Source organism: Gigantopelta aegis, chromosome 11, assembly GCF_016097555.1.
Source record: "Gigantopelta aegis isolate Gae_Host chromosome 11, Gae_host_genome, whole genome shotgun sequence".
In the NCBI taxonomy this organism is placed as follows: Eukaryota; Metazoa; Mollusca; class Gastropoda; order Neomphalida; family Peltospiridae; genus Gigantopelta; species Gigantopelta aegis.
Window position 1 is genome coordinate 575,235 of NC_054709.1, and position 144,179 is coordinate 719,413.

Consider the following 144,179-nt stretch of genomic DNA (forward strand, 5'->3'; position numbering starts at 1 on the left):
TCATCGTCATCCTCCTCATCGTCGGTATCGTCGCGGCTCCTCTGGCTCCGGCTCCTAGGGCTCATATAGCTCCTCTGGCTCCTAGGGCTCATATAGCTCCTCTGGCTCCTATAGCTCCTCTGGCTCCTAGGGCTCATATAGCTCCTCTGGCTCCTATAGCTCCTGCTCATAGGGCTCCTATAGCTCCTGCTCCTCTGGCTCCTATAGCTCCTGTTCTGGCTCCTATAGCTCCTCTAGCTCATATAGCTCCTACTCCTCTGGCTCCTATAGCTCCTGATCATAGGGCTCCTATAGCTCCTGCTCCGCTGCAGCAGCAGCCCCTATAGCTAGAGGAGCCAGAGGAGCTATAGGAGCCAGAACAGGAGCTATAGGAGCCAGAGGAGCAGGAGCTATAGGAGCCCTATGAGCAGGAGCTATAGGAGCCAGAGGAGCTATATGAGCCCTAGGAGCCGGAGCTATATGAGCTAGAGGAGCCAGAGGAGCTATAGGAGCCAGAGCAGGAGCTATAGGAGCTATAGGAGCCAGAGGAGCTATATGAGCCCTAGGAGCCGGAGCCGGAGCCAGAGGAGCCGCGACGATACCGACGATGAGGAGGACGACGATGATGAAGAGAAATGAACACTCATATTATTCACATGTCGCCCTTAAGGCCTCTCGATGTACCCAGTGTGTGTCCATTTTATATATGTGTCAGTGATTTGTAATTTAGAAATAAATGAAAAACCAAAACATTGCGTTTGTTTTTTGAGTTTTTTACTCTATGACTAGATTTGTGATTGGATATTTCTACCGCTACTTTATAGTAGCAAGAGCTGTGTGTACAAGACAGAACATACCACGATCTTTGATATACCAGACATAATACACTAGTTGGCTATAGCTTAATGGGCCACCGACGGGGATCGATCCTAGATCGACCACTGTATTTACCTATTTGGTAATTAAAAAAGCCCTGTAAAAAGGCTTGTACTCTAGGGAAATACTTGTGTTTAAAATGCAGCTAAAAGATCATAGTTTAGGTCGGAGCGTACAGTTGCAGTCACGCGTTCTTTCTTCAAAGCAATGGGCTGGGGATGTTTCACTCTCTTTCACACACACACACACACACACACACACACACACACACACACACACACACACACACATCCCTTTCTTCTCCTTAACAATTATTCCTTTCTTCTCCTTAATACATATGCCTTTCTTCTTAACAAACATTCCTTTCTTCGAGACAAATATGTCTTTCTTTTCCTATGACTAAAACAAAACAAAATATTTGTATTCAATTAATCTTTATTTTACGAGGAAGGAAATGTTTTATTTACTCAATATATTTTATTTATGGTTATACAAGAAAGAAAGAAATGTTTTATTTAACGACGCACTCAACACATTTTATTTACGGTTATATGGCGTCAGACATATGGTTAAGGACCACACAGATATTGATTGAGAAAACCCGCTGTCGCCACTGCATGGGCTACTTTTTTTTTTATTAGCAGCAAGGGATCCTACACCATCCCACAAACAGGATAGTACATACCGTTGTCCAGTTGTGGAGCATTGGCTGGATATATACCAGACCGACCCACATCAAGGGAACACTGAGCTACGTCCCGTCCCCACAGGGTTATTAGAGGATGCTTGAAAAAAAATCGTAACATAATAAATAAATAAACAAATAAATAAGTAAGTAAATAAGTAAAATAAAAACAAACTATAAATTTGTATTTTCTTTTAAAAATATAATTTCCCTACATGAGATACGAACGACGTACCTTTCACGCTAAAGTCGACTACGCTAACGACTGAGCTACCGAGACATCAACGAAATCTGTCATTTAAACCATTATATGTGCGAGCGGCGAAGCGCGGAATGAAGTGACGAAATAGGTCAGTTAATAATAATCTTGTGAATGCGCTAGCGCGGGAGACATAGTGGGACGACAATTCTATTTTACACCTATTTAAATCATTTCTTATTTCACGTCTTTAAGAATGTAACTTCTAGTTCCGAAGAGTATTTTATTTAGAGACTGCCAACACAAGATACCACCGCTTCCCGGATGTAAACAGTGATAACCATTCATCATTCAGGGCGCTAAAAATAAATACACTACCTCGCGTCGGGCAGAGTCCTTAGAAGTGGTAGGTTAACGACACCACTAGAGCACTCGATTTATGAATCATTGGCTATTGGATGTGAAACATACTTCTGACAGTTTTAGAGAGGAAAACCCCCCTGCACTTTCCCATTAGTAGCAAGGGATCCTACAGACAGGATAGCACGGGCGTTGCTAAGTACGACGGATCGGGGTCGGGCTAAATAGGTCAGGATTAGACTAAGTAGGTCAGGGCCAGTAGGACGTTGCACACGGCACAGTAGTCCGTGACGTCATCAAGGTCACGGAAAGTGGGTCAAGGTCACGGAAAGTAGGTCATGGGGCCCGGCAGGCCCCCCTACTACTATCGTGGTTAGGTCTGGATGGCATCGGCATATCTAGTGGTTATTAATCACTCGCTACCTTTCTGATCGAGTCCCGTCTTAATATATATATATATATATATACCGAACAGAAGGGGAAAAAAACTAAACAAAACAAAAACAAACCCCACAAATATTAATTTTGTTTTCTTTTAATAAGTTTATAATTATTCAATTTAAATCCATTCATTCTTTTTATGTATATATTTATTGAACTTTAATTTACTTATCGAATTAATTTAATCATGAACAAATGTTGTTGGGTTTTTTTGTTTTGTTTTTCGCATTTAATATTAGCATTTCTTCTGTTGTTTTGTTCTTAACAAAACATAAACTTTTGTCCTTTTTTGGTTTGTTTGTTATTGTTGTTGTTTTTTGTGTGTTTTTAAAAAAAGGTTTTTATTGATATCACCACCAGGTAGCCTACTAACATCAGTAGCATGACTGATAAGACGCGTGAACTGGAGGTTCGGGGTATTCGAAGTCGAACGTCTCCTGATTAAAGCGATTTAATGCAAAAATTTCAGCGAATAGATTTACAGCTGGTTTTAAATGGTAAAAATGCACTTAGTGCAGAAGACAATAAAAATATTTTTATTTATTTATTTATATAGGCCTACATAAGTATATAAATGAAACAAATCGTTTCCCTTAATTAGTAGACCTAAATAATATATGGATTTTAAAAAATATTACTATTTATTTATTTATTTATTTATTTTATTTTATTGTTATTATTATTATTATTGTAGCCATTACGTAATCATTACGATGCCTTGTTTGTGTTTTATGTTTTGCGTTTTCTTTTAGTAAACCTGCTGTCTTATTATCGAACACATAGAAATTAACTTTATTGCGTCTTTTCTCTGTTTCCTTTATTTTTTTCTTTATTTTTCTCAATAATATTAATTTCTGTTCATATTTAACTTGCAAAAATATATTAATATCGTAGCATGTATGTATTATGGAGAAAGGCAAGTAAGTTGTATAAATTGTGCCTAATCCATTTGTTCTTTAAAAAGCAATAAAATATGTTTCAATTAAAGCTATTTAAAAAAATATATATCTGCTGGAGTAAACATAACTCGACCCCTTCCCCTAGAAACTTTGCTCGTTACAGTCTAGACTCCCTGAATAATTCCATCCTCATGCCTGCAGAGGGTAAGAAAGAAAGTAAGAAAGAAACACATTTTATTTACGGTTGTATGGCGTCAGACATATGGTTACGGACCACACAGATATTGAGAGAGGAAACCCACTGTCGCCACTTCGTGGGCTACTCTTTTCGATTAGCAGCAAGGGATCTTTTATATGCACCATCCCACAGACAGGGTACTACATACTGCGGCCTTTTATATACCAGTCGTGATGCACTGGCTCGAACGAGAAATAGCCCAGTGGGCCCACCGACGGGGATCGATCCCACACCGACCGCGCATCGAGCGAGCGCTGTAATACTGGGCTACGTCCCGGCCGCAGAGGGTGAGAGGGCGTCGTTCAAGTTCTCTACCCCAACACCATTTGTTAAATGACAAATCAAGCTTGTTTCAAATAGGAATACGTGTGCGGATATGTTGTTTTTATTGCCTGTCATTTCATAGCTCGTTTTACACATAAATATATTACAAAGCTTACATATAAATACACAATCAATGAATTTAAGCGATACAAAATAAATATAAACTGTTGTCACTAAATATGCATATTGTTTTGTCTCACTATTTGAGCCTCAGTTTAATCAGTTAAAAACTTAAAGGGACATTCCTGAGTTTGTTGCAATTTTTAAGATGTTATCGACTAACAGCGACTTTTTAACGTTTGTAATTACATATCAAATATATTTTTCTGCATAACATATTAGTGGCTGTATATTAAACGTGTTTCCGATAGTTCTAATATTTGTACTAGGTTAAATTTCATTTTATTTTCTAAAATATTTTTGTTTGTACGTACGAAATTATTTGAAAACAAAATTAATTTTGGGTTTCTTACAAATATTAAAACGACCAGAAACACATTGAAAATACAGACACTGATATTCTAAACAAGAAAATATATTTAATATGTAAGTTTAATCGCGGAAATATTTTATTAGTCGGAAACATCTTAGAATGCAGCAAACTCAGGAATGTCCCTTTAATTTGGTACAATATTTTATAATTAAGACGTTTAGCATTAATAAACATACTTTATATTCATCTTGGATGGCAATCTTTTGAGTATGATTTTTAATACATTTTTAAATTCGTGTTTCTAAAGTTGTAATTTAGAAAAAAAAGTGCATTTCTGTCTTAGTAAAAATGTTTGGACAATGGGAGAATATCTTTCTTCTGCTGGGAACTAGGAGATTTTCTTTTCTTTCAGTTTTAATATTTAAATGATGAGAGCTTCGTATTACTAGGCTACTGGTATTTAGTTTGCTATACATAGTGTTAAATACATCGGGAACCACTTTTATTACACCGAATATTTCAGTCTCCCTAAAGCTTTATTAATTGTGGCGAGCCAAGTTTTAGGGGGTCTGTTCATGTTTCCCAGAATTTTTTTTTTTTTTAAATTGCTAAGAACAGACCGGCCTCGGTGGCGTCGTGGCAGGCCATCGGTCTACAGGCTGGTAGGTACTGGGTTCGGATCCCAGTCGAGGCATGGGATTTGTAATCAAGATACCGACTCCAAACCCTAAGTGAGTGCTCCGCAAGGCTCAATGGGTAGGTGTAAACCACTTGCACCGACCAGTGATCCATAACTGGTTCAACAAAGGCCATGGTTTGTGCTATCCTGTCTGTGGGAAGCGCAAATAAAAGATCCCTTGCTGCCTGTCGTAAAAAGAGTAGCCCATGTGGCGACAGCGGGTTTCCTCTAAAAACAGTGTCAGAATGACCATATGTTTGACGTCCAATAGCCGATGATAAGATAAAAAATCAATGTGCTCTAGCGGCGTCGTTAAATAAAAAGAACAGGGAGTCGAGCCCCATGCTACAGCATACGCGCCTGCCGCACCCCCCCCCCCCCCCCCCCGTGTTCAAATTACCCCGAATCTAAGCAATACGCGCTACAATATCATCACAACAGTTAAAAATACCCACATGAAATGAATATAAATAATTTAACAGTTGAATGCTCGTGCTAGTTCCGAAACGTGAATGAATTATTGTTTTGTATGTCAGCCGACCAACAACGCCTTCACAACACAGCTGACACCAGTCAGCTTGTCAGAGCCAGTCCACTTTTTTCTAAATGGTATTCCCCTATAGTGACGTCACTCCATATCATTAGCGCAACGTGAAGGGTCCGCCATTTTGAGTTTCACGTTTTTCATCATTGCACACGGCACGTAATTTATCAAAGCTTTGGAGTTGCTCAGTGGATCTTTGCGGGACTTTTAATTTGTTGACAGGTGATCGAAGCACAAAATAGTGTTAGCAATGTGCAGGAGTGCAGATTTTGGGAAATTATTTTATATTTATAATTAATTATGAGATAACATTTGTCTATTTTTGATGTCAAGTCTTTTGTTTAAAACAACCGGCGTCAGTTTAACAGTTATTGAGTTAAAGAAAAAAGTGTAACGTGAATCGTTTTAACATCAAGATTTCTTAAGTTAATTCCCTTTAAACTTTAAATTAAATACCAACTTTTACACTGTGTATGCATTAATTTATCGGTGTATTTTCGTAAAATGCCTTTTGTCCACTGCACGATGTGTGTTACCACGAGGTTTTCGTTCCTGTGTTTGCTTTTCTGTGTGCCTTCGTGGATTTTTGGAACCAGAGGCACTGTAGCTCAAATAGCTAACGAGACGAAATCAGACATGTCTGAGACACCAGTTCCACCATCTAGTCATCACACACATGATCATGCTGCTTTTCAAATGAACCAGACCACAATGCATACAAATGTGGCTGAAGAACAAGCAAAATATTTTGCTTCACTGCTGTTTGCCAAATATGGGATTGACAATCATACTCTTCTTAGAATAGAACTGTTGAACCTTTTTCATAATTTAGGTCTTGATGGCCAGAAAACTAAACAGTTGCATTTTGATACATCAAAAACAGAGCATGAAAGTGTTGGTGAAATCCATAACCACGATTTCCATGAAGAAAGTGGACACAATGATGTTAATAAGAATGGACATACACCCAGTGATAAATATTCCAGTTCTTACAAAAAAGACTTGGAGAAAAATGCTCATATTCACACAAATGTTAGCAGACTGGATCATAATGACGATAGAAACATTCAAATGACGGAAAACAGTTCTGACCCCCATCATAACCATCATCAAGATCATAATGTGACTGTGACTGGTTCTGATGAAAATCACACCAGAAACACTCCGGTTCATGAACACGATTCAAGTTTTCCTAACTCTCAAAACACAACGACAGAAACTAGTTTAAAACCTGACAGTGGGGAGCATAAAGACCGAGACGGAACCCAGAGTCGGACTGGTGGTAAAAAACGCAAAGGAAAGGCTGGTCGCCGTGCAAAGAAAGAACGGAAAGCAAATGGAAGAAAGAAGAAGGAGCGTGATGAAGATGCATCGAAACGGATTCCCCGAGATATTTCAGATGAGTTGCATCACGATCATACTGAGGTACGTAGATGAGTTGCATCATGATCATACTGAGGTACGTAGATGAGTTACAACATAATCATACTGAGGTATGTATGAGTTGCATCACGATCATACTGAGGTACGTAGATGAGTTGCATCACTATCATACTTAGGTACGTACGAGTTGCATCATGATCATACTGAGGTACGTAGATGAGTTGCATCATGATCATACTGAGGTACGTAGATGAGTTGCATCATGATCATACTGAGGTACGTAGATGAGTTGCATCATGATCATACTGAGGTACGTAGATGAGTTGCATCATGATCATACTGAGGTACGTATGAGTTGCATCATGATCATACTGAGGTACGTATGAGTTGCATCATGATCATACTGATGTACGTATGAGTTGCATCACGATCATACTGAGGTACGTAGATGAGTTGCATCACGATCATACTGAGGTATGTATGAGTTGCATCATGATCGTACTGAGGTACGTATGAGTTGCATCATGATCGTACTGAGGTACGTATGAGTTGCATCATGATCATACTGAGGTACGTAGATGAGTTGCATCACGATCATACTGAGGTACGTATGAGTTGCATCATGATCGTATTGAGGTACGTATGAGTTGCATCATGATCGTACTGAGGTACGTATGAGTTGCATCATGATCATACTGAGGTACGTAGATGAGTTGCATCACGATCATACTGAGGTACGTATGAGTTGCATCATGATCATACTGAGGTACGTATGAGTTGCATCACGATCATACTGAGGTACATATTCAGTTGCATCGTGATCATACTATCATACTGAGGTACATATTCAGTAGCATCATGATCATACTATCATACTGAGGTACATATTCAGTAGCATCATGATCATACTGAGGTACATATTCAGTTGCATCATGATCATACTGAGGTACATATTAAGTTGCATCATGATCATACAGTACTGAAGTACATATTCAGTTGCATCATGATCATACTGAGGTATGTATTCAGTTGCATCATGATCATACTGAGGTATGTATTCAGTTGCATCATGATCATACTGAGGTAAGTAGGTATGTTGCATAATGATTTTATAAACATAACTAATTTGTATCTGAATCAGTGCTACATGTAGTTCTGGGTCAGCAGAAAATGTCACCAAATTTTCATTCGTACTTTAAAAACTGCAGAAACACAGTTGTTCTCCAAAAAAACTGAGTTGTCACTGTCAAACAAATATGGCAATACAACCTGTATTTCCATTATTATCTGTATATATGTATTTATTATCTGTATATATGTATTTATTATCTGTATACAGTAGAATCTCATTGGCTTGAACGCCCAACGGTCGAACCTACCGGTATTCTCGAACCAAGAACAATGTCCCGATTTTTTCTCTCTATTAAACCCTTTTATTTTGGTGCTGATTGGTCGAATACCCCTAGGGTCGAACAGAAGCTTTCTCTCGAACCAGTTTATTGGTCCTAACTGTAAAATTAAACATATTTAGCTCGAACGACTAAGTCTATCCGAAGAAATACAAAAAATATTTATGTACGAATTTTTTTATTGACCCTTTTACGTCAATCTCAAAGTAAGTTACTATAAATTTGGAAGTGGAACGAATTAATCCTAGATCATATGCCGGCTTATCATGTTGTTTATTTAGCACCTATTGGTAATTATCTTTCTAGTACAGACAATCGTACTACAACGATTTTTTAAATAAATAAATATTTATAAATACAGACTGCCAGTGTGTTTGTTATTTGTTTATTTAACGGTGATAAATAAAATTTACAAATATGTATCTCATCCGACATTTGACGACGACTTCGTTACTCATGAGTCAATAGTACCATCTCACCCAAGCCAGTTTTACGAAACTATGCGATGTGTTCCGATTGGTTTTTGTGTTACGGAAGCACCCGACAACGGCCGAATGCATGGTTCGAACTACCCGATGGGTCGAACAGACTTTGATGCACCGACAGTGTTTGAGCCAATGAGATTCTACTGTATATGTATTTATTATCTGTATTAATTTATAAATGTAAATATAGAGGATTTGTCACGAGTGTATTTTAATATAGAAAATATCAACTGAGTCTATGTCAGTATTGTAGAGACTCTGCTGAGGCCCCCCCCAAAAATAGGTGTGTTTCCGGTCGACCGACCGTCCCTAGTTTTACCTCCGACCCTAATTTTTTTTGGTCTTAAACTGAAAAAATAATGAAAAATAAAAAATAAAAAAAAATAATGAAATAAAAAAAAGAAGTAAAAATAAAAGAGGACAACATCACCAAACAAGAGTATTTCCTTCCTTGCACATTGTTTACGTACTATTATACGATACATTTTGCACATGTAATTCCCTTCTGAAAAACATCGAGAAATTATGGAAAAGCTTTTGTAATAGAGTTCCTTCCCCTGATTAGCTACCACCGAACAGCTTGGTCGGTCACGGAAGTAACCGAATGTACGAACATAGCCTTGGTACAGGTTATTTCGATTAAATATAATCGTATCAATTCAGCTTAATTCTCGTCTTCACTTAAATCAACAGGTCTTATTATTAATGCATCTCAAATGTTTGCATAAAGTATTTAAATTAAGAACAACGAAATTAATACAAATGTCCCATTAATTTAAGGAAATACACAAACAGTGCGAACCAATACTACTACTACAACTACGACAATAACAATAATGATAATGATGGTAAATAATAATAATAATTATTATTATTATTATTATTATTATTATGATAGTATTCAATTTTTAAAACCAAAAAACCCCCTACCTACCTACCCTAATTTTTTGGGGGATGCAATCGGAAACATGCCTATTTTTTTTTTTGGCCTGATACAAATATCGATCAACTAGATAAGCTTGATATATTACATGTATATTCAAAAACACAAGTAATGAATTCTATTTATCCTATAACACTTCTAAAATAACATTTTATTTCAATATTTTGTAAAACAAAAGTTCTGAAGTCGCCTCACCGGTAATATGATGTCATAGCGATTAGCACAAATGTAGTTAGACATCACACACTTCAACTAAATCTCATCAAAACATTACACTGGGATATACAAGTCTTGTTTACCGTAAACAAATGACCCATTGACAGCGAAACATTATTAACCAAGTTAATACTCAGGGGTGCACAAATCGGTTGTCCGCACGCCCGGGACAACCAAAATATGTTGCGGGCAACCATTCTTTGTCAAACGGTTGCCCCGGCGGGCAACCAAGAAAATCATAAAACTAGTAAAATGAAAAACAAAACTTCCCGACACTCGGACAGTCACGGGCAATTCAAAAGTATTGAAACTGATAACTTGACTGACGGGCAATATAAATTAAATATCCACCCTAACGCTGCCATCCATTCAGCATCCACTGTGCATGATTTTGACGAGTTCAATGCAGACAGATACGTTTCAGAATAGTGGCTATTAGCAAAGGGCACACGACATGTGAAAGGCCACAAACTACACCAACAAGCATCCAGTTCTGAGCTAAAAATTTGGCTAAGCCATTTTCTATCTTCCGATGTGAACAATCGTTTACATAATCTATCCGACGCCTAACATATAATAATAATAATACCAAATATTAACAGGGATCTCGCGACTGGTAACAAGAAGCGGTGTCATCAAGAATTCAGCATAACAATGTTTGCTTATTTTAATAATCACAGTTATTAATTTTAACAGCAACATGTATGCAAGAAAAGTCTGAAAAATCTGTAGCGTGTTATTTTAGCCAAAGTAATAAAAACGGACCGAAATTGCGTGTCAGTTTCAATACACATGCTAGTTCAGGGCCAAAGACAAGTAGGCTAGGGCCGAGTCCAGGTAGACCGAGCAAAACAAAAACGTCCGCTAAACTGGTTTATGCGCTTCACGTTAAACTCAATGTCCACGTCGGGAACCAATCGCATAGTTCGCGAACGTTTTCCAAACGTTCGTTGGCTGTTCTCAGTGTGCATATAGGTCACGCTTGACAGTCAGCCGAGACTTGCACGTGTCAAAAGACATTGTTGCAGACATTAAACAATACAATTACACGCAAGTAAATCTTGATGTAAATTTGTGAGAAAAACCCCCACCACCAAATAGTTGTTCGCATTAATGAATACTTAATTGCTGTTACGTTTATTTATTTCCGTTGTCTTTGTTAATTTCGCACTCATGCATTTCACGATCACGGGGAAAGGAACATGCAGTATTTATACAAATTGCAGTTAAACGTACACTGAATACAATTAGTTTACAATAATCATGATATTTGTTAGATAAAATATTATATAAATTTGTTGACTGTGAGGTGACATCTCAAAAGTTAGCTAGATTTTAAAAAGACCGTAAAATTTGAATTAATTATTTTTTTAATTAAAACCTTTTGACGTAAACAGATAGTTATCATAACGTGAAGTCAGCATTCTTAGGCTACGTATTTTACAAGCTGAAATCAACAACAAGCATTTAACACGACGCGGAAATCAACAAAATGGCGCAGATTACGAAATTGTTGGGGTATGGAATAGATGGGTTATTTTAAAATACAATTAAAAGCAGTTCAACCCAAAAATAAAGATTGCTATTTTACAGAAATAATGAGCACTGTTTAAAAAAGAGAGAGTATTGGCTCTCAGATTTTTATTAATGCCATAGACTTTAGAATTTTGGGTGTGTTTGCAGAGGGCATTGGCTTCCAACTCTGCATATCTCCTCTCACCCACTGAAAAATCAAAGTAATATATTAACTGCCCCTAACCCCATTGCTGTCTTTGATTTTGATTGGGGATTATTTTGTTATTCAGATGTATTCCAGTTTGTACATAATTAGCTTAAAAAGATACAAGTTTCATATTCATATATAAATACTCTATACAGTACTACACAAAACAATTTTGGCTAAAACATTTTCATTATGGCAAATAAAAATCCCATTTGGCAATTCTTTTGGCAACAGGTATTTTTAATCTTGGATGAGCCCCGAGTTCATCAAGTATTATGACTGTGACAGCCCAAGCGAGATCGAACCACCTCTGTGGATCCATTCAGCTGATTGGATTGTTTCTCGTTCCAACCAGTGCACAACAACCGGACAAAGGCTGTGGTATGTGCCTTCCTGTCTGTGGGAAAGTGCATATAAAAGATCCCTTGCTGGGCAATTCCACGGTAACGGAATTACGAGTTGGAGAGATATTTCAGGCATTAAACTCAGCTAGTCCACATAAGAAAAATTATCATAATGATGTAACTATGTAATACACTAGTACTGCACTAGTGCTTGTCATGGGCAGAAGTGAGACTCCCTACTGCATGGTGTAGTGCATGAGTACTTAATTAAAGTTTGGTAACGGAATTACGTAAAAACGGACACCATTTTTACGGGCACCGCAAAACATTAACAAACTCTGTGAAGTATGATGAAATAATTATTTATCTTCATGATGGAATGATGACCTAATGACTTGTGATTAACAAAATAGAAATTATATTACAAATTATCTTTTCATAATTTTATTGTACAACATTGAATGCCGGTAACGGAATTACACAGTTCGGTAACGGAATTACCGCTCTGAATTTACTGTTGAAAAACCATATTTATTTACTTTAAATTTGATTTGCAAATATGTTGCATAATTTTATAAGTTAAATAATAATTAAGTATACTTGTTTTAAGCATTCATATTAATATTTCAAATGATAACTAGTTTCAATATCGGTAACATGTACACGTGCATGTATATTATGAGTGGAGATTTAAACTAGCACTAAACTGTGTACATATTACATAGTAAATGTTTAAAATGTTTGACAGCAATTGAAAAAATTTATTGAACAGTGACATTGTTAATAACAAAGAGAATTACACCAGGTCAAAGGAACACAGGCCAATTAAAATTATATAGACTGACCGTCAAACATCTAGATTGTATTACGATAAGTGAAAGATATTATGCCTAATAATAAAATTCCTCATCTATCTGAGGTTATGGTAACATACATGACAACATTCAAAACACCAGTATTTTCTTCTTTGGCCAACCAAACATGCCATCTTTCCATTATAAGAATTTTACTCAGATTCGATTTCCTTGTAAACACAGGATTAACACTATAAAACGGTTGCTTTCTTTTTGCCCATTATATACATTTAAAAGCATAATGTTGGTAATTAGAATGATACTTTCCATTTTCTGCATATCCTGTAATTTAAATATAAATTATTAAATACATGTACAGTCAATAAATGCCTTTGGATAAAGTAACATTAAAGTTTGCTTCAAGTAGATATGTTATGTTACATTTCCACTTTCTGTCCCCTATATATGTTTAAAGATATATGTATAAGTGAAAAGAAGTCTATTTTTAAATCTTGGAAGTGAAATAACCATTCACCTGCTAAAATTAACTCAAAATCGCGTCATTTTTCAAAAAACAGATGTACATACGATCATCTCATCTTCTATTTAGCTGAGGCCGAGCTCATAATTCTGTTACATTTTAATTTTATAATGCTCTAAACTACACATCAGAGGTCTTAAGTTTCCACACACTGTCCCAAACCCTACATTCACATTGTGCTGTCTTATTTACAGCAGGCCATTTTTGTTTCAGAACAGGCCACATTTCTTTTGGCCTGCTATTTAAAATAAAAAAATAATGGCAGGCCATATTTTACTTCATATTTTGAACCCCGATATAATTCTAGTAGGTTTCGATTATAACTTGAATTTTGTCATGGATATTGCAGATGTTTAGTCAGCATAATGAAGCTTTTAAGTAGTACTGTTTGGTTAAAGTTGATCAGATTTCCTTAATTTCTATATTGTTAATGGATGACATTTATATTTGCTATGGGTGTTCTGCAAATGCATTTGGAGCCACTACTAGTACTATTACCATATGGATTTTTAAAAAAGATTTTGTATATCTTCCTATTGTTACATCACTTGATGTATTGGTGTATATGGATAAGAGTGTAGCATTTTAGTACTATGTAGGTTTATATTAAAGTGTTTCTTGACAATATATACCAAAGACGGTAACGGAATTACAAACCTATGTTAACGGAATTACATATGTTTACAGCTATATAATTTTACTAATAATGTATGAATTTGAAAGTAAATGTGTCTGATTATATTCATTAACATATACTCAGAGAATATGAGTTGATTCCTTGATTACATATAAATGAATAATACAGTCTAACTTTTTGTTTGTTTTCGGTAACGGAATTACAAACTGATTCTATGTTTTCTAATTTCCCCTAAATCTAAAAAAATAATTTTGTTCATTAAAGTGGATTATGAAGTGTAGTACTTTGTTAGTGGTAAAACAAAAACACTAATAAAAAGAATATTACCTTCAATTACATGGCTGCTGTACATAAATTCATAGTGTGTATTACGGAAGTGTCATATTTTTAGTGTGACGGTATCCTCATAAAATAGCTAGTCAAACACATCCATTTATTTTACAATATTTTACTTATCAGATTTGGATTCTCCAGTCATTTTTACATTGAAAACAATCTATATATAAGGAATAACATGATTTGATTTTTTCACTCCATGTCCACTTTAGCATGGAATTGCCCTGCTGCATTAGGACAAATGTAGCGGGTTTCCTCTCAGTCAGAATTACTAAATGTTTGACATCCAATAGCCGATGATTAATTAATCAGTGTGCTCCAGTGGTGTCGTTAAACAAAACAAATTTTTTTTCAGCCTAAGCGAGGATGACCTGTAGATAAATAATGTTAAAAAAGAAATAAAACTAAACTAATAAGTAATGATAATAATAAAAACATTTTAAATTTCAGTTTCATTTTAAAGACAGTTCAAAATTATATTCATAAAATGCTTTATGAAATATGTGGGCAACCAAGAAATGATGTGGTTGCCCACCGGGCAACTATCACAATTTCACATTTGTGCACCCCTGATACTGGTAAATATCAAATGGGTTTATGCCATGGCTATTGTGGGTAAGTTAAAGGATAAAGATCGGTGTGTAAACTATTATCACTTCTATCCAGCAGATTAAGCTGGTCCTCATATATATATTTATTGCTACTATTCCACACAGACCACGAATCCCATAAATCGCTACGAATTTTAAATTTAGGATTCGTGAAATTTTGCAAATTAGAATGGTCCAATTCGTGATGCTCTACGATTCAGTTATGATACAGGTACGATAGAGTTACGAATATATGTGGGATTCGGCTCGAATCGCACGAATATTGTCAAGAATTCACTACGATTTACAAGAATCGATTACATATACTGCATGAACATTAGGAATCAGTTACAAATCAGTTAAGAATATGCCGAATGCATCTAAGAATCAGGTACGATTAAAATTGAATTCGTCACTATTCTTGACAGTTCATAGGATTTTCCCTCAAGATAGGTATAAAAAGGCCCTCACCCCTGCTTGGGCATCAGTTCCAAAATAGATGTTCAACGTAGAGCAGCTGTAGTACTGGCCCTGGAACTGGAGTATCAACACCAGCTGCTGATAGCTAGAAGAAGACTGCTTCGAAGAAGAAGGAGAAGAGCCCCCAGGTGGTGGGTTAGACCGTGGCTGACACCAGCTAGAAGGCTAGAATATGGTCACTACAACAGACTGATGCAGGAGCTGAGGGTGGAAGATGAGAAGGCCTTTGCCAACTATGTGAGAATGCCACCCCACATGTTTGATGAGCTACTCAACAGGATTAGGCCAGTCATCCAGAGGAGGGACACCCACATGAGACCAGCCCTAGATGCTGGAATGAAGCTGACCATGACCCTCAGACACCTGGCTACAGGAGACCGGTATGACACCCTCCAGTATGACTTATGATGTGGCTACAGTACAGTGGTATGGACTGTGCAGGAAGTCTGTCAGGCCATCATACAGGAGCTGAAGGATGAAGTCATGCCACTGCTAAGGACCCAGGAGGACTGGAAGGCCATTGCCCAGCAGTTCCAAGACCGGTGGAATGTTCCTCATGCCCTGGGGACCTTGGATGGCAAGCACATAGCCATCAGGAAACCACACAACTCAGGCAGTGTGTTCTACAACTACACAGGCTTCTTCTCCGTGGTGCTGCTGGCCCTTGTGTATGCACATTATAAGTTTATCTGGATAGACACTGGTGGAGAAGGTCATCAATCCGACGGACAGCTGTTTGGTGCTTCAGAACTGAAAGAGTGCATTGATGACAACACCATAAACTTCCCTGACAGCGATCCCCTGCCCAATGATGACAGAGACACACCCTACTACATCCTGGGGGATGATGCCTTTCCCCTGAGGACTTTCCTCATGAAACCCTATGGCAGGAGGAGTCTGGACAATGACATGCTGGTGGCCAGCTACAGATTTTCCAGGGGCAGACGTGTGGTGGAGAATGGTTTCGGAATACTGGCCAACAGATGGAGATGCTTCCTGGGCACCCTGGAACAAGGACCTGATGTGGTGCGGTTACTGGTGGAGACAGGAGTCATCCTCCACAACTTATCAGGATCAGGTTCCCTACCATTGGAAATGCAGAGGTGGACCGGGAGGATGAGGACCACAACATCATCCCTGGTGCCTGGAGGGCAGACCAACAGGTGGAGGAGATATCCCAGGCCCAGGCACCTAACAGAGACAATCGTGTGGGCAAATTGATGAGGGACTATCTTAAGGCCTATTTTAACAGTGAAGCAGGTTCAGTTCCGTGGCAAAAGAGACTAGCGCGAGTGAGTGTTAATTGAATGATGACTGTTGATAATTTGATGTTTAAATGTTTTTCTATATATGTTATTAGTGTTTATAAATGCTCGTTTTTACCACTAAAATGTTCAGTTTATTAAAAAAATTAGTAATAAATTTAAAGTACCCAAAACTTGGACTTTGGATTTTGATATCTTTTTTAAAGTTTTATTTTTATTATATAAAACTCAAAGACAGAAATACTTATCTAAGTACATGTTTATTACATTCATATCATAATCATATCATATCATATATCATATATTCGATTCGTGGTCACAGCCTCCAATTTACAAATCCCTGAATGAGTTAAGAATACCTACGAATGCCTACGAATCGATTACGATTCAGTTACGATGCCTAAGAATGCACTACGAATTTGTTACGAATTAACTACGATTTTTTGGAATTGGGAGTTCGTGGCCAAAATTTTGAACAGCTCAAAACTTTCCACGAATTCCCAATCGCTCAAGAATTGCAAGAACTGACTACGAATAAATACGAATCAGTTAAGAACTTCACGAACTGATTATGATTGAACTACGAATCCTAAAATTTATCAATTCGTAGCGATTCGTGGTCTGTGTGGAATAGTAGTATATCCAGCAATCACTGTATACATTGGCAAGATATATGACGACTAGATAAATCTTTATATTTTTTGTCACTGACCAAAAATATAGGTCACGTGACATAAGCCCGACTCGACTCGAATATTGCAGACTAGATTTTTAATAAACATACTATTTAAATCATTTGTTTTAGTATAGTAAATACAAATAAGTTTTGAGATAACAATACCAAACTTGTATATGTATTTATGAATTAGAGTTTAGAAATGCTTTTTCAATGTGATGAATGTAGCTAGCATCTTACAAGGAATGACGTCATGTATCTTGTATGACGTCATACTGCAAAATCCTTGCTAGATTGACGATACTCGATTTGCGGACACAAAATTGGATTAAATAATGATTCTCCGACTATTCTTGTGGGATTGCAGGATAAAAGAAATAACTGGTTACTGTCTTAAAATATCGTCTTTATCCTGCTCAGGTCAAATGACGAACGCATTCGCCATTCTAACCTTTGCAGGATAAAGCCGATATCTTAAGACAGTAACCAGTTATTCCCTATATATATATATATATATATATATATATATATTTATAAACAACTTACGTGATGTCACTGACTGACGGCTACAACTGTAGACAGGGTCAAATGTAGCTTACAGCCTTTCTGCCAAAACATTATTTGAAGGTAGGTAATAAAAACCAAAAAGACCATAAATTCCTCTTGTAGGTGGTAATACAAAGTAAAATGTTTTGAAATTGGACAGTATATTTCATGTTCTTTGACAAATTTCTAAGAATATATCTATTAATTTCCAAAATTTCAGGATACATTTTACTCTCCGTACTCTCGGGCAGAAACCCTGGCTTAGGATGAGCATGAAAGTTTGCTGAATTATATATCTGTTAAACTTCAAAAATTGCAAAATCTTGTTTTTTTTCTTTTTTTCATTTATTAATATGACATACAATTATTTCCATCAAATTAAAATAAAATTTGCCACTAGTTATCAAAATTAGCAATCGGTGAATATGGATTATTATAGCAGTATGAATATTATTTATTTTCATACATATTAAAAAACCATGATTCAGGCCTTTTTAATGTTAACTTTATAATAAAAAAGAAAAAGAAAGAAATGTTTTATTTAACGACACACTCAAAACATTTTATTTACGGTTATATGGCGTCAGACATATTGTTAAGAACCATACAGATATTGAGAGAGGAAACCTGCTGTCACCACTTCATGGACTACTCTTTTTGATTAGCAGCAAGGGTTCTTTTATATGCACCATCCAACAGACAGGGTACTACATACCACAGCCTTTGATATACCAATCGTGGTGCACTGGCTGGAATGAGAAATAGCCTAATGGGCCCACCGATGGGGATCGATCCCACACCGACCGTGCATTGAGCGAGTGCTGTACCACTGGGCAACGTCCTGCCCCAATTTTATAATAAAGAAAAGTTAAAACCAGGCAAAAGGTTTGTTTTGCCAACTTTATAATAAAGAAAAGTTAAAACCAGGCAAAAGGTTTGTTTTGCCAACTTTATAATAAAGAAAAGTTAAAACCAGCCAACTTTATAATAAAGAAAAGTTAAAACCAGCCAACTTTATAATAAAGAAAAGTTAAAACCAGGCAAAAGGTTTGTTTTGCCAACTTTATAATAAAGAAAAGTTAAAACCAGCCAACTTTATAATAAAGAAAAGTTAAAACCAGGTAAAAGGTTTGTTTTGCCAACTTTATAATAAAGAAAAGTTAAAACCAGGCAAAAGGTTTGTTTTGCCAAGTTGTAGTCAAACATCAGACGATAACACTACATACTATGTTTTCATTTCCAAGAAAGGCCACTTATTATAAAATATTGAAAATCCTGAATTAAAATATCTTTTTAGCCTAAAAGGAAAAAAACAAACAAGCAAGAGTTACCTCTCTTGAACAGTGATAGATGTATGATTTTGTCTTGAATAGTGACATATTTTGTGTAATTTGTGTAGGGCATGTACCATTGGTGTAGGAAGGTGCCAAAACGTGTGGGACACACACCACACATACAGATATATATTATAAGTTGTAGAAGCATCACGAGGGGTATATGGCTTTTTATGTACCCTCTGTGTTCTTTTACCCCGAGCCGAAGGCGAGGGGGTAAAAGAACACACAGAGGGTACATAAAAAAGCCATATACCCCGAGAGATGCTTCTACAACGAATTTATCTTGCCGACATGTTAAACCATATAGCCAAATAATCAAAATAACGCCAGACAATAATTGTTAACAATTTATTAACGGAGCCGTACCATGCGGACGCGAACGAAACCACTTGCCAGTGACGAAAAATAGTTCCATCGATAAACGAGTTTTTAACTTCAAATGTTTTAATACGAAATTGTCTGAAACAGATATTAATAAAAATTAAAAAAAAACAACTTTTTTTTATATCAGAAATGTATGTAGTAAAAAAATATATATATTAAAAATAAAAAACAAAAAAACAACTAATCGCGCATTAATACAATAACACCACGACCGTAATTAGGTGGCCGAGTTCAACATTGCAGCTTTTAAAAGTATTGAAATAGTGTATTTTATAGTAAAAATAAAATTAATTATGTATACTTGATTGATTATCAATGTTATTTATAATCTAATTATTGCTTTAGCATTAACTGGGGCGGCTGGAAACTGTTGGAAATTACAGACGGGGTATAAGAGAATTTGGCTCCGCCCACAGGGGGATAAGGGATTTGTCCAACGGCAAACAACCAATGAGATTAAAGAATTTTACATGAAGGCGAGATAATATAAGTTGTAGAAGCATCACGAGGGGTATATGTCTTTTTATGTACCCTCTGTATGTTCTTTTACCCCGAGCCGAAGGCGAGGGGGTAAAAGAGCACACAGAGGGTACATAAAAAGCCATATACCCCGAGAGATGCTTCTACAACGAATTTATCTTGCCGACATGTTAAACTATATAGCCAAATAATCAAATTAACGCCAGACAATAATTGTTAACAATTTATTAACGGAGCCGTACCACGTGGATGCGAACGAAATCACTTGCCAGTGACGAAAAATAGTTCCATCGATAAACGAGTTTTTAACTTCAAATGTTTGTAATATGAAATTGTCTGAAACAGATATTAATAATTTAAAAAAAAACCAAAAACTTTTTTTTATCAGAAATGTATGTAGTAAAAAAAATAAAAATATTAAAAATAAAAAACAACTGTTGCTAATCGCGCATTAATACAATAACACCACGACCGTAATTAGGTGGCCGAGTTCAACATTGCAGCTTTTAAAGTATTGAAATAGTGTATTTTATAGTAAAAATTAAATTAATGATGTATACTTGATTGATTATCAATGTTATTTATAATCTAATTATTGCTTTAGCATTAACTGGGGCGGCTGGAAACTGTTGGGAAATTACAGACGGGGTATAAGAGAATTTGGCTCCGCCCACAGGGGGATAAGGGATTTGTCCAACGGCAAACAACCAATGAGATTAAAGAATTTTACATGAAGGCGAGATAAATATATTTATCATATAATATTATCTTACATTTTCAGTGCAGTCAAAGTATGTAATATTTTTCAGATCACATACTTTAAGAATTTGATAATTATTTAACTTTGCAAATTAGATGTAAATTAGTCGAGGTCTCGGCACTAGGTTTATTGATATTTAAGCAAACGTACTTAGGTGACACTCCATGATTGACGTATGCATTCAGAATCCAGGTCAAAACCCCCTCCAGTCAAAAAACCCTGCGATAAATAGTCAAATGGTCAAAAAACCCTCTTATTATTTTTTTTTGTATTTATGGTGGTAAAATTAGTATAATGTTGATATAGATGGATAATTGTTTAAAATTTTTTATAAATAATTCTCAGAAATATATTTAGTTATGTTGTTATTTAGATCCTTGAATAATAAAATAATATAATGAAAAAAGAAAGAAATGTTTTATTTAATGGTAACGGAGTCGGTATCTGGATTAAAAATCCCATGTCTTGACTGGGATCCGAACCCAGTACCTACCAGCCTGTAGACCGATGGCCTACCACGATGCCACCAAGGCCGGTCAAAATAATATAATGAAAGAACTTGATAGTAATTAGCAATATTTATAAATTGTTTGATTGATTGATTTCAACTTATTTTCGTGCTTATATCCAATTAAGGTTCAAGCACGCTGTCCTGGGCACACACCTCAGCTCTCTGGGCTGGCTGTCCAGGACAGTGGGTTAGTTGTTGGTTAGTGGTTAGTGAGAGAGAAGAGGGTGTAGTGGCCTTACACCTACCCATTGAGCCCTTAAGAACTCACTCTGGGTTGGAGCCGGTACCGGGCTGCGAACCCTGTACCTACCAGCCTGTAGTCCGATGGCTTAACCACTGCGCCACCGAGGCCGGTATAAATTGTTTGATCTTAGCTACTGAAGAGATTAATGTAATTGGGAAGCCTTCAGTGAATCCTTAAATAATATAATTAAAGCAAGTAATTGAGCAGTTCATTTTGAACATCAAAGGAAAGTACATATAGCAAGTGTCACATGGAGTGCTATAAATATGGAGGATACCCTCAAAGGCATCAGACACTGCATCAGATGGAAGTAGATCTAAATGTGATCTAATCAACACCTACACGTATGCAATTATATGAAATTCTATGCAATTAAATTATATCATATGCAAGCGTGAATAAATTCCAATACTTTATATTTTTGGTATCAGTTATTTGCATAATTTTTTGTTATTACTTATAACATAACAGTTATAAGAAACTCAGGTTTATTTTCTAAATAGGGGGTTTTAACTGGAAGGGGGTTTAGACTGGAGGGGGTTTTGACCGGAGGGGGTTTTGACCGGTTACCATGCATTCATAGTCATCAAATAAAAACATTTCAATGGCAATTTGACACTGGAAGCTGTTCAGCATTCAGAAAACAAAAAACGCTAGGCATAACTTTATTTTGATGTAAGGACATCCAAAATGATGTCATTCGAGTTTCACATCATTTCCATTCAAAAATACCTCGTGCCACATATCCTTACATCATTTGAATATCTAGTAATGGCGGACTGGAATTAAAGTTGCGTGTACAGTTTACAAAAACATGTTGTATTAAGCTTGAGCTAATATGATAAAGAGATTATTACTCTCGTGTATTTCAGTATCGTCAATATCATATATTAGGAATAAAAATAATGTATTATGCTCGCATAATACAATTTTTATTCATAATATATGATATTGACGATACCGAAAAACACTGGTAATAACCTCTATATATATATATATATATATATATATATATATATATATATATATATATATATATATATATATATATATATATATATATATATATATATACACACAGTGGACTCTGTCTAAACCGGATTCTGTGTAATCCGGATCTCTGCGTAAACCGGTCCATTTCTAAAGCCCCGTCCAGCTACCGTTTATCTCTTAGGTATAAATCTCTGCCTAATACGTACTCTGTCTACTCCGGACTCCGGATAAAAAATCAAGAACGAAAGAACCGTTCATGCATTAATTACCTCTGCCTACACCGGACTGGGATTTGACTGAACGACGGGCTGCTTAATTAGCTGAACAATGATCGTCTCTTGCCGAGTAATCAGAACGCTGTCGCAAGATCAAATACAAAATGTAATCACACTCGAGTGAAGTTTATTCTTATTGCGGTAGGCCGTTAGATCTGGATTTTGTATTCAAATAATTTCGTAAGTACGAATAAATGTTTTAGGAAATAAAATGAAATTTAACCTAGTGCAAATATTAGAATGACCAGAAACACATTTAATATTTAGACACTAATATTTTATGCAGAAAAATATATTTGATATGTAATTACAGTCGTTAAAAAGTCTCTGTTAGTGGATAACATCTTAAAAATTGCAGCAAACTCGGGAATGTCCCTTTAGGTATATTTGTTATGTCTGTGAAATAATCGATTGCAAGTCTGGCTTGTATGACTGTGTTTCCCAACCATCCATGGGTTCAAATGTCATTGTTGATCGATCATTCAAGAACCATAACCCTGGATGAAAACTCTGCCTAAACCGGTCCTCTATGTAAACCAGACTATTTCGACGGTACAAAGTGAGTTCGGTTTAGACAGAGTCCACTGTGTATATATAAATAAATAATAAACCATCGCTGCTGCTACTGGATCGGGAGAAGTGAGGGTGCACATGCCCCAACTTCCTATTTATTGAAAACAATAAAATTGAGTCACCTATAAGGCATCCTTTTTTCCGGATTAAATTTGGAACATATTTTATAGACATTTTATAAGACGCTTAAGTGCGTAAAACCAAAAGTAGGAATACCACTCCCATATATTACTTGTTATTAGGAATACCGAGTACACAGTGAAATAGATAATAACACTTCCATATATTACTTGTTATTAGGAATACCGAGTACACAGTGAAATAGATAATAACACTTCCATAGATTACTTGTTATTAGGAATACCGAGTACACAGTGAAATAGATTATAACACTTCCATATATTACTAGTTATTAGGAATACCGAGTACACAGTGAAATAGATTATAACACTTCCATATATTACTTGTTATTAGGAATACCGAGTACACAGTGAAATAGATAATAACACTTCCATATATTACTTATTAGGAATACCGAGTACACAGTGAAATAGATTATAACACTTCCATATATTACTTATTAGGAATACAGAGTACACAGTGAAATAGATTATAACACTTCCATATATTACTTATTAGGAATACTGAGTACACAGTGAAATAGATTATAACACTTCCATATATTACTTATTAGGAATACCGAGTACACAGTGAAATAAATTATAACACTTCCATAGATTACTTGTTATTAGGAATACCGAGTACAGTGAAATAGATTATAACACTTCCATATATTACTAGTTATTAGGAATACCTTAGGAATACCGAGTACACAGTGAAATAGATTATAACACTTCCATATATTACTTGTTATTAGGAATACCGAGTACAGTGAAATAGATTATAACACTTCCATATATTACTAGTTATTAGGAATACCTTAGGAATACCGAGTACACAGTGAAATAGATTATAACACTTCCATATATTACTTGTTATTAGGAATACCTTAGGAATACCGAGTACACAGTAAAATAGATTATAACACTTCCATATATTACTTGTTATTAGGAATACCTTAGGAATACCGAGTACACAGTAAAATAGATTATAACACTTCCATATATTACTTGTTATTAGGAATACCGAGTACACAGTGAAATAGATTATAACACTTCCATATATTACTTGTTATTAGGAATACCGAGTACACAGTGAAATAGATTATAACACTTCCATATATTACTTGCTATTAGGAATACCGAGTACACAGTGAAATAGATTATAACACTTCCATATATTACTTGCTATTAAGAATACAGAGTACACAGTGAAATAGATTATAACACTTCCATATATTACTTGCTATTAGGAATACAGAGTACACAGTGAAATAGATTATAACACTTCCATATATTACTTGCTATTAGGAATACAGAGTACACAGTGAAATAGATTATAACACTTCCATATATTACTTGCTATTAGGAATACTGAGTACACAGTGAAATAGATAATAACACTTCCATATATTACTTATTAGGAATACCGAGTACACAGTGAAATAGATTATAACACTTCCATATATTACTTATTATTAGGAATACCGAGTACACAGTGAAATAGATAATAACACTTCCATATATTACTTATTAGGAATACCGAGTACACAGTGAAATAGATTTATCCTGCAGCCACTGTTTCTATTGACAGATTATGATGACTGATTAAAGCAAAGTCATAAACGTATACTAGCAGATTATCACTTGACGTCACTCATATGACATCACATGCATAGCTACATTACAAAATTGCTCATTTGACCTCTAGGTCGTCCTATAATGTGGCAAGAATAAAAGAAATGACAGCTTTCAGGACTAGCTCTGGCACTCGCCAAATTCACCAATTGCCAATTTTAGGAACAATTGGCGAATTTTATTTTAATTTGGCGAACAAATTTCAAGCAATACGGGTAATTGGTATTTTGTTTGAAAATAACTGTGGTTTTGCATGTTTAAAGATAATTTGGCGAATTGTTTTGCTCATCCAGAGCTAGCCCTGGCTTTTTCCCTTAATTTTGATGGTCTGCAGGATAAAAATAATAACTAATTACTGACGTCGGATATCGGCGTTATCCTGTTCAGGCCGAATGAGAAATTTCACATTCTTACCTCCACAGGATAAAAATAATAACTAATTACTGACGTCGGATATCGGCTTTATCCTGTTCAGGCCGAATGAGAAATTTCACATTCTTACCTCCACAGGATAAAAATAATAACTAATTACTGACGTCGGATATCGGCTTTATCCTGTTCAGGCCGAATGAGAAATTTCACATTCTTACCTCCACAGGATAAAAATAATAACTAATTACTGACATCGGATATCGGCTTTATCCTGTTCAGGCCGAATGAGAAATTTCACATTCTTACCTCCACAGGATAAAAATAATAACTAATTACTGACGTCGGATATCGGCTTTATCCTGTTCAGGCCGAATGAGAAATTTCACATTCTTACCTCCACAGGATAAAAATAATAACTAATTACTGACGTCGGATATCGGCTTTATCCTGTTCAGGCCGAATGAGAAATTTCACATTCTTACCTCCACAGGATAAAAATAATAACTAATTACTGACATCGGATATCGGTTTTATCCTGTTCAGGCCGAATGAGAAATTTCACATTCTTACCTCCACAGGATAAAAATAATAACTAATTACTGACGTCGGATATCGGCTTTATCCTGTTCAGGCCGAATGAGAAATTTCACATTCTTACCTCCACAGGATAAAAATAATAACTAATTACTGACATTGGATATCGGTTTTATCCTGTTCAGGCCGAATGAGAAATTTCACATTCTTACCTCCACAGGATAAAAATAATAATTAATTACCGACGTCGGATATCGGCTTTATCCTGTTCAGGCCAAATGAGAAATTTCACATTCTTACCTCCACAGGATAAAGCAGATATCCGACGTCAGTAATTAGCTATTCTCTATATAATCTACACTTTATGTTCATTGCTATTCATTATTATAATATATACTCCACATTCATTATTATACATATGAGCTACACTCCATATTCATTACTATTCATTATTATACGCATAAGCTACACTCCATATTCATTACTATTCATTATTATAAGCTACACCCCACAGTCATTATTATACATACAAGCTACACTCCATATTCATTACTATTCATTATCATAAGCTACACTCCACATTCATTATTATACATACAAGCTACACTCCATATTAATTACTATACATATAAGCTACACTCCATATTCATTACTATTCATTATTATAAGCTACACCCCACATTCATTATTATACATACAAGCTACACTCCATATTCATTACTATTCATTATTATAAGCTACACTCCACATTCATTATTATACATATAAGCTACACTCCATATTCATTACTATTCATTATTATAAGCTACACTCCACATTCATTATTATACATGTATATAAGCTACACTCCATATTCATTACTATTCATTATTATTATCTACACTCCACATTCATAATTATACATATAAGCTACACTCCATATTCATTATTATTCTCTATTTAAACCATATACACATATAGCTCATAGTTCATACTTTATGTTGTAATAAAATAAAGTTAACCTATAATTGTTTTTGTGTGTGTGTGTATATATTCCAGTGCCTAACAGAAATACTACGAGCTTTCAGCCTGGAGACAAAGGATAAGATAACTCTAACTGACTTCCTGTACATGTCTCCGGCCATCATCTACCAGCTGGATGCGAAGGACTGTTCACCTTTTGACCACGGTCAGGTGGGCAGTATTGTCGATATGTCCGGCGATGACCACATCCAAGACCATGACCATGCCCATCCCGGACACAAGGCTGCTCTGCCAGCGTCAGACGAGCATCACATGGGCACCAGTAATCCAGCGAAGGGTAAGAAACCGAGATTATTGCCCATCTACATGTGTGGCTAAAAATCTCTTGTTACATATCAAAGTGATATATCCCGAGCTAGTGCACCAAGTGGGACGTAACACTTCGACGTCGCTTTGTGACGTCATCGATTGGCACACTACAACCTTGCAAGAATGTCAACCAAACAAGTTAAGTGATGTAAATTAAGATCGATTATGGGTAATACTAATAAATAGGATATTAAACTCGCTACCATTTAGTATCATGTTTGTGTCCCTCGTGAAATCATTTTCATTCTCACTCGCTAAAGCTTATGACAATTGAATTTTTTTTTCACTAAGGATATAAACATGATACGAAATGGAAGCTCGATTAATATCCTATAAATACAATGTACTACACTCCTTTTAGCTAGATGTAATTTTGATGAAATGTAGTGTTTACCCTAGAGATTTGGCAAGACATGGTAGACTAAAGACTTTTTAAGGGCATTTTTACCATTTTCATGGGGCGGGATATAGCCCAGTGGTAAAGCACTCGTCTGATGCACGGTTGGTCTTGGATCAATCCCAATCGGTGGGCCCATTGGGCTATTTCTCGCTCCAGCCAGTGCATCACAACTGGTATATCAAAGGCTGTGGTATGTGCTATCCTGTATGGGATGTGCATATAAAAGATACTTTGCTACTAATGGAAAAAATATAGTGGATTTTCTCTCTTAAGACTATATAAAAATTACCAAATGTTTGACATCCAATAGCCAATCATTAATAAATCAATGTGCTCCAGTGGTGTCATTCTACAAAATAAATGTCTTCTTTTAATATTTTGAGGATACTATTTTTTCATTAAAGATTAAAATTAATTGAAATGAAATAAATGTAATTGATGTGCATGCTTTAATAAACGAATGGCAAAACACATAAGAGAGCTATATTATTAATTAATAATACATTTTCTAAGTGTTTTATAAAGGCAAGTTTAGAATTAATTATTGAAAAGGCTTGTTTAATCTTTGGGCAGCATGGCACTGATTAGGGCAAGATGGTGTCAGACCAGGGAAAACATTACGAAACTCGTGAGCTTGCCATGGTATCTGACGTCAGTTTTATTTAGTTTGATACCTTGGGAAGTTCACGAGTTTCGTAAAAATGATGTGTAGCGAAAGTGAGTATTGTATTATAATGTATTTATTACGCGCCTTGAAATAAAATAAAATCTGACAAATACTTTCCAACGAGACATGGAAATGCACAGAGCTAAGACAAGGAAAGATGACATCACTTACTAAAGTGACACCATTAATATGCATCTGGAAGAAACTTAAACTTAAAGGAATGATTAAGCAAGGCTTTTGGACTGCATAGCATGAATATTCAACAATATTTAATGCTGCTGTCTAGACACAAAAAGAATATATAGGGACTACCAGTATTATTATCATCACATGGTACTGTGATGCATGTTTTACCAATCTGATGCATCATGACATGTCCTAATATTAGTCTTTGTTTAATGGTATGGTGAAAATGTAGACACTAATGTAATTAGCATGTAGTGGATCATGACCCATGTCACCATATATTGCTAAAGGAAATTAAAATGTTCTCCAACAAATAACCCGTCACCCCTAAAATGATAATGGACATTAACAAAGAAAGAAAGAAATGTTTTATTTAACGACACACTCAACACATTTTATTTACGGTTATATGGCGTCAGACATATGGTTAAGGACCACACAGATTTTGAGAGGAAACACGCTGTCGCCACTACATGGGCTATTCTTTCCAATTAGCAGCAAGGGATCTTTTATTTGCGCTTCCCACAGGCAGGATAGCACAAACCATGGCCTTTGTTGAACCAGTTATGGATCACTGGTCGGTGCAAGTGGTTTACACCTACCCATTGAGCCTTGCGGAGCACTCACTCAGGGTTTGGAGTCGGTATCTCGATTAAAAATCCCATGCCTCGACTGGGATCCGAACCCAGTACCTACCAGCCTGTAGACCGATGGCCTAACCACGACGCCACCGAGGCCGGTAAGGACATTAACAACCAACAGGGTTTAAATTATTATACTGTAAATACTGATGTAATACTGTTAATTAAATAGACTGTCCCATCTAAATGAATGTAACAGAAATTTAATTATTTCACATTGAAATATATTTAGTTAAATAGTGTATTATATTATCTGGACATTTATGTTGTTTTAATTACAAGTCAGGTTAATCAAAGCGAATCACCTTGTCGTAAATCACTGTGTTTGTTTACACTGCGTATACAGGAGTTGGTAGGAGCTGACATCACTTCCTTCTAAGTTAGAGTACAGGACACAGTGAAAAAGAATCAAAATGGCTGCTCCCAGTTAGCAGAAATAATGTTTTTAAAATTATTTTTTAACATTATACATTTTTCATTTCTTAAATTGTCGGTGAGTTGATGGTCTGGGTGTGTGTCGGTGTTCTGGGTGTGTGTCGGTGTTCCGGGTGCATGTCGGTGTTCCGAGTATGTGTCGGTGTTCCGGGTGTGTGTTGGTATGTGTCGGTGTTCCGGGTGTGTGTCGGTGTTCGGTGTGTGTGTCAGTGTTCTGGGTGTGTGTCGGTGTTCCGGGTGTGTGTCAGTATGTGTTGGTGTTCCGGGTGTGTGTCCGTGTTCCGGGTGTGTGTTGGTGTACTGGGTGTGTGTCGGTGTTCCAGGTGTGTGTCGGTGTACCAGGGGTATGTGTCAGTGTTCCTGGTATGTGTTGGTGTTCCGGGTATGTGTCGGTGTTCCGGGTATGTATCGGTGTTCCTGGTATGTGTCGCTGGTCTGGGTATGTGTCAATGTTCCGGGTATATGTCGGTGTGCCTGGTATGTGTCGCTGGTCCGGGTATGTGTCAGTGTTCCTGGTATGTGTGGCTGGTCTGGGTATGAGTCAGTGTTCCTGGTATGTGTCAGTGTTCCTGGTATGTGTCGCTGGTCCGGGTATGTGTCGATGTTCAAGGTATGTGTTGGTATTCCTGGTATGTGTCGCTGGTCTGGGTATGTGTCGCTGGTCTGGGTATGTGTCAGTGTTCCTGGTGTGTGTCGCTTGTCCGGGTATGTGTCGGTGTTCCGGGTATGTGCGTGTTCCGGGTATGTGTCGCTGATTCGGGTATGTGTCAGTGTTCTGGTATGTGTCGCTGGTCCGGGTATGTGTCGATGTTCCGGGTATGTGTCAGTGTTCCTGGTATGTGTCGGTGTTCCGGGTATGTGTTGGTGTTCCTGGTATGTGTTGCTGGTCCGGGTATGTGTCGCTGGTTCGGGTATGTGTCAGTGTTCCTGGTATGTGTCGCTGGTCCGGGTATGTGTCGATGTTCCGGGTATGTGTCAGTGTTCCTGGTATGTGTCGGTGTTCTGGGTATGTGTTGGTGTTCCTGGTATGTGTCGCTGGTCCAGGTATGTGTCGGTGTTCCAGGTATGTGTCGCTGGTTCAGGTATGTCTCAGTGTTCCGGGTGTGTGTCTGTGTTCCGGGTGTGTGTCGCTGGTTCAGGTATGCATCATTACAACACATAATCCTCATATTTGACTTCACCGCCCCTTAAAAAAAGACAAAAGATTGGTAATCCTGTGGAGACAAAACATTTAGGTTTGTCAAAAAAAATAAAATAATTAAGGTTGGTCATGTAACCAGAACCACACATATAATTTTATTTGACCTTACATACAGTTAACATTTCCCCACACAATCGATTATAGATTTTTATAATTGACCATCACATCAGCTTTAATGAGTGACAAGTGAAAATTATTTCACGAGGGACATAAATTTGATAATAACTGGTACCGAGTTTGTTATTCTATTTATTACCTCAGCTATTTGGGTTTTTTTTAAAAGCCTTTATTTTTGATATAGCCTACATTGGCTACACGTCCATGTATATAGAAATGACGTAAACTAGTTTATTGTTCTGGGTATTGCTTTAACTTTGTATTTTATTCACGGTTCACAGGTAATTTTAAAAACCCAAAGTTCTCTATATTCTGTAAAAAAAAATCTATAATCAGGGGTGAGAATTCTCCTTTGATCAGCTCTTTTCCTTTCATGGAACATTGTGTTTCCTCACATTTTAATCATCCTTTCCTCCAAAATGTGTCAGATGGCACAGATTTTAACCTAGGATTTCAAGAATTTCCGAGACCCTCGAGATTTCCTTTTTTTTTACATTTCGTCAATTCCCACCCCTGATAATGAATTGCATTAAACTACCATTTTATTACAAATTTAACACTGAAACCAGAAAGACGTAAATGTAAACACTTTAAACTACGTGACGTTATTGTGTGTGCTTTGCCAAATCGTGATGACATCATATTTAGTACTGACACGGTGATTGGTTTATTGGCGGAAAATCGTCGAATAGTAGTGTACGTTAAACCAATGCATGAGAAATTATGATTTTTATTTTCCCTGCTATAAGTGCCTGCTGGTGTAATAAAGCATCTTCTCCGGACTATAATCACTACCCCTGCCCTCCGCACCACTACCCCTGCCCTCCGCACCACTACCCCTGCCCTCCGCACCACTACCCCTGCCCTCCGCACCACTACTATTTCTATCTTTGTCAGGACATATATTATTATTTTGAAAGGCCAGGCCAGTGATCACGAAGATAGCACATGTGAAATGGATGTTAAATGTGAATAATAGACAGTTAAGTCTCAGAAATCGATTTCTTAAGTCGTGCTGTCTGCTACATGTAGTACTAAACACCAGTTACCTGTTCAAGTCATCAACCTATTAAATTGGTTACAGGCCAACTGGCTGTATGACATTGTTGCAACTTTATGTTTGTGTCCTTTGTTCATTTTATAATCTGTATATTCAGTATTCATGGGTCCATCTGTCTGTCTGTTCCACATACAGTTTTCACGATATTCAGCTGACATTTTGGGTGTCATTAAATATTCATTAATTCATTTTGTGTATACATGTAGTTTTATCATGTACTGTTACAGATCGAGTTTTACTTTCACATGACGATTTACCCATTTTTCACAGAGTTATGTCCCTTAGACTTGAGATGTATGAATTTTTTTTTTTGAACTTGTTTTTGGAAATGCCTGAAGATATTGTATATATGTATATAGAGGATTCGTCACAAGTATTTTTTAATATGGAAAATATCAACCGAGTCTATGTTAATCAGTATTTGTTGAGGCTCTGCCGAGACAAATACCAATTGACTAGACGAGGTTGATATTTTACATATTAAAAAACATGAGTAGTGAATTCTATTTACCCTGTATCACTTCTAAAATAATTTATTTTAATTCAATTAAACCACAGTACTAAAGTCGCTGTCATCGGTAATATGACGTCATCATGATTAGCACTAATTAGTTTGATGTCACACATTTTAACTAAATCTTTGAAAACGTTATGCTCAGGTATACAGGTCTTGTTGGCTTGTAAGCAAATGACCCATCCACAGCAACACATTACCTAGAGACCTTGCAAATTTGCATACCATTATTAACTGGGTTAATACACTAAAATTATCCCATGGGTTTATGACATGGATATCATGGGTAAGTTATAGGATAACTAGCTTTATCATGTAGTCTACAGTCTCAGATCAAGTTTACCTTTCATGGCAATCTACACATTTTTCACAGAGTTACGGCCCTTGAACTGATATGAACAGTTGAATATGAGGCAGTGGTCTGATATTAGGGTGGCTAATTGAAAATCTTTGTGGTCAATCTACACGTATGTTGATTATTTGACATAGAAATTGTGTGGAACTGCATAGCATAATCAAATTGGTGGTGTGTAACCGTTATATCTTGTACTTCCATTACATGATTATCATTACGTATGACTTGTGTCTTGTACTTCCATTACATGATTATCATTACGTATGACTTGTGTCTTGTACTTCCATTACATGATTATCATTACGTATGATTTGTGTCTTGTACTTTCACGGGAAGGGATCTAGCACAGTGGTAAAGCGCTCACATGATGAGCAGTCGGTCTGGGATCGATGGTGTCGTTAAACAAAACAAACTTTAACTTTCTTATACTTTCAGTGTGGGGTTTCAGTTTTTTAGCGGTCCTGATCGTCAGTCTGGTCGGGTTGCTGGGCGTGGCAATCATTCCGCTGATGCACAGAGTGTTCTACAATCATCTTCTACAGTTCCTGGTGGCCCTCGCTGTGGGAACCCTGACAGGCGACGCCCTGCTCCATCTGTTCCCTCACGTAAGTCTTCACTAGAAAGGGGGGGGGGGGCGGAACGTAGCTCAGTGGTACAATACTTGCCTGATGCGCGATCGATCTAGGATCCTGTCGGTGGGCCCATTGGACTAGTTCTCGCTCCAGCCAGTGCACCACGACTGGTATATCAAAGGCTGTGGTATGAACTATCCTGTCTGTGGGATGGTGCATATAAAAGATCCCTTGCTGCTAATCGGAAAGAGTAGCCCATGAAGTGGCTACAGTGGGTTTCCTCTCTCAATATCTGTGTGGTACTTAACCATATGTCCAGTGCCATATAACCGTAAATACAGTGTGTTGAGTGCGTCGTTAAATAAAATATTTCTTTCCTTCACTAGAAAGGTGATACATGTACAGCACTCAAACTGTTACATATATACCTGTATGTAAAGTGTCATTCTCATTATGAGAGTAGTTGCACCGATTTGTCATGAGAAAGAGGGCAAGTCAGTGATAGAAATAAACAATGTTTCATTTGTCCACCTGACAAATACATCTAGTAATCTACTTACATGTCCAGCAATATTATCACTTTTTCCAAATAAACGTTTTGTGTTATTCAAGTACAAGGACCGTATTTGTGATTGCTCAAAATTAAACTGCACTGAACATTCTCATTTGTCCACTGGACAATCACTGAGGTACTTTTTGCTTGTCAGAGCAGATTTTCATTTGACAGGACAAGTGGACAAGTGGTTATTCCGATTTAGGTGTTCTAATAGTATAATTCAAGAATGCCCCTTAAGCGATCGCTGGATGCCCTGTTGGACTGTGATCATTGTCAGTGGCCCATTTGGCTATTTCTCATTCCAACCAGTGCACCACGACTGGTATGATCACCAAAGGCTGTGGTATGTGCTATCCTGTCTGTAGGATGGTGCATATAAAAGATCCCTTACTACTAATAGAAAGCTGTAACAGGTTTTCTCTCTAAGACTATATGTCAGAATTACCAAATGTTTGACATCCAATAGCCAATGATTAATACATCGATGTGCTCTAGTTGTGTCATTAAACAAAACAAACTTCTTTTTTTTATGTTCTAAAATGAAAATGTGAAAAAATTGTGAAGTCCGATCCAAATTGTTAACAGCTATGCTAAATTTCGCTTTTCTCCACTTTTTGTCCAAACATAAATCATGAAAAAAACATTAAATTGACAGGGATTCAACATATTGGACTAAAACCATATCACGTGTATCGACTTTGGACAAAACACATGCAATTTTTCACCATCTACCAATTTGCATTTTTTGTGGAATACTCTTCAAGAGGGGTGGAAGCCTCCTAAGTATTTGACATAATTAATCTAACATCATGATGACTGCATTGTACTGTAGTGCATTTCATGATGTTAGCTTACGCCATAACGACCCACCCCTCTTGAAGAATATTCCATAAACAATCAAAATGGATTTTGTCCTATGCAATCTCAGTGATGTTGATATCGGTGACATCCTTACAGTCTCGTACGTGGAATCTGTCACTGTAATGTTTTTTTCACGATTTGTGTCGGAACAAAATTTTTGGAAAATCGAACAGCAACTAAAGGTAGTAGAATAATTTATAGTAGTTGATAACAATTTGGTTCGAACTTTAATTTGAATAATGTAAAAATATTTTATTTTTGGGAAAACCTTTTAAAATGGCAACAAACTGAGGATAGTCACTTTAACATCTGGAAAACACACTTTAGGAATTTCAAATTATTTCTGCCTTTTTGTCATCAAAGTCGATAGACTCAAGTCACCAGGAAGACGAGCATCATCTACACTGGAGGAACAATTACAGTTAATATTTGCCCACACAACCGACTGTATATTTTTACAATATATCATCACCTTCGTTAGAGTCGAACCGATCCATTTTTTTATTATAATTGATCACTTCCTTTCATTATTGTTTGATTATAACTGATCACTTCCTTTCATTATTGTTTGATTATAACTGATCACTTCCTTTCATTATTGTTTGATTATAACTGATCACTTCCTTTCATCATGGTTTGATTATAATTGATCACTTCCTTTCATCATGGTTTGATTATAATTGATCACTTCCTTTCATTATTGTTTGATTATAACTGATCACTTCCTTTCATTATGGTTTGATTATAACTGATCACTTCCTTTCATTCATTATGGTTTGATTATAACTGATCACTTCCTTTCATTATGGTTTGATTATAACTGATCACTTCCTTTCATTCATTATGGTTTGATTATAATTGATCACTTCCTTTCATTATTGTTTGATTATAATTGATCACTTCCTTTCATTATTGTTTGATTATAACTGATCACTTCCTTTCATTATGGTTTGATTATAACTGATCACTTCCTTTCATTCATTATGGTTTGATTATAACTGAGCACTTCCTTTCATTCATTATGGTTTGATTATAACTGATCACTTCCTTTCATTCATTATGGTTTGATTATAACTGAGCACTTCCTTTCATTCATTATGGTTTGATTATAACTGATCACTTCCTTTCATCATGGTTTGATTATAACTGATCACTTCCTTTCATTCATCATGGTTTGATTATAACTGATCACTTCCTTTCATCATGGTTTGATTATAATTGATCACTTCCTTTCATCATGGTTTGATTATAACTGATCACTTCCTTTCATCATGGTTTGATTATAATTGATCACTTCCTTTCATCATGGTTTGATTATAACTGATCACTTCCTTTCATCATGGTTTGATTATAATTGATCACTTCCTTTCATCATGGTTTGATTATAACTGATCACTTCCTTTCATCATGGTTTGATTATAACTGATCACTTCCTTTCATCATGGTTTGATTATAATTTATCACTTCCTTTCATCATGGTTTGATTATAATTGATCACTTCCTTTCATTATTGTTTGATTATATCTGATCACTTCCTTTCATTATTGTTTGATTATAACTGATCACTTCCTTTCATCATGGTTTGATTATATCTGATCACTTCCTTTCATCATGGTTTGATTATAATTGATCACTTCCTTTCATAATGGTTTGATTATAACTGATCACTTCCTTTCATCATGGTTTGATTATAATTGATCATTTCCTTTCATCATGGTTTGATTATAATTGATCACTTCCTTTCATTATTGTTTGATTATAATTGATCACTTCCTTTCATCATGGTTTGATTATAACTGATCACTTCCTTTCATCATTGTTTGATTATAACTGATCACTTCCTTTCATCATGGTTTGATTATAATTGATCACTTCCTTTCATCATGGTTTGATTATAATTGATCACTTCCTTTCATTATGGTTTGATTATAACTGATCACTTCCTTTCATCATGGTTTGATTATAATTGATCACTTCCATTCATTATTGTTTGATTATAATTTATCACTTCCTTTCATTATTGTTTGATTATAATTGATCACTTCCTTTCATTATTGTTTGATTATATCTGATCACTTCCTTTCATCATGGTTTGATTATAATTGATCATTTCCTTTCATCATGGTTTGATTATAATTGATCACTTCCTTTCATTATTGTTTGATTATAATTGATCACTTCCTTTCATTATTGTTTGATTATAATTGATCACTTCCTTTCATTATGGTTTGATTATAATTGATCACTTCCTTTCATCATGGTTTGATTATAATTGATCACTTCCTTTCATTATGATTTGATTATATCTGATCACTTCCTTTCATCATGGTTTGATTATAATTGATCACTTCCTTTTATCATGGTTTGATTATATCTGATCACTTTCTTTCATCATGGTTTGATTATAACTGATCACTTCCTTTCATCATGGTTTGATTATAACTGATCACTTCCTTTCATTCATCATGGTTTGATTATAACTGATCACTTCCTTTCATCATGGTTTGATTATAATTGATCACTTCCTTTCATCATGGTTTGATTATAACTGATCACTTCCTTTCATCATGGTTTGATTATAATTGATCATTTCCTTTCATCATGGTTTGATTATAATTGATCACTTCCTTTCATTATTGTTTGATTGTAATTGATCACTTCCTTTCATCATGGTTTGATTATAACTGATCACTTCCTTTCATCATTGTTTGATTATAACTGATCACTTCCTTTCATCATGGTTTGATTATAATTGATCACTTCCTTTCATCATGGTTTGATTATAATTGATCACTTCCTTTCATTATGGTTTGATTATAACTGATCACTTCCTTTCATCATGGTTTGATTATAATAGATCACTTCCATTCATTATTGTTTGATTATAATTTATCACTTCCTTTCATTATTGTTTGATTATAATTGATCACTTCCTTTCATTATTGTTTGATTATATCTGATCACTTCCTTTCATCATGGTTTGATTATAATTGATCATTTCCTTTCATCATGGTTTGATTATAATTGATCACTTCCTTTCATTATTGTTTGATTATAATTGATCACTTCCTTTCATTATTGTTTGATTATAATTGATCACTTCCTTTCATTATGGTTTGATTATAATTGATCACTTCCTTTCATCATGGTTTGATTATAATTGATCACTTCCTTTCATTATGATTTGATTATATCTGATCACTTCCTTTCATCATGGTTTGATTATAATTGATCACTTCCTTTCATCATGGTTTGATTATATCTCATCACTTTCTTTCATCATGGTTTGATTATAACTGATCACTTCCTTTCATCATGGTTTGATTATAACTGATCACTTCCTTTCATTCATCATGGTTTGATTATAACTGATCACTTCCTTTCATCATGGTTTGATTATAATTGATCACTTCCTTTCATCATGGTTTGATTATAACTGTTCACTTCCTTTCATCATGGTTTGATTATATCTGATCACTTCCTTTCATCATGGTTTGATTATAATTGATCATTTCCTTTCATCATGGTTTGATTATAATTGATCACTTCCTTTCATCATTGTTTGATTATAACTGATCACTTCCTTTCATCATGGTTTGATTATAACTGATCACTTCCTTTCATCATTGTTTGATTATAATTGATCACTTCCTTTCATCATGGTTTGATTATAATTGATCACTTCCTTTCATTATGGTTTGATTATAACTGATCACTTCCTTTCATTCATCATGGTTTGATTATAATTGATCACTTCCTTTCATCATGGTTTGATTATAATTGATCACTTCCTTTCATTATGGTTTGATTATATCTGATCACTTCCTTTCATCATGGTTTGATTATAATTGATCACTTCCTTTCATTATGGTTTGATTATATCTGATCACTTCCTTTCATCATGGTTTGATTATAATTGATCACTTCCTTTCATTATGGTTTGATTATATCTGATCACTTCCTTTCATTATTGTTTGATTATAATTGATCACTTCCTTCCATCATGGTTTGATTATAATTGATCACTTCCTTTCATTATTGTTTGATTATAACTGATCACTTCCTTTCATCATGGTTTGATTATAGCTGATCACTTCCTTTCATCATGGTTTGATTATAACTGATCACTTCCTTTCATTATGGTTTGATTATAATTGATCACTTCCTTTGATTATAAGTGATCACTTCCTTTCATCATGGTTTGATTATAACTGATCACTTCCTTTGATTATGGTTTGATTATAACTGATCACTTCCTTTCATTATGGTTTGATTATAATTGATCACTTCCTTTGATTATAAGTGATCACTTCCTTTCATCATGGTTTGATTATAAGTGATCACTTCCTTTCATTATGGTTTGATTATAATTGATCACTTCCTTTGATTATAAGTGATCACTTCCTTTCATTATTGTTTGATTATAATTGATCACTTCCTTTCATTATTGTGTGGGGGTGGGATTTAACTCAGTTAGGTGAGAGTGCTCGCCTGAGGTGCTTGTGTCACAGGATCGAACCACCTCGGTGGATCCATACACCTGATTGTTTATTACTGCCTGTTTGTCGTTACAGTCGATAAACTCGAGTCACCAGGAGGATTCCCACAACCATGGGGGCGGAGAGCTGCACCTGATCAACGAGGGGACCATGACGATGAAGGGGCTGGTGGCCGTGCTGTCGCTCTTCGCGTTCTACATCATGGAGCGAATCCTCATCATCACCACCGACAGCAGACGCAAGAGAACCAACAAGGTGTTTACTCGTTTTTTTAGTCCTTTGGCTGAGGAATTTACGGCAGAATATATTTGTTTTCAAAATGTTCCATGCATAATCTTTCCATAATTAACTCTTGAATAATAATTTTAAAAAGTCTTGCACTCATCGACAAGGATGGTTTTGCAAAAACCAATAATATACCAGTGTTGTGTGCAATTTAGAAAATAAGATCCCTCGCTACTAACAGTGACGTCACTAGCTAACGTGTGACACACTCTTAAGATCCCTCGCTACTAACAGTGACGTCATTAGCTAACGTGTGACACACTCTTAAGATCCCTCGCTACTAACAGTGACGTCACTAGCTAACGTGTGACACACTCTTAAGATCTCTCGCTACTAACAGTGACGTCACTAGCTAACGTGTGACACACTCTTAAGATCCCTCGCTACTAACAGTGACGTCACTAGCTAACGTGTGACACTCTTAAGATCCCTCGCTACTAACAGTGACGTCACTAGCTAACGTGTGACACTCTTAAGATCCCTCGCTACTAACAGTGACGTCACTAGCTAACGTGTGACACACTCTTAAGATCCCTCGCTACTAACATAACAGTGACATCACTAGCTAACGTGTGACACACTCTTAAGATCCCTCGCTACTAACAGTGACGTCACTAGCTAACGTGTGACACACTCTTAAGATCCCTCGCTACTAACAGTGACGTCACTAGCTAACGTGTGACACACTCTTAAGATCCCTCGCTACTAACAGTGACGTCACTAGCTAACGTGTGACACACTCTTAAGATCCCTCGCTACTAACAGTGACGTCACTAGCTGATGTGTGACACACTCTTAAGATCCCTCGCTACTAACAGTGACGTCACTAGCTAACATGTGACACACTCTTAAGATCCCTCACTACTAACAGTGACGTCACTAGCTAACGTGTGACACACTCTTAAGATCCCTCGCTACTAACAGTGACGTCACTAGCTGACATGTGACACACTCTTAAGATCCCTTGCTGCTAATGGAAAAATGTAGTGCATTTACTCTGATGACTACATGTCAGAATCACCAAATGTTTCACATCCAACAGCCGATAATTAATAAATCAGTGTGCTCTAGTGGTGTCGTTAAACAAAAAACCCCAAGTTTAACCATGACATCAGGACCTCCAGGTGAGCACTCTGCAGACTAATCCAAATTCTTTCCCTCCAGACAGGTATTTTTATTAACTGAAGAGCCAAATATCCATGGTTTAGTGTACAATGTGCTGAGGTGTCATTAAACAAACATTCCTTTCCTTTGTATTTCCAGACTGATACAAAGACTTCGTGTGTGGTCCAGAGCCAGAACGCACTCAGTAAAAAGCTGTCAAAGGATGGGTCCAGGTTCGCGTCGTGTGAAGAAGTGGCCATGGTGTCCCACCCAAACAGACGTGAGTTCCTAAAATACGATAAATCGGCAAATGTACGTAGGGAAGCATTAAATATTAGCAAATGTAACGAGTCCATTTCTTTTCTATTTCATCTGGCCACAATCAAATGCATATAACAAAAATATGGCCTGCTGGGAAATAAAGACAGCACAGGGTGCATGAAAGGTCTGGGGCAGTGTGGAAAAAATATATACCTCCGAGATATATTTGAGTGCATTATGGTATTAAAAGATGACACAATCTTGAGCTAACTAGCAGATTAGATAACCATCCATATGTCTGTCTCTTAAAAAATGACCTGTGATTTTTTTCTGGTTTTAGCAGGTGAATTTATATTTCACCTGTTGGGTCTAGAAAATGGACTGCTTTTCGCGTTTTTGCAGGCCGCTATTTCGAAGTGCACTATTTCCAGATTATTGTAGGATGAGGTGTTGATGCTGTTTAAACCGTCATTTCTTTCTCTTACAGCTTTAAACGTACACCATCCATGTTGGTATAGACTTGTTAAACCTTCCTTTCTCTTACAGCTTTAAACGTACACCATCCATGTTGGTATAGACTTGTTAAACCTTCCTTTCTCTTACAGCTTTAAACGTACACCATCCATGTTGGTATAGACTTGTGAAACCTTCCTTTCTCTTACAGCTTTAAACGTACACCATCCATGTCGGTATAGACTTGTTAAACCTTCCTTTCTCTTACAGCTTTAAACGTACACCATCCATGTCGGTATAGACTTGTTAAACCTTCCTTTCTCTTACAGCTTTAAACGTACACCATCCATGTTGGTATAGACTTGTTAAACCTTCCTTTCTCTTACAGCTTTAACCTTTACACTACTGGACTAATTTTTGACAAAAACCAAGTTGAGTGGGTACAAGTTTATAATTTTTACTCACATATATTCACTTAAATGTTTTATAAATACATAAAATAAAGTTCATGTTTGAATTGGTAAGTATTATTTTCGTGGGTTTTTCTAATTTTTATTGTATTTTAGATCAGTTAATGTTGATTAAAATTAGGTAAGAAAAAGAGAAAAAAATCACGTTTACTTACAGGCATTTGTGACCAGCTGTCCAATATTAATGTCCATTATTCTTAATAACAGTGGCTTCTGACCAGAATTTGTTTTTTGAAACAAACTACGATTCATATCCCAATATTTGGTGATTTTTCGATGTTGGTAAAACGATCAAATGCATTATCAAATTAGCTGTCACAATCAGCTATCGATCCCTGAAAATGACCTCGATGTGTCGCCATTGTTGTCAAGCGAAAATACTTGCCGAAAACTAAAGATACAGGAGTTGTCTTCTGTTTCCTGTTATATAATTGTTGCTGGTGAGTGTCGTGTGCAAAACGGCGTGAAATATGTAATGGGGAATACACTGTATACAGTGTACAGTGTGTCAACTGCCTGTAATGTCGGGCGAGATATCTCACCTGCAATACTCAGAAGGTTAAACTGCCCCATGTGAATTGCACCAACAACACCAAGTCCACTATTTGCAGGTGGTCTGAGTATTAAGGTAGAGGAGATGACGTTGGAATGAGATTGTCAGTTATTCCTTTCTCTTGCAGTTTTAACGTGGCCTACCCAAATCGCTCCAACAACACCGAGTCCACTATTTGCAGGTGGTCTGAGTACTGAGGTAGAGGTGATGACGCTGGAATGAGATTGTCAAACATTTATTCCTTTCTCTTGCAGTTTTAACGTGCCCCTCCTGGATCCGCTCCAACAACACTGATTCCACTATTTCCAGATTGCCTGAGAACACGTTGCTGCTGATATAACAGACATTCCTTTCTTTTACAGCGTCGAACGTGGCCCATCCAAATAGTTCCAGCAACACAGACAACAATAAATTGAAGGTTTTGATGCTCGTACAGGGTTGTTAAAAATACATTGCTTTCTTTTACAGCGTCAAACATGCAGCACACCAATCGCTCCACCAACGCTGACACCAGTATGGAGTTGTCTCTTGCTAGGACGACCAATGAAGAGGTTGAGGTGTTGATGCCATCGATACTGAGCTCCAACAGCCACGGTCACACTCACCACCCCCACGCTGTGAGCGATGCCGACGGCGATGTCGGCGAACCTATTCCCAACTCGGTGGCGGCCATTGCGTGGATGGTGATCCTGGGCGACGGCATCCACAACTTCAGTGACGGCCTCGCCATTGGCGCAGCGTTCTCCACCAGCATCACCAGCGGCTTCAGCACCTCCATCGCGGTCTTCTGTCACGAACTGCCACACGAAATCGGTGAGGATTTTTACATGATTCATTGGGGGGGGGGGGGGGGGTAATTATTTTGTCCCACTGCCCCCCGTCCTTTCTCTTCTTTGACTTCCATCTCATTTCTTCCTGATCTGGCAGCTCCTATGTTTCAACTTGTTTCTCTGTCCTTGTCCACATCCCAGTCCTTGTCTCTCCAACTGTGACATGGGGAGGGGCATAGTCCAGTGGTACAGCACTCGCTCAATGCGCGGTTGGTGTGGGATCGATTGGGCTATTTTTCGCTTCAGCCAGTGCACCACGACTGGTATATCAAAGGCCGTGGTATGTGCTACCCTGTCTATGGGATGGTGCATATAAAAGATCCCTTGCTGCTAATCGGAAAGAGTAGCCCATGAACTTGGGATGGCGGGTTTCCTCTCAATATCTGTGTGGTCTGATGCCATATAACTGTAAATAAAATGTGTTGAGTGCGTTGTTAAATAAAACATGTCTTTCAGTAAGCTCATATAATTGTCATTGTTTTGACGGTTCTTGGTTCTTACTGATTAGGATCAATGATCAGGGTTGACGTTCCAAGTGATTCCCAACACTGTTTAATATATGTACATGTAGGTCAAAAAGAGAAAGAAAAAAAGTAGTGTTGGAAATAGAATAAAAATGATTTTAGTTGATTATGTCTTTCATATTAAACTGACAAGTAAATATTTTGTAAATATCTATTTTATGATAGTCTACCTAATTTAGCATTTACTTGTTTTGGCTCTCATTGATGTACAAGGTGGTGTTTACTCTGGAAATTAAAAGAAAAATGTCAGTAAACAGGCGATTTGTGCGCTTTATTGGAACAGACTATAACACATTTTTATTGATATGTGTCATTTTCATTGCTGTGAGGGACATCTCTGTTTACCCATATCCCTCTCCAAAACAAAATATTTGTAGACATTGCTAAGTAACTTTTGAGCAAACAGATGTTCACATATATAACTATGATATAGCACCTTTAAGTGGTTGCAAGATTTCTAATGTACTTATATTGAATTTATATTCACTAAATGTGATGATCATAATTAATAATTTATGCTGCAATTCAAAATACTCAGTTAACTTGCAGTTTTAAATTAAAAGTTTGTTTAAGGGTAAATGAAATTGACACATGTCGATCAAAATGTGTTGTAGTCTGTTCCAATAAAGTGCACAAATCACCTGTTTACTGACATATTTCTTTTAATTTCAAGAGTAAACACCACCTTGTACATCAATGAGTCCAAACAAGTACATATTAAATTAGGTAGAGTATCATTAAATAGATATTTACAAAATATTTACTTGTCAGTTTATTATGAAAGAATTAATTGATGAAAATCTGTTTTATTCTATTTCCAACACTACTTCAGTAACAAGAACTTGTGTAAAATTTGCATCCTTTGGTTTTGTCCCGTTCCAGCCAGTGCACCACCACTGGTATATCAAAGGACGTGGTACGTCTTATTATGTCTGTGTGAAAGTGCATATAAAAGATCTCTTGCTGGTAATGAAAAAAATGTAGTGTATTTCCTTTCTAAAACATAATGTTATGATTAACAAATGTTTGACATCCAATAGTTGATGATTAATAAATTAATGTGCTCTAGTGATGTCGTTAAACAAATGAAACTCCTGTGCCATCTGTGTTTCCTAACTTGCGTTTCTGAGTGTGTATAGGGTACATGTATTTGTCATGAGTACAGATTTAAAGAGGGCAGTACATAGCTTGGTGTGTACAGGGTACATGTATTTGTCATGCATACAGATTTAAAGAGGGGCGGGACGTAGCTCGGTGTGTACAGGGTACATGTATTTGTCATGAGTACAGATTTAAAGAGGGGTGGGACGTAGCTAGGTGTGTACAGGGTACATGTATTTGTCATGAGTACAGATTTAAAGAGGGGCGAGACGTAGCTCGGTGTGTACAGGGTACATGTATTTGTCCATGTGTACAGATTTAAAGAGGGGTTGGACGTAGCTCGGTGTGTACAGGGTACATGTATTTGTCATGTGTACAGATTTAAAGAGGGGTTGGACGTAGCTCGGTGTGTACAGGGTACATGTATTTGTCCATGAGTACAGATTTAAAGAGGGGCGGGACGTAGCTTGGTGTGTACAGGGTACATGTATTTGTCCATGTGTACAGATTTAAAGAGGGGTGAGACGTAGCTTGGTGTGTACAGGGTACATGTATTTGTCCATGAGTACAGATTTAAAGAGGGGTGAGATGTAGCTAGGTGTGTACAGGGTACATGTATTTGTCATGAGTACAGATATAAAGAGGGGTGAGACGTAGCTCGGTGTGTACAGGGTACATGTATTTGTCATGAGTACAGATTTAAAGAGGGGTTGGACGTAGCTCGGTGTGTACAGGGTACATGTATTTGTCATGTGTACAGATTTAAAGAGGGGTTGGACGTAGATCGGTGTGTACAGGGTACATGTATTTGTCATGAGTACAGATTTAAAGAGGGGCGGGACGTAGCTAGGTGTGTACAGGGTACATGTATTTGTCATGAGTACAGATTTAAAGAGGGGCGGGACGTAGCTAGGTGTGTACAGGGTACATGTATTTGTCATGAGTACAGATTTAAAGATGGGCGGGACGTAGCTCGGTGTGTACAGGGTACATGTATTTGTCATGAGTACAGATTTAAAGATGGGCGGGACGTAGCTAGGTGTGTACAGGGTACATGTATTTGTCATGCATACAGATTTAAAGAGGGGCGGGACGTAGGTAGGTGTGTACAGGGTACATGTATTTGTCATGAGTACATATTTAAAGAGGGGCGGGACGTAGCTCGGTGTGTACAGGGTACATGTATTTGTCATGCATACAGATTTAAAGAGGGGCGGGACGTAGGTAGGTGTGTACAGGGTACATGTATTTGTCCATGTGTACAGATTTAAAGAGGGGTGAGACGTAGCTCGGTGTGTACAGGGTACATGTATTTGTCATGAGTACAGATATAAAGAGGGGCGGGATGTAGCTCGGTGTGTACAGGGTACATGTATTTGTCATGAGTACAGATTTAAAGAGGGGTTGGACGTAGGTAGGTGTGTACAGGGTACATGTATTTGTCCATGTGTACAGATTTAAAGAGAGGCGGGACGTAGGTAGGTGTGTACAGGGTACATGTATTTGTCCATGTGTACAGATTTAAAGAGGGGTGAGATGTAGCTTGGTGTGTACAGGGTACATGTATTTGTCATGAGTACAGATTTAAAGAGGGGTTGGACGTAGTTCGGTGTGTACAGGGTACATGTATTTGTCATGAGTACAGATTTAAAGAGGGGTTGGACGTAGATCGGTGTGTACAGGGTACATGTATTTGTCCATGAGTACTGATTTAAAGAGGGGTTGGACGTAGCTCGGTGTGTACAGGGTACATGTATTTGTCATGAGTACAGATTTAAGGAGGGGTTGGATGTAGCTCTGTGTGTACAGGGTACATGTATTTGTCATGAGTACAGATTTAAAGAGGGGTGGGACGTAGCTCTGTGTGTACAGGGTACATGTATTTGTCATGAGTACAGATTTAAAGAGGGGTTGGACGTAGCTCGGTGTGTACAGGGTACATGTATTTGTCATGAGTACAGATTTAAAGATGTATTTGTCATGTGTACAGGAGGGGTTGGACGTAGCTCGGTGTGTACAGGGTACATGTATTTGTCATGAGTACAGATTTAAAGAGGGGCGGGACGTAGCTAGGTGTGTACAGGGTACATGTATTTGTCATGAGTACAGATTTAAAGAGGGGCGGGACGTAGCTAGGTGTGTACAGGGTACATGTATTTGTCATGAGTACAGATTTAAAGATGGGCGGGACGTAGCTCGGTGTGTACAGGGTACATGTATTTGTCATGAGTACAGATTTAAAGATGGGCGGGACGATAGGTGTGTACAGGGTACATGTATTTGTAGCTCGGTGTGTACAGGGTACATGTATTTGTCATGAGTACAGATTTAAAGAGGGGCGGGACGTAGCTCGGTGTGTACAGGGTACATGTATTTGTCATGAGTACAGATTTAAAGAGGGGTGGGACGTAGCTCGGTGTGTACAGGGTACATGTATTTGTCATGTGTACAGATTTAAAGAGGGGTGGGACGTAGCTCGGTGTGTACAGGGTACATGTATTTGTCATGAGTACAGATTTAAAGAGGGGTGGGACGTAGCTCGGTGTGTACAGGGTACATGTATTTGTCATGAGTACAGATTTAAAGAGGGGCGGGACGTAGCTCGGTGTGTACAGGGTACATGTATTTGTCATGAGTACAGATTTAAAGACGGGAGATTTAAAGATTTGTCATGGTACAGATTTAAAGAGGGGCGGGACGTAGCTAGGTGTGTACAGGGTACATGTATTTGTCATGAGTACAGTACGTAGCTCGGTGTGTACAGGGTTTAAAGAGGGGCTCGGTGGACGTAGCATACAGATTTAAAGAGGGGCGGGACGGTGTGTACAGGGTACATGTATTTGTCCATGTGTACAGATTTAAAGAGGGGTGAGACGTAGCTCGGTGTGTACAGGGTACATGTATTTGTCATGAGTACAGATATAAAGAGGGGCGGGACGTAGCTCGGTGTGTACAGGGTACATGTATTTGTCATGAGTACAGATTTAAAGAGGGGTTGGACGTAGGTAGGTGTGTACAGGGTACATGTATTTGTCATGAGTACAGATTTAAAGAGGGGTTGGACGTAGTTCGGTGTGTACAGGGTACATGTATTTGTCCATGAGTACTGATTTAAAGAGGGGTTGGACGTAGCTCGGTGTGTACAGGGTACATGTATTTGTCATGAGTACAGATTTAAAGAGGGGTTGGACGTAGCTCGGTGTGTACAGGGTACATGTATTTGTCCATGAGTACAGATTTAAAGAGGGGCGGGATGTAGCTCGGTGTGTACAGGGTACATGTATTTGTCCATGTGTACAGATTCAAAGAGGGGTGAGACGTAGCTCGGTGTGTACAGGGTACATGTATTTGTCATGAGTACAGATATAAAGAGGGGCGGGATGTAGTTCGGTGTGTACAGGGTACATGTATTTGTCATGAGTACAGATTTAAAGAGGGGTTGGACGTAGGTAGGTGTGTACAGGGTACATGTATTTGTCCATGTGTACAGATTTAAAGAGGGGCGGGACGTAGGTAGGTGTGTACAGGGTACATGTATTTGTCCATGTGTACAGATTTAAAGAGGGGTGAGATGTAGCTTGGTGTGTACAGGGTACATGTATTTGTCATGAGTACAGATTTAAAGAGGGGTTGGACGTAGCTCGGTGTGTACAGGGTACATGTATTTGTCATGAGTACAGATTTAAAGAGGGGTTGGACGTAGCTCGGTGTGTACAGGGTACATGTATTTGTCATGAGTACAGATTTAAAGAGGGGTTGGACGTAGCTCGGTGTGTACAGGGTACATGTATTTGTCATGAGTACAGATTTAAAGAGGGGTGGGACGTAGCTCTGTGTGTACAGGGTACATGTATTTGTCATGAGTACAGATATAAAGAGGGGTGAGACGTAGCTCGGTGTGTACAGGGTACATGTATTTGTCATGAGTACAGATTTAAAGAGGGGTTGGACGTAGCTCGGTGTGTACAGGGTACATGTATTTGTCATGTGTACAGATTTAAAGAGGGGTTGGACGTAGCTCGGTGTGTACAGGGTACATGTATTTGTCATGAGTACAGATTTAAAGAGGGGCGGGACGTAGCTAGGTGTGTACAGGGTACATGTATTTGTCATGAGTACAGATTTAAAGAGGGGCGGGACGTAGCTAGGTGTGTACAGGGTACATGTATTTGTCATGAGTACAGATTTAAAGATGGGCGGGACGTAGCTCGGTGTGTACAGGGTACATGTATTTGTCATGAGTACAGATTTAAAGAGGGGCGGGACGTAGCTAGGTGTGTACAGGGTACATGTATTTGTCATGAGTACAGATTTAAAGAGGGGCGGGACGTAGGTAGGTGTGTACAGGGTACATGTATTTGTCATGAGTACAGATTTAAAGAGGGGCGGGACGTAGCTCGGTGTGTACAGGGTACATGTATTTGTCATGAGTACAGATTTAAAGAGGGGTTGGACGTAGGTAGGTGTGTACAGGGTACATGTATTTGTCATGAGTACAGATTTAAAGAGGGGTTGGACGTAGCTCGGTGTGTACAGGGTACATGTATTTGTCCATGAGTACAGATTTAAAGAGGGGCGGGACGTAGCTCGGTGTGTACAGGGTACATGTATTTGTCATGAGTACAGATTTAAAGAGGGGTGAGACGTAGCTCTGTGTGTACAGGGTACATGTATTTGTCATGAGTACAGATTTAAAGAGGGGCGAGACGTAGCTCGGTGTGTACAGGGTACATGTATTTGTCATCAGTACAGATTTAAAGATGGGCGGGACGTAGCTAGGTGTGTACAGGGTACATGTATTTGTCATGCATACAGATTTAAAGAGGGGCGGGATGGGATGTAGGCAAGTAGTAATGCGCTCGCCTAATGTGTGGTCAGTCTAGGATCAATCCTTGTCAGTGTGTCCATTGGGCTATTTCTCATCTCAGCCAGTGCACCATGACTGGTATGTCAACGGCTGTGGTATGTGCTATCCTGTCTGTGTGAAGATGGATATATAAGGTCCCTTGCGACTAATGGAAATATTTAGCGGGTTTCCTCTAAAACATATGTAAAAATTATCAAATGTTTGACATCCAGTAGCTGATGATTAATAAATTCATGTACTCTATTTAGTCAGGCAGTTACGGAAATTTGTATTTTTTTTTTGCTCAAGTCGGTAAAATGTATTTCTTTTTATTCTTAAGACTATCAAGCATTTTTTTTCAGTCATTTGATCATGGCAGCCATCTTGAAATTCATATATAATGACTTCCAGTTAACATAGAAACACAATTCTTATGTCTATTTATGTTTTTGAGAGCAATGAACTCGCTAATAACATTTTATTTAGTCATTTGAGCGTGACAGCCATCTTGAAATTCAACATGGTCGCCAATTAAATATTCTTATATATATATATATATATATATATATATATTTACCCACAGTTGACCAACAACAACAATTTAGGTATCTGTTTACATTTATGAGCTCAGTGAATGAAGTTGTAAAAACAAAAATTGTTGTCTGACCTAAGCATGCATCTTGAAATTCAAAATGGCCACCATTTTAATATATTTTCCCCATATATCTCAACTCTCGGTTAACATAGAAACACAATATTTTTAGGATCAATGAATTAAAGGGTGACATTTTTATAACCATCCTCCAGTCATGGAACCACGTTAAAATTAAAAATGACAGCCACATGGAGATATTTGGCAGTGTTTCCACACTTTGGTTTGGTGATGGTGTCTTGAATTTCTATCCTCTCAGAATAGCTGCATCAATTGTACAGATGACTCTTGAGCTTAGTACCATGGAGCACTGACCTCTTTGTATGATTCATCAGTAATTACAAGCTAGAAATTCACTTCTAACCTGCCATATGTCTTGTCAGTGAACAGAAGGATTTCCTGCATGCATTGATTTACTATTAGATGGTTACATGGGTGTAGATTTATTCTTTAACACAACAATATTTATGATAGATGACATCAGATATTTCCACTAACCAGGCTATAGATTTTGGAAGCTATCTGAGCGCTACGATATCGAAAACTATTGCAGGCCATGATGTCACAATGATTGGGCCAGGCAATGATGTGGATTTCTACATCAAAGACACAGACTGTTAGGTTTTTATCACTATTAGGATACACAAATAATTATATGTAAATCACAATCAGATCAACCTGCAAACATTGTATAATTAACTGTATCCAGAGATAGACTCGGATTACCTGATGTTCATGCTTTAACTGAATATGACACAACCAGACATTTGGTGATGATGGACATCAATAAAGAGAATTCTTTGTATTCACGAAAGCTCCATATATAAGTAACACCAAAGTCAGGTTGGAATCGGTGATGAACCATACAAAGAGGTCAGTGAAAAATGTGAAGATTTTACTGCATGGAACCACACATAAGGGTCATTTCTACAACTGATGCAGCTACTCTAAGATGAAAAGTTCAAGAAACCATCACCAAAACAAAGTGTGGAAACACTGCCACCTACCTATGGGGTATGAAAACAGCATATCCAAACAGCACATCTTTAAGCACATTTCTGAGCTCAAGATGCCATGCTACATCTGGACATTCTTGATCCATGCAAACTTGGTAGGGTCAAGGGGTTTGGTATATTTGTGACTGCTGTTGGAGGTGCAAGCTACACCAGAAGCTGTGGTAGAACTGATCAGATGTAATTGTGGTGTCAGTAAGTGTTCAGATAGATGTACTGTAATTTAGTGTAAGTAACACAACCTTCAATGTACAGAGCGTTGCAAGCGTGAAACTGATGAGGACTGCTGCAGTATGCATACTATTACAGATGAAGTAGATGCCTAATATGCCATTATGAATTACAATTTATAGTTGGTATGTTCCTTTATTTCATTAGTTTGTTATAATTATTTGACCTAAAAATGTACTAATGAACACAAAACTTGCATTTGTATGTAGACTAGGAGAAAAAGTATTTGCCAGATGATTACCTTGGTGGCCATTTTGAATTTCCATTTGGCTGCCATTTTGAAGTTTAAGATGTTTGCCATAGATGGATGACTATAAATCTAAAGAATTAGATTTATTGACCACTGGAATATATATCTAGACAACAAAATTGTGCTTCTCCATAAACCAAGAGTTGAGATATAAGATAAATGTATTAAAATGGCAGCCATATTGAATTTCAAGATTGTTTTCATGACTCAATGACTATATAAATGAAAACCATCCAATGCATGGAATACAGAAATGTACATGGACAAAACATTATGCTTCCACGTTAGCCATTTTGAATTTCAAAATGGCTGCCAAGATCAGACAACAATTTTCCTTTTTACAAAATAATCATCTGAGCTCATAGATGTAAACTGACACCAAAATTATTTTTCTGTGTTTAATGAGAGTAAAACTAGAGAAAACATAATGAAATGACATCCATTTTGTATTTCAAGATGGTTGCCGTGTGAAATCAATAATAAAAAAAACATTTTAATTCACTAACATAGTATGTTTAAATAGACCACAAAAATATGTTTCTATGTTAAATGAGAGTGAAGATATATAAAGATATTATATAAAAATGACGGCCATTTTGAAGTTCAAGATGGCTGACATGATAGTGGTCAGAAAAAATGCTACCAATGGATTTCTAGTTCAGGTAGGTCATGGGAACATATTGCCAAAATTTTATTAACTTGAGCAAAAAAAAATGAACATAACTCCCTAGACTAATTGGTGTCATTAAACAAATCAAACTTTCTTTTGCCATGTGGTTTTTCTAAATTGTGATGTCTCTTGGTCTAGAATCGATCCTTGTCAGTGGACCCATTGGGCTATTTCTTGTTCCAGCCAGTTTACCATGACTGGTATATCAAAGGATGTGGTATGTACTGTCCTGTCTATGGAAAAGTGCATAATTATACAAAATCTCTTGCTGGTAATGAACAAATTAAGCAGGTTTCCTCGAAAATATTTGTCCGAATTACCAAATATTTGACATCCAGTTGCTGATGATTAATGAATTAATGTGCTCTAGTGGTGTCGTTAAAGAAAACAAAACTCTTTTGTCATGTGTGTTTCCTAACTCGTTTCCAGCCAATGCCCCACGACTGGTATGTCAAAGGCGTGGTATGTACTACCCTGTCTGTGGGATGGTGCATATAAAAGATCCCTTGCTGCCAATCGAAAAAGAGTAGCTCATGAAGTGGCGACAGCAGGTTTCCTCTCTCAATATCTGTGTGGTCCTTAACCATATGTCTGATGCCATATAACCATGAATAAAATGTGTTGAGTGCGTCTTTAAATAAAATTTTTTTTTTTTTTTTCGTAACTTATTTGTTTAGTGTACCCAGGTTACCTGTATTTGTCCATGCATTTTTATTATTTTTTTATTCCATGCATTTCGGTGTTACTACAAGTGTGTGTGTGTTTGTGCACGGTGCTGCTGTAAGATGCAACACAGACAGTGGCTGTCTGACCTTGTCACTGATGTATCATGGTCACTGCACTGTGTGTTTGTCAGATGGGCACATGTCAGTTCAACACGTAGGCCAGCCAAGGGAAACAAAGACACTTGACAGCATGTGACAGAAAAGATGAGCCCCCTGTCCATCAAAGTATGCAAACAATACAACCTGCTGAAAGGCCAGGGGTGGGTTCAAGGGAGGTTCAAATGAACCCCCCCCCCCCCCCCCCCCCCTCTCAGTATTGCTGAGGCTAAAACTGCAATATTAATAGATGTAGTACGTCCAGGGAAAATATTGACAAAATGGTCCGGACATCTAGGTTCATATTCAGTCCTATCATCTCCCCACCGTCAACCATCCGAACCAAAGAAAGAAAGAAATGTTTTATTTAACAACACACTCAACACATTGTATTTACGGTTATATGGCATCAGATATATGAGAGAGGAAACCCGCTGTCGCCACTTCATGGGCTACTCTTTTTGATTAGCAGCAAGGGATCTTTTATATGCACCATCCCACAGACAGGATAATACATACCACGGCCTTTGATATACCAGCTGTGGTGCACTGGCTGGAACGAGAAATATTCCTGTGGGCCCACGAATGGGAATTGACCACACATCAAACAAGCGCTTCACCACTGAGCTATGTCCTGCCCCTCACTACAAATTGTTAATTCTTATGATCAGTGGGGGGGGGGGGGGGGGGGGGGGGGGTGGATATAGCCCAGTGGTAAAGTGCATGCCTATTACGTGGTTGATCTATAAGACTGATTTCTTATGATCGGGGGGGGGGGGGGGGGGGGGGGGACATAGCCCAGTGGTAAAGTGCATGCCTATTGCATGGTTGATCTATAAGGCTGATTTCTGATGATCAGTGTGGGGTGGGAGACATAGCCCAGTGGTAAAGTGCATGCCTATTGCATTGTTGATCTATAGGGCTGATCACTGGGATATTTCTCGCTCCAGCCAGTGTTCCACAACTGGTGTAACAAAGGCCATGGTATGTACTATCCTGTCTATGCGAAGCTGCATATAAAAGATCCTTTGCTGCTAATAATAATTGGAAAGAGTAACCCATTGTGTGGTGGCAGCGGTTTGCCTCTTTCATTATCTGTGTGGTACTTAACTGTATGTCTGACACCATATACATGTAACAGTGATTGAAATGTGTCGAGTGCATCATTAAATAAAAACATTCCTTATTCCTCTTATCAGTGGAGTGTTGGTTAACGGTACTTAAACAAGTGGAAGGTGTTCATACTGTTGTATGTACCTATAAGTTCATTATTCATGTACCTGTACACTTAGGAAGGTGTTCATACTGTTATATGTACCTATATGTTCATTATTCACCTACCTGTACACTTAGGAAGGTGTTCATACTGTTATATGTACCTATATGTTCATTATTCACCTACCTGTACACTTAGGAAGGTGTTCATACTGTTATATGTACCTATATGTTCATTATTCACCTACCTGTACACTTAGGAAGGTGTTCATACTGTTATATGTACCTATATGTTCATTATTCACGTACCTGTACACTTAGGAAGGTGTTCATACTGTTATATGTACCTATATGTTCATTATTCACCTACCTGTACACTTAGGAAGGTGTTCATGCTGTTATATGTACCTATATGTTCATTATTCACGTACCTGTACACTTAGGAAGGTGTTAATGCTGTTATATGTACCTATATGTTCATTATTCACGTACCTGTACACTTAGGAAGGTGTTAATACTGTTATATGTACCTATATGTTCATTATTCACCTACCTGTACACTTAGGAAGGTGTTAATACTGTTATATCATATATGTACTTATATGTTCATTATTCACGTACCTGTACACATGGGAAGGTGTTAATACTGTTATATGTACCTATATATTCATTATTCACCTACAGGTACCTGTACACTGAGGAAGGTGTTAATACTGTTATATGTACCTATATGTTCATTATTCATGTACCTGTACACGCAAGTACCAGGTACATGTACATTATGAGCAATTTTTCACTCTTATCTGGCAATGTGCCAAGCTCCGGCTGTGTGTAATTTAAAACTTTACAGAATTTACTAGTACACCCACTTTAGTAAAAAAATCTAGAGACGAAAATAAATATGGGCAGACTGAAGTTAAAAGTCACTTCATCATGTTTTGTTCACCTTTTTTGTTTACACATACATTTGAACTACCGGGTAGTTTCAATGTGACCAGAACATTGGATCATGGGGTCACTTCACTTTTATGTTTGTGGACAGACTCAGGTGCTTTTCTTTTCATGTTCTTAAAATGCATAAATTGAAGAGCCTATCCCGAGTTTGCAGCCATTGTAAGATGTTTACGACATACAGAGACTTTTTGTTGACTCAGATATTTGCATAGATATTTTTCCTGTTTATTATATCCGTGTCTGTACCAACAAGGTGTTTATTGTCGTCCTAATGTTTGTAGTACTTCGCTGAAACCGGATTTTACCTTCCAATAATTGTGTACTTATTATAAAAAATATATATTACATAGTAAAGTGAGAGAGTACCACAAACAGCACAGGACTGCAGACACAATAGATATATACAGACACTGGTATTCTGAGTACCACAAACATTAGCACACGACTGCAGACACATTAGATTATACAGACGCTGGTATTCTGAGTACCACAAACATTAGCACACGACTGCAGACACATTAGATTATACAGACGCTGGTATTCTGAGTACCACAAACATTAGCACACGACTGCAGACACATTAGATTATACAGACGCTGGTATTCTGAGTACCACAAACATTAGCACACGACTGCAGACACATTAGATTATACAGACGCTGGTATTCTGAGTACCACAAACATTAGCACACGACTGCAGACACATTAGATTATACAGACGCTGGTATTCTGAGTACCACAAACATTAGCACACGACTGCAGACACATTAGATTATACAGATGCTGGTATTCTGAGTACCACAAACATTAGCACACGACTGCAGACACATTAGATTATACAGACGCTGGTATTCTGAGTACCACAAACATTAGCACACGACTGCAGACACATTAGATTATACAGACGCTGGTATTCTGAGTACCACAAACATTAGCACACGACTGCAGACACATTAGATTATACAGACGCTGGTATTCTGAGTACCACAAACATTAGCACACGACTGCAGACACATTAGATTATACAGACGCTGGTATTCTGAGTACCACAAACATTAGCACACGACTGCAGACACATTAGATATATACAGACGCTGGTATTCTGAGTACCACAAACATTAGCACACGACTGCAGACACATTAGATTATACAGACGCTGGTATTCTGAGTACCACAAACATTAGCACACGACTGCAGACACATTAGATATATACAGACGCTGGTATTCTGAGTACCACAAACATTAGCACACGACTGCAGACACATTAGATATATACAGACGCTGGTATTCTGAGTATCACAAACAGCACAGGACTGCAGACACATTAGATATATACAGACGCTGGTATTCTGAGTATCACAAACAGCACACGACTGCAGACACAATAGATATATACAGACACTGGTATTCTGAGTACCACAAACATTAGCACATGACTGCAGACACATTAGATATATATATACAGACTTGTTTAATAGTTGTTCCTAAAGACATTCAGGACTCGTTGTTTAAAAACATATCAAACTCGCTTTCGCTCGTTGGATACATTTATAAACAACTCGTAAGATAAATGATATCAAACGGAAACTCATGTATTATTCTCTGACTTTCATGGTGATTGGCCCATTTTTGGCATAGTTATATTAATGTTGCAAGTGACTTCGCGGTGCTACTGCATGCTGGGGTGGGACATGTATTGCTTTATCAGCACCCTCTAAACACTTGTATATTTGTTAATGTTCTGGTATGGGGCATGTAATATGTATTGTTTTATCAGCACCATCTAAACACTTGTTTACTTGTTATCCAGGTGACTTCGCGGTGCTGCTGCGTGCAGGGATGTCGTCAAAGCACGCCCTCATCTACAACGTCGTGTCCTCCATTCTCTGCTTCTTCGGCATGTTCGTCGGCATTGGCCTGGGCAATATCCATGAGGCGTCGTCCTGGATCTTTGCCTGTGTTGCGGGCATGTTTCTATACATAGCACTTGTAGACATGGTAAGACATTTATGTGTGTAGTGTTCTTTATGTGGTGGATCTCTCTACATAGCACTCGTAGACATGGTAAGAAATTTACGTGTGTAGTGTTCTTTATGTGGTGGATCTCTCTACATAGCACTCGTAGACATGGTAAGACATATAGGTGTGTGGTGTTCTTTATGTGGTGGATCTCTCTACATAGCACTCGTAGACATGGTAAGACATTTACGTGTGTGGTGTTCTTTATGTGGTGGATCTCTCTACATAGCACTCGTAGACATGGTAAGACATTTACGTGTGTAGTGTTCTTTATGTGGTGGATCTCTCTACATAGCACTCGTAGACATGGTAAGACATTTATGTGTGTAGTGTTCTTTATGTGGTGGATCTCTCTACATAGCACTCATAGACATGGTAAGACATGTCAAGAAACTCGAGAACTGTTGTTCAGGTTACCACGAGGTCACCATGTGTCAAGAAAGTCGAGAACTGTCGTTCAGGTTACCACGAGGTCACCACGTATCAAGAAAGTTGAGAACTGTCATTCAGGTTACCACGAGGTAACCATGTGTCAAGAAAGTCGAACTGTCGTTCAGGTTACCACGAGGTCACCACGTGTCGGGAAAGTCGAACTGCATTCAGGTTACCACGAGGTCACCACGTGTCAAGAAAGTCAAACTGTCGTTCAGGTTACCACGAGGTCACCGCATGTCAAGAAAGTCGAGAACTGTCATTCAGGTTACCACGAGGTCACCACGTGTCAAGAAAGTTGAGAACTGTCATTCAGGTTACCACGAGGTCACCATGTGTCAAGAAAGTCGAACTGTCGTTCAGGTTACCACGAGGTCACCGCATGTCAAGAAAGTTGAGAACTGTCATTCAGGTTACCACAAGGTCACCACATGTCAAGAAAGTCGAACTGTCGTTCAGGTTACCACAAGGTCACCACATGTTAAGAAAGTTGAGAACTGCTGTTCAGGTTACCAGGAGGTCACCACGTAGAAAGTCCAGAACTGTTGTTCAGGTTACCAGGAGGTCACCACGTAGAGAAAGTCGAAAACTGTTGTTCAGGTTACCAGGAGGTCACCACATGCCAAGAAAGTCAAGAACTGTTGTTCAGGTACCACGAGGTCACCACGTGTCAAGAAAGTCTAGAACTGTCTTTCAGGTTACCAGGAGATCACCACGTGTCAAGAAATTTGAGAACTTTCTTTCAGGTTACTAGGTCACCACGTGTCAAGAAAGTCGAGAACTGTCGTTCAGGTTACCACGAGGTCACCACGTATCAAGAAAGTTGAGAACTGTCCATGTGTCAAGAAAGTCGAACTGTCGTTCAGGTTACCACGAGGTCACCACGTATCAGGAAAGTCGAACTGTCGTTCAGGTTACCACGAGGTCACCACGTGTCAAGAAAGTCAAACTGTCGTTCAGGTTACCACGAGGTCACCGCATGTCAAGAAAGTCGAGAACTGTCATTCAGGTTACCACGAGGTCACCACGTGTCAAGAAAGTTGAGAACTGTCATTCAGGTTACCACGAGGTCACCACGTGTCAAGAAAGTCCAACTATCGTTCAGGTTACCACGAGGTCACCGCATGTCAAGAAAGTTGAGAACTGTCATTCAGGTTACCACAAGGTCACCACATGTCAAGAAAGTCGAACTGTCGTTCAGGTTACCACAAGGTCACCACATGTTAAGAAAGTTGAGAACTGCTGTTCAGGTTACCAGGAGGTCACCACAAAGAAAAAAAAGTGTTTTATTTAACGACGCACTCAACACATTTTATTTACGGTTATATGGCGTCAGACATATGGTTAAGGACCACACATACTTTGAGAGGAAACCCGCTGTCGCCACTACATGGGCTACTCTTCCGATTGGCAGCAAGGGATCTTTTATTTGCGCTTCCCACAGGCAGGATAGCACAAACCATGGCCTTTGTTGAACCAGTTATGGATCACTGGTCGGTGCAAGTGGTTTACACCTACCCATTGAGCCTTGTGGAGCACTCACTCAGGGTTTGGAGTCGGTATCTGGATTAAAAATCCCATGCCTCGACTGGGATCCGAACCCAGTACCTACCAGCCTGTAGACCGATGGCCTAACCACGACGCCATCGAGGCCGGTACCATGTAGAAAGTCGAGAACTGTTGTTCAGGTTACCAGGAGGTCACCACGTAGAGAAAGTCGAAAACTGTTGTTCAGGTTACCAGGAGGTCACCACATGCCAAGAAAGTCAAGAACTGTTGTTCAGGTACCACGAGGTCACCACGTGTCAAGAAAGTCTAGAACTGTCTTTCAGGTTACCACGAGGTCACCACGTATCAAGAAAGTTGAGAACTGTCCATGTGTCAAGAAAGTCGAACTGTCGTTCAGGTTACCACGAGGTCACCACGTATCAGGAAAGTCGAACTGTCGTTCAGGTTACCACGAGGTCACCACGTGTCAAGAAAGTCAAACTGTCGTTCAGGTTACCACGAGGTCACCGCATGTCAAGAAAGTCGAGAACTGTCATTCAGGTTACCACGAGGTCACCACGTGTCAAGAAAGTTGAGAACTGTCATTCAGGTTACCACGAGGTCACCACGTGTCAAGAAAGTCCAACTATCGTTCAGGTTACCACGAGGTCACCGCATGTCAAGAAAGTTGAGAACTGTCATTCAGGTTACCACAAGGTCACCACATGTCAAGAAAGTCGAACTGTCGTTCAGGTTACCACAAGGTCACCACATGTTAAGAAAGTTGAGAACTGCTGTTCAGGTTACCAGGAGGTCACCACAAAGAAAAAAAAGTGTTTTATTTAACGACGCACTCAACACATTTTATTTACGGTTATATGGCGTCAGACATATGGTTAAGGACCACACATACTTTGAGAGGAAACCCGCTGTCGCCACTACATGGGCTACTCTTCCGATTGGCAGCAAGGGATCTTTTATTTGCGCTTCCCACAGGCAGGATAGCACAAACCATGGCCTTTGTTGAACCAGTTATGGATCACTGGTCGGTGCAAGTGGTTTACACCTACCCATTGAGCCTTGTGGAGCACTCACTCAGGGTTTGGAGTCGGTATCTGGATTAAAAATCCCATGCCTCGACTGGGATCCGAACCCAGTACCTACCAGCCTGTAGACCGATGGCCTAACCACGACGCCATCGAGGCCGGTACCATGTAGAAAGTCGAGAACTGTTGTTCAGGTTACCAGGAGGTCACCACGTAGAGAAAGTCGAAAACTGTTGTTCAGGTTACCAGGAGGTCACCACATGCCAAGAAAGTCAAGAACTGTTGTTCAGGTACCACGAGGTCACCACGTGTCAAGAAAGTCTAGAACTGTCTTTCAGGTTACCAGGAGATCACCACGTGTCAAGAAATTTGAGAACTTTCTTTCAGGTTACTAGGTCACCACGTGTTAAGAAAGTCGAGAACTGTTGTTCAGGTTACCAGGAGGTCACCACGTGTCAAGAAAGTCGAGAACTGTTGTTCAGGTTACCAGGAGGTCCCCACATGTCAAGAAAGTCGAGAACTGTTGTTCAGGTTACCAGGAGGTCACCATGTAGAAAATTGAACTGTCATTCAGTTTACCAGGAAGTCACCATGTAGAAAGTCGAGAACTATCGTTCAGTTTACCAGGAGGTCACCATGTAGAAAATCGAGAACTGTCTTTCAGGTTACCAGCAGGTCACCACGTAGAAAGTCGAGAACTGTCGTTCAGGTTACAAGGAGGTCACCATGTAGAAAGTCCAACTGTCGTTCAGTTTACCAGGTCACCATGTAGAAAGTCGAGAACTGTCGTTCAGTTTACCAGGAGGTCACCATGTAGAAAATCGAGAACTGTCTTTCAGGTTACCAGCAGGTCACCATGTAGAAAGTCGAGAACTGTCGTTCAGGTTACAAGGAGGTCACCATGTAGAAAGTCCAACTGTCGTTCAGTTTACCAGGTCACCATGTAGAAAGTCGAGAACTGTCGTTCAGTTTACCAGGAGGTCACCATGTAGAAAGTCGAGAACTGTTGTTCAGGTTACCAGGAGGTCACCACGTAGAGAAAGTCGAAAACTGTTGTTCAGGTTACCAGGAGGTCACCACATGCCAAGAAAGTCAAGAACTGTTGTTCAGGTACCACGAGGTCACCACGTGTCAAGAAAGTCTAGAACTGTCTTTCAGGTTACCAGGAGATCACCACGTGTCAAGAAATTTGAGAACTTTCTTTCAGGTTACTAGGTCACCACGTGTCAAGAAAGTCGAGAACTGTTGTTCAGGTTACCAGGAGGTCACCACGTGTCAAGAAAGTCGAGAACTGTTGTTCAGGTTACCAGGAGGTCCCCACATGTCAAGAAAGTCGAGAACTGTTGTTCAGGTTACCAGGAGGTCACCATGTAGAAAATTGAACTGTCATTCAGTTTACCAGGAAGTCACCATGTAGAAAGTCGAGAACTATCGTTCAGTTTACCAGGAGGTCACCATGTAGAAAATCGAGAACTGTCTTTCAGGTTACCAGCAGGTCACCACGTAGAAAGTCGAGAACTGTCGTTCAGGTTACAAGGAGGTCACCATGTAGAAAGTCCAACTGTCGTTCAGTTTACCAGGTCACCATGTAGAAAGTCGAGAACTGTCGTTCAGTTTACCAGGAGGTCACCATGTAGAAAGATGAGAACTGTCGTTCAGGTTACCAGGAGGTCACCATGTAGAAAGTCGAGAACTACCGTTCAGGTTACCAAGAGTTTACCACGTGTCAAGAAAGTATATTAAAGTAAATTGTAAACTTCATAAATGTGTCATATCCTACAGTATGAGTTACCTGCACCCATATTTTTGAAGCCATCTTAGCGTAAAGCCATAGGAAATATGGGTCCTGGGCATGAGCGTACGAGACGAGGTCAGATGGTGCAAAATTCAAATTCGAGCAAAAACGATAGATATTCAAAATTAGTTGTAATCCATGTAAGAATGTATAATGATTCATTTACAAGACTATATAGCTGTTTGACAGTAATGCTAATATGAAAAATTTTGTTACCAAAATTCAGGCATTTTCGTTTAATTTGGGCAACAATGGGAACCTGTATGCCTATGACCCTGAGCCATAAGTTATGGTGACCTGTACATGTGTTACCATTCACTGCGCTTATTTCAATGGCTGATTTACGGTATACATGTGTTACCATTCACTGCGCTTATTTCAATGGCTGATTTACGGTATACATGTGTTACTATTCACTGCGCTTATTTCAATGGCTGATTTACGGTATACATGTGTTACCATTCACTGCGCTTATTTCAATGGCTGATTTATGGTATACATGTGTTAAGCTAGGTTGTTTATATTTGCAGCTTCCCGAGATGACGTCGATCGAAACGAAAGAAGGTGAAAACCCATTCTACCACCTGCTGTGCCAGTGCGCGGGTATTGGGCTGGGCTCTCTCATCATGTTGTTGATAGCCATCTATGAGGAGGATCTCATGAAGACCTTCGGCTGATGATGCACGCTGCATCTTGGGTACCGGTCACTATATATACATACACTGAACAACAACAGAATCATAAACATTCGCTTAGTTTTCTTGAATTTAATTATTATGAAAAACATTACTAGTCCTCTACCAGTCCAACCAGAGGGGACTGTATGTTTCATCTCCTAGATGGATGAAACTTGTTTAATAGCTGTTCCGGTGTATGTTCATCATAGTGCATATGAAAAGAATTACAGATTAATTGATCAATATAACTTCTTCTTTTTTTTGAGATGGACATCTTAAATGGATGCAACTGTCAATGACACCGAATAAGTTAATGGTAGTCGAGACTATTAAATTTGTGGAATTGTTGTTGTAATTAATCCCCCACCAGTCCAACCGGAGGGTGGTATAGGTTACGTCTCCGTCCTGTCTGTCTGTCTGTCTGTCTTTTAGTCCATCTGTCTGTTTTCCGGACGTTTTGTTCACAATGCCTCAAGATATTGAGTTGAAACTTTGTGTATAGCTTTATCATATACTGTTACAGATCATGTTTGATTTTCATGGTGATTTACCCATTTTTCGTAGAATTATGGCCCTTGAACTTGGGAGATATGAAAAACAATTTGGCCATTGAGTTACATGTGTTGTTTCATTGAATTTGAATCCCATTAAAGGCATATTGTCACAGACCACTGACCTATTAAATGGCCTAACAAAGTATTACCTGATCAAAAATATAATTGATTTCCCCCTAAATGTACTTTATTTAAACATTTACGTAACCACCATACTCCATTTATTAATGATATTTTGTGAAAATAATTGAATTATGGCAGTGGTCCATAATTCAAAAACTAAAATTGCCAAGAGGATTGACATGGATTTCTCTCCACCATGGTTCAATTAAAGTGATGTGAATGCTAGATTTGGTTTTCAAAAATTAATGTAATTTTCATTTATTATCCATTTTTAGAGAAATAAGGTCCTTAAATCCGTGACAGTATGCCTTTAATTTTCATGTCTATTAAAAATTATCAATGGCTTGGAGGCTTATTTTGACAGTCTGTTTAGCAAATTAAATGCAGTATATCATGAAAAAAGAAATATGTGTTAAAATATTTTACATGTCCTTTGTTGTTCAGTGTATTTCGTGAGGAGAAGGGAACTAACTCAGCCTGCTGAGTGTTTTTTGTTTTAATTTACAGTTTGCCGAATCATTGAAGAGGTTTCTTTCTTCTTCTCTTTTCATAGCTTGCCGAAAGACGAACAGTCTTATATTTTTGTTGATGCATGAAATTAATGTTTGTCTGTCTGTCTCAAAAACCTGCCACTTTTAATCAGTGTTTACTGTATGTTGCTCAACAATAAAATCAACTAGCAACCTCTAGCAGGGGTCAGGAAATTGTGAGACGTATCATTTTGTTTGCATGTCACTCGTGCAAATCAAATTGTGAGTGACATGTTTTTCAAATGGTTGTTAAATTTATCACATCATTTACATGTACAGGGAAATAATGGGTTATCTAAGTTTACTTTATGCATGACCCATAAATAGCTTAGGCAGATTTTTAATTCCCAAGAGACCTATACATAGTTGGTTTTGCAAAATCAAGACGTAAACTCAACATGACTGAAGACTAAACTCGGTGTGACTCAACATGAACCTCAACATGACTCAAGACTAAACTTAACGTAACTCAAGACTAAACTCAACATGACTCAAGACTAAACTCAGTGTGACTCAAGACTAAACTCAACATGACTTAAAACTCAACTCAACAAGGAACCTATAGTTGGTTTCTAAAAGTCTATAATTCTATATATTGTTCATGACTCGAGACTAAATTAACATGACTCAAGAGTCAACTATGTGACTCAGGACTCAACTGAACACCACTCAAGACTAAACTCAACATGATTCAAGGCTAAACTCAACATGATTCAAGACTAACCTCAACATGATTCAAGACTAACCTCAGTGTGACTCAAGACTAAACTCAATGCGACTCAATACTAAACTCAATGTGACTCAAGACTAAACTCAATGTGACTCCAGACTAAACTCAACATGACCGAAGACTAAACTCAATGTGACTCAAGACTAAACTCAATGTGACTCAAGACTAAACTCAATGTGAATCAAGACTAAAATCAACATGACAAGACTATACTGAACATTACTTAAGACCAAAGTCACCAAGGAACTTACACCTGGTTTTTGAAAGTCAGTCATTACCAATCATGGCAGCAGTCATCACCCAGTACCTCTTAGGAGCCAAATTTTTTGTATTTTTTTTTAAACTACATGCACATTTATTTTTGATCCATACAGGCAACTTGAAGCCAGCAGGAAACCAAAATCCCACGCATCTATGGCTAGTTGATTTTACTGTTGCTTTATGTACTGTCACCTATGTTCTAGTCTTGTCTCTTGCTTTTGTGATGCAGAGATGCTGAAAATGAAGACGATGTAGTTTTTTTCTGTAGAAAATAAAAGTGTTGCCTTGTCTCAGAGAAAACTGAAATCATGTTCAAAATGGTCTTATTCAAAGCTAAAAATCTTCATTATTATTTTTTTGGTCTGACTGGAAGTTGAAAATGGTAAAGTTTTGTTCTCAAAGGAAGCTGAAAATCATAATTTTTATTCTGACTAGGACATTTTTTCTTAATAGAAACTGATAATAGTTTTTGTCAGTAGACGTTTTGTAACTTTAAGTAAATGATTTCATCATAAAATGATAACGGGAAAACCCCCACCATCAATTATTGGGTGAAAATTAGGCTTGGTTGTAGGATGTCTCTATTCCAATATTTCCGATAGCAATCATTTATGTTGGTGTCATAAAACAAGTCGCCATCCATAAAGTATGTACGCTATGAGGAGGGTGTGTACGCTATGAGGAGGGTGTGTATACGCTATGAGGAGGAGGGTGTGTACGCTATGAGGAGGGTGTGTATACGCTATGAGGAGGAGGGTGTGTATACGCTATGAGGAGGGTGTGTACGCTATGAGGAGGAGGGTGTGTACGCTATGAGGAGGGTGTGTACGATATGAGGAGGGTGTGTACGCTATGAGGAGGGTGTGTACGCTATGAGGAGGAGGGTGTGTACGCTATGAGGAGGGTGTGTATACGCTATGAGGAGGGTGTGTATACGCTATGAGGAGGGTGTGTACGCTATGAGGAGGGTGTGTATACGCTATGAGGAGGGTGTGTACGCTATGAGGAGGGTGTGTATACGCTATGAGGAGGAGGGTGTGTATACGCTATGAGGAGGGTGTGTACGCTATGAGGAGGGTGTGTATACGCTATGAGGAGGAGGGTGTGTACGCTATGAGGAGGAGGGTGTGTACGCTATGAGGAGGGTGTGTATACGCTATGAGGAGGAGGGTGTGTATACGCTATGAGGAGGAGGGTGTGTACGCTATGAGGAGGAGGGTGTGTACGCTATGAGGAGGGTGTGTACGCTATGAGGAGGGTGTGTACGCTATGAGGAGGAGGGTGTGTACGCTATGAGGAGGGTGTGTATACGCTATGAGGAGGGTGTGTATACGCTATGAGGAGGGTGTGTACGCTATGAGGAGGAGGGTGTGTACGCTATGAGGAGGGTGTGTACGCTATGAGGAGGGTGTATGCTATGAGGAGGGTGTGTACGCTATGAGGAGGAGGGTGTGTACGCTATGAGGAGGGTGTGTATACGCTATGAGGAGGGTGTGTATACGCTATGAGGAGGAGGGTGTGTACGCTATGAGGAGGGTGTATATGCTATGAGGAGGAGGGTGTATATGCTATGAGGAGGGTGTGTACGCTGAGGAGGGTGTACGCTATGAGGAGGGTGTGTACGCTATGAGGAGGGTGTGTACGCTATGAGGAGGGTGTATACGCTATGAGGAGGAGGGTGTGTACGCTATGAGGAGGGTGTATATGCTATGAGGAGGGTGTGTACGCTATGAGGAGGGTGTGTACGCTATGATGAGGGTGTGTACGCTATGAGGAGGAGGGTGTGTACGCTATGAGGAGGGTGTATATGCTATGAGGAGGAGGGTGTGTACGCTATGAGGAGGGTGTGTACGCTATGAGGAGGAGGGTGTATATGCTATGAGGAGGAGGGTGTGTACGCTATGAGGAGGGTGTGTATACGCTATGAGGAGGGTGTGTACGCTATGAGGAGGGTGTGTGACTGAGTAATACTTACGAAGAGAGTATGGAGGGAGAGTAGGGAGGGAGGGGTTTCATTAAACATTTTAAAAAACAACAATTTGTGTATAATGTACACTGTATGCAATCATAATGCCAGTCTAAGCTCCTAATTGTACCAGATGTACTTTTCAGCATGGAAGGTCAATGTATGCCCATATATGGTATGGTGGTAGGGGTATAATGATCTTTGCCAAAAAAATTATAATTTGAGGGTATGTAATAAATACAAAACAAACCATAATTGCCCCTACTAGGTGGTTATTGTTTGAAATGTTTTGAAATTAGACACTGCATTTCATCTTCTTTGTTAAGTTCTAAACAGCAGTTCTCTTACTATCATTTGTCTAAAAATTATTTTAAAAATATATCTATTAGTTTCCAAGAGTTTAGGGTAGGTGATTTTACCCTCCATACCCTCTGGCAGAAACCCTGGGGAGGGGGTAAAAGAAACGATTTTGTGTGTACGTACTTTATGGAAGGCACTCATCGTACTTTATAGAAGGCCCTCATCATGAATCTCTTTAGAATCCCAGCTGACTGCGCCTGTTAGGTGAGCTGTCTTTTCACTCCATACCAGTATTATCCTGCTCAGGGGCGGAGCCACCATTTTGTAAGGGGGAGGTCCACAATGTGGTGTTTTTTTTGTTGTGTTTTTTGAGCCATGCTCCCAACATAAATCAGATCTGTGGGGTGGGGTGGGGTTTGGTGTGTGGGTGGGTGTGTTCAAGGAACATGCTCCCCCAAAAAGTTGAAATAAGGATGCTCATAGACATGTTTATAAGCCATGCTCCCAACGTAACTCAGATCTGTGGGGTGGGGTGGGGTGGGTGTGTGGGTGGGTGTGTTCAAGGAACATGCTCCCCCAAAAAGTTGAAATAAGGATGCTCATAGACATGTTTATAGGGCAGTTTAGTCTTTAATATTGTGGATAACGAATTTAAAAAAATAAATTAACAATAATAATTTAAAAAGACCCTTCTGTTAGGCAGTGGTGGTGGCAGGGGGTAGGATGGTCGCAGGACACCTGTGACCCCCCCCCCCCCCCTCCCAATCCGCCAATGTTTCTGCCTCAGTGTTCCCAGCTGAACTTTGGCTTATCTGAAAGTTCAAGATCATGTAACTATTTGCTATGCAAATCTAATTTGTGAAACCAAACAGTTGATTACCTAGGTGAGTTAGGCTATGGAAGATTTTGAAATGTTGTCCTGTTGTATTTCAGAACAAAAGTTAATTAAAGCTGAAAGCAGCAATAGTAGCATGCAAGCCTTTTTAGCCAGTGCAAATGATTTTGGACATTAAGCAACTTTTGAGATGTACCCTGCAAGTAACATTAAAGGGACATTCCTGAGTTTGCTGTATTGTAAGATGTTTCCGACTAATAAAATATTTCTATGATTAAACTTACCTATTAAATATATTTTCTTGTTTGTAATATCAGTGTCCGTATATTCAATGTGTTTCTGGTCATCTTGATATTTGTAAGAAGCCCAAACTGGATTTTGTCATCAAATAATTTCAGAAATAAATTAATTAGGAAATAAAATTAAATTTAACCTAGTACAAATATTAGAACGATCAGAAACACATTTAGTATGCAGCCACTAATATTATATGCAGAAAAATATATTTGATATGTAATTACAATTGTTAAAAAGTCTCTGTTTAATTAAAAAGAAGAAGATAATTTATTAATAACACATGTAGTATGTAGACAAAAATAATTCGACTTCTGATTACAGATTTTCGAAGCTATTTTAGTTCTACAATATTGTAAAACTCCTAAGCTATTATGTGAATACGATGCATGCCATAGACTACATGTATAACGGTTTTACGATATCATGGCGCTAAGATAGCTTCAGAGATATGAGCCCAGAACTGTAGACTTTTCACAAAATCGTTTTATGTTGTCAACTCTGCAATATGTTCCGGTGAGCTGTCCGTTGTGCCTTGATGATAAAACCTCAGTTGGGATGTGGATGGAAATGAAGTGTATTTATATATTTTTAATTTTTAAATTTTTAATTTTTTTTTAAATTATTATTTTTTAATTTTAATTTTTAACAAAATGTACAACCTAAACAACATAAACTTTCACGATTATTCAGTAGAATTATTAACTTGATATATTTTACATTTTTTAAATTTAAAAACACTTGTTGAATGAAACATGGAATACAGTGAGAAATTCTGTAAACAATTTGTGTTGATCTAAAAAACAAGGTTTTTTTGTGGGGAAGGGAGGTTTAATTGGAGAATTTTTTTTTTTAGATCCAGAAAGAGTTGCTTTGAATTTTGAAATTTTTTTGTTTGAATCCAGAAATATATATTTTTTAATTGTGAGAATTTCTGTTTGAATCCAGAAAGATTTTTTCTAAATTGTGAGAAATGTTTAGCATATGATATGACTATTCTGTGTTTGCAGTTGTCAGATTGATTCAGATGATGATGTAAGCAGAATGACACCTGCTAAACAGGGCATCTTGTCAAACCTGGCTATTGAGGACACGTCAACAATGAATGATTGTACCTAAAGCAATTCGAAAATCAATGATATGGGGGAGGAGATGTTAGGTGATGTAATTATTATTTTATACAGGTCTATGGGTCTGATGTATTTATTCGCCCATGCATACAGGAGGTAAATCTTAAAGCTTGCAGTCCCTGGAATATCTTTATTATTTAAGCATATAGACCGGCCTCGGTGGCGTCGTGGCAGGCCATCGGTCTACAGGCTGGTAGGTACTGGGTTCGGATCCCAGTCGAGGCATGGGATTTTTAATCCAGATACCGACTCCAAACCCTGAGTGAGTGCTCCGCAAGGCTCAATGGGTAGGTGTAAACCACTTGCACCGACCAGTGATCCATAACTGGTTCAACAAAGGCCATGGTTTGTGCTATCCTGCCTGTGGGAAGCGCAAATAAAAGATCCCTTGCTGCCTGTCGTAAAGAAGAGTAGCCTATGTGGCGACAGCGGGTTTCCTCTAAAAACAGTGTCAGAATGACCATATGTTTGACGTCCAATAGCCGATGATAAGATTAAAAATCAATGTGCTCTAGTGGCGTCGTTAAATAAAACAAACTTTACTTTTAACTTTTTTAAGCATATAGAATAGATGATTCAGTTCTGTTTGGTACATGAAAGGTCCACCACATCACTTATAGTTTCGCAATGCTCGCTTATCTACATTATCTAGGTCAGCTACAAATGCAATGGCCAGCTTTGTTGTTCTCTATGTAGCGGGACACCAGTAGAACTGGGACTTTACGTGATTTGCGCAGGCGCTGAGCTTCTAGCGTGATTTTGAACAAATTTAACTGTCTTGATTGAGGGGTTGTCTCTTATCTCCAAAACATATTCATATCCATAGAGGTATGGTACAACGCCTTTCCAGGGGTCGGTTGGGGATTTACCTTGAAATTTTGTATACGTGTTACATGTAAGGGGGTGTTACTAATTATGTAACGCTCTAGGGGTAGAGGAAGAGGGTGCTGTGTTCGATTTACCTAACATTTTTCAAGACTATTTGTTATTTTTATTCATTACTTAGACCTAAAAAGGTGTTTTTTGGAAATGTGCGGTCAGTCTAGGATCGATCCCCATCGGCGGATATATAAAAGGCCATGGTATGTGATATCCTGTCTGTGGGATGGTACATATAAAAGATCTATTGCTACTAATGGAAAACTTACGATATGTTTGACATCCAATAGCCGATGACTAATAAATCAATGGGCACGTGTGCAGGGATTTCAGTGGGGTTGGGGTTATAGACTGTTGAGCGAAGTTTATATGGGGCCATGCTCCCCCAGAAAATATATTTCAATTTTTTTTAAGCTTGGGCAGATAAGGGTTTCGACCTCCAATACCCTTCCCATGCACATGCACCCGATTCCTCTCTAAGATTATGTCAAAATTACCAAATGTCTGACGTCCAATAGCAGATGATTATTAAATCAATATGCTCTAACAATGGTGTCGTTAAACAAAAAACCCCTAACTTTACCCTTTCCAAACGAAAGAATATTTATTTGAATTTGTTGATTTTAACACACGTAAAATTAAGAAGTGAAAATGTTCATTGTCTACTTTAGTATATTTTATTTTAAAATATATACATGATCAATGTGTTACTAGTATACAAACTAAACTTTGAAAGTTCTACTAACACTTTATAAAATATTAATTCTGAAATAAGAAGGTACGATTGTTGATAATACGTTGTCAACATCAAACCGGTTTTAACGAAAGACTCTAGTACCGTATCCTCAACGGAACGTTCTTCGTACAGCACAGGGGCGGGATGTAGCCCAGTAGTACAGCACTCGCTCGATGCACGGTCGGTGTGGGATCGATCCCCGTCGGTGGGCGCATTGGGCTATTTCTCATTCCAGCCAGTGCACCACGACTGGTATATTAAAAGCCGTGGTATGTACTACCCTGTCTGTGGGATGGTGCATATAAAAGATCCCTTGCTACTAATCGAAAAGAGTAGCCCAGTAAGTGGCGACAGTGGGTTTCCTCTCTCACTGTCTGTGTGGTCCTTAACCATATGTCTGATGCCATATAACTGTAAATAAAATGTGTCGAGTGCGTCGTTAAATAAACCATTTCTTTTCTTTCGTACAGCACAAGATTTCTCATTTCATTTTTTGAGACGAACCCTACAATTTGAAATCGGCAAACGCACATGCTAACTGAAACTGACAACAGACTGTCATTTGTGCTATGCCGAGCAATGGCGGCACAGGTGACGAATTGAGCGTATATACTTTTGACGATCTCCATTCATAGCGAACACACACGAGTTTTTTAAAAGTGCATTTGAGCTTGTATTTCATATTTGTACAGGATGTTATAATATGGTAATATGAGACTAACTTTAAGAAATTGGTGGGATGGGTGTGTGTAGGAATATACAAATGACCTCCCCACCTCTTTGTGATTAATTCTGGAACATCCCTTAATCAGTATATATATAATCTTGTTGGATGTAAGTCCATTACACGTATTACCTTTCTTGTTGTTTTTACATCCATTAGGAGTCCTTTGATAAAGGTTAAAGAACAATCATGTACAAGTTGTTTATTCAGTGTGGATGTATTTCCTGGCCCTGTACTCATAAAACTGTTAGTCACTGCTACACTGAAACACCTCTAAACCGGATACCCTTGGGACCAGTGGTCCAGTTATAAGAGGTATCTGGTTTAAGAGGTAAAGTTCTGCACTGGTTTTTAAAAAGGGACTGTAAAATGTCCGGTTTTGAAGGAATTCTGATTTACAGAGGGTCCGTTTTTGAGAGGGTTCACTCTATTTTATGGTAGTAACACTTGGGACTTAACATAATGTCATTGAAGATTTGATTGTAAAGTGTTTTATAAGCATGGGCCAGGATTAATAACCTCTTTATTACTTGTACAGTTCAATGTACTTGATATCAGTGTTCCGATCTCACTAATACGACGTGTATTCCACGGCAGTGGTTAACAACATTACACATTGTTGTGCAAGTTTAATGTGTGCTGTCACTTTACATATCATTTCACTTTCACCTTATTTGCAAAATCATGTCGGTGATTTGAAAAGAATTTGAAAACATTCGGGATTATGCCGACGGTATACGAAGTATGCTGAAAACTAATTTCAATATAAAATTTTATATAAAATGTGTTTCAAGATGGAAAAAAACCCGTGAAGCCATAAAATCTGTTTATACTAGTATACAATCCATAGTTTATTACTGCACTTTCCCCCTTGGTTTTTTTTAATGTTGAAATAGACCAACAAGTTTGCCTATTGCATAAATAGTCTCGCCCGATATTTTTAGAATTTGTATGCTCCCAAAAAACGTTGTAAAAGGCAAAGTGTTATTGGTCGATATTTAAATTATTATTTATAGATGAAATGTCACCTGGACAAGGGAGTCCACACAATGCTTTTAGATCAACTGGTAGACCAGTGGAGCTAATTTTAATCAAATTGTGTCTTAAGATATCTGCATTATCCTGTAAAGGTTAGGATGGCGAAGGCCGTTTGACCTAAGCAGGATAAATCCGATATCTTAAGACAGTAACCAGTTTTTGTATTTGTTCTGCAATAAACATAATATGAAACATTAATGAAATGAACCATTTTATTTTATAACTTCACTGTTTTCCATAGTATGTTCACATGTGCTGAATGCCTTGTTGCCAGCAATATTCACACTGCAAACCAGAATAGTTTTTAAATAACTATAATTTATTTGTTGTTTTTAAATTAACAAGTGTCTGCAAAACATTTTTAAAAATCAAATTATTCAACTGTAAATAAAAAGAATAAGTAAGTTTGAACAACATAACATTCCTCTGCTGATCATATCTAGTGTGTAGTAGTTCCGTCACAAGAAGCTGTATTTGTGGTCAGTGACTGACACTATAGAAATGTATCTAGTTGTCGTATCTCGACAATATATGTAGTGATTGTAGGATATGTCCTTAATTCAGTTTTGAGCGCGTCGTTAAATAAAACATTCCTTTCTTCTTCATAATTATGTGAATAGAAAAACTGAAGTGAGGATCTAGCTCAGTCGGTTGGTTATAGGATCAAACATCCTCAGTGGACCCATTGTGTCAAAGTCCATGGTATGTGCTGTTCTGTCTGTGGGACAAGTACATATGTAAAAGATGCTTTGTTGCTAATTGAGGTTTTTTTAGTGGGTTTTTTTAGTGGGTTTGCCAAATGTTTGACATCCAGTAGTTGATAATTAATTAATTAATTAATTAATTAATTAATTAATGTGCTCTAGTGGTGTTGTTAAACAAAACAGTGTTACACCCTGTGAAACTAGTCACTGTACATATATATACACATGTATTTTTTAAACAAACCATAAGTATGTGAATCTAAAAACTGCATTTATCTTCTTATTTTTCTTCTTTGTTTTTGTCTGGGAGTGTGTATGTTACATTGTATGTATCTGATTTCAAAGTATTTTGTATATGTATATATAAATGTGTAGAAATGTATTATTTCTTTACAAATGGTGCACATTTTATATTTTGAATTTATATTAAAAGAAAAATCTGTGCTTGAACAAGTTACCATGAATGATGTTGATGGCAAATTATATTTTTATACAACAGTTAAAAATCAAAAATGTAAAATTTGATATTAAAAAGGAAAGCAAATGGAAGAAAAGGTTGAACAAAAAATGTGATCTTTGTATTACAGTTTAAGTAAATTTGGTGCTGTTATTAATAAATTTATCTGAATATTTTATTGTTAATATATGATAAGGTACTGACCTAGTTATCAGGAAGTGTAAACATACATTTGGTTGTTACAGCTTTTTTTTTTTTTTTTGCTTTAAAAATTATACATTTCATAAAGTCACTTGTTCTGAGTTTGTTTAAAAATTACACAACCACTGATATTTTATGCTAAATGTTTTATTTATTTAATGTGGAATTACAGATGTTAAAATGGCTTTGTTAGTCTGCAAAATGTTAACATTGAAACAAACTATGGCTAGTCCCTCTTGCATGAGTTAGCAGTTAGGACAAACACAGTGTGTTTCTGATTATCCTGGTGTCTGTAGCTACGTACCTCCATCATCGCCAGGGGCGGGATGTAGCCCAGAGGTAAAGTGTTCGCTTGATGTGCAGTCGGTATAGGATTGATCCCCGTCAGTGGGCCCATTGGGCTGTTTCTCGTTCCGGTCAGTGCACCACAACTGGTATATCAAAGTCTGTGGTATGTGCTATCCTGTCTCTGGCATGGTACATATAAAAGATCCCTTGCTACTACTAAAAAAAACATAGCAGGTTTTCTCTCTAAGACTATATTTCACAGTTACCAAATGTTTGACATCCAATAAAATATTGTGCTCTAGTGGTAAACAAAACAATTAAAAACAACTTCATCATTGCTGGGCAAGGGTAGCATTCTGTATTGTACATTTGCCATGATGATGCACCTTAAGGATGAGGAACCTTAAGAATGAGGAACCTTAACGATGATGCACCTTAAGGATGAGGAACCTTAAGAATGAGGAACCTTAACGATGATGCACCTTAAGGATGAGGAACCTTAACAATGATGCACCTTAAGGATGATGCACCTTAAGAATGAGGAACCTTAACGATGATGCACCTTAAGGATGAGGAACCTTAAGAATGAGGAACCTTAACGATGATGCACCTTAACGATGATGCACCTTAAGAATGAGGAACCTTAACGATGATGCACCTTAAGGATGAGGAACCTTAAGAATGAGGAACCTTAACGATGATGCATCTTAAGCATGAGGAACCTTAACGATGATGCATCTTAAGGATGAGGAACCTTAACGATGATGCACCTTAAGGATGAGGAACCTTGAGAATGAGGAACCTTAACGATGATGCATCTTAAGGAACGAGTTTCGACTAGTTCTTTCAATTCATTTACACATGTCCCACACACCCATCCTAGCAGCACTATACATTGTGACCAATTTGGTTGCATAATGCAATCTTTTCTTTTTTTCATCTGGCGACTAAAACATTTCATACTATCAGTATAAAAAAAATAGAAGTAGCCGCCTTCTGGCCCCTAGATGGAAAAGTTAACATAGAGGGCTGCCTAGTCTCCACTTCAAAATGTTTTTTGATGGTCTTTACACTGGAACCTGTTTCTGTACACACAGTTAATACATACAGCACAATGATTTATAATCACCGACATTGGTCTTCAAGACACATCAATGGTGGGTCTGTGTGGAAGGTTCACACGTCCAAATGAATCCTCTTTTGACAATTATTTTAGGTTTTTTTGCAGATCTTTGCCGTAATAATATTAAACATCGGCTAAAATATTATAAAAATGGACCCTTTCAAAATGTCCTGGTAAAGCCTGTATTCAAAGTGTACACCTTTTGTGGTTGTAAAAAAATGAATTTGGAGCATTTTAAAATAACATGGTAACCAAAAAACACTGGATTTTCTAACATTGGTACTTACAGCAGGAAGCTGCATATAATTTGACATTAACAGGGAAAAAGAAAAGAGAAAAAAAAGCTGTAATATGCACAAACTATTAAGAATTGATAGCTGTTTTATAAATATGGCTGGAAGATGGTTAGAATGTGACCATGTGACTGAATATTAGCAGATAATGTGGAATTTGAAAAAATTAGAATTTTGTAAAATGATGGACGTTGTTAAAGAGAAGAATGAAATGTAATGGTGTTGGGGTGCAGTTTGAGTTTGATAGATGCTTACCTGAAATGGAAATATTTTGTTTCTTTTGTTGCATAGTTCTTGTTTTGTTTTTGTAATTTGTGTGATTTTGTATTATTATTTTATACCTTTTTTTTAATCCATTATTGTTCTTTGTAGCTTATTTTTGACGAAAATGATACCAGAATTCCAAGTCAGAGTGTACTTAGTCATCAACCTTTGCAAGACTGTTTTGTTATCAAATAAAGAAGAAATCATATTTTTATTTATCAGTCTTCTGTTATGTTTCTTCTTTTTCAAAGGCATGTTCAGAAGGGTGAGCGATTGCAGTTGCTTGCATGACTGGTATTTGTGCCTAATATTAGATGAATGTGGTATCATAGACGACGATGGGTACCAGTCAACTTGTTCAGTCTTTTACCTTCTTGAACATGCCACAGAATGACAAAATCATATTCCACAATCAGGACAGTATCTCTGCACAATGCAGATTTGAATGGGCATTTGGCAAAATAGTGGTTCATTCCCTAATTACCTACTGCCTTGTTTATAGGAAGACGGTCACTCCTGAGGAGATCCTTTACTAGACAATGCATCCTTCATGCACCTCAAGGAGAACTGTCACTGCCAGACTAGTTTACTAAATCAAAACTAGCACAGGACAGAGCTCATTGGAATAATTATAGCTGTGATGACATGCACTCATGAATCACTCTCATGACAGTAATGAGATCAGGTGTTTGAGAAAGGTGAGCATATCCTGCCCTATAAATCGCACCCGTCATGAGTACTGCCACCACAGCTGTCAAGTCTAAAATGATGAACAAATAATTGTGCAAGAATTTCGCCAAAGAGATGAAAAATACAAGTTCAAAGTATTGAAAAACAGCAGCCATAATTTTGGTCACTGATGCATCATACCGGCCTCGGTGGCTTCATGGTTAGGCCATCAGTCTACAGGCTGGTAGGTACTGGGTTCGGATCCCGGTTGAGGCATGGGATTTTTAATCCTGAAACCGACTCCAAACCCTGAGTGAGTGCTCCGCAAGGCTCAATGGGTAGGTGTAAACCACTTGCACCGACCAGTGATCCATAACTGGTTCAACAAAGGCCATGGTTTGTGCTATCCTACCTATGGGAAGCGCAAATAAAAGATCCCTTGCTGCTAATCGGAAAGAGTAGCCCATGTAGTGGCGACAGCGGGTTTCCTCTCAAAATCTGTGTGGTCCTTAACCATATGTCTGACGCCATATAACCGTAAATAAAATGTGTTGAGTGCGTCATTAAATAAAACCTTTCTTTCCTGATGCATCATATATAGTAGATACAGTCTCCAAATGTCTACCATAAAACATTTTGAATGCCTCGTCCTGCCAAAAAACCTGTTCAGGTTAAAAGGATCTAAATTAATAAAAGTGTTACATATGTGTGCACCATAATGAAAATAAGCGGCGGGATGTAGCTCAGTGGATAGAATACTTGTCTGAGGTGCTGTAGGTCTTGGGATCGACGGCCCTCTATGAATTCTGGGTTTGTTTCCCGTCCTAACCTGTGCCCCTCATCTATATATATCTATTAGTCTGTGTAGATTGCCCCAGAGAAATATACTGAATTTCAGAACTCTCCACTCAAAACATCAGAAGGTGGGACTTAAATTTTAATTTTGTTATTAAAATTTTAAAATGTCATGAAAATTTACAAATTATTAATTTCAAAAACGTATTTCTATTATTTTGTGTACTATCCCTATCACCGTATCATGTTTGACAACTATCCAATCAAAACTAGGAGAAGATTGACTTTTAAATTAAATTTAAATTTTGAAAAATCCCCAATATATCTAGTTTGTGAAGACCTTGAGAATATATATATATGTATATATGTATATATATATATATATATATATATATATATATATATATATATATATATATATATATATATATAGGCAAAACAGGCAAAAGAAACGTATCACCTTGTTCAGCAGGTCCATAAAAAATCCCCAAGACAGATATGATCTATATGATTATTTTACTGAAAGGAATAATTTTCCAATGTCTTTACAAAAAAGCATTGCCATATCGATAGTGCACTTGCCATATGGCCGAGCGAAAGAGACATGGGGTCAAAATTAAAAATTACACAATCAGAGTCCCTTCAAAAGGTGCTTCTGAAGTCAAATCATGGGCAAGACATGTCCTCAGTAGCGTGTGTGACCACCCCATGCATCAATACACGCCAAAACACGTCTCCTCATGGATGTCGTCAGTCGCCGGATGACGTCAGCAGGAAGTCTGCGCCAAACATCCAACAAAACCTGTTCAAGCTGCTGTCGATTTGCTGGGGGAGATACGCGTTGTCTCAACTGTCGATCAAGATGATCCCAGAGATGCTCTATGGGATTCATGTCTGGAGAACATGATGGCCAAGACAATACGTTGACGTTAACGTTGTTGAGATAATCCTGAACAAGTCTGGCTGTATGAGGTCGTGCATTGTCCTGCTGCAAAAGGGTACCGCTAGGCTGTTGACGCAAGAATGGCACTACAACAGGTCGCAACACTTCATCCCTGTATCTTTGACCAGTCAGATTTCCACGGATGATGTCCATTGACCGCAAATACCGGCTCTTACCATGACGCCGCCTCCACCTAAAGGGTGCACATCTTAGATGCAGTTCGGCGCCAGTCGCTCTCCCCTACGTCGATAAACACGAACTCGGCTATCATTTCTGAACATGTTGAAGCGACTTTCCTCCGTGAACAGCACCCTTTGCCAATCACGCCGCTGCCACCGACGTACAGTTCGTGCCCATTGTAATCTGCGTTGACTGTGTAGAGGGGTCAAGGCCATTCCACGGAAGGGGCGGAAAGCTCTGATTACCAGCCCTGCGGAGTCGTCGTAAGACTGTTCGTCTGCTGATGGGGTGTCCCAGTGCCGTCGCCGCCGTTGACATCGCCGTCACGAATCGGTTCCGCGGGTGGATTGCCCGGATGTAGCGGTCTTCAGCTGGCGTTGTGACCCTTGGTCTTCCCGATCTTGCAGTCTTGTGCCTGGCCTGTCTGCTGATAACGGCTCAACAAGTTGCTGATGGCGGCTTGACTGCAATTGAAGGTTCTTGCAATCTGCCGTTGAGAGGCCCCCATATTGGCCATACCGATGGGTGCATCCCATTGTGCCTACATCCCACTTTGCCTACAGCCCAGTTTACCTACACTGGGTCTGTAGGCAGATTGGGACGTTAAAATGCACCCCCACAGTATAGTGCAATGGTCCTATATTAAAATTAAATTATCCAATTAAGGTTCAAGCACGCTGTCCTGGGCACACACCTCATCTCTGGGTTGGAGCCGGTACCGGGATTCGAACCCCTACGAACCGGGGCCGGTAATGAAATGAAAATTTATATTACACATTACATGACATATCGAGTATCTTAATGATGATCGAGTATCTTAATTAAGCTTGTTAACAGTTTGTTTCATCGTTTATCTTACTTAACCATCTTCTCAGAACATTGCTTCTCCTTCTCCTTCACTTGACTGGCTTCTCTCTTTGATGGTTAGCCGTTTTTTTGTTGAGAGATTGTGCATTCTCCATCCCTTGATTGTCCTAACAACATCCCTCCATGATAATCCTCATGTCTACCGCCACCGGAGAAAAGTTCTGCCTCTCAACCCACAGACACGACAGGATGTGAACCTGGAAGGGATCTGGACCGAAACAACAGACGGGCGGAGTTTCATGTGTGTGGACGATGGTGAAGAAGAAAAGATTCTTGTCTTCGCCACGGATGAAATGCTGGACAAAATGCAGGAGGCTGAGACGCTTTTCATGGACGGAACTTTCTACCTTTGTCTGAGTTTGTGGTGTCAGCTCTATTCCATCCACTGCCTTGTCGATGACGTCATGTGTCATGTTGCATACGCATTACTTCCACGGAAGTCCAAAGAGACATATGTTAGGTTGTTCACGTTGATAAATGCAGCTGCACACACTAGGATTGGAGCTGAACCCGCACCGCGTGTAATACAGACGGACTTTGAGGTGGCCGCTATCCAAGCTGCTCAAGAGGTGTACCCAGACGCCGACATCAGAGGATGTTTTTTTAATTTCTCACAAGCTGTGTGGAAGAATGTCGCAGAGAAAGGTCTTGCAGTCGAGTATAGGACCAACCCTGATCTCCAGCGCCATGTTCGTAGAGCCGCTGCCTTGCCACTACTCCCACTCAACCAAGTGCAGGACGTCTGGATGGATGTCCTGAACAACAGTCCCGACCTTCCAAGGCTAGAGCAGTTCAACGACTACATCACTGAGACATGGGTGGACGATGCCGCCAGATTTCAGCTACTACTCTGGAACCAGTGGGCCAACGTGGGACCTCGGACCAACAACAATCTTGAAGGGTTCCACAACAAGTTGAAGAACCGGATCCGAAAAGCCCATCCCAATCTGTTTGAGTTCGTCACACACATAAAGAAAGTCGTGCAAGAATAGCTGAAGTCAACCTTGGAGGAGCCCCACCAAAGAGAAGACGGATCTACAGGGAACTGGATGAGCGCCTTGTCCGTCTCAAAGATCACCTAACGACCGGCAGGAAAACCCCAATGCAGTACTTGGATGCCGTTGGATATTTGATCAAGCTAAACTGAAATAGTGTGAACATTGATCTGTGTGAACTGTGTGAACTGCTATGAACATTGAACATAATATAATCAACTAACCTGTGAAAACTGAAAAAGTGAAATAAAATAAAATAAAGAAATGTATAGAACATGTATGCTTCTGTTTTGTTTATCAGTCTTCAATATTGGACCAGACTATTACATATAGGCAGATGATACAGGTAGAACGTCATGATCACTCAAGCAATTAATCCCCAATTAAGGACCCTAATTATGTTGTTATAAGCTGTAGGCAAAATGGGATGTAGGCACAATGGTACTAATCCATACCGATAGCTCTGTTGCGTTTTGCTTGGGTAAGTCTCGGCATCTCTCTGATGTTCCTCTGCGCGTGCTGTAACCTCACAGTGGTGCAGGGGTGTAACATTCTGTTTGAGAATGGTCAATACAGCACAAATTGAGTAAAAGTCCGTATCTATCTGTGATATTTGTATTTGTTGCACAGTTCTTTACACTGTTTTAATTGAACTGTTGAATTTTTATATTGATGTTGATCATCAATTTTTTTTCATTTACCATAGTTTGACACCCAATAGCCGATGTATTTTTCGTGCTGGGTTGTCGTTAAACATTCATTCATTCATTCATTCATTCATTCATTTACTCTCTGATGTTCTTTTTGATACTGCTTCCTTGCTTTGTCCCACACCGGTATTTATGCAACAATCATGCACGAGCATTTTTAACAAATTCAAATTATGCTGTTTTTCACAGTTTTCATGTCTGCACGAAATTCACTAAATCCGGAAACAGTGACTTTTCGGAAACACAGGGTGTGTTTTGGCGAATGTTTTCTCATTACTTTTAAACTTATTGCAGTATCTTTAATTCAGATGAACTTATTTTAAAAGTGATAAGTTTCTTTTGCCTGTTAGTTTAGTATAGGTTCAGTACTATCTGATTAAAATCGACTTGTGAAGACTGCCACTGAGAATACTCGTACTACGCTTCAGTACTATCCAATCAGAACTAAGAGAAGATAGACTTCTCATTTTTCATTTTCCATAAAACGTTTTAATTATTATATAATGAAATAGAAAGAAGGAAAATCTGAATTCACTAAACAACAACAAAATAAAAAAAATATATATGGGGCAGGACGTAGCCCAGTGGTAAAGCTGTTTTCTGAACGCTGGACAGCTTTCAATGTCAAATTACCATTGAAATGTTTTTATTCGATGACTATGAATGCATAGGTCAATTATGGAGTGTCACACAAGTACGTTTGCTTAAATGTCAATAAACCTAGTGCCGTGACCTCGATTAATTTACATCTAATTTGCAAACTTATCAAATTCTTAAAGTATGTGATCTTAAAAATATCGCATACTTTGATTGCACTGAAAACGTAAGATACTATATGATAAATATAAATATAAATATAAATATAAATATAAATATATATACACACATATATATAAGGAAGGAAGGAATTTTTTATATATATATATATATAAAGAGGACTTAAATGTAACAAAAACAACAAAACCCCACCAGGGGCGGATCCAGGAATTTTAGCGGGGGGGGGGTCAGTCTTGAGCCTTTGAAGGCCCCCCCCCCCCCCCTCGATAGGAAATTTTCATATTTGAAGATAGATTTAGATGGATTTGAAGTATATTCCCGTTGTCAAGATCAACTCTCTAGTCACGAGCAGGGGGGGGGGGGGTCCAGACCCCCTCGACCCCCCCCGGATCCGCGTCTGCCCACACACACAAAAAAAACAACCCAAGAAAAGAGAGAGAGAGAGAAAAAAAAAACCCCGAGAAAAACGCAAAAAGAATCGCAGCCATTATGTATTAAATTTATCAGCAAAATTATTGAATGATTTTACGTTACATATTATAGAGACTGTCGTGAAGTTGCAGTCATTGTAAGATGTTTTTGATTTACCAGAAGCATCCTTTTGTTGGGATGTCATACGAAAGTTTCATTTTATCGATTGCCAATAAAGATATTATATTTTGTTGGGTACCGAACCATGTTGGCATTAAGGGTAATGAAAAGACCGATTTTGCTGCCAAGTCTGTTTTGACTTTGCCACGTAATTGGTAATTTCCATAGTGTTGGTGTTCCCTACAGTGATTTTAAATATATTAATCAATATATGTTTCTGACATGGCAAGATGACTGGGACGGTGCGGTCGCGAACAAGCTTCATGCTGTAAACCATGTCCTGGGAGAGTGGCAGTCCTCCTATAGATGAAGTGGCCTTGTGCCGTGTCCTCATCAGCCATACATATTTGACGCATTCATTTGTTATAAAGAAGAACCTTCCTCCTCACTGTGAACATTGTCAGTGCTTCACATTTTAGTGGAGTGTTATTATCTGAAGTCAACGAGATCGAATATATTTGTTAAAGCGACAGAACCTAATTTTTAAACACTACGATCTGTTTTTACTATTAAAGCCGCTTTTGATAATTTAAATTAGAACTACTTACATTTTATCATTTAGAATATTAATTTTCGTACAATTGAAGTGGTTCTGGTCATCCAGGTTTTTGCAATATCCCACAATGCATTTTTCATGATTTTAAAAATACGTTCGTCTAAAAAACAACAAAAAAAAAAAAAAAAAAAAAAAACGGGTATCGAGACAAGCTCTTGTTAATTTTTGGTGCAAATTTCCCTGTTTAAACGTCAGACTTTAGCTTCTCTCTGTTATAACCTTATCTACATGTTTTGCAGGTTTGTAGATTAAATAAACTTAGTGTCCATTTCCAATGCTGAAACTAGTGTCTGCGCCTTTAAAAGAAATATATTTGATTTTTTAAACATTTTAATGTAAATCATTGTCTTTGTTTGCCACCCAATAGCCGATGTGTATTTTAATGTAAATCATTGTCTTTGTTTGCCACCCAATAGCCGATGTGTATTTTAATGTAAATCATTGTCTTTGTTTGCCACCCAATAGCCGATGTGTATTTTAATGTAAATCATTGTCTTTGTTTGCCACCCAATAGCCGATGTGTATTTTTGTTCTGGGGTGTCGTTAAACATTCATTCATTCATATTTCCGACTAACGGAGCCGTTTTGATGACTATAATTACATATTAAATATATTTCCGACTAACGGAGCCGTTTTGATGACTATAATTACATATTAAATATATTTTCCTGTTTAGAATACCAGTATTCGCATTACTTATCTAATGTGTCTGCGATCGCGTGCTAATGTTCGCATTACTTATCTAATGTGTCTGCGATCGCGTGCTAATGTTTGCAGCAGATATTGTTTTCATTTCTCCGTGCTATGAATGGTTTCATGTGTACGAAACTACAGAAAGGTCAAATCTGGTTTGGGCTTCTACTAACACGACAACAAACACCTTTTTTACGCAGACACTGATATTCTCAACAAGAAAAAAACCCCACCTTTAGTATGTACTAAAGTTATACTGATGGAAAGAAATAAAGGATCACACAGATACCAACACGAAATAATGACTGCATCAAGAATCATTTCATATTATCAGAAGTTGACTGGGAACATATAGGCAGCACATTCAGCACTACAGACATGCAATCCCACATTACAACTTGGTATGAAATACAGACATTACTACACTAGTTGTGAATTAAATTTAGTCTACAATTTGATGTGTTCCCTTATTTCTTTCCATCAGTATATATTCATAAAAAAGGCTCTATTAATCGTAAATATATTACAATGGTAGCAAACTTGGGATAGTCTTTTTAAAGTCAGTGTCAATGAATGTTTAACCATTTAATTTCAGTGCATTAAAGCCACAATTTACGGCTTAGAAGTGCACAGAATGGACTGTCTACACACGTGTACGTATATAGCCTATACTGAACAAGACAAGGCACACGAATAGTTTAATATTATATATTTTCATGATTAAATTAATTCGGTAATTAACTGAACACAACAACTAATGAAATGAATGAATGAATGGATAAATGAATGAATGAATGGATGAATGGATGAATGAATGAATGAATGAATGAATGTTTAACGACACCACAGCACAAAAATACATATCGACCATTGGGATGGTATGATACAAAATGAATAATCTAAAATAAATTAAGGAAAACTAAATTAATATTCGTGTTTTCAGGGCAGTTGACCTATAGTGTTTTATATAGCTCGTGTTTTCAGGGCAGTTGACCTGTAGTGTTTATATAGCTCGTGTTTTCAGGGCAGTTGACCTGTAGTGTTTCATATAGCTCGTGTTTTCAGGGCAGTTGACCTGTATGGTTTGATATAGCTCGTGTTTTCAGGGCAGTTGACCTGTAGTGTTTTATATAGCTCGTGTTTTCAGGGCAGATGACCTGTAGTGTTTTATATAGCTCGTGTTTTCAGGGCAGTTGACCTGTAGTGTTTTATATAGCTCGTGTTTTCAGGGCAGTTGACCTGTATGGTTTGATATAGCTCGTGTTTTCAGGGCATTTGAAGTGGTTTTATATAGCTCGTGTTTTCAGGGCAGTTGACCTGTAGTGTTTTATATAGCTCGTGTTTTCAGGGCAGTTAACCTGTAGTGTTTTATATAGCTCGTGTTTTCAGGGCATTTGACCTGTAGTGTTTTATATAGCTCGTGTTTTCAGGGCAGTTGACCTGGAGAGTTTTTTTATAGCTCGTGTTTTCAGGGCATTTGAAGTGTAGTGTTTTATATAGCTCGTGTTTTCAGGGCAGTTGACCTGTAGTGTTTTATATAGCTCGTGTTTTCAGGGCATTTGAAGTGTAGTGTTTTATATAGCTCGTGTTTTCAGGGCAGTTGACCTGTAGTGTTTTATATAGCTCGTGTTTTCAGGGCAGTTGACCTGGAGAGTTTTTTATAACTCATGTTTTCAGGGCAGTTGACCTGTAGTGTTTTATATAGCTCGTGTTTTCAGGGCAGTTGACCTGTAATCAGCTGTACAGCAATCACTGTATACATTAGCAAGATAAGATGACTAGATAAATCTCTATATTTTTGGTCAGTGACCACAAATATAGGTCACGTGACATAAGCCCGACTCGACTCGAGTATTTCAGAATAGATTTTAGTTTTGCGACAACAGTACAAAACCTATATATTTATTTATGAATTACAGTTTAGAAACGCATTTTTAATGTGTCAGAATGTAGCTAGCGTCTTACAAATAATGACGTCATGTATCTTGTATGAAGTCATACGGCAAACGCCTTGCTAGGTTGACAATACTCTATTTGCGTACACAAAACTGGAATAAATGTGTGTGTGTGTGTGTGTGTCTGTGCGCGCGTGCGTTCGTATGAGTGTGTGTCTCTCTGTGTGAGCGTGTGTGTGTGTGTGTGTATATATATAATAGAATAACGCTAGAGGACACACGGGCTATGTTATATATTGTGGATGATAAATTAAAAGAAACCCCTCACCAAAAGTCAAGAAAAAGGACAGGCCTACTTCAAACGGGTGGTGGTGGTGGTGGTGGTGGGGGGGGGGGGGGGGGGGTCCTCTAGATATGCCATTGCTACTACATGTATTATGCATGTGACATAAAGAATTTTTTAATTTTGTTTTATCATAATGAACATAGCAGCGATCAATAGCGTGTTCAGGACGTTGAGCGCTCGCGAACATTTTGACTGATACCATCGTCTTCTATCGTAACACATTCATCTCCAGTTTGACGCAAAAATCAGTCTTGTCGCTCTCCTGAACATGCCTGCGACGATTTGTTCCTGAATGTAAGGAAGGAATGTTTAACAGTACTCCAGCGCAAAAAACTAACACAACGTACCGAAAATAAACTCTTCACAAAGACAAACACAAACTATCTGGTCAGACCATGACAATAGTGTATGGAGCTGTGGTCAACAAACCAATATTGAACCGAATTATGATGAAAAAAATATAATAATAAAAAAGAAAAAAAAGGGACAGATTTTAAAGTAACAGATGAGAAGGATCAAAACAACATACCAAAAATGAAATCTTTGAAAAGACAAAAACAAACCATGTTATGTAATCAGACCATGGAAACAGTGTATAGAACTGCGGTGTACAAACCAATATTGCTCACAACAAACCATGTTATGTAATCAGACCATGGAAACAGTGTATGGAACTGTGGTGTACAAAACAGTATTGCACACAACAAATCATGTTATGTAATCAGACCATGGAAACAGTGTATGGAACTGTGGTGTACAAACCAGTATTGCTCACAACAAACCATGTTATGTAATCAGAAAACAGTGTATGGAACTGTGGTGTACAAACCAATAATGCTCACAACAAACCCTGTTATGTAATCAGACCATGAAAACAGTGTATGAAACTGTGGTGTACAAACCAATATTGCTCACAACAAACCATGTTATGTAATCAGACCATGAAAACAGTGTACAAACCAGTAATGCTCACAACAAACCATGTTATGTAATCAGACCATGAAAACAGTGTATGGAACTGTGGTGTACAAATCAATGTTGCTCACAACAAACCATGTTATGTAATCAGACCATAAAAACAGTGTATGGAACTGTGGTGTACAGTTCACAACAAACCAGTATTGCTCACAACAAACTATGTTATGTAATCAGACCATGGAAACAGTGTACGGAACTGTGGTGTACAAACCAGTATTGCTCACAACAAACCATGTTATGTAATCAGAAAACAGTGTATGGAACTGTGGTGTACAAACCAATATTGCTCACAACAAACCATGTTATGTAATCAGACCATGAAAACAGTGTATGGAACTGCGGTGTACAAACCAGTATTGATCACAACAAACCATGTTATGTAATCAGAAAACAGTGTATGGAACTGTGGTGTACAAACCAATATTGTTCACAACAAACCATGTTATGTAATCAGACCATGAAAACAGTGTACAAATCAATATTGCTCACAACAAACCATGTTATGTAATCAGACATAAGTGTCTGGAACTGTGGTGTACAAACCAGTATTGCACACAAGCCATGTTATGTAATCAGACCATGGAAACAGTGTATGGAACTGTGGTGTACAAAACAGTATTGCACACAACAAATCATGTTATGTAATCAGACCATGGAAACAGTGTATGGAACTGTGGTGTACAAACCAGTATTGCTCACAACAAACCATGTTATGTAATCAGAAAACAGTGTATGGAACTGTGGTGTACAAACCAATAATGCTCACAACAAACCCTGTTATGTAATCAGACCATGAAAACAGTGTATGAAACTGTGGTGTACAAACCAATATTGCTCACAACAAACCATGTTATGTAATCAGACCATGAAAACAGTGTACAAACCAGTAATGCTCACAACAAACCATGTTATGTAATCAGACCATGAAAACAGTGTATGGAACTGTGGTGTACAAATCAATGTTGCTCACAACAAACCATGTTATGTAATCAGACCATAAAAACAGTGTATGGAACTGTGGTGTACAGACCAGTATTGCTCACAACAAACTATGTTATGTAATCAGACCATGGAAACAGTGTACGGAACTGTGGTGTACAAACCAGTATTGCTCACAACAAACCATGTTATGTAATCAGAAAACAGTGTATGGAACTGTGGTGTACAAACCAATATTGCTCACAACAAACCATGTTATGTAATCAGACCATGAAAACAGTGTATGGAACTGCGGTGCACAAACCAGTATTGATCACAACAAACCATGTTATGTAATCAGAAAACAGTGTATGGAACTGTGGTGTACAAACCAATATTGTTCACAACAAACCATGTTATGTAATCAGACCATGAAAACAGTGTACAAATCAATATTGCTCACAACAAACCATGTTATGTAATCAGACATAAGTGTCTGGAACTGTGGTGTACAAACCAGTATTGCACACAAGCCATGTTATGTAATCAGACCATGGAAACAGTGTATGGAACTGTGGTGTACAAACCAGTATTGCTCACAACAAACCATGTTATGTAATCAGAAAACAGTGTATGGAACTGTGGTGTACAAACCAATATTGCTCACAACAAACCATGTTATGTAATCAGACCATGAAAACAGTGTATGGAACTGCGGTGTACAAACCAGTATTGATCACAACAAACCATGTTATGTAATCAGAAAACAGTGTATGGAACTGTGGTGTACAAACCAATATTGCTCACAACAAACCATGTTATGTAATCAGACCATGGAAACAGTGTATGGAACTGCGGTGTACAAACCAATATTGCTCACAACAAACCATGTGATGTAATCAGACCATGAAAACAGTGTATGGAACTGTGGTGTACAAACCAGTATTGCTCACAACAAACCATGTTATGTAATCAGAAATCAGTGTCTGGAACTGCGGTGTACAAACCAGTAATGCTCACAACAAACCATGTTATGTAATCAGAAAACAGTGTATGGAACTGTGGTGTACAAACCAATATTGCTCACAACAAACCATGTTTTGTAATCAGACCATGGAAACAGTGTATGGAACTGCGGTGTACAAACCAATATTGCTCACAACAAACCATGTTATGTAATCAGACCATGGAAACAGTGTATGGAACTGTGGTGTACAAACCAATATTGCTCACAACAAACCATGTTATGTAATCAGACCATGGAAACAGTGTATGGAACTGCGGTATACAAATCAATATTGCTCAAAACGAAAAACAAATTTGAAAACATTATTACAAATGATTTGAGAAGGGTTTTTTTTTAAAAACTTTCTATGAGATACTGCGTATATGCGACACCGATGTGCACCACTGCCGGTCGTTCACCCACTCGGGGTGTGTGTGTGTGTGTGTGTGTGTGTATTAACCCACTTCCCGGTGACGTAAAGGTGAACAGAGAGATTGACTCCATTTAAATTGATCGTAACCCCAGACCGACACACTACGTGCACCTTAGCACATAACTTGTGGCAACCATTCAAGACGTTGTCGAGGTCAGAACACGCGTGGTTGAGTAAATTGTCGCAGCGGGTGTTTGACGCCACACAGAACCGCTGGTGCGTGCAATCTTATACACATCTTCATGCTTTTGATTTGTGTTATGACCCAATATTTGTATTTTTAAAATTGCTTGGTCAGCACAAAAACAACAACAAAACCAAACCAAACCAAAAAACCTACCACCCCCCCCCCCCCCCCCCCGCCCCACCCCAACAAAACAAAACAAAAAACAAACAAACAACAAATACTCCTGATCGAACACAAAAGCCGATCATGTGGCAGTCGTACATAAAAATGTGTTTGTTTGTTTTGTTTAACGACACCACTAGAGCACATTAATTTCTTAATCATCGGCTATTGGATATCAAACATTTGGTCATTCTGATATAAAGTCTTAGAGAGGAAACCTGCTAAATTTTTCCATTAGTAGCAAGGGATCTTTTATATGCACTATCCGACAGACAGGATAGTACACACCACGGCATTTGATATACCAGTCATAGTGCACTGGCTGGAACGAGAAATACATTCGTACATTTATTAATAAGTTACTGCTGTCATTTTGTTTTGTTCTAGTTTTTTTTTAATTAAAGTGTTTAGGTATTTGGTTAAAAATCTCTTATTTTCTTATTAAAGAAGCACACTTTAATTTTCTCGACCGTCACGGATAAAACAATGTGCTGGGGTAGACCTCGTTGTTTAGAGAAGAGGGTGGGTGGGTGGTAGGGTGAGTATGACTCTGGCTCCCCATCACAGCCCTGAAACTAGTTAAAGGAAAGTATTTTGTTTTAGAGGAATTACAAAAGGATTAAAAGGACTAGTTGAAGGAAGGTAATGTTTTTAAAGTCCTATAAAACGATATCAATATTGAGTATAATCATATCTTCAATGGCTCCCCATAATCTAAGTTACTACAGTAATTTATCACTCCCCTCAGTTTTCTTTCACAAGGTCTGGTGGGGGTAACGAAGAACATCCTCCCCTTCTATTCCTAAACAATAGTCTCGGTTACCCCACCCCGTTCCCTTTCCCCAACAGCCGCTATGTGCAGCAGGTATTGTTAATAAAACAAGCCACCTTCACTTTCTTTTAGAACAACATGAAAGCTTTGCATGTTTCGGATGTCTAGTCAGTAAAATGAACACGGCCTGTTCCACGTGTCAAGTCTTTGTTATTCACCCGAACAAACGTGAATCTCTTCGTAAAACCGATTGCGTGTGACCGGCATTTTTTTTTTATTTTTTTTTTTAAACCCGGGGTGGTATATAAAGAAGACGTTTACGGCTATCTGCCAGTAAGTGGGCCGCAGCGAAACAATGTTCCTCACCGCTACGTTCTTCTTCCTGTACGTGCTGTTCTGCGCCCCCTCGTGGATAGTGGGTGGATCCAGAGACGCAGTAGCTCAATCAGCTCTGAGATCGTCGGCATCACCAAAAGATCGTGGAATCTCTGACCACGATGAACTGCGCTTTAAAGAGATCACCATCGAGTGTGTCGCCAGGCAGAAAGGCGAATATTTCGTGGCTCTACTGTTTGCCAGATACGGGAAGGACAATAAAACTATTCATAAACAAGAGCTGGTAAATATTTTTCATAATTTAGGATTCAGTGATGATGTGCCAGGGTTTGGTGAAGTCCACCAACACGATGTGAGGGAACCTCAGGAAGGAATTGACCATGTCAGTGATGATAAACTACATACACAACATGATCATGGATTGGTGGAACATAATTCCAATTATTTGCAAGTAAACGGGGCTAAAAATTCACATGATCAAACTTACATTAATAAATTGCATCATCATCATCATAATATAGATTTAAGCAAGTGTAACATTAACAGTCACGAAAAGGTTGCAATAGAAGCCAAACACGATTACAAAACTCAGTCAAAACATCGGCATGAAGATGACGAAAACGTAAATTCAGGGGTTACTAGTCATGTAGATACTGGAAACACGCCAACTCATGAACATCATTCAAGTCTTAACAGCACTCACAATTTAAAACCAGAATTTAGACCTAAACCCGACAGTGAGGACGCCAAAGATGAAGATAGAACCGCGACTCGGTCTGGTGGTAAAAAACGCAAGGGAAAAGCTGATCGTCGTGTGAAGAAAATACGGAAAGAAAAGAATAAAAAGAGCAAGAAAGGACCGAAGAAAGAAAAGAAGAGCGAGAAAGAAAAGGAAATCCAAAGGCGAGACAAGAGAGATGTGGCAGGAGAAATCCAACATTCTTATGACACTCAAGCTGAGGTAAGTAACAGAAACGTTGTTTAAAAATCTCAGCTGTGGTCATCAATTCAACCCTGGGGGAAGAGGGGGAGTAGGGGGGGGGGAAGGGTGCATCGGGGGCATCATCATTATCATCATACTCAAGCTAAGGTAAGAAACCAAAACGTTAGTTTCTTTTAAGTCTCAGCTATGGTGATCACTCTAGCGCTAGTCGTAGGGGGAGATGGACAGACATGGAGTCCAACATTATCATCATAATCAAGCTAAGGTAAGAAACCAAAACGTTTTTTTTTTTAAATCTCAGCTATGGTGATCACTCTAGCGTAGCCCGGCGGAGGGGGAGGGGGAGGGGGAGGTACATGGAGGTGGGTGGCATCATTACCATCATATCTCATGCTAAGGTAGGCTAAGTAACCAAAATGTTCTGTTTTTAAAATGTCATCACAGGTGAGTGTGCAGATGTTGTTCTCGGGAGTTGACACGCCTCCCCCACCCCCTACCCCCCACGCCGCTTAACATACATTTTCTTTTTAAAATATATTTTCTGGGGGAGCAAGTCTAGAACGTCATCAGAAACTTAGCTCGCCACAATCTAAAGCTTTCCCAACATAATTCTCCGTACACGCACATTCTGCTATGATAACCACTGTAGCGTAGGCAGGGCCAGTAGACATGGGGATACCCCCTCTCCCCACCCCCAATCACTCCTCTTTTTTGACAATCACTTTTTAAAATTTACCTTGTCTGTTCATAGCACTACTCATAGACAGTAAGGGTGACATCGTACTCATAGACAGTAAGGGTGACATCGTACTCATAGACAGTAAGGGTGACATCGTCCCATTTTGGTTGACTACATGACATACAAAGGGAAGATTTGGGGTCCCAACCTTCCCTACCTTTTTGTGGCTAACTTCATCCTAACAACATTGCCATATTATCAAGAAAAGGAGGAAGGAAATGGTTTATTTAACGACGCACTCGACACATTTTATTCACAGTTATATGGCGTAGGACATATGGTTAAAGACCATACAGATATTGAGAGAGGAAACCCGCTATCGCCACTTCAAGGGCTACTCTTTTCGATTAGCAGCAAGGGATCTTTTATATGCACCATCCCATAGACAGGATAGCACATACCACGGCCTTTGATGTACCAGTCGTGGTGCACTGGCTGGAACGAGAAATAGCCTAATGGGCCTACTTACGGGGATCGATCCCAGACCGACCGCACATCAAGCGAACGCTTTGCCACTGGGCTACATCTCGCCCCTATATCAAGGAAAGTAACCCAAACTTTCTCACTGATTTACAGTTCTTGATAATATTACATTCATATGGCAGACAGGCGCGGATCCAGGATTTTTAAATAGGGGGGGGGGGGGGCCGAGGGCGCGAAGCGCCCGAGATTCCTAGAGAGGTCCAGGGGCATGCTCCCCCGCGAAATTTTGAAATTTAAGTGGCCTGAAACGCGATTTCCTCGCATCTGAGTAACAAAATAGCTATATTAACGTATGTTTTTGGTATTGTCATACTGTTTTTGTTATCTTCAAAATTGGGAAATAAGTGCATTTTTGTGTAATTCCACTCTAGTGTATGCTATAGTTAAAAAAATAATAATAACTTGACCCCAAAAATAGGGGGGGGGGGGGGGGCGGGCCCCCCACTAAATCCGCGCCTGGCAGATTTAGGGTTCTGACTCCCCCCTTTTTTTCCCTTTTGTAGCCCGAGTACTCTGCCGTTGGACAGCTAGTTTGAACATTGCACAGTAACGATGCTCTCAGCCTATTACACGGTCGACAAAGATAATACAACAATAACCTTTGACGTTAGACTCGATTACATCGATCATTTTCGAGTTCGCTGATAACAAACATTGCATGATAAATTTGTACTTTTAATATGCGCAGTGCACAATAGATACCATGCTGTTAAAGGAGCTCAATCACGGATTTAGTGGGCCTTGTTTCTCTAAATATGCATTATAAATGGAAATTACATTCATTTGGAATACCAAAATTAGCTATTGTATGATCCAAAACATTTTAATTGAACTACGATCGAGGGAATTCCACGACACGCTTCTTTTTAAAAAAATTGAAGTCTTCTTGTAAAAAGTCATAAAAATACGGAAAAACAGACTCGTAGTGATGAGGCTATATATACGACAACCGTATAATGTATTTGTGGATTTTATATAAACGATCGCCATGTATAGAGACTTGGCAAATGAGGGCCGGCTATATACATGGCAAATAATACAAAATATATTATTTCATTACGAAAATAACCGCGAATACGCTGAAATAAAATAATAAAGAGTCGGAACATGAACTCACCATTTATTATTATTATTATTATTATTATTAGGCGCGTGTGCAAATTATTTTGACTGGTTCGCAAAGTAGTATTTCGGTTTTAATGTATAGCGTAAAAAAAACAATGTACTGTTGCATGTTTTGTCGTCCAAAGGTTGGCTAATTATTACTTAACCCAGTTAAATCCAGTTATATGTGCAGGGTCAAGTTCAGCCTTTTTTATAGCCAAAACTCCTCCAGATAAAACACCGCCCCTCCACCCCAAAAAGGTAGTAGTAGGTTAATAATAATAATAATAATAGTAGTAGTAGTAGTAGTAGTAGTAGTAGTAGTAGTAGTAGTAATAATAATTGTGTATTATTATTATTATTATTATTATTACATGTATTATAATGTTGGTAAAATCACGTCGCGGTGGGGTGGGGTGGGTGGGGGCGGTTGTTACAGAAACGTTACATAAATTCAGAGGGGGACCCGGGAGTGGTCTCAGCTTTACTAGTAGCCTATACAAAAAATGTATCATCATCATCATTATTATTATTATTATTATTATTATTTATTTATTTATTTATTATAATTAATGTTTTGTTAGTACTGTAGGGACAATATGACGCTATTCATATATCTATGGAAAACGTACACAAAAGGGTCCGCTAAATTCATATACTCCCCCACCCCGTCCCCTGTTCAGAAAATGCACTGTTCGTACAGTACTTAGTATGTATTCCTCCTGTTCCAGATGGTTCGGTAATATGGATCTATCAAATACATGTACTTATTTACCGCCTATATACATTTTTTCTGTGAATATAGCCAGCCCTCGTTAGTGGAGGCTATAGACACGGCCTTCGTATATATAGTCACATCGTATATAAACACCGTCTAGTTCAGAGTATTCTTTAAAAGTCCTATCCCAAATCAGCTGTTATGGCATATTTTGTATAATAATGAATTTGACAAGGTGGAAAATGACGGTGTTTGTGATCCAGATGTTTAGAGTTTTTCGCATATGACTAACGATAAATTTACCTATAGATGCAAAGGCCTAACTAGTCGGGATTGTCGACGTTTAACATGCTTCTGTTACTAAAATAAATTAATGTATAAGCTTAATATCATTCAGTACATGTTTTTATTAATTTTTAATAACTAATTTGTTTTTTTTTTTTGTTTTTTTTCTATTTACCCTACATCGCAGAGGACGGTCAAGCGTTCTCGTTACACGAGCTTGGTAAATCGTTTTGACACTGCGGTTATTCAGGGAATGCCCGTCACGTGACTCAAAATAATACGTCACACCTCTGCTCTCCAAATAGCCGTTATTTTTCTCAGAATTATGGACCGTACACATAATTCAGCTATTTTTATAAAATATACTGAACGCACGTAGAAACTTTACAATCATATTTTTTATCGTAAATTATTTTGGAGGAAATCAGTTGAAATTTGCGTTACATAATGGATGATAAAGGTCTTCCCGATGATACTGCACGGACGGGGCGGAGTGAAAACGCACACATTGCCTTTCTGCACGTCTAAAGCGCAAAACCTGACAAACACGTGCACAGGGTCACGTGATCAACACAGTGAACGCGTATGCCTTCAAATCAATTCACACGTGTATTATTTAACAGGAAAACACATTAAAATTTCTGGTGACAAATTAGTGACTGAATGCCACGCCTCACAAATGCAGAACGTGAGCGTGCTGTGGGTAGGCTGCACGCAGGACAATCCGTTGCGGCAGTTGCTCGCACACTAGCATGCAGCCAACAGACAATTCATAATCTCAGAACCCGTGTGCAACAGACAGGTGTAGTGGCGGATCATCCGAGGCCAGAACATCCGCGTGTGACGTCACGCCGAGAGGATGGACAAATCAGATTACGTCATCTCCGTAATCGGTTCGAGACGGCTGCGTCCGCAGACAATTGTTCAGGGGTCGGGTGTCACAATCCACCATCAGGAATCGACTGCGGACTGCTGGTCTGCGAGCTAGGAGACCATACAAAGTCCCCATTTTCACGCCATTTCACCGTCGTCAACGTCTGGAATGGACCCGACGACACGTTAGATGGAATCAGAGACGCTGGAATAACGTTGTCTTTAGTGACGAGTCACGTTTCACACTTGCTGATGGCAGGGTACGGGTGTGGCGTAGACCGCGAGAACGCTATGCGCAGTGTTGTGTTCAGGAGGTCGACAGATTTGGTGGCGGCAGCGTAATGGTTTGGGGTTCATTTTGTTCCCATGGTCGTTCCCGATTGATTGTCTTTCAGGGCAACCTCACTGCCGCACAATACCGTGATCAAGTGCTGACACCGGAACTGCTGCCGTTCATGCAACAACACGGTCCAGGATTGACATTTCAACAAGACAACGCTACACCCCATACAGCGATCTTGACGCGCAATTTCTTGCGAAACGCCGGTATCAACGTCATGGATTGGCCGTCCCGTTCACCAGACCTGAATCCCATCGAACACATTTGGGATGAATTGGGAAGACGACTGAGACAGCAGGTCAACCCACCGCAGACCCTTCAAGCTCTTGGGCAGGCACTGATCAACCAATGACGACGACTTCCGGTACGGATTTTCAGAGGAGTTCTTCGGTCGATGAGAAGACGTTGTGCGGCTGTGGTGGCTGCGCGAGGCGGTCACACGCGTTATTGACTTCAGAACGTGCCACGATCTCATCATGTGAAAATCGTTTTGGGGGGTCACATGACATCAGGCGGTTATACGCAATAAATTGATCCCCACATCGACTTATGTCAATCTGTATTGCTTCTCAAATGATATCGACATCCTTACATAGTAGTTTTATAGTCATGCACCCTGTATTTAATTTGTGCGGTCAAATTTACCCAGTGTAAAGTTTCTACTTGCGCTCAGTATAATAATCAAATGTATATATTGTCATATAATACTTTGTTGGGTCAATAATTAGGTCAACCATCCGTGACAGAGCGCGTTTTAGTTAGTGGTACAGGGGTGCAAATGTCTCTCCCCCTCCGAAACAAATACGAATAAGTAATGAATTTAGTTTAAAGGTGCCTCTTTGTGCATCGCAGGAAAAACCTGTTACTGTACCCTCTTCCTTTCCTTTATTGCCACCCCTCTTATTTTAGACTAGATACGTTCCTGCCATTTGACATGTTATGGTCTGTGTTAAAGGGACATTCCTGAGTTTGCTACAATTTTAAAGATGTTATTGACTAACAGAGACTTTTAACGATTGTAATTACACATCAAATATTATCTTCTGTATAAAATATTAATTGCTGTCTATTATTTGTACTAGGTTAAATTTCATTTTATTTCCTAAAATATTTTTTAAGACGAATATTAAGACGACCAGAAACACATTGAATATACAGACACTGATATTCTAAACAAGAACATATATTTAATATGCAAGTTTAATCGTAGAAATAATTTATTAGTCGGAATTATCTTACAATGCAGCAAACTCAGGAATGTCCCTTTAAAGGCATAGTAACACGAATAGCTGACCTACTAAACGGACGAATCGTTCATATTTTGCAGCATAAGCGGTTTAAAATGTTAGCAAGACGGCTTACAGCAAGTTCAAGTTCAAGTTTATTTATTGCCTTAAGTTTTACAACTCATCAGCGTAGTAATAAATAAAATATGTATTTAAACAATACGTACTGTATAATATGATGGGTGGGAAACGGTTTAAACACATAGGCGTACGGAGTCCCATTTTTATAAATGGGCAGGCTGGTTTTTGCCCGAATTAAAGGGACATTCCTGAGTTTTAAGATGTTATCGACTAACAGAGACTTTTTAATGATTGTATTAGTGGTTGTACATGGGCGTATGGGGACTCTTTGATTTAGGGGGGCTGGAGGGGTTGATTTGCCCGAAATTTTACCCAGATAAAAACTGCCCAAATTTTTCACACTGTTTTCCCACTGTTTTGCCCGAATTTGGGGGGGGGGGGCAATTGCCCCCCCTGCCCCCCCCCCCCCCCCCCCCCCGGGTCGTACGCCCATGTGGTTGTATATTAAACGTGTTTCTGATCGTTCTACTATTTGTACTAGGTTAAATTTCATTTTATTTCCTAATTTTTTTTTTTTCGTACATACAAATATTAAGACGACCAGAAAGACATTGAAAATACAGACACTAATATTCTAAAAACTGTTCAAACAAAGAAAAACAGAAGAAAAAAAAAGAAAAGAAAAGAAAAGAAAAAAAAGAAAAAGAGAGAATGAATGAATGAATGTTTAACGACACCCCAGCACGAAAAATACATCGGCTATTGGGTGTCAAACTATCAAAAAAAAGATAAAAAAAAGAAAGAGAGAAGATATTAGTTAGTTTGAAATATCGTGATTGTAACACTATCATAATAAAGATGGAGTAATGAGATTTTTTGTAAAGTTGAAACTGTGTAGACATTTATATACTGTAGATAAAATCAAAGTTGTTTCTAGTATTTTTTAATCGAAAAGATTAAGCCACTTGGACCATTCGATGTTAAATTTATCATATTCACAGTTTTTATAATAGATATATTTTTCGATATGAAATTTCTTTTGTAGAATCACTTTTATAGTATCAATACAAAGATTTCTTTTAACCATCTTCATTGAATAAATATAATATTTAACATTAATTATTAACCAGTTTATATTTTTTGCCTTTTTATCATCTATCATACCAAAAATAACTATATTTTTAGTAAATGAAATGCGAATTCCAGTTTTTATAAATATCCATTTTTCAACATTTTCCCAAAGTTCTCGGACTTTGTCACAATCGTAAAACAGGTGTTGTAGCGTTTCTGGGAGATTATTACAGAAAACGCATTTATTTGAATCAATATAATTTATCATATGTAGAAATGTATTGGTACCAAGAATTCTGTGTAGCAATCTGTATTGAAAGCATATTAATGAAGTGTCTTTCACACATTTAAATGGTATAAGATAATACTTTGTCCATGTATGATCATCAAATATTAGACCTTTATCTGCGTATTTTTTTGTGCTTTAGGAGTTTTTATTTTATTATTCAAAGTGCTGTATATAGCCTTACTTGATGCATTCTTATTTAACAACATTTTTAATTTAAAAGGCAGAATTGGTATTTTGATTGCAATATATTCTGTTATATTGAGACTGTTTTGTATTTGTAAAAAAGCTTTTACAGCATTCGCCAACGATGCATAACTTAAAACATTTGTGTTTATGTTATATTTTTGTGTGAAACATTCGAAATTTAAAACCTTTTCTTGCTCATCAAGCAGATCACTAATAAAAATAATACCTTTCTTAATAAAGTTCTTGTATAAAAATGGTTTATTATTTAACAGTATTTTACTATTAAACCAAATATTTTGTCCCTGTATATCTTCAGTAATTTGGAACTTTTGATGTTTTTGAACTAGTGCCCAGCTGCATAAAACATCTCGCCAAAATATTTTTTTATGTTTTTCTTTTTAATTTCAATAAAGTAATCACCATATATAATAAAATCTTTTGTTGTTAAACCTGTAGTGGACGCAAAAAGTTTAGTCCATGCTGCGTTTTGCTGATAACGTCTTTGTAACCACGTCGTTTTTAAAGATGTAATAAGGTTTAATATATCAGGAACCTTTAAACCACCATATCGATAATCTTGTGTTAATATATTTCTCTTGATTTTTTTCCACCAAATAAATTTAAAAAACATGTGTTTAAAAGTTTGAATCATGTGTTTTGGTGGATTTGAAAGAATTAGGAAAAGATGGATGATTTTAGGTATGATTAAAGATTTTATAACTGTAACTCTTCCAAGAACAGACAGTTTTCTAATTGACCAAAGCTTCATTAGATTCTGCATTTCTATCATTTTTGAGTTATAATTATATTCTATAATGTCATCTAAGTTAAGTGTAAAATTAATAACAAGTAGGCTGAATGTATCTTTACCCCATTCTAACTTCCATCGCACATGATGATATACATCTTTTGAATATTTTTTACTGCCTATCCAAATGGCCTTAGACTTGGTGTAATTGATTTTTAAGCCAGAAATATCTGAATAGTAATCAAGTAAAAGCATTGTATTTTTCAGAGACTGGGACGTCCCGTCAAAAATAAAAGTAGTATCATCTGCGTATTGTGTTAGTCTGTATTCCTCCCCATCAATAGAAACAACTTTTATATTATTGTCATTTTGAAATTGAAAGAATTTCAACACAAATTAAAAAATATATACGGAGAGAGAGGATCTCCTTGCCTGCATCCCCTTTCAAGTTTAAATGTTTCTGATATGTGACCATTTTGTATTACGCAGGACATAGCATTTTTATATAAAGTTTTTATCCATCTTTTTATTGAGGAGTCAAAGTTAAATATATGTAATGCTTTTTTTTATAAAGGACTACGAGACTGAGTCAAATGCTTTTTCAAAGTCTATTAATACTAAAAAACCAGGTATAGAATGTATTTCTGTATACTGCATGGTGTCATACACTAAATGAGTTTTTTCTCCAATGTATCTACCTTTTATAAAACCTGTTTGATCATTATTTATAATTTTATACAAGACTGTTTTAATTCTGTCTTTCTATACAACCAGCGGCTATTTTGTACATACAATTTAAAAGTGTTATAGGTCTCCAATTTTTTAGAAACTGCTTAGGCTATTTTGATTTTGGAATACACGTTATAATTCCTAATTTTTGAACGACAGACATTTCGCCTACACTGTAGCTGTAATTAATTGCTGTAACTATAAAATGTCCTAGATCCACCAAGAAAAATTTGAAGAACTCTACTGTAAACCCATCTGAGCCAGGACTTTTGTCGTTTTTTTAAAGAAAGTTAAAAGCTTCCGAATAAGTAATTTGTCCTGCTAGTTCCTGTGCTTCTTTGTCTGATATCTTTTAAAAATTATAACCAGATATTTTCTCACATATATCATTATCAGATTTGTTAAATGGCGCCGAATATAGTTTTTGGTAAAAATCTTTTGTTTCTATTAGAATTTGTTTTTGGTCAGTTATAATTTTTCCATCATTGAGTTCTATTCTTGATATAAGTTTGCTATAGTAATTTCGGGATTCCATATTACAGAAGTATTTTGTTGGTTTTTCACCTTCATCTATCCATTTTGCTCATGCTCTTATATAATGACCTTTCATCTTTTCTCTTCGCAATTCCAATAACTCTTTCTTACTTTTTTGTAATAGTTCAGTATTAGCCTCATTTTCAGATTCTTCCAGTTCCTTGATTTTCTCACATAGTGTATTTTCTTTTTCATTGGTCTTTTTCTTTTTGAATGCCGAATATGATATTGTTTTACCTCTTACTTCCATTAATAGTGTTTCCAGAAATAAGCTGTCATTTATTATAAATTGTATTTCATCTTTTGGTATAATGCTTATAGTTTGTGGGTTATAGATTAATATAGCGTATTGATTTGTAATATTATTTATAACAACTTTTACAATTTTTATGTATTCTTTATCAAATAACAGTGAACTGTTAAATTTCCATAAGCCTCTACCCGTGTGTATTTTATTTAAATTTAAAAATAATACAAGACCTGAGTGGTCTGATCTATAGCTGTTTTCTATTATAACTTTTTCTGTTCGTGACATTAAATTAGTTGATAGGAGGGAAAAGTCTAACCTGGCTAATTTCAGTGGACTCGATTTCCTCCATGTATATCTCCTGAGATTGGGATATAATTCTCTAAAAGGGTCTTTTAAATCAAAAGCTTCAAGATTTTGTAATAATGTTTCTCGCGCCTTTGGGTGGTTAGTATGTAAGTAATTTTTGGTATCTAGCTTTTGATCTAACACTAAATTAAAATCTCCACATATTAAATACTGTTCATTTGCAAACTCTTCAATACACTGTAATATAGTTTCAAACAAACTAGGCTTATCAGTATTTGGTCCATAAATGTTTAAGAGCGTTACTCTTTCCCCTTCTATAGTAGTGTCCAAAGCAATAAAATTTCCAGTACTATCTGATTTTATTTTATGAAGTTCATATTGAAAATTGTTATTTAGCAGAATTGCCACCCCTCTTGCGTTACTAGTAAGTGAGTTAAATAAACATTTGTATCCCCACTGGGTTTGTACATATGGTTCTATATAATCAGTAAAATGAGTATCTTGTAAGCAATATATGTTAAATTATTTACATTTTAAATAATTAAAAACATCTCTCCGTTTTTCAGGATCTCTCAGTCTCTGACAGTTTAATGTCATTATCTGAAAACATGTCATTTTAAAATAATAGCAAATTGATGAAACTTGTCTACTTTCGTTTCTTCAAAAATTGTGAACAGTGTGTTTAATGGTATGTGATTTGATTTAGGTGAATTATCAGACAAATGTTTACTCCATCTCTGTACCAGATTTAGTGAAATTTGTAAAAGAAAGATATTTTTTTTTTTTATATATAACAATAAGTGCTGAGAATGAAAGAGAAATAGTAATAATGTTAATAGATTGGGCATTAAAAATAACATACAGGTCATAGGTTTTCCCTCTTCTCCCAAGCATGTTAAGTAAGAATGGGTTTACCTATAGATAATGTGAGAGGATAGATAACAATGTATATTAATCATCTTCATTTTCCGTGTAATAATATTCATCTATGTCTCTATACTCGTATTTGATACTTCATATCAGCTTGAACATATACTCACATAAACAATACACATACAAAATACAATATACATGCGCACTTACACATACGCGCATACATTACACATGCGCTCGTACACAAAACTAAACACTAATATTTTATGATTAGGTGTACTATGAGCTTATGTATTATTTGCCTAGGTAAAGATATATTCGTTACACAGTGTCTCGACCAGTAATGAATATCACTGCATGCATGGAAAGCGAATTTATCTACAACTAAAATTATTTTAATATATAAATAAGTAAATACGACATTCTATCGGTCAAATATTCAAGTATCAGTTTATCTAATCAAGGTCGATAAACTTTGTTCTGTGCAAACAAATTATATGTGCTTTACCTAGACATTTAACAAAGTTGTAAGAAAAACAAAAAGTACGGTAACAATCACATATTTTTCAATGTTCAGTCACCCGCGTCCGCACCCACATATAAAGATCAATCACACAGACAGACACACGCTCAGTTCCGCACGGGCTCGTCGTGACTCTCTCTCTCGTATGGATTTATTATTGTTTTCATTATTTATGTTTGTTACTACCTTATTTCATAGATATTCCTGACAAAATAGAGAAAATACTTATACAGTTTATTATTTCTACAAGAAAGAATCACACCTAATGCAGAGAACGACTTGTGTTTACTTACTAGTGTACATAGTAAATGGAGATAGTAAGTAATAAGGAATAAAATGAAGTATACAGTAGCTACCGTACAATGAACACAAAGTGTTAACGAATATTTAGCATTGACATTTCTGTAAACCTATCGAATACCAACTTCTAAACAACTCTCTCTCTCTCTCTCTCTCTCTCTCTCTCTCTCTCTCTCTCTCTCTCAAAAAAAAACCCCCACAAAAACCCAAAAAACAATAATAATAATAAATAATTTTTATATATATATATATATATATATATATATATATATATACAATGATAGTAATAGTAACTAATAGCATCTACAACAATAGCAGTAGTAGTGGTAAATTAATTAATCACTAATTAGATAATAAAATAAATAATATGCAAATAAATCACTAAATAAATAAGTAAGTAAGTAGTAAGTAAGTAAGTAAATAAGTAAATAAATAAATAAATAAACCAACCAACCAACCAACCAACAAATAAATAAATAAATAAATAAACCATCGTAGTATTAATAACAGTAGTATCCGCGGTAGCAGTAATAGTGGTAGCAGCAGTACCAGTAGAACATTGAATACTAATAACAACACACACAGTGAACATAAAGTGTGAACAAACATTTAGCATTGACATTTGTGTAAACCTATCGAATACCAACTTATTTCTAAACTCTCTCTCTCTCTCTCTCTCTCTCTCTCTCTCTCTCTCTCTCTCTCTCTCTCTCTCTCTCTCTCTCTCTCTCTCTCTGTCTGTATGTACAGTAATCACAGGTTCACGCTTATTTAACGATGGTAAGGAATTAAAATAATAACGACGACAACTTTCTCGAGGACGACTGTAATGCTGATGAAGACGATATTCACTAGAAACAACTTGTTGATTATTGTCAGCTGTGACAGGGTGGGGGTATAACAACGCGTGAGGAGATTAATCCTTTACTAATAGTAATCGTCTTCGCACCAAGAAATTCAAATGGATCTATCTTTTTCACATAGCCGTTCTGTTTCAGTTTGAGTTTTCTTCTTTGGGACAGTTTGAATTTTATGAATTCTTGCTTTAAATTTTACAATGATTGGCCGAGATCTATTCGACTCGAATTTTCCCATACGGTGGGCAATGCTAATATATTTGTTTTGTTACAGGAACATTTATTTTCGTCAAAACTTTAACAACGGCATCCATCGTTTCTTCCGCCGTTTCACTTTTATGAGTAACGACTACCCTAAACATGCGAACACTGTCTTTCCTGGTGTATTGCTCCAAGTCGTTTAGTTTCTTCGTGACGAGTTCAGTTTTGTACGTAGCTAGTTTTGTTTGTGCTTCGTTTGTATGGCATTTGGCTTGTAGTATGTTTACAACTTTTTCCATTTTATCTTTTTCAATTTCTAATGTCAAAACTCTTGATTCTAACTTTTCGATTTTTTTTATTGAGACAGTTAATTATTTCATGTTTGTTAGTCTCAAGCTCATGGCGCAAATCTTCTTTTGTAATAATTTTCTCATTTATCACTTACAGATGTTCTATAACCGACTGTAAATCCAGTTTTGTAGATCCAGTTGCACCTATTTGCTGAGGGTTGATTTTCAGAATCTCCCGCTTGAGTAGCTCGCATCTTTTTGGGGTCAGGTTTTACCTTACTATTGGTCGTTTGTTTATCTTTGTCCATACTTTCAAAACTGGTATTACTTGATAAGTTTCGTTTTGAGTTCAGCCGAGTTTTGGACATATTTTGTTTACAGTATATATAATATCAATACGACAGCTTACAATATGCGCTCAAACTCCACAAAGTATTGTTAAATTGTACTCACACAGTACATGACGATAATCAATTGTGGTCAAAGTCCATGAGTACATTTCACCATTTCGTGTTTGGCTTGGGCTTACGCTTGGGCTGGGGGAATGAGGTGTGGCGATGTTTACTTTGTCATCTTACAGGTTTTATTAAATTTGTAAAATAAGGCCACTAAAATAACACAAAAACTTGCCTGTCAGCTGTAGATGATCCTTTATAACGTGAACAGTGTGTCAGTACGTTTTTGGTTGAAATATAATAATGTAAACAGGTAAAAATAAGATTTTCTCAGGAGCACACAAAATATCAGTACGTACCTACCTTCTTTAAATACAATATATAATGTAAACGAAAACTGCTGAGTTCCTGTCTGATATTTCATTAACCAGCTGTCTTCATATATCCGCATTTTCATATGTGCCCGTAAAATACAACTATAAGTGTTTCATAGTTTTATCCAAAATTAAAAATTCTTAATTTTTTCACTATTGTCATCGGAAAGCGCCCAAATTAACTATATACAAAATAGTTATACGTGTCTTTACTTACTCAAAGTATCGTTTTACAAATCTATACATGCAATATTTCTATATCTTTAGTTTATGAAATCCCCAGATTTAAAATCTTAATTTAAAACACTTGTTACATATCTATCTAATACAAATAACATGATTTCAATATTGAAATAATTCTTATTACAAATATCTAGTATTGCAAAAAAGTGCTTTTCGGCCTTGTTCTATAATTCTTTAAAAACAAAACCCCAAACCACAAATTTCCAATAAACCCAAAAGAAAAACAATATTATAATAATAACAAAAACCAAACCAGTCCAACGCACGACAGGATGCTTTTTATACCAAGTAACTAATAGTGGTAAAACTGATGGTTCTGGCCCACTGTAACTATACAGCTTTATATCCGTGATTCAGTATAATACAAAAACAAACTAGGTTAAAGGCTGACATCAAGACATAAATTTTCATTTGACTAATTTGGTTTTCATTATTTTCTTTTTCATATTTCAGTGCATGACAGTTCAAGAACTACTTCAAGTTTTCGATCTGGAACACAAAGATAAGATAACTGTAACTGACTTCCTGTACATATCTCCCGCCATTATCTACCAACTGGATGCGAAGAACTGTTCACATATTACCCACAACGCTCTAGATAGTTCAGTCCACGGGCATTCACATATGCACAATTCTGCTAAAAGTGGCGGCAATATTCCAGCAAAAGGTAAGAAAATAAATAATAAATATATATATATTACCCACAACGCTCTAGATAGTTCAGTCCACGGGCATTCACATATGCACAATTCTGCTAAAAGTGGCGGCAATATTCCAGCAAAAGGTAAGAAAATAAATAATAAATATATATATATTACCCACAACGCTCTAGATAGTTCAGTCCACGGGCATTCACATATGCACAATTCTGCTAAAAGTGGCGGCAATATTCCAGCAAAAGGTAAGAAAATAAATAATAAATATATATATATTACCCACAACGCTCTAGATAGTTCAGTCCACGGGCATTCACATGTGCACAATTCTGCTAAAAGTGGCGGCAATATTCCAGCAAAAGATAAATAAATAAATAATATATGTTTTAGGTCACATTGTATAACTCTATAGTCCATCCCATCTTCCTACACAAATATTTTTGTAAATAATTTTAGTTTGGTTTGACATAAGAAGAAAAGAAAAAGTGTATTGGAAATAAACAACAACAACAACAACACACAACTATTTATGTGTGCAATTTAGAAACCAATCGTCTCAGAAATAAATAACTTTTAGTAAATTCCATTATATGAAAAAAGGCGTTCCCTGTGGGAAGGACTATAGATTAGTTGAAAAATGTATTTGTCTCAAGAAGTTTGATAATAAGATGCAGAAGACAAAATCGAATATATATATATATATATATATATATATATATATATATATATATATATATATATATATATATATATATACTGAACTAAAAAAGAAACTTCCGATTTGTACATATAGTATTTGTTGTGTTAAAGAATTCATTGTGTAATGAAATTATATAGGTAGTATTAGCCTTGAGCTGTATTATCAGGATTCATGAATTTTATCGATTATTTTTGCACTGTTAATCGTCGACAACGTGAAATTCAATTTCGTTGCATGCATGGTTCGACATGTCCCGTGTAATATTCGATCAATTTGTTTTACTTGTCTTACTGACATTGTTGTCAAGTGAACGAAAACGCTTCAAAATTTGTAAAAAAAATTAACGTTTTTTACATTGTAGCATTTTTAGTATGCCAAGAATACCCAATAATTTACGCGAACGGGCGATTGGCATGCTTGATGCTGGCATGTCGACAGAAGACGTTGCAAGGCATGTTGGGAGTTCTAGTCGAGCGATACGAAATCTTCGTATAAGATTTCGAACGACAGGAAGCACCAACGACTTGCCACGTCGTGGACGTCCGCGTGTTACAACGCGTGGTCAAGACCGCTATATCATAAACACGCAGTTGCGCAATCGATTCCAAACTGCCACTACTACTGCTGCTAACACACCTGGGCTTCATAATAACCGAATCAGTGGGCAAACTGTTCGTAATCGTCTGCGGGAGAACGGTTTACATGCACGACGTCCTTACGTCGGGTGCGTTTTAACGCAACGTCATCGTCTTAATTGGGCACGTGTACACACTCGTTGGATACGGCGATGCTGGAATACCGTTCTTTTTTCGGATGAATCCAGATTTTCTTTACAACGTGGTGATGGCCGGGTGCGCGTCTACCGTAGGAGAAATGAACGCTATGCTAACTGTTGTGTTCTTGAACGAGATCGTTTCGGTGGTGGGGGTTGTGTCATGGTCTGGGCAGCCATCGCCCATGGTTATCGTTCACCACTAATCGTCATTGATGGCAATTTAAATGCTCAACGTTACCGCGATGATATTCTCGCTCATCACGTCATTCCTCTGTTCCATAACAACGCCAACATCTCGATTTTTCAGCATGATAATGCCACCTCTCATACAGCTAGAGACACTGTAAATTTTCTTAGGACAAATAACATTGATTTCATTGATGACTGGCCCGCTAAAAGTCCTGATCTCAACCCCATCGAGCATGTCTGGGATAGTCTGGACAGACGATTGAGGCGTCGTCCCAACCCACCCGCTAACGTCAACGAACTTCGTCAAGGGCTCATTCAGGAATGGAACAATATTCCACAGGCAGAAATCAACACTTTAGTCAATTCTATGCGCCTGCGATGTACTGCAGTGGTCAATTTAAGAGGTGGTCATACCCGTTATTAAGTGGGTTTTTTTTTAATCCCTATCACACTTGGTCAAAATTTCTCCCAGTTTCTGTTAACCTATGGCCATGATTTTTGCACCAAACGATGCATCATGGAACACTCTTTAAACGCATATATAACAATTATTCCCCCGGTTTGTTTGTTTACATCAAGTTATGTTCAAGCAAAGTTAGCGGAAGTTTCTTATTTTGTTCAGTATATATATATATATATATATATAATATATATATATATATATATATATATATATATATATATATATAGACAAAAACTACATATATGTGGTTTTCTGATTTCTGTATTCCACGGGTGTATTTCCTGCAGGAAACCCCGATGCCGCAGGCAGAGGGGCTTCCTGCAGGAAATACACGAGTGGAATACAGAAATCAGAAAACCACATATATGTAGTTATGTATTTATTACATACCCTAAATTGGATTTTTTTTCCCCAATAATAATTTAGAAATTGTAACACTGCTAGCTAATGACGGGGATTTCTAAATTTACACAACTAGGTCAGCTGTGTTACTACGCGGACCGAAGAACCACCAATTATTACACATAGGAATATAGTTCTATTTAAACAAGAAAGAAATGTTTTATTTAACGACGCACTCAACACATTTTATTTACGGTTATATGGCGTCAGACATATGGTTAAGGACCACACAGATTTTGAGAGGAAACCCGCTGTCGCCACATAGGCTACTCTTTTACGACAGGCAGCAAGGGATCTTTTATTTGCGCTTCCCACAGGCAGGATAGCACAAACCATGGCCTTTGTTGAACCAGTTATGGATCACTGGTCGGTGCAAGTGGTTTACACCTACCCATTGAGTCTTGCGGAGCACTCACTCACGGTTTGGAGTCGGTATCTGGATTAAAAAACCCATGCCTCGACTGGGATCCGAACCCAGTACCTACCAGCCTGTAGACCGATGGCCTACCACGACGCCACCGAGGCCGGTCTCTATTTAAACAATAAACAGAAATAAGAAAGAACGAGTGAAAAGTTACCTATAATTTTAATGATATTGTTTGAAATGCCTTTTAAAGACAATGTAATAGCTAAAATTCACGAACAATATAATATTTAATTTGCTCGTAAAACCTTCAGCGTGCCAGTTTTATCAACGAAGAAAAATGTCAAGAATTGTTCACTCAGTGTCCGAGTCGTCATCAGTGTGTTTTCTTTTATTGATGTTCATGGAATTATTCGTTGCTGAAAAGTTTAAGTTTATATTAAATGTGCCTCCATAAATCATCGCTCCACTGAATAATCCGGTTGACAGTTCATTCAAGTTTTCTACGTGAGGAGACGGCATTGTTGCTAAAGTCGACGACAGTCACTTTACGCACCCTTGTTTTGGCTTCGTACACAATAAATATAGCATATCTTACCGTAATTTCACTAGAAATCCATATTTCGTAAAAGGTGCAATTTTTTAATCACAAGATTTTGTTCAAAGACATCCAGGTGCATTAGTAATGTTAAGAAAAAAAAATCCATAGCAATTTTACATTGGAATTTTCCAAAAAGGAAACGTCATGTTCCCAGTTTATGGTTATTGTAAGGAGATGCAAAGTGACGTCATTGGAATACTGATGTCATTAAAATTCAAAATTAGCTGTATTATTACAATGCTGCGCCACATTAAAATAAAAAGTAGTCTACTAACCTTGACCCCTGTCAAATTCCTATAACAAGCAGACAACGCTGTTTACAGGTCGGTACTTTTTGTTATTTTTCATAATTCTGGACAAAATATTAATTTGAAATTTTGAAAGATGAAAGAAATAAAACGTACCTTTTGTCAAATATATAATATCACAAAATTACGGTTGGAGATGTTTTATTTATTGAAAAAGAATAAGAATTGTGTACGATGTAAGGAAGCCAAAACAAGGGTCCAAAAAGTGACTGTCGTCGACCTTAACTATCGTGGATCAAAAGCTCGTTGGTTAGTAGTGTTCCCGTCTCAAGTTTTGGTATCGCGTTCATTAAATTGTAAATATTTGTCACCGTTTTCGTCTGTTTTCAGTTCAAATTTTCCACAAAATAACATTTTAAACTAACCAAGCACAAACTTTGTTTACATATCGCGAAGGGCATTCCCGGTAACCATATAAACTATAAATAGTAGCGTTGAATACGGTATAGTTCCGGCAGTTGAGTTGAATACTGAAAGTTGTATTCAATTCTTGTATTCAGAGCTGTATTTATATAGTAAGATTTAATGGGTATGTAATAATATATGTATGTATGTATGTATGTATGTATGTATGTATGTATATATCTATATCTATGTGTATGTGTATGTATATGTATATGATTCGTCACGAGTGTTTTTTAATATGGAAAATATCAACCGAGTCTATGTTAATCGGTATTTGTCGAGGCTCTGCCGAGACAAATACCGATTAACTAGACGAGGCTGATGTTTTGCATATTAAAAAACACGAGTAGCGAATTCTATTTATCCTATAACACTTCTAAAATAACATTTAAAATAGATTTTTAGTAAATGACAGTACTAAAGTCGACTCCGTCGGTAATATGACGTCATCACGATTAGCACAAATTAGTATAATGTCACGTACTTAAACTAAATATTATGAAAACGTTACGCTCAGGTTTACAGGTCTTATTGGCTAATATACAAATGACCCAAACACAGCAACGCATTATTACCTAGAGACCTGGCAAATTTACATATACATGTACCTTTAAATTTGCATACCATTATTAACCGGGTTAATACACTAAATTAGCACATGGGTTTATGACATAGATATATGGGTAAGTTATTATATGTATATGTATATATATATATATATATTATATAATATATATATATATGGATATATATATATATATATATATATATATATATATATATATATATATATATATATATATATATATATATATCCAATAACTTACCCATAATATCCATGTTTTAAACACATGTGCTAATTTAATGTATTAACCCGGTTAATAATGGTATGCAAATATATATATATATATATATATATATATATATATATTATATATAATATATTCTTAAAAAAAAGTAGGGGAACCTGAAATATTAATGTTAATATAAACATACATTTTGATCACAGACATCCTAGTAAAGAATGTTCACGTCTGTTTATCAACACACCGAAACACATTCCATAGTTTGCACATGCATCACGCAGTTGCCCTGTACACGTTCGTGGGGTGTCATTCTCGATTTTGACAATTTCCAGGAAGGTCGATTAATCACTGTGGGACATTATTTCTGTCATTCTTTTTCATTCTGTTCATCATACAGTTGTTATTGTGTTGTTTTTCGTCATTTTTATTGTTTGAATATGCGATTTACTGATAAAAAACATCAACTTTCAAATTTCACTTCTGAACCCAATCGTCCTTCAAGATCTTTGGTGGTCATAAAACCTACCGTAATACTGAACTACAGGTTGTAATGTTTGCCCAATTAATTCACTATTGTCATATAACCATTCCACACAGCTAATATACCGTACAACTTTGGCAATTGTAAATTCTTATTAGAGTTCCCCTACTTTTTTGATCGATCCAATTTTTTTTACATGCTCATATACCACGAGGGTTTAGAGCATGTCCACCCAGGGTTCGGCCTCTGGAGGCCAGGGGCCTAACTCGGGGCAGAATACTTTTTTGAAGAGTATGTATTACTCTTCCAAGACCGGCCTCGGTGGCGTCGTGGTTAGGCCATCGGTCTACAGGCTGGTAGGTACTGGGTTCGGATCCCAGTCGAGGCATGGGATTTTAAATCCAGATACCGATTCCAAACCCCGAGTGAGTGCTCCGCAAAGTTCAATGGGTAGGTGTAAACCACCTGCACCGACCAATGATCCATAACTGGTTCAACAAAGGCCATGGTTTGTGCTATCCTGCCTGTGGGAAACGCAAATAAAAGATCCCTTGCTGCCTGTCATAAAAGAGTAGCCTATGTGGCGACAGCGGGTTTCCTCTAAGAAACAGTGTCAGAATGACCATATGTTTGACGTCCAATAGCCGATGATAATACAAAAAATCAATGTGCTCTAGTAGCGTCGTTATTATGAAGTGATGACAGCTGAGTACCTCGCCCCGATTTCATCAGTGTGTTATATAACAGATTATCAGAGTGAAAGGATTTATTAGAAATTACTCCGATTGTGGCATGCAGAAGCCCTTGTCGGTATCAATTAAATGTGTTGTTGCTGAAATGATGACAGCGGAGTACATTGCCCCTGGTTTCATTGAAAACTGGTCTGGTAGACGTGTTCAAGGTAACGCTTCCCGCCGAGGCCAACTGTTTGATTGGTATCGCGGTTCATTGAACAGGCACCGTGACACTAGCTGTACTTTAAAGACTTTTACCGATAGCTGCTGGCTGAACACACAACATGACAGGTAAACAAAAAAGCAAAGAAAGGATTGCTTGGCTATTGTCGCGATTCTCCGATCCAACTATAACTCGTTCTGCCTAAATTATTATAATCCAAAGGCGGTTTTCCATTTGATATTTGATGGATTACCAGTTCGAGGGAAATATAGCTAGTAACACAGACAGGACCGATAATTTAGTTCGAGCGAAGGCGTATAGTCGACTCTGGACGTTTTCGACCCATCATCAGTTAATATAAGGGTTTACCGGCCAAAAAACTCGGGACTTCGTTTTTGGTTCGAGCGTTGCGGTGTGATCGACCCTTCCGAGGTCGCGCCAACGAGATTCTACTGTATATATCTATCTATCTATCTATCTATCTATCTATCTATCTCTATAACTAATTAAGCAGCCCGTCGTTCAGTCAAATCCCAATCCGGTGTAGACAGAAGTAATTAATGCATGAACTGTTCTTTCGTTCTTGATTCTTGATCCGGAGTCCGGAGTAGACAGAGTACGGATTAGGCAGAGATTTATATCTAAGAGATAAACGGTAGCTGGACGGGACTTTAGAAATGGACCGGTTTATGCAGAGATCCGGATTACACAGAATCCGGTTTAGACAGAGTCCACTGTGTGTGTGTGTGTGTGTATATATATATATATATATATATATATATATATATATATATATATATATATATATATATATATATATATTGCATACTCGAGATTACACCTTTAATGTAATACACTGTCCTGAATTTACCGCTATTGTAAGATGTTTATGACTAAATTTACATATTACATAAATTGACTAAATTTACATATTACATAAATCGACTAAATTTACATATTACATAAATCTTTCTGTTTAGAATACCATAATACTATCAGTTTCTGTATATGACAGTATTTTCTAAATGATAAAACTTTTACAAAACAATTTCCACTGAAACCACCTTAAAGTTAATTTTATATAAAAATATTTAAACTATTCGTCGTTTTGTCAGTGTAAAAATTAACATTACCAGTCATATTAAAGCTGAAATAAATTCCTGATATCTATAAAAAAAAAAACCCCACAATTTGTACGTACGAAATTATTTAGAAAAATCCATTTGGAACTTCTATAAAGTTGAGGTCATCAGTAAACACCATGAGTATTGAGACTTCGATATTCTAAAGTTGATATTGTACATATAAAGACTGTTAATTAACATTTATATAGGAATATATTATTTGTATTGGTCACTCAAAGTACATCTGATTTGCCATGCATCCCCCCCCCCCAAAAAAAAAAAAAGAAAAAAAAAAAAAGAAAAAAAAAAGTAATTTGTTTTATGTTAGTCTGTATATCCAATGTAATCTGGTTTGGACTACAACAAACACCTTATTTTATACAGCCACTGACAGTTGTGGTGGCAGTACTCATGACAGGTGTCACCAGTGGGGCAGAGTATGCTCAACTTTCGCGAACACCTGATATCATCACTGTTTTGGCAGTGGTTCATGAGTGCATATCGTCACAGCTGTGCTTATACCAATGAGCTCTGTCTGGTGCTAGGTTTGATTTAGTCAACTAATCTGGTAGTGGCAGTCCTCTTTTTAGCGGTACAAAAGGAATGAAATCTCTATTAAAGGATCTGATCAGGAGTGGCTGTCCTCCTATAGTCATGGAACTAGAGAAAAAGAAAGAAATGTTTTATTTAACGACGCACTCAACACATTTTATTTACGGTTATATGGCGTCAGACATATGGTTAAGGACCACACAGATTTTGAGAAGAAACCCGCTGTCGCCACTACATGGGCTACTCTTTCCGATTAGCAGCAAGGGATCTTTTATTTTCGCTTCCCACAGGCAGGATAGCACAAACCATGGCCTTTGTTGAACCTGTTATGGATCACTGGTAGGTGCAAGTGGTTTACACCTACCCATTGAGCCTTGCGGAGCACTCACACAGGGTTTGGAGTCGGTATCTGGATTAAAAATCCCATGCCTCGACTGGGATCCGAACCCATTACCTACCAGCCTGTAGACCGATGGCCTAACCACGACGCCACCGAGGCCGGTGGAACTAGAGAGATTCATGGACTCAAACACTATTTTGCCAAATGCCCATTCGATTCTTCATTGTGCATACATACGGCCCTAATCACGTATAACGGTTTTATTATTCAGTTAAAAAGTTTGTTTTGTTTAACGACACCATTAGCACACATTGATTTATTAATCATCGGCTATTGGATGTCAAACATTTGGTAAATTTGACATATAGTGTTAGAGAGAAAACCCACAAAATGTTTCTATCGGCAACAAGGGATATTTTACATGCATCATCTCACAGACAGGATATCACATACCGCAGCCTTTAATATACCAGTCGTGATGCTCTGACTGTATATGAGACATAGCCCGATTGGTCCACCTATGGGGATCGATCCTAGACCGACCGTGCATCACGCGAACGCTTTACTACTGAGCTACGTTCATTCATCCATTCATTCATCCAATCATTCATTCATTCATTCATCTTCTTCTTCAGTATGGGGTTACAGCTTCGTTGCCGTGTTTATCATCAGTCTGGTCGGGTTGCTAGGCGTGGCAATCATCCCGGTGATGCAGAAAGTCTTCTACAACCATCTCCTGCAGTTCCTCGTCGCCCTCGCTGTGGGGGCGCTCACAGGCGACGCCCTGCTTCATCTTCTACCTCATGTGAGTCCACACAGACAGGGGCGTAGGTTGGTGGTGTGGTGTGGTGGGTGGAGTAGCCTATGAAGTGTCGACAGCAGGTTTCCTCCCTCAATATTTGTGTGTCCTTAACCATATGTCCGACGCCATATATAGTCCATGAGCCAGACCGAATCTGACTACTAAAAAAGTGACCAGCTCCAACAGTGATTTTTGGTTTGTCTGGTACCTGAGGGGTCCAAAAAACTGTGATGGACTTTTTGGAAGTGTAGCTTAGTGCCCGTATGGCGGCCATCTTTAAAGATGGCCGCCGGTTTGGGACTAAAATATGATACTTCATAAAAGTGACTTTGGAGCTCTAACCACATGGCCTACAGACATGGGGTTTGGAGTATTTTGTTCATCTTTGGATTACGCATCTTACGATGTATATATAGTGTACCTTAATTACTACGATGGTAATGTGCCTCTGCTGCAACAATGTCTCTGGAAGTTATGGCGAGAAGTCGTTCATTAGCGGTCTTTATTGCAATGTTTAGAATAGTCTGGTCAGCCCGAAGATCTACGGCCTGTATCAAGGGTTCTCTACTCTGTGTTCCTTTTACATACTTATTTTTACGTTCACAGAAAATGCACACCTTATCATACACACGTGAGTTTTCTTCAGTTCCCGTTTGTCGCAATGATTGCCTTGGTTCTGTCTTTTCCCCTTCAGTCCTAACCAATTCTTGCCTTTTTACCACGTTTTGTAGCCATGTCAGTTCCTTTTTGTGCGTAAATCCTGATCTGCATTCACGATGATACAGTACATTGGGTACAACACTTAGACTGTCAGTCGACAGTTTTATGATAGGTTCAAAATGTCGTATCTCTGCAGCATCACAAAGCATCTTTCAAGATTCCAGATCTCTTGGCCTCACCATTTGATCAGGTGGAGAGTTCTTTCCACAGATTATGCAGGGGTCAAGTTTGGGGCGTTTCTGTGGGGGCTATGCCATGGCTTCACATCTGAAATAAACAGCGTTTATCAGAATCGGAATCAGACAAGTGGCAATACCTAGTGGGCATTGGGGATAATAGAAATCATAGAGCATAGTCCTAGTGACTCCACGGACGTGCAGTTCAGGTTACACCTATAAAAATGTAGATGGCGCCTTTGATGAGCGGCTCCATATACCTACAATAGCTAGGTTACACATGTGAAATATAAAGGGTCTTACTAGAATTTCGTTTACCACGAAATTCCAATTGTTGCGACTTCCGCTACCTGGGACATAATCACTTTAATGTTGTGAAACACATCGGGGACAAAGTCTAGAATTTTTATGAAAATATCTAGCCTTTTAATCTAGGGCTACATTGACAATCATTGCAATGTTTAATTACATCGCCACAGTGGGGCTACATCCATCCATCCACAGTATAGAGTATCAATAGAAACTGGCCTACAGCATACAGGTGTGCAATGTGCATGCAATGGTTATGCATTGCAGAGGTGACCTACATAAAATAGCCCTCACAAAGTATGCACAAGTGGGATTAACGTATATCATAAGTCAATACTCACCATTTCTGTAGGCCTACTGGAAGTTTTAGGCCTTCACGATACCAATAATTTGAGCTAGATCAAAGTAAAATTTTGACACATGCACATGTCTGTAGTTCCTGGCGTCCATGATGAAAGTGAACGTAGTATTTGTTGTGGTTGTTTTTTGTTATAGCCAATTCTGTATAATGAATCATGGTAGGCCTAACTCTGCAAGTGATTGGTACTGTGGTTGGCCAACATGTATGTTTTGGTAGATTATTTAAAACGACTAAACCATCGGAACCTATAGGCCTATGAACAGACTATAAGGGTTGAAGTGGTGTAAAATTATAAATATATGAATACAAAATGTATTTTGATATCAAATTAGCCTAACCTCATGTCCCCAAGCCATCTTTATGATTCCTTATAGCAGCTTATTAAAGATCTGATACTACCCCTACCCCAAAAGAGCCGAAAACGAAAATTAGGTATCTATAGTAAAACGTGTCACCAGAGTACAAAAATGGTCAAACAAGACCATGTAATGGTGGTTATGGATGTCATATGAATACATCGAGATGACATAGGTGGAAATTTGACCATAACATGTATAGATAGAGAATGGTGATAAATTTTACTAGCAAAATTTGGAAAACACACACATTTGTTACATTATTTCTTAAATTTGGAACAGACAATAGTAATTAAGGTTCACTATATATACATCATAAGATGCGTAATCCAAAGATGAACAAAATACTCCAAACCCCATGTCTGTAGGTCATGTGGTTAGAGCTCCAAAGTAACTTTTATGAAGTATCATATTTTAGTCCCAAACCGGCGGCCATCTTTAAAGATGGCCGCCATACGGGCACTAAGCTACACTTCCAAAAAGTCCATCAAAGTTTTTTGGACCACTCAGGTACCAGACTAACCAAAAATCACTGTTGGATCTGGTCACCTTTTTGGTAGACAATCTCAAAGGGTCTGGCTCATGGACTAATAACCGTAAATAAAATGCGTTAAATAAAACATTAAAAAAAGATGGGGGTGGGGGCGGTGTCGGGGCAGGATAGGGGTTCGTATGAACCTCTCCACTGAGTTTAATAAAAAAAAGTTTGTACAATGTAATATTAAACTTTTCAAAGAAAATGTAGACAGAAGGGTCCACTAGATTCATATTCGCCCCCTCCCACTCCCCACCTTCAAGGTTCAGAACACGCTACTCTCCTGACGGATTAGAACCTCATTTAACATCCTGATTGAGACGAGTGATAGAACTAATCTGTTTGTTTGTTTTCTTGCAGGCCCTGGGGAGCGCCGAGTCACACCACGACATCACCGCCGTGTGGAAAGGCTTGTGCGGTCTGTTGGGCATCTACTTCTTCTTCACGATGGAACGAGTCCTCTTCATCATCACCGAAAACAAACGCAGACGCAAAGCTAAGGTGCGGTCGGCTGCAGGCCCGATATCCCTGTCTGGGACACATGAGGCCTGATATCCCTGTCTTGGACACATCAGGTCCGATATCCCTGTGTGGGACACATCAGGCCCGATATCCCTGTCTTGCACACATCAGGTCCGATAACCCTGTCTTGGACACATCAGGCCCGATATCCCTGTTTGGGACACATCAGGCCCGATATCCCTGTCTTGGGCACATCAGGTCCGATATCCCTGTGTGGGACACATCAGGCCCGATATCCCTGTCTTGCACACATCAGGTCCGATAACCCTGTCTTGGACACATCAGGCCCGATATCCCTGTCTGGGACACATCAGGCCCGATAACCCTGTCTGGGACACATCAGGCCCGATAACCCTGTCTGGGACACATCAGGCCCGATAACCCTGTCTGGGACACATCAGGCCCGATAACCCTGTCTGGGACACATCAGGCCCGATATCCCTGTCTTGCACACATCAGGCCCGGTATCCCTGTCTTGCACACATCAGGCCCGGTATCCCTGTCTTGCACACATCAGGCCCGATATCCCTGTCTGGGACACATCAGGCCCGATATCCCTGTCTTGCACACATCCACCAGGGAATCTCGGAGAACGTGCCTAAGACAGTCGTATTTGAGCCTTCAGTTGATTTAGCACGAGTCAAATTGTTGATTGATTGGTTGGCCCCATATCTGGAGGAGGTGGTGGGGTGGAGGCACAATATATAGTTAAGGGGACACAGTCTCTAGTGGGGTTGGGGATTGGGGTGTGGAGATACAAGACATATTTTTACCTATATACAGTAGGACAAACAAATGTGCATTTTCGTTACCCCGCCCATCCCCCCGGTTCCTTCGAGCCTGGATGATTAAAAACATTCAGGATACATATCTAGGGTTGTTTCAAAGGTGGATTGTGCAGGGATGGAGGGTGTGTGTGTGTGTGTGGGGGGGGGGGGGGGGGGTCTAGACTGTCACAAGCGAAGTTTTTAAGGGGTCTCGGATCATGCTCCCCCGGACAATACATAAAAAAGAAATTTGTCTTGGAGTAGGGTGGTTCGTGAGCACCCCTCCCCCTTGCACACTGAGGATGGGTGTAAAATTAATATATTGTTGTACATATATTATACCATATACATAGAATTCTCTCATGGATAACATTTATTATTTTTGTATTATGCAGCCGAAATGCTTTTTAAATTGGATATTACGAATGTAAAAGCATTTTGTTTTCACTAATTTTTCCACCACCAAATTCGTGATTTCCTTTTATATTCCGTAGCCAAAATGCATATCGGATATTATGGATGTAAAACATTTGTGATTTTACCGATGTTTTTCACCGCAATCCGTGCTCAATAACATTAATTTTGCTAAAAATTGTAAACTGTAGGGAAGATGCTTATTGGATATTACCAATACAAAAACATTGTTTTCACCAATTTTTCTCTTTTACGTATTGAATTTTTACCTTCAAATTACTTTTTGTTTTGTATGTTTAAATCACTTCTCTGTTTATGTGATGTTCTCTATGTTAAAATTATCTTAATTGCAGTATGGAATTAAACCCGATCCGAAATCTAGGGAAGAAGTGATGATGATGGGACATTCAGACAAACGTGGGTACCTCCTAAAGTTACATAGTCCGAAAAATATATTTTATAGTACTTCTTGTTCAATTTTTTTTAGTTGATTGTTTAATATATTAATTGAAATTTTCATTTTCTTGTTTAAAATATTCATTGAGATTTTCAGTTTTTTCTTTATAATATTAATTGAAATTTTAAAATTTTTTTTAGAATATTCATAAGAATTTTCAGTTTCTTGTTTAGAATATTTATTGAAATTTTCTGTTTGTTGCTAGGAATATTCGTTGAAATTTTAAATGTTTTGTTTAGAATATTCATTGACATTTTCAGTTTCTTGTTTAGAATATTCATTCAAATTTTCAGATTGTTGATTAGAATATTTATTGAAATTTTCAGTTCCTAGTTTAAAATATTCGTTAAAATTTTTATTTAGAATATTCATTAAACTTTTCAGTGTCTTGTTTCAATTATTCATTAAAATGTTAGTTGCTTGCTTAGTATATTTATTGAAATTTTCAGTTTCTTGTTTAGAATATTCATTGAAAATTATTTTTAGTTTCTTGTTTAGAAAATTCATTGAAATTTTCAGTTCCTTGTTTAGAATATTCATTGAAATTTTCAGTTTGTTGATGAGAATATTCATTGAAAATTTCAGTTCCTAGTTTAAAGTATTCATTATTGAAATTTTCAGTTTCTTGTTTAGAATATCCATTTTAAAAATTTCAATTTTTATTTAGAATTTTCATTAAACTTTTCAGTTTCTTGTTTAAAATATTCCTTGACATTTTCAATTTTTTTTTAGAATGTTCATTAATATTTTTAATTTCTTGTTTAAAATATTCATACAAATTTATTTTAAAATTTTTCTTTAGAATATTCATTGAAATTTTCAGGGTTTTTTGTTTACAATATTCATTGTTTAGAATATTCATTGAAATTTTCGGTTTCTTGTTTAGAATATTCATTGAAATTTTCAGTTTGTTGATGAAAATATTCATTGAAAATTTCAGTTCCTAGTTTAAAGTATTCGTTAAAATGTTTAAGTTTCTTGTTTGGAATATTGATTGAAATTTTCAGTTTCTTGTTTAGAATATCAATTTTAAAAATTTCAATTTTTATTTAGAATGTTCATTAAGCTTATCAGTTTCTTGTTTAAAATATCATTATAAATTTTAGTTGCTTGTTTAGTATATTTATTGAAATGTTCAGTTTCTTGTTTAAAATAATATTAATTGAAATTTTTAGTTTGTTGCTTAGAATATTAGTTGCAATTTTCAGTTCTTTTTTTTACAATATTTATTGAAATTTTCAGTTTCTTGTTTAAAATATTCATTGACATTTAACCAAACCAAAAATACCTTGCTACTTATGGAAAAATGTCATTTCCACAAGATACATTTGTATGACAAATATTCCTTTCAGCATTAAAAATTACTGCAGATGAACAACTAAATATTGTTACCAAAGTTACGGTAAAGGATAACAATCCGCCAAAAGGTCACGGTCACTTAGGTCACACCCATGCCGATGGTAAGATGCCGAAGTCCATAGCAACGATCGCGTGGATGGTGATCATGGGCGACGGCATCCACAACTTCAGCGACGGCCTCGCCATCGGGGCAGCGTTCGCGGACAGCATCACCGGCGGGTTTAGTACAACCATCGCAGTCTTCTGCCATGAACTGCCGCATGAAATTGGTAAGACTGATAGCTTTTTTTCTCTTTTTTTTTATAAAGTGGGGGTGGGGGAAAAAAGTGCAAAATAACAAGAATGGAACACTAGGGGCGTGTTCACGAAGGCGAGCGATCGGTCGTTAGTCTGGTTTGTGCGCCTAACTATAGAAAAATGTGATATTATAGAACAAGATGCTACCAGATGGTTGTCGCTAAATATATTTATTAACAACTTTGACGTAGGACCTTTAAGTTTATATTTCACTATTCCCTGTAGAAGATTTCGCGGTGTTGCTGCATACGACGATGTCCGTGAAACAAGCCAAATTAATTTAAGTTTATATTTCAGTATTCTCTGTAGGAAATTTCGCGGTGTTGCTGCGCACGGGGATGTCCGTGAAACAAGCCAAATTAATTTAAGTTTATATTTCAATATTCCCTGTAGGAAATTTCGCGGTGTTGCTGCTCACGGAGATGTCCGTGAAACAAGCCAAATTAATTTAAGTTTATAATTCAATATTCCCTGTAGGAGATTTCGCCATGTTGCTGCGCACCGGGATGTCCGTGAAACAATCCTAATTAATTTAAGTTTATATTTCAATATTCCCTGTAGGAAATTTCGCGGTGTTGCTGCATACGACGATGTTCGTGAAACAGTCCTAATTAATTTAAGTGTATATTTCAATATTCCCTTTAGGAGATTTCGTGGTGTTGCTGCTCGCGGGGATGTCCGTGAAACAATCCTAATTAATTTAAGTTTATATATCAATATTCCCTGTGGGATATTTCGCGGTGTTGCTGCATACGACGATGTCCGTGAAACAATCCTAATTAATTTAAGTTTATATTTCAATATTCCCTGTAGGAAATTTCGCAGTGTTGCTGCATACGACGATGTTCGTGAAACAGTCCTAATTAATTTAAGTGTATATTTCAATATTCCCTTTAGGAGATTTCGTGGTGTTGCTGCTCGCGGGGATGTCCGTGAAACAATCCTAATTAATTTAAGTTTATATATCAATATTCCCTGTGGGATATTTCGCGGTGTTGCTGCATACGACGATGTCCGTGAAACAATCCAAATTAATTTAAGTTTATATTTCACTGTTCCCTGTAGGAAATTTCGCGGTGTTGCTGCGCACGGGGATGTCCGTGAAACAAGCCTAATTAATTTAAGTTTATATTTCAATATTCCCTGTAGGAGATTTCGCCGTGTTGCTGCGGTCGGGGATGTCCGTGAAACAAGCTATCATCTACAACGTCGTGTCCTCCGTACTCTGTTTCATCGGTGTCGCCGTCGGCGTTGCCCTTGGCAACATCAGTGACATGTCGCTGTGGATTTTCGCCTGTGTCGGTGGATTGTTCGTGTACATAGCCTTGGTCGACATGGTTAGTATTACACAGCGATGTTATACATACTACGACGGGAAAGTTTAGATGAGGTGTGGTCGCCTTACCCCCCAAAACAATCCTCCCCATCCCCACCCCCCACCCCGCCAAAAAAAGAAAACAAAAAACGAAAGAAAGAAAGAAAAAAAACGATAAAAAAGACTGCCATGTAGAATCATTGGAGATAGCCAGACCTCATTATCCGAGGCAATATACGCGGCCACAAATATTACAGTTACAATTTCTTTGTTTCATTATGTCAATGATACTTAGACAAATATCTGTTCAAATATCTCTGTTTCATTCTGTCAATGATACTTAGACAAATAATTCAGTTACAATATTTCTGTTTCATTATCTCAATCATGGTTTCACAAATATTAGTTACAATTTCTCTGTTTCATTATTTCAATCTTACTTACACAAATATTACAATTGTATTTTATCTCTTGCATTCTCCCAATCGTAGTTAGACAAATATTCCAATTACGAGTTCTCTGTTTGATTCCTCTTTCAAGGCCGAACCTAACCTAAAGTAACTAGGGGAAGTGGACAATAAATATTTACCAGGCAGAGTAACGCAGTGTCTTCTCAACTAGACAAAAGGGGAACTTTTAAACTACAAATGTAAAAAAAAAATTCGGGTGGTAACTACCCTTTTGCTCACTAAAGGGGAAAACACATTAATTAATTAATTAATTAATAATGTTTTTACCCTTAGAATGAATGAATGAATATGCTTTTCATGTTCCATTTGACACAATCATGTGTCCGCCCTTGGAATTAATGAATTGATGAATGATGAATGAACCAATGAATCAATGAATCAATGAATGACTGCTTTGTACATCCCACTTGACAAATCATGTCTCCGCGAAAGATCGAACGAACGAACGGATGGACAACGAACGAATATTGAATGAATGAATGAATGAATGAGTGAATGTATGTTTACCGATACTCGTGACAAACAAAACCTTGGACTGTCGGGTGACTGACAGGGCAATGTGTTGCGATCAGTGCATTTTGGTGTCGAGTTTCAAAACGTGACCCAAACCTTCCCACAGTGTTCGGTTACCTGTCTAGAACGTGAGTTTCCTCGTGTACACACAGCGGGACACGTGCACGGACACACACACGACAACGGACAGCACACCTCGGCCGTGTGGGCCCTTCAGCGACGGGTCACACAGTCACACGTTAAAGGTGCAGACCGTAGTTTCCGCCCATGAATCGGACACTAAGTCTGGTTAATCTGCAAACATGTAACTCATCGGGATAAAGTTACAATTCAGTGAAAACAAAACGAGTCCCTGACATTGTGCTTAACCCTAATTGGATATAGGCACGTGAAATACTTATATATGATTTGCTAACTTTACGAGATGAGATATAAATCATATTTGACAAAAAAAACATGAAATTTTCTATTTATTATATAACGTTCGGCAATTTACCTTTATTTTTAAAATGCCTGCAGCAAAATAGTTTCGGCTTTCTTACAGTAAAGATAACACTTTCTACAGTAACGATAACACATTTTAGAGTGAAATAGTGAAATTTTCACTCTAAAATGTTTTATCGTCACTGAGTGACTGATAACACTTTTACTTCAGTGACATTTTAAGTAGAGGTGTGCGGTATTACCGGTATACCGGTATAGAGGTATTTTTTTCTGTCGTGGTACGTACCGGTACTTTTTTTACTGTACCGGTATACTTCGGGACTTTCCGTGGACGATAACTTTACGGACATTTCCGAGAAATAAATTATCAGTGTCATGAACCAAAATACATAATTTCGAGAAATTATTTTAAAAGCATCCAATGTTAATGATTGTTTGTGTTCCATTAACAAATCTTTGAAAAACTAACGGAATTTCCCAAAGTATCTAGAATCTCAAAACTTTGTCACTAACAAAAACATGGTAACTGATGAGTTTGTTGTTCGCAACACACGTGCGATATTGGTCATTTGCAGGGCTCGCCCTGTTGTTCGTCAAAGTCGCAAATTACGAAAAATAATAAAAATTGGCAAATGGAATTTTCGACTTGCGAAAAAAAATTAAGAAAGTTTTTTAATGTCGATTTTTAGTCACCAAACATTCTTTCAACCAATTTTGATCGACAAATATGCCTCGCGGTATGCATAAGCAATATTTGCATGTCCGGGTGACCAGTCTACTATTCAATAGTGAACTGCTTCTCGTAAAGCTACAAAATGCGATCAAATAATATGAAATACTGTTCAAAACATGTTGCATTGTTGATACTGAATGTTTTATTACTAGCTAAAACAAGGTTCACTTTTTATTTGTCACGTTTTTAGCGTTGTGTCGTATCAGATAATGTTGTAAAATCTAGGTCACGTGGTTGAGTTCAGTTTACTGAAGTGGGTGCGTTGATGAGGATTACATATTGTTTCTCACATATACACAATCATTATTAGTTGAAATTTTCAAAGTTTACAGATTTAATTTTAAACATATTCAGTGGGGGAATTACAATTTATTGATGCTATGTCTACTTATATAATATTAGCACAGGCATGATACATCCTTCCGCCCCTGGTAGATAAACATACAAAAGTCTCGGATCACGTTGCAATGAATTTATGAAACTGAAAACGTTTTTTTTCCAGTTGTTAAAGTCTGAAAGACGGTCACACGCCAGTGTTTTGAGAACAATAACATATAATGACGTTTTCTTTGCCTTTGTTTTGAGTGACTGGCTATACTCTTGAGTTGGATACGAAAACAATTATAAACAGTATTCAGTTTAAAACATACATATAAGTTAGGAGGAGGGGAGTTACGTACTTAAACACCCCCCCCCCCCCCCCCCACACACACGAAAGCCCAACTATTTCATTTGCATTCATAAAATAAAATACTGCCAGTGTGGCTATTTTGTTTCTAAACTGTTTTTTCTTCTTTAAACATGAATTCATTATCAAAGAGATTAAAGATACAGGCCCATAGCATATAGCTTATATATATATATATATATATATATATATATATATATATATATATATATATATATATATATATATATATATGGCCCATTGGGCCTGTGGAATTGGCACGATATCTGGAGGGTTGGGGACGTATGCAGAGCTTCTAGTGGGGTGGCACAGGTTACATTTTTTATCGTTATATAGAGCAGAACAAAAACATCGGCTACTGAATGTCAAACGTTTGGTAATTTTGATATATAGTCTTAGAGAGGAAACCCACTACATTTTCTCATTATTAGCACATACCACGACCTTTGCTATACCAGTCGTGGTGCACATACATAAATGAGAAATATCCCAATGGGCCCACCGACTTGGATCGATCCTAGACCTACCACGCGTCCAACCGATTGTTTTACCACTGGGCTACGGCCCGGCCTAGACATCAAGGGCCATTCAAATATTACGTAACTTTGTCATTTTCATTATTTTCCAGTTTAACTGAAATGATAACTTGGGAATTTATTCATCTGTTATGTTTATTTCATTTACATTATAAGGTCTTAAAATACAACAAGGCACTACAACTATGTTCTACCTATAAGTATTGGCTATTCTGTAAATGAGAGTTTTAGTCCTGCTTAATGCTTACTCAACTTTAGAGGAAATAGAGTGTAAACTGAATCAGTCAAAATCTGTACTGGTAGGTATATCATTGTAGTATGTCATATGTGTTTGACCCCAACGTTCAAAGGCACATAAATGACCTTTTATGTTGCGCAATTATTGTATCAATGAATCGCAGTGATTAATATGCTGTCATTACCGTGGTATACCGTGGTACATTACAAAAAACCGCGGTATACCGCGGTACGGTTTTTTTCGCGGTACCCAACCCTAATTTTAAGATATTTCACTAAATGTTATATAATAAATATACAGAACTTCACATACGTTAGGTCAGGTCAGGACATAGGGTTTTACGTGCACATTCAGAATAAGCTGTTGTAGCGCACGCCTGTCGTGGGCACAAGAGCCGGCCTTGGCCGGCTCCTCCGTCCATGACACGAGTTGGTCATGGTCATGGTCATAGGGTTTTACGTGCACATTCAGAACAAGCTGTTGTAGCGCACGCCTGTCGTGGGCGCAAGCACCGGCCTAGGCCGGCTCCTCCGTCCATGATAGGAAAGGTGGGGAGGGGGGGGGGGGGGGTAAGGTGGGACACGAGTTTATTTTACGCAAGAATATATACCACAACACCGCATAGCGGTCGAGTGGTATGTTCTTTCGCAAAATAAACGAGTGCAATAAATAGGAAGCGAAAACAACGTATGTGAAGTTCTGAATTTATTACATACCTTCTTTTATGTTTTACAAAAACGGTTTTTAATTTAACGTTATAACAACACTTTGTTAAATCTATGATCAAAACTCCTTTCATGGATTCATTTAACGTTAAGAATCATACTTTGCGGCAGCCTTGTGTAATGTTTCAAATACGATATGACGTCATTTGTAAATCATATATGACGTAAGTAAATAAAAGGCACTAACTGCAATAAAAAGAAAAAGTGAATTCCCTAATTAAAAGTTCCGGTCCAGATTGCACATATGTGCGATACAGGATAAATTTATTACACGGTTTCAAAAGGCCTTTATCACTATAGTAAGATTGAATAGGTGTGTACTAAAAGTAAGTATGACGTTGAAACGGGAATATACGGCATACAGATGGACTAGAACTCCTCTGTTTAATCGTTACTTCTCAGATGTAGGCCTATGTGCGTTTTTTTATTATGAAAAATGCATTTCGTGGTATTACAAAAATGGAAGTTCTAAAGAATGTTTTTTAAATAATGTATAATTTGAGTTATCAAAACGACACTAATAGAAAAAACGATGTCGCAGTGTTTACAAACGAGGCTCTGCGTCTTTACAGTCTGTTTTTATCTTACAACATATAACTACATATAATGTTATTTACGAAGGGAATAAATAAGGTTTGTGTTGTTTGAGGACACCACTAGAGCACATTGATTTATTAATAATCGGCTATTGGGTGTCAAACATTTGGTAATTTTGACATATAGTCTTAGAGAAGAAACCCGCTACATTTTTTTTCTATTAGTAGCAAGAGATATTTTATATGCACCATCCCACACACATGATGACACATACCATAGCAGCTGCTACACCAGTTGTGGAGCACTGGCTCGAACGAGAAAGGGGCGAGACGTAGCCCAGTGGTACAGCGCTCGCTCGATGCGCGGTCGGTGTGGGATCGATCCCCGTCGGTGGGCCCATTGGACTATTTCTCGTTCCAGCCAGTGCACCACGACTGGTATATCAAAGGCCGTGGTATGTACTACCCTGTCTGTGGGATGGTGCATATAAAAGATCTCTTGCTGTTAATCGAAAAGAGTAGCCCATGAAGTGGCGACAGCGGGTTTCCTCTCTCAATATCTGTATGGTCCTTAACCATATGTCTGACGCCATGTATCCGTAAATACAATGTGTTGAGTGCGTCGTTAAATAAAACATTTATTTCTTTCCTTCAAACGAGAAATAGCCCAATGGTCCCACCGACGAGGATCGATCCCAGACCGACCGCGCATCATGCGAGAGCTTTACCACTGGGCTATGTCCTGACCCTCTTGAAAAATATACCTTTAATAATTAAACAAACACCAGTATGACTTGGGGCGAGACGTAGCCTAGCTCGACTAACCTCTAACCCTCTCCCTTGGTTTATATGTTAACCTATAAACAACGGGTGGGGGTGGGGGTGGGGGTGGGGGTAGAAATCACTCGAGCTAGAAGAAGCCCAGTGATAAAGCGTGGCTGGAACGAAACCCTCGTCTATAGTATCAAGAAGTGAACTGTGTTACTGACATTCAGCTTCACATTACTGACATTCAGTCTCACATTACTGACATTCAACCTCACAATACTGACATCCGAACCCACTTGACATTTTTGTACTCTTACACAGACACTATGACGTTAATCCGGCACGTGTGCAGAAAAGTATGCCAGGGGGTGGGTTAGTGGGTGTATATTGTGGGGAGCAAATTTGTTCAAGGGGGGAGTCGAAAAAATATGTTTTAAAAAAAGAAGAAAACTCCTTCAGCTGGGTGGTTTTGATCCGCAGACTCGCCCCTCCCCCCACACGTATCTGCTAATGGTGACAGAAATTTAAATAGTGCTCTCTTATTTCTTTCACCAAAAAAGATTTTTTTTTTTTTTAAGTTTGTTTTGTTTAACGACACCACTAGAGCACATTGATTTATTAATCATCGGTTACTGGATGCCAAACATTTGTAGGAAAGGATCTTTTATATTGACCATCCTACAGACAGGATAATACATACCACGGCCTTTGATATACCAGTTGTGGTGCACTGGCTGGAACGAGAAATAGCCCAATGGTCCCACCGATGAGGATCGATCCTAGACTGACCGCGCAGCGCACCAGGCAAACACTTTACCACTGGGCTACGTATCCCCTCCAAAAATAGGTGTGTGTGTGTGTGTGTGTGTGTGTGTGTGTGTGCATGCGTGTGTTTGTGCGTGTGCGTGTGTGCGTGTGGACTGTACCTCTAGAACCACTGCCAGTGACATTTAATATTACGAAGAACATTAAAGGGACATTCCCGAGTTTGCTGCATTGTAAGATGTTTCCGACTAATAAAATATTTCTAAGATTAAACTTATATATTAAATATATTTTCTTGTTTAGAATATCAGTGTCTGTATATTCAATGTATTTCTGATCGTCTTAATATTTGTAAGAAGCCCAAACTGGATTTTGTTTTCAAATAATTTCGTACGTACGAAAAAATCTTTTTTAGGAAATAAAATAAAATTTAACCTAGTACAAATATTAGAACGATCAGAAACACGTTTAATATACAGCCACTAATATTTAATGCAGAAAAATATATTTGATATGTAATTACAGTCGTTAAAAAGTCTCTGTTAGTCGATAACATCTTAAAAATTGCAGCAAACTCAGGAATGTCCCTTTAACGAGTTACAATCTATGTTTTCAGCTCCCGGAAATGACGAATAAAGAACATGGTGGAATCACGTTCGGCCATCTTTTCCTCCAGTGTTGCGGGATGGTCACGGGGTCCGGCATCATGCTGCTGATAGCCGTCTTCGAGGAGGACCTGCTCCACGCCCTCCACTGACCAGCATTCCACTGACCAGCACTCCTTCTGTCCAGTTTACAAGACCTTCTCGTCCCAGTGTTCCCACCCCTCTGTTCCGCTGAACAATACGGACAAGCGGCCACCTCTGGTAAAAAATGGGACTCGCTAAATGCCGGACATTAGATTTAGACTGAATGTTACTGCACTCCAGCTCGACGAATGCATGGGTGATTGGGTGCCGGGCATTGGAAGTGTGGCAGTAATTGGGATGTGATACAAGACAACATTAATTACTTTGTGTGAACTGATATAGACAGTTATTATTATTTTAGCTAGTAGGCAAGTACTGAATCCATCCAGATATTTAATAGTTTTAATTCTGAAGAAGATTAAAATACTTGTGGTGGCAATAGAAAAATAATTGGTCTACGGTCATAGAGGGTCTTTTCCAGGTAGAACAAGGGACGCTTTTAATAAACTGTAGAAAAGGTTTAACCCTTTCTGCGGTTTTAAACTGTAGAAAAGGTTTAACCCTTTCTCCAATGGGTACGGCTTTGGCTACCTCATTTAGTAACCAATAAAGGCTACTAACCCCCTTTTGTTGTATAAAAAGGGATAATTATATATATATATATATATATATATATATATACAGTGGACTCTGTCTAAACCGGACTCACTTCGTACCATCGAAATAGTCCGGTTTACATAGAGGACCGTTTTAGACAGAGTTTCACCCAGAGTTATGGTTCTTGAATGATCGACAATGACATTTGATCCCATGTTTTGACTGCGGATTTGAATCAAATTCTTGTATTAATTTGACTTTAGTTTCTAACGAAAGTTCGATACGTTGCCGTTTTGGGGATCGTTCCGCCATTATAAATGAAATAAGATAACACAAAATATACGAGCGATTCGCACCTATTTATACATGCGTTAGGTTAAGTATAACTCGCCGAATTCATAAGTGTGTAATCAGTTAGGTATCAGAACAGAACAGAACAGAACTTTATTACACTCGTGGCCATCGTTCGATGGCATCAGAGGAATACATAAATAACATAGCATAAACAACATCAAGATGACAATATCTGAATAAAAACGAATAAAACATATATACACAATAGAAGTCTTAGGAGGAGCAGAATTGTTTGTTGATAATAACAATAAATTTACACAATTTCTTAAGGGTGCTAATATTTTTACAACTGAACAGCTTTTTAAATTTATATATATTTGGTCTATTTATGTAGTACTTTTTAATATATTTAGCCCTTTCCGCTGTAAATTTTGCACAGATAAATAAATAATGAAACTCATCCCCAACATCGTTTGTAGTACAATATATACATTTTCTATTTTCATATAATATGTTCCTCCACCACACACACACTAATATTAATCCGATTGATCTAACGACCTACCGCAATAAGAGTCAACTTCACACGTGTGCGATTACATTTTGTATTTGGCGTCCTGATTACTTGGCAATTGACGATCATTGTTCAACTAATTAAGCAGCCCGTCGTTCAGTCAAATCTCAATCCGGTGTAGACAGAGGTAATTATGCATGAACGGTTCTTTCGTTCTTGATTTTTGATCCGGAGTCCGGATTAGACAGAGTACGGATTAGGCAGAGATTTATATCTAAGAGATAAACGGTAGCTGGACGGGACTTTAGAAATGGACCGGTTTACGCAGAGATCCGGATTACACAGAATCCGGTTTAGACATATATATATATATATATATATATATATATATATATATATATATATATACAGTGGACTCTATCTAAATCCGGTTTAGACATATATATATATATATATATATATATATATATATATATATATATATATACATACAGTGGACTCTGTCTAAATCCGGTTTAGACATATATATATACATACAGTGGACTCTGTCTAAATCCGGTTTATGTGTATATAAAGGGCCGGCACTTGCTCATCCGAATACTCTATTATTGAACATATACATATATACGTATATATATTTTTAATGTGACAAAACAAAATATTGATTACTTTTACTGATGATGGGGGTGGGGGGGGGGGGGGGGGTTGGGGGGATCGGACCGTCCGTAGGCTCATCGCAAGCGGGGGGTCTTGGGGCCCTCCCCCATAAAAATGTGGGGTGGGGCTAGGCTGTTGTGAGCGAAGTTTATAGGGAGGTACGAGTCATACTCCCCTGGAAAATGTATTGAAAGCGAGGGAGGGGGGGGGGGTGAGTTCCTAAACCCTCCCCTCCACACGCGCCTGACAGTTGTCATGACATTGTGTCTTGCTGTTTACAAGGCTTAGTCTGGTTCACAGCTGCCAGCTTTGTGTCATAGGGACGTGACGTAGCCCAGTTTTAAAGCGCTCGCTTGATGCGCTGTTGGTCTAGGATCGATCCTCGTCGGTGGGCCCATTGGGCTATTTGTCGTTCCAGCCAGTGCACCACGACTGTATGTGGGATGGTGCATATAAAATATCCCTTGCTACTAATGGAAAGCTGTAGCAGGTTTCCTCTCTAAGACTATTATGTCAAAATTACTAAATGGTTGACATTCAATAGCCGATCATTCGTAAATCAATCTGGTGTCGATAAACAAAACAAACTAACCATCTTTGTATCACATCATCGAAGTCAACATATTTCTCTGCGTTCAGCAAGAGTTAAAAACGTTAACGTTCGCGAACTATTTTGATTCGTTCCCGATATAGTCATTCGGTTTAGCATGAAGGGCATAAACCAGTACTAGTCTAGCGAATATCCCCCCTCCACCACAATTCTGGAGGGTAAGATTGGCTCCCAGTACAGTAACTCGGTTCTGCGTGAAACGCATAAACCAGTGTAGTGAATACCCCCCCCCCCCCCCGAATTCTGGATCACGAGATTGGTTCCTAGTATAGTCAATCGGTTTAGCGTGAACCAGTCTAGCGAATATCCCCTCCCCACAAAAAAAATCTTGATGATAAGATGTAGCCCACTATAATCTTCCAGCTAAGAAGGCGGCAACGAGGGGATAGATGACGAATTCACTATGATGCTTGGCACACACGTACCGATTAAAGTCCACTCGTCAGTCGGGTTGGCGTTAATCAGAAGAGGTGTGCAGGACAAAAGCACCACAGTGGCGTCTAATCTCAAGTTTCGTGACGTCATCTTCCATCGTAACGCCGACGAGACTAGTGTGTGCTGGCGCACATTTTCAGACTAGTGCTGACTCGACAGTCGAGTTTACGTTAATCTGCTGGTGTGTGCTTAGCATTACGTTTCACTCTAGTTCTCGCAAGCTAAGTTGCACTTTGTTTTTATGTGTGCTGCAATGTCATAGTTATATCCAGGGCCGTAGCTAGGATTTTTTGTTGGGGGGGGGGGGGGGGCAACTGAGTAGTTAATAGTCTAAAACTTCTTAAACAGTCGAGAAGATAATTTTCTTTAATGCTTTCCGAATTTTTTCCGCTAGCTACGGCTGTGATATCTACCATATTTAGCAGTCTTCACATGTATATGTGGTAAATAACAAATATATATTCTTACTGAATAGCTTAGACGCAAATTATTTTCACGGACATTTTACAAATTTTTAATTTTTGTATAAACATATGATTCTCATCGAACAAATATAGATTGTATTTTAAAATTTTAACGTGTTTGTGTTTATTTGTTCATTTATATGACCTTTCTTTCTGTTATGAAAGAACTACTTTCATGCATAATACTTCCAAAGTGTTTAGATCTTTAGTTAGATCAAAACTTGACTATGCACGCACTGTGTTTGGGTCGGCACGCAAGTCTTACTTGCAGATGCTAGATCATAGATACACAACCAGGGACTTAGGCTTTGTCTTGGTGCTTTCAGGACATCTCCTGTAAAGATGTAAGGCCGAATGCTATCCTCACATTTGGTCTTCGCATTAAAAGTTTACTGTCCATCATTGATTTCAAAGACACTTTGGAAACTCCGTCGTATTTTGTTTTACCACCTCGGTGTATCAAAACGCCCAAAGTTGTTTTTGATCTTTCGCATCTGAAAAAAAGTTATACAGATGCTGTTGTATAATATATAAACAGTATTTCATGGAAATTGAAGACGGGTACCGTGAATACATTCCTGTGTATACAGACGGATCACGGGATGGGAATTATGCGGCTTGTGCTACCGTTTTTTGATCATGTACAATCATTTTCTGCCCGATTTGGCATCAATCTCTAGTATGGAAGTTTAGGCAGTCATTAAAACCTTGGAAGAAATAAAGGATTCTTTTGCATCCAAATTTATTATTTTCACAGACTCACTTTCGTGTCTTCAAGCTTTAAATAATATGAAGCCGGAACACCCTTTAGCTGATATAGTGATACGAAAGTGTCTTTTTATCCATTTTCAATAAAGACATTGTATTGTGTTGGGTGCCCAGCGATGTTGGCATCAGGGGTGATGAAAATACGGATTCAGCTGGCAAATATGCTTTGGGTTTGTCAGGGTTGTTGTGCCTTATAATGATTTTAAACAGTATTAAGGAATTTATCTTTTCAACTTGGCAAGATGATTGGAAAGGTGTGGTTACGAACTACATGTAGCTTCGTTTTGTCGAACCAGTCCTGTGAGAGTGGCAGTCCTACCATGAGTAGTGCAGGAAGGATGAAATAGCTCGCATCGGTAGAACATGCATGACATATTCATTTATCTTTTAGAGCTAAAGTTAAAATTTGTTTTTGTTTAACGACACCACTAGAGCACATTGATTAATTAATCACCGACTATTGGATGTCAAACATTTGGTAATTCTGGCATGTAGTCACCAAAGGAAACCCGCTACATTTTTGTAATGCAGCAAGGGATCTTTTATATGCACCTTCAATATAAAAAATGGGTCCCGGCTCTAAATTATATTATAAAATGTATATATTTCCCAATTTGTTTTTCACATAATATTACTTTGACATTAATACACGAAACCACACATATTTGTAATATATTTTGGACATTAGTTAAAAAAAAGATGTATTTTATTTCAGAAATTATGCCGCTACATTTATCCTAATGCAGCAAGGGATCTTTTATATGCACCTTCCCACAAACAGGATAGCACATACCACGGCCTTTGATATACCAGTCGTGGTGCACTGGCTGAAACGAGAAATAGCCCAATGGGCCCACTAACGGGGATTGATCCCAAACCGACAGTGCATCAAGCGAGCTTTTTACCACTGGGCTATGTCCCGCCCCTTATCTTGAAGAAGGAAAGAAAGGAATGTTTTATTTAATGACGCACTCAACACATTTTATTTACGGTTATATGGCGCCAGACATGTGGTTAAGGACCACACAGATTTTGAGAGGAAACCCGCTGTCGCCACTACATGGGCTACTCTTTCCGATTAGCAGCAAGGGATCTTTTATATGCACCATCCCATAGACAGGATAACACATACCACGGCCATTGATGTACCAATCGTGGTGCACTGGCTGGAACGAGAAATAGCCTAAATGAGCCCACTTACAGGGATCGATCCCAGACCGACCGCAAAACCCAGTCTTCTACAACCTCTATAAAGTATTAACATGAGTGCAAGTGGGAAGTTATTACAGATTATACACATATTAGAATCTATATAACGAATCATATACAGAAAAGTGTTTGTTGCGAAAATCCGATGTAGATGCGATACTGAAACCATAATAAAGTTGTATCGTTAATGCTTTGGAAGAGTAAAAAACGTAAAGTTTGTTTTATTTAACGATGCCACTAGAGCACATTGATTTTTTATCTTATCATCGGCTATTGGATGTCAAACATATGGTCATTCTAACACTGTTTCATAGAGGAAACCCGCTGTCGCCACATAGGCTACTCTTTTACGACAGGCAGCAAGGGATCTTTTATTTGCGCTTCCCACAGGCAGGATAGCACAAACCATGGTCTTTGTTGAACCAGTTATGGATCACTGGTCGGTGCAAGTGGTTTACACCTACCCATTGAGCCTTGCAGAGCACTCACTCAGGGTTTGGAGTCGGTATCTGGATTAAAAATCCCATGCCTATTGGTGTGTTTTTTTTTTTTTTTTTTTTTAAATTCAACTTAGCCTGAGATTGCCAATTATGATATTCTGTTACTTCAGTACATTGTCTTTCAGAGCTGTCAACCTGTGGCAATTCTTTAGTGTGATAAAATTAGAAGTCAGGGTCCAGAGACTGCAGGCTCTTGGTCATGTCCAGGGCGAAGGTTTTTTTAGTTGTTTGTTTAAGTCCAAAATGGAAATCTCTAAAAAAGGAAAATAATAAATAAATCGAGCGAGTGCAAGTTTAACTAATTAATACGGTTAATGTTAAACCATACAAGTCGGTCATCGGTAGCACCCGCGAGTGATTGTTGGTATTAAACCAAGGGTAAGTTCAATATGCTTTAGTATTATTATTAATAGGTAACGAATTCAGAGACCTGCATAATCAGCATATAATTCCATTCAGCTCTAAAATATTTTTATTTATAGAAAAAGCGTGAGATTATAGTAACGTTGCGTGAGAGCGTAATGTTTGTTAGAAATGCGTGAGACTCACGCCAAATGCGTGAGAGTTGACAGGTATGGTCTTTATTTGTAGTACTAATAAAACAAAATTAAACATACTTTGTTTCTCATTTTTATCTTTTCCAAAAATGTTATCAAATTATTATTGAGAGATATTAAACTTTTAAATGCCCCCAATGACAACCTTTTTTCACTGTATTAAATTCTATAAAATCAAACATACATACATGGTATGGGTTGTCCCCCGATAGTGAGTTGCCCCCCCCCCCCCCCCCCCCCAGTGGTTGATCATCACTTCAGTGATGCATTCACCTTAGTGTGACACCCAGTAGACGATACATGTTCCGTGCTAGGGTGTCGTTAGACAGTCATTCACCTCAGTGTGACACCCAGTAGACGATGCATGTTTCGTGCTGGGGTGTCGTTAGACAGTCATTCACCTTAGTGTGACACAGTAGACGATGCATGTTTCGTGCTGTGGTGTTGTTAAACAGTCATTCACCTAAGTGTGACACCCAGTAGACGATGCATGTTTCATGCTGTGGTGTTGTTAAACAGTCATTCATCTTAGTGTGACACCCAGTAGACGATGCATGTTCCGTGCTGGGGTGTTGTTACACAGTCATTCACCTTAGTGTGACACAGTAGACGATGATGTTAGACATCATTCACCTTAGTGTGACACAGTAGACGATGCATGTTTCGTGCTGTGGTGTTGTTGTAAGTGTGACACCCAGTAGACGATGCATGTTTCATGCTGTGGTGTTGTTAAACAGTCATTCATCTTAGTGTGACACCCAGTAGACGATGCATGTTCCGTGCTGGGGTGTTGTTACACAGTCATTCACCTTAGTGTGACACAGTAGACGATGCATGTTTCGTGCTGGGGTGTTGTTAAACAGTCATTCACATTAGTGTGACACCCAGTAGACGATGCATGTTCCGTGCTGGGGTGTTGTTAAACAGTCATTCACCTTAGTGTGACACCCAGTAGACGATGCATGTTTCATGCTGGGGTGTCGTTAGACAGTCATTCACCTCAGTGCGACACCCAGTAGACGATGCATGTTTCGTGCTGGGGTGTTGTTAGACAGTCATTCACACAGTAGACGATGCATGTTTCGTGCTGGGGTGTTGTTAGACAGTCATTCACCTTAGTGTGACACCCAGTAGATGATGCATGTTTCGTGCTGGGGTGTCGTTAAAGAGTCATTCACCTTAGTGTGACACCCAGTAGACGATGCATGTTCCGTGCTGGGGTGTTGTTAGACAGTCATTCACCTTAGTGTCACACCCAGTAGACGATGCATGTTTCGTGCCGGGTTGTCGTTAGACAGTCATTCACCTTAGTGTGACACCCAGTAGACGATGCATGTTCCATGCTGGGGTGTTGTTAGACAGTCATTCATCTTAGTGTGACACCCAGTAGACGATGCATGTTCCGTGCTGGGGTGTTGTTAAACAGTCATTCACTTAGTGTGACACCCAGTAGACGATGCATGTTCCGTGCTGGGGTGTCGTTAGACAGTCATTCACCTTAGTGTGACACCCAGTACACGATGCATGTTTCGTGCTGGGGTGTCGTTAGACAGGCATTCACCTTAGTGTGACACCCAGTAGACGATGCATGTTTCGTGCTGGGGTGTCGTTAGACAGTCATTCACCTTAGTGTGACACCCAGTAGACGATGCATGTTTCGTGCCGGGGTGTCGTTAGACAGTCATTCACCTTAGTGTGACACCCAGAAGACGATGCATGTTTCGTGCCGGGGTGTCGTTAGACAGTCATTCACCTTAGTGTGACACCCAGTAGACGATGCATGTTTCGTAAAGTGGTGTCGTTAGACAGTCATTCACCTTAGTGTGACACCCAGTAGATGATGCATGTTTCGTGCTGGGGTGTCGTTAAAGAGTCATTCACCTTAGTGTCACACCCAGTAGACGATGCATGTTTGGTGCTGGGGTGTCGTTAAAGAGTTATTCACCTTAGTGTCACACCCAGTAGACGATGCATATTTCGTGCTGGGGTGTCGTTAGACAGTCATTCACCCAGTAGACGATGCATGTTTCGTGCTGGGGTGTCGTTAGACAGTCATTCACCTTAGTGTGACACCCAGTAGATGATGCATGTTTCGTGCTGGGGTGTCGTTAAAGAGTCATTCACCTTAGTGTGACACCCAGTAGACGATGCATGTTCCGTGCTGTGGTGTTGTTAGACAGTCATTCACGTTAGTGTGACACCCAGTAGACGATGCATGTTTCGTGCTGGGGTGTTGTTAGACAGTCATTCACCTTAGTGTGACACCCAGTAGACGATGCATGTTTCGTGCTGGGGTGTCGTTAGACAGTCATTCACCCAGTAGACGATGCGTGTTTCGTGCCGGGGTGTCGTTAGACAGTCATTCACCCAGTAGACGATGCATGTTTCGTGCCGGGGTGTCGTTAGATAGTCATTCACCTTAGTGTGACATCCAGTAGACGATGCATGTTTCGTGCTGGGGTGTCGTTAGACAGTCATTCACCTTAGTTTGACACCCAGTAGACGATGCATGTTTCGTGCTGGGGTGTCGTTAGACAGTCATTCACCTTAGTTTGACACCCAGTAGACGATGCATGTTTCGTGCTGGGGTGTCGTTAGACAGTCATTCACCTTAGTGTGACACCCAGTAGACGATGCATGTTTAGTGCTGGGGTGTTGTTAAACAGTCGTTCACCTTAGTGTGACACCCAGTAGACGATGCATGTTTCGTGCTGGGGTGTTGTTAAACAGTCATTCACCTTAGTGTGACACAGTAGACGATGCATGTTTCGTGCTGTGGTGTTGTTAAACAGTCATTCACCTTAGTGTGACACAGTAGACGATGCATGTTTCGTGCTGTGGTGTCGTTGAAGAGTCATTCACCTTAGTGTGACACAGTAGACGATGCATGGTTCGTGCTGTGGTGTTGTTAAACAGTCATTCACCTCAGTGTGACACAGTAGACGATGTATGTTTCGTGCTGTGGTGTCGTTGAAGAGTCATTCACCTTAGTGTGACACAGTAGATAATGCATGTTTCGTGCTGTGGTGTCGTTGAAGAGTCATTCACCTTGGTGTGACACAGTAGACAGTGCATGTTTCGTGCTGGGGTGTTGTTAAACAGTCATTCACCTTTGTTTGACAGAGTAGACGATGCATGTTTCGTGCTGGGGTGTTGTTAAACAGTCATTCACCTTAGATTGACATAGTAGACGATGCATGTTTCGTGCTGTGGTGTTGTGAAACAGTCATTCACCTTAGTTTGACACAGTAGACGATGCATGTTTCGTGCTGGGGTGTCGTTAGACAGTCATTCACCTTAGTTTGACACAGTAGACAATGCATGTTTCGTGCTGGGGTGTCGTTAAACAGTCATTCATCTTAGTTTGACACAGTAGACGATGCATGTTTCGTGCTGGGGTGTCGTTAAACAGTCATTCATCTTAGTGTGACACAGTAGACAATGCATGTTTCGTGCTGTGGTGTTGTTAGACTGTCATTCGTTCCAAAGTATATATGGAGAAGTAAACAACTCGCGTACTATTAATCTGCCCGACTAACCTGAATAAAGAGTCATTCTGAGGTATAGACCTTTTACCTTTGGACGATTTCAGATACGAGTTCAGGAAGCCGAGCGCTTGCGGACAATTTGACTGGTACTATCATCTTCATATTTCGGAGCAAAAACCAGTCGCTCGCTCTCCTGAACATTCTTATGAATTTTCCCTACTTACAATCCAACTTGGTCTTTTTATTTTGGAGTTGAAGGGGGGTAACTCTCGATACAACTAAACCATACAGACGGCCACAGACCACAATTAATTACGCTAAATAGCGTTAGTGGCTATAACATTTTTATTAATATCAGCAGGCCCATGGATTTTTGTATGTACCTTTGCCTGCATGGGGGAAACATACCCTGAAAAGGACAACCCATGTTGTCCAGCTCTTTCTCACAGAATATTGGTTTAAACAAAAACACCCACTAAACCTGGCCGGAGTACACCCATTTTACACAGAAAGCATTACTTTTGCATGGGCCGGAATGACCACAAACAAGTCTTCAATGTCAACAAATTACACATGTTTACAAACTACATGCTCTCCCCTGTCAACTTCAGTAAAATAGTTGCCACTTCAAAGCTGTTTGCCATGAAATGATCACAGTCAAACAGCATGCGCCAACCAAATTTCCGGATTTCCTGACAGCCAAATGGGAAAATAACTGTGGTCTGTGGCCAGCCTATATGGAATCATGGGTCTAGCCTGCAGCTATAAATATACTTCACTTTGATCCGAAATATTCCCCCACGCCAAAAAGTAAAACCGACGATATATTTTAAAGTTTTAGTCCAACCTGGGTTTTTTCCCCTACAACGTAATATATTTTCTTGACCAACATCACATGACTCTTAGACACAGTGTGGGTGCCCCCATATAAAATACTGACTACGCCAGTGTCTCAGTCCTGTCAGAGGTTGTGCCCACGACAGGCGTGCTTGAACAGTTCTCTGATGGAAGCACACCCACGCCCACAGTGTCTCAGTCCCTGCGTGGACTCCAAATCGATAGGAGGACTGCCACTATGTGGTGCGTGTCAGCACTGCTTTACTCTTGTCCTAGACGGAGGAGCTGGCATAAGTCGACATCTGTGTCCACGACAGGCGTGCTTGAACAGTTCTCTGATGGAAGCACACCCACGCCCACAGTGTCTCAGTCCCTGCGTGGACTCCAAATCGATAGGAGGACTGCCACTCTGGTGCGTGTCAGCACTGCTTTACTCCTGTCCTTGACGGAGGAGCTGGCATAAGTCGACATCTGTGTCCACGACAGGCGTGCTTGAACAGTTCTCTGATGGAAGCACACCCACGCCCACAGTGTCTCAGTCCCTGCGTGGACTCCAAATCGATAGGAGGACTGCCACTATGTGGTGCGTGTCAGCACTGCTTTACTCTTGTCCTAGACGGAGGAGCCGGCACAAGTCGACACCTGTGTCCACGACAGGCGTGCGATATAACAGCTTGCTCTGAATGTGCACGTTAAGCCCTATGACCTGACCTGACTTTCTACTGATCTCTTTAACCCATGCATAGCTATTAATTCAGTTTATTGTTGTTGTTTACTTATACCACTAGCCCGTTTCCTTTTGAATTCCATCTTATTTTTGTCTATTTCTGAAACTGCCACTCCCCTCCCCCGTCCTGAAGAAAATCCTCAAATTCGGCCAAAAACAATAGAGCAATTCGAGCAAAATGAGCTGGCCTGAAAATGTTTCACCAAGTATTTTCATTATTCTACCCAAAACATTAGTTATAACCCATGTAAAAATGCATGGCGATTCTTTTGCAACACTATATAGCTATTCGGCAGTAATGCTAATATGAATAAACGTTGTAATCCAGATTCGTGCACTGTTGTTTTAATTCGGGTTAACATCAGCCTCCACCCCCCACCTCCCTCAACAAAAATGGGAGCCCGTACGCCTATGTGTCTGAACTGAACATTTATTTCTCTCAGGCCGTAATCCACGGCATATGAGGAACAATATATAATACAACAATTCACACTTTTTAACAAGATGACAGAGTAAAACTATTCACATAAGTATATCTACATAAAACGAACATGGGAATATAATTATAAATAATTGGTTTGGGTTTGCATACACAATAATAATACAATAAAGCTATGAGCCGGAGGGCTTGAAAGTATTCATAATATGTTTACAAAATATTGCAAGTTTTCGGAGGACACCAGTTTTTTTACAATTAAATAATTCGTGAAATTTATATGTGTTTGGTTTGGATCGATAATATTTCGGTATATATTGAAGTCTGAATTGGTTGAAATATGGGCATGTAAAAATATAATGGAATTCATCTCCGATGTCGTTAGTGTTGCATAAAAAACACAATCTATCATGTAATGGTTTACGTATCCATCTACCTGTCTCTATTGGAAGATTGTGGTTTGATACTCTAAAACGTAACAATGGGCACCAATGTTTTTTTTCTAATAAATTTAAATAATTTTCGAATGCTATACTGCTTTTAAATATTTTGTAACAAGATGCTTTCGATGAAGTGTCAATATGACTGTACCATGTTTGCAAAAATTGATCTATGAGTTTTGTTGAAATAAACATTTTCAACAATGAAGCACTATTAATACGCTCACAATGTGACCACCATATGTATGTGCAACCAATATTATCTAAAATTGATTTTATAAAAGCTATCCATTTGTGATCATAAAAATGTGTATTATAATCATTCAATAACATTCTGTACACTAATAATGATAGCTTGGACTGCTTCCCAGTAATCATCCTAAACCAAAATCCTATCATTCTTATTTTTACTGTTATATCTACCGGGAAGCATCCAAGTTCTCCATACAACATATATAATGGGGTGGATTTTCTAACAGGCAATAATAACTTTAAATATTTGCTATACAATTTTTCTATGCAGGACAGACTTTCAAAACCCCAAATTTCACATCCG

At 38.0% G+C, this 144,179-nt stretch overlaps 3 protein-coding genes across 3 annotated transcripts; all 3 read left to right on the forward strand.

Moving 5' to 3' along the window:
• The first annotated feature begins 5,784 nt into the window (after nt 1–5,784).
• LOC121385192 (zinc transporter ZIP10-like) lies at nt 5,785–66,369 on the forward strand. Its single transcript, XM_041515761.1, has 8 exons — nt 5,785–7,082; nt 27,284–27,545; nt 33,589–33,758; nt 39,717–39,896; nt 41,190–41,310; nt 43,236–43,580; nt 57,685–57,872; nt 63,185–66,369. Exons 1-8 carry the CDS (start codon nt 6,162–6,164, stop codon nt 63,329–63,331), a joined length of 2,334 nt encoding a protein of 777 aa, XP_041371695.1. The 5' UTR covers nt 5,785–6,161; the 3' UTR covers nt 63,332–66,369.
• Nucleotides 66,370–80,268: 13,899 nt separating this feature from the next.
• On the forward strand, nt 80,269–81,207 carry LOC121385473. The gene has a single exon (XM_041516171.1). It carries the CDS (start codon nt 80,269–80,271, stop codon nt 81,205–81,207), a length of 939 nt encoding a protein of 312 aa, XP_041372105.1.
• Nucleotides 81,208–91,590: 10,383 nt separating this feature from the next.
• LOC121385474 (zinc transporter ZIP10-like) lies at nt 91,591–132,686 on the forward strand. Its single transcript, XM_041516172.1, has 8 exons — nt 91,591–92,532; nt 106,986–107,199; nt 116,231–116,400; nt 119,215–119,355; nt 120,911–120,974; nt 122,367–122,642; nt 123,820–124,007; nt 131,018–132,686. The coding sequence occupies exons 1-8, from the start codon at nt 91,591–91,593 to the stop codon at nt 131,156–131,158; spliced, it is 2,136 nt and encodes a 711-aa protein (XP_041372106.1). The 3' UTR covers nt 131,159–132,686.
• Nucleotides 132,687–144,179: the final 11,493 nt, after the last annotated feature.

What these genes read in the sequence shown, in the direction of transcription:
- LOC121385192 (XM_041515761.1), top strand. Translation starts at nt 6,162, where the DNA reads ATGCCTTTTGTCCACTGCACGATGTGTGTTACCACGAGGTTTTCGTTC. An exon ending in TGCATCACGATCATACTGAG is followed by an intron (nt 7,083 to 27,283) that starts GTACGTAGATGA and finishes TATATATTCCAG; the next exon opens with TGCCTAACAGAAATACTACG. An exon ending in CACCAGTAATCCAGCGAAGG is followed by an intron (nt 27,546 to 33,588) that starts GTAAGAAACCGA and finishes TTATACTTTCAG; the next exon opens with TGTGGGGTTTCAGTTTTTTA.
- LOC121385473 (XM_041516171.1), top strand. Translation starts at nt 80,269, where the DNA reads ATGGTTAGCCGTTTTTTTGTTGAGAGATTGTGCATTCTCCATCCCTTG.
- LOC121385474 (XM_041516172.1), top strand. Translation starts at nt 91,591, where the DNA reads ATGTTCCTCACCGCTACGTTCTTCTTCCTGTACGTGCTGTTCTGCGCC. An exon ending in AACGCAGACGCAAAGCTAAG is followed by an intron (nt 119,356 to 120,910) that starts GTGCGGTCGGCT and finishes TCTTAATTGCAG; the next exon opens with TATGGAATTAAACCCGATCC. An exon ending in TGAACTGCCGCATGAAATTG is followed by an intron (nt 122,643 to 123,819) that starts GTAAGACTGATA and finishes TATTCCCTGTAG; the next exon opens with GAGATTTCGCCGTGTTGCTG.